Raw genomic sequence first — 144179 nt, forward strand, 5'->3', positions numbered from 1 at the left:
TTACACTTTTTATGCCAAAATGTCATTTATCTACACTTTAGTGTCTTCACTCGTATGTCTTGAAGGAATCCCCTCTGGTAGTCTTGAACAATTGCTTTCCAGGTGTCCAGATTCTCTTGTGTGGTTCTCTGTGCTCTGAAGAGCCTCCAGGGGGTTTTCTCTTGCCTTACCCACCCTTTGCTAATTCTCTGTAGGCTTGGAACATTTTTTAGGGTGAGTGGTGGAGTATGAACCACATTTTTTGCAACATATCAGTAGTAACTTTGCATATCTGTCTGTCTAATCTGGGGAAAGCATAGTGAACTGCTAGCCCTGAGAGTCAAAGGTTCCTCATGGGGCAATAGCACTCATTTCTGTCCTCTGTCAGCAGCCTATGCAGCAGCTTATGCTGCTGGAGAGGTACCAGTTCTGCCCAGGAGAACCATGAGAGCATTTTCAGGCCCCCAAAATGTGTTTGAAAAAGGCAGATTTTTGAAGAGAATAATGAAGAATCTAGGGGGAAAATACCCGTATTTATGGACAAATTATAGAAAATGTCTGACTACCAATGTTAAAAAGAGGAAATAATTCAACATAAATTAATAGCAATATCTCAAATAAGAATACTCAGCTTCTCCAAAAGCTGCTGATATAGAAAAGAACATAGAGGAAAAATCCATATCTGCATATAAAGCACAAGGGGAATAGACACAAAGATAACTCACAGAGAAGCACAAAGAAAGCATGACGATAAAAGGGGCAAGATATCAAAATCTGTGCAAAAGAAAATTTACAAATATAAAGCAGTGAAAACAATATGCAAAGACAAACCTGTGAAGGTATGGAGAAAACTGTAATGGAAAATGTCCTATCTCTAGGTTAATTATAGCCTAAAAACCATTATGTCAGAGCAGGCAGACAGGAAAGGAGAAGGAAAGCAATTCATCACATTGGGGACACAAGCAATTAGTTTGCGGATGAGATTTTGCATCAATGTAACTAGTGCAGAAAAAAATAAATGGTTTGTAGAGTTTGCAATAGCACTAAGTATAAAGACAAGTTAAAAGAATACAAATAAACAGGTAATTGAAGGCCAGACAGAGAATGATGGAACAATGATTGCACTATCCTAAAATGACTTTTTCAGTTTTATTCAGGAAGCACACTGGAACTAAGCAAAGCCAAATTATCATTTTTCCAAGGACTTATTACTCACAGAATGACATACATCATATGTAGCAGAGCAAGGAAAACGTACAGGCTGAAACTTCAGGTGCTGCAGAAAACAAAAGAGCCATTGCTTTCAGCTAAATCAAGTGAATTCATGAAACAATGACATTAAACTTAGGACAGATGCTTCACATGATAGACATTTAGGTAGAACAAATGCATTCAGAATAGCCAATGTGCTGTGATAGCCTGCCAGCGGACCTCCTGCAGTATTTATCTGAAAGACTGTCACACCCTCCAGCCACGATATGCTTAGAGAAGGAGGCAATGCTTCAGCAACTACAGCACCTTCCCTGAACTATTCAGAGAACTAAAGGAAAAAAAAAATAATAATGCAAGTAATGAAGCAAACTGAAAAGGAAAAGAACATTGCTCAAGTCAGAGCCTCCATGTTGGATGAACCGCAAGGTAGCCTTTAAAAAATTAGTGCAGCTATGTTATCATAAGCTTAGACAACCTGGATATTAAGAAGTGGTTATTGCCAAGTACTTACAATAGAAAAATATTCACTGATAAAGGAAACATATTTACATGCTCAATACTTATGGCCAAAGATAGATATTGGCAAATAGTGCATAAGGCAAGTAATTACTTGATGCTTAACAGGCACTTTTGACATTATATAGATACAAATGGTTGAAAATACTATTTCCAGTCTATTAAGAAAAATGATCTTGAAACGTGTCAGAAGCCTCACAGATAGGTTGTAAATCAAGTTTCAAAAATAAAATATGTATAGTCTTACCCCAAAGTGTTGCTATTATAACAGGTAGTGACGAACTATCCTATACAATATGGAAATATTACCATGTAAATGAAGGATTATTCATACAATATAATGCTGTGAAATGGGCCTTGGGCCCTTTCTCCTTCCAAGACTGCTTGGCAGCTTCTGTATGAGGCTCGCAGTTGCCAGCAGAAAAAAAAGATAAATGCAAATTGGAAAGATCTAGCTATGCTGTTTATTTGCAAAGAGCTTTAAATCAAAGCTGTTTGTAAGTGAAACATGCCCCTGCAGGGGGTTCTCAGAATACTCTGCTGCAGAGTTTGATGACCAGTTTCCAGCTGGTCCCCAGATATCTGCAGGACTACTGAAATCAGCAAAAATGAAAGGTTTAAAAGGAAAAAAGGAATTAAAAAATATGCAAAGGACAAAACCCACTGCAAATTATGAGACAAATAGCTCCCAGAAGTTAAACCAGCAGGTCCTAGCATGTCCAGGAACAATCCCTGAGAACAAATCATACTCTTAAAGATAACTGTATAGAGTAAATCCTCATTCAGAAAACATAGCAATGGATAGGCTTACCTGCAGCAAAATCCTAAACACTCTTGTGTAATATGGCCACAAGAGGGGTGGAAGTTCGTGAAATAAATCATTCTGCTGTGCTTTGTTCAGGAGAACATGGGCCACCAGTCTATTGACCAGGTACAAAAATAAACTCAGAGAAGATATCTGAAGCATCTGGCCCAGGAACAAGCTATTTGCAAGATATATACACCAGGAAAGGCAGGTAGCGTAAGCTTAAGAAGAAATAAGGCCTCAATATTTTGTAGTCTCTGACTTTCCTTTGGGCAAGCAAACCACTTCTTTGCAGCAGTCTGCCCACAAAGCACAGGCTCTAACCTAAGTTAGGCAAACGGAAGACAAAGGATGTCTTTATTTTCCCCTCCAGCCCCACCTACGAGTCGTCTCCAGAATGTACTGTGCCATTGCCCACAGTTGTAAGAATGTGAAATTTCTCCTTGTAGGATTTGACAACCCACAGGGACCAGATAATATCTTTCCAGGTTCGCAACCTAGCTGTAAATAAGTAAGTCGTACTCTGCCTTGCATACATATTAATATGCATCCCAGACTTTTTAAATAACTCAGTTACAGATATCTCTTTTTAATTATTATAAATTACCTGGGAATCAAAGAGGTTAAGGATAGAAAAAATGTAGCAGGTGACCCAACCTTTTCCTTTGCCAATGCAGAATTACCTCTCAAAGTGCACTTTGTAGAACTATGTCCAGTTTCCTACCAAATGTTTTGTCACACAAACCAGTGATTTATTGGGAACTGCTTTTAGCAGCATTTTCTTAAAGGTTAGGTTGTCTGTTTGTCTGTCAGCTTTCAGCTGAGAGTTAAAGGACAGAGAAGGCAGATTAATACTGAGGAAATGAGTAGTTAGGAATTATGAGGGAGCTACAGGAAAGGAAAGCAGCATAGAGAAATGTAAAGTCATAAAGGGAATAGGAGAAGTTGGGGGTTATTGCAAAGAAAAGGTGTATAGCATTTATGAAAAAAAAAAAAAAGAAGAAGGAAACAAGGCGTTATTATTTCTGCTTCTACAGTAGAGGGATACACCACTAACAGGTTACAAGCATTCCATTACCTCACAGCTGTGCTTACTTCTCCACCTACCTATACTGTGACAGACTGTTTTCAAGAATAAAATATGATTCTTCTATATGGCAAACTACTACATTTTTTAAAAGTAGAAAATAGCCAAAGATTAAAAAAAACCAAAACCCTTGTGATCTAGGGATTATCACTTGCTAGTATACCATGATTGCTGTATTCTGCTCAGATTAGTGTTTGTATTTTTCTTTAAGAAAGATTTTGTTCTTTGATTAAAATGAAGCCATATCTATTCCAAACTGCAAACTGATTCAGGAAAGGACACTGTTCAGGAGGAAATTGTCTGTGTATTCTTTAAAAGCTAAAAGATATTCAATTGCTTTGAAACTGCACTCTTATGAGTGTACATGTATATTCGTTTACTGACAGTACTGCTTTATGAAGCCTTAGTGTAAGGTCAAAATTTTCCCAGATTTCCTGGGGCTGGATTTGATTATGGTAGTGTTTTTGTTTCTCATTATCAGTCTTGATAATTTCTCATGTTATCCATCAATTTACATCAGTCAATAATTAGTATATGAAGTGTTCAAAATATTCTGTATTCAAGAAACACTTCTTGCATCTGAATATTTGTTTATTTTATGTAGTGCACATTGTCATGACCTGGTATATAGGGGTAGATTGTCAGGCCTTGAATCTGTGATGTTAAAACCCTGAGGACTTTAAAATTTACTTCAGTGGGAAAAGGAACAAATCCTGAGTGTGTAACTGCATGACTTCACTAAAGTTAAAGCAGACGTGCTGATTTTCTCTGGCTGAGGGATCTGGCCAAGAACATCTCTGCAAAGCTGATCTCCTCTCATAAAGAAGTTCTAAAACTAATTGAGCAAGGCTTTAAACACATGTTAAATCAGCAGAGATCTGCCTTTTCATGAAAAAAAAAAAAACCCTACTGTGATACAGGTTTACTGAAAATTCATAAAACAGCAACAGAAGTAAAACAAAAGATCTAATGAAAGGACAAAAGAGATTACTAGGAAGTTTTCTTGAAGAAAAGTTGATGATGCACTTTATCATGGTTTCAGGTTTGCTGTTACTTATGAGTTCTAAATTGGAAATAAATAGGAGTTCATCAAAGGCGAAATACCTCTCTCTCTTTCTTTCTTTCATTCTGAAGCTGAAAATACAAGTCCATGCTCAACTAACAGTTACTTTCTATGTTCACAGCTGTGAACACTCATTCTTGAGAGAACCTGTCCTCCCACACTTTTATTATTTTCTTCTTCTTCATGACCCTAATTGTTGACACACTTCAGAGTTTTATACTAGCCATAAAAGAAAATGCAGGAGGTCAGGTCACCAAGATCTGTTTATGCACGGACGAAGCATGTAAAATTTAATACATTTTCCAGCAGAAGGTTCCTGCTTATAACACTTTATTATGTTTTAATTTCACTTCATGATAGTTAATCTAGCTGACCATCACACTATGATCAAATTTCATGCTGATTCTTTTTTTTATTTTATATTAGCCTATGCTTCCCATTAAGACTGATCAAGTTTTCTACACTAATAATTTTTTTTTGCATTATTATTCTGAAAGAGTTCATTATGTCTTTTTGGTTTACTCCTTGTATTTTACTGAAGCAGTTAAGACCAGGAAAGAAATGTTGGGAAATATAAAGCTTCTTTGCACAGCAACTTGTGTCATTTTATTTTTTAATATCATTATAACAGTTTTAATGAACTTAATAGTTCACTTGTTAACATTATTCTTTAATGTTACACTTTCTTTTGCCCAGGAAATCAGTAGTCAGTCCAGTGAATATTTTGGGAGCTGGGTAGCCATTTTTTTTTCTCAATTTCATGAAAATTTGGGTGTGGGAGGGGATAAAATAAAGATATCTTAATGTTTCTGTTTTGCTTTGTTTTTATAGGTATTTGTACATGCATGCAAAATCACACCTGAGAGAGTCCAGAAAAGTCAAAACCATAATTTTTACACTGGGTACTTCTGTGAAGAAACAGATGTATTGGTAAATACCACCGTTGACATTGGCAGTTCTTAGCTCTGTGCCATGCAGTGCACTACTTTGGTAATGTTACTTGTTACATTTTGTGAATATTTGGTCTAAAAGCTGGTGCACACAGCTGAGGTACGTTGTTCTTGAACGCAACTGCTTACTTGTGCTAAGGACCTGATGTTACAGGTGGTCACCTGAGGGCTAGGATGATTATTCGCTCTCTCCAAAGAGCTTATTTCTTGTCTGGAGTATAAAGAGAGTCTTCATTTTCATTGTACCTAAAGTTAGGTAAGACGTGTTCCTTCCCTTTTTTCTTATAAAATAAAGATTCACAGATGAATAGAGCTGATGGGAACTTTGGGAAATCGTCTAGCCTAACTTCTACCCCAACACAGGGACATTCTTGGCAAATATTTTTTAAATATTTTTCTTTTAAAGACCTGTAATGACAAAAGTGACACAGCCTGTTTACGTAGATCATTCTGGAGCTTCACTATTGCTATCATTAGGCAATTTATCCAAACTTCTAAAGTACATCTTTTCTCTTTGTAATCTAACCCTGTTACTTTTTGCACTTTCTGCCACAAACACGGATTAGAGGTTGTAATTTCCCCTTTGAAATTGCCTTCAATAATCTATAACTTAGGGAGTCCCTCAAGCATTGAGTTAATGGATATTGTGGGATGGATGCTCTCCCATGAAAATCGTCATTTTCCAATGCAAACCAATTTAATCAAAAAAAAAAAGAAAAGCTTAGTCAGCTGCAACTATTTAATAGGTCACACAGTTCCATAGTGCTCATAGCTTATAGCTTCATATGATGTAGCTAGAGCTTTTGAAATGGTTGGAAAAATATTGAGTAAACCATACTAAAAGGGAAACAGAATTTAATCTTAAAAGTGCTGATTTATATTATATCATATACTACATCAAATGCACCTTATCACCATGTTCCAATAAACTGAGAAGTATTACATTTATTTAAAAATAAAAAAAATCAAAATTATGAGAATAAATTGGAGGAACAAATATGTCTATAACATAGCTAAGAGATGTATTATAATTGGTTAGTATAGGTAGATTTAACAGGATGTAAGGACTCAATAGCTGCTAAACTTCAATTCTACTTCTGAACCAGAAATAGAAGGAAGACTGTTCTTCTATTCCAATATATTTTTTTACTAATTTATTACTGTTGTTATTGTTGTAATGTTCTCAATCATAGCTACCTCTTGATTTTTAATTTCTTTAAATGTGCCTTACTGGGAAATAGATCTGTGTACAAAGCACATATTATTCTCAACAATTATTATTAAGTGCATTTTTGTTTACTGATTGTGTGTCATTCTGGCACATTTTCACAAATATAACTTATATATTGCTAATTAGAGAGCTCCACTGGAATACAAAACCCTGATTTGAAAACTCACACTCTTTATTCAAAATGATTTGTTTGACTGACAATTCAGGGACTGGCAATTATTGCAGACTATAGAAGCATAGTAATAAAATGAATTAGTGTGGTGGGGGAAAAATAATAAGAAGGAAAGTCTAGATTAAGATTTGCTCTACTTCTGGCCTTTCAAGTAATTTAAGTAATTTTGCATGTCTCTGAAATAGTTCATGACATGTGTTTACTCTTAATAATGCTTCCAGCAGCAGAAACAGGAATCCTTACAGTTGCACGGTATCAGTTCATTTAAGCTTCATAAGAACTCACTGACATTCACCATATCCTCTTCCAAACAAGTCAAAGAGATCTTTAATTAAAAAGGATTCTAATATTTATTAGACTGAAAGTGCAGTGTTATAGAAAGCTATAGGCAGAGTTCACTCTGCTATGGTAAAGGGAGAAGCTTTTGGGTTGTTCAAACTGAGGATGGCATGTCTGGAAGGCTGGTTAACAAATAATGGTAGCAGGATGCAAAAAAAAAAAAAGCATGTTTAATTGTCTTCCATGGGATTATTAATATAGCATGGGGAGAAAAAAGGGGAAAAAAACAACGTTTAGTATATACTATTGTTTATCTCTTTATAACAGTAGGAGTAGTTCTGTTCAATAATAAGGTTTGATTCAGACACTCCTTTTTACTAGGAACCGGGAAATTTTGACCTTGAAGAATCCTGGTAACCTGTATTACCTGTGAAGAGATGAGTTTAGATACACTGACTTAACATTTGAGCAAAACAATCCTGTCTCTTCTATTCCAGAAACAATACATCTGTGCTGAATTTCTGTAGCTGTGTGAAAGGCACCCGTCATGGGCCGAGTGGAGAGCCCCTGCAGGTGCTTAGCGTGGGAGCCAGCTGCATCTTCCCTGCTGCATGGACTGCAGGCCAAAATCTGCTGGGGGCTGAGCACCGGCTACTTCTTTCTGATGTCTGTGTGAATGCACATGAATAAAACAGCCACAGTGGGGCTTCGAAGAGTGCACAGGAGCCAGAATGAGCTGCAGATTCAGGCACTTAGCAAAATGTTTCCTCACGTTAAGGGCTCACACCATATGCATTGTCATCGGTGTGTGACCCAAGCAGAATATCATGGCTGTTGCCCATTGCCGTCCATAGACTTGTTGTGTAAATAAAGAAGGAATTAATACGAGATATTGTCTGTTTCCTTATTTCAGTGCTAAACACGACTGGTCTAAGACCTCTTGCTTGATAGGTACAGTGGAGATAGTGGTGTAGAGTCTACGTTCCTCCTTTTATTCCCCCAAATCAAAGCCTACATAGTTTTAGGCTTAGCACAGCTGTTATTTTTGGAGGAGCATACTGACTTTCCACCATCCTATGCATGGAATCTTTTGCTTTGGCATAACTGTAAATGAAAGTGCATCACCTCAGCGAGATCTGAGAAGAACCACTGGTATCCAACCCTGTAATTTCTACTGATTAGCTGGAAGCCCCTCTGGAGATCAGTTTCACAGCAGTGTGGGTTAGGGAGATGGGCAGTCTCTCCTCTTTCTTGAGTTTTTAAAAGAGCAAACCAGTGCCTTTAACTGTGAGTTATACATTGACAGATATCCACTGCCTTTCAGAGAGACCTAGTTGCACTTGTTCAAGCAACACCCCTTCCCACAGGCTTTCACAGTCTGCTTCATTTCAATTCAGATTTTCAATAGCAAATGTGAAGTGTAGCTCCTGCTATTGGGCAATGTGGTAGCCTAATTCTTTTTTTAGTGTCCATTGTGTTCCTACAGCACACATTAATGTTGCCACAGTGCATGCTATGGATGACTACTTCTCACAAAGAGTCTGGAACTTGGGTTTCTTTTCTCAGTGCTTACATTACTTAGGGGTCACTAACAGGTAAAAATAGTTCAGCCTTCTGTGTTGCTCTGCTCTGTATCTGTTAGTACTAGGGAAGACGAGCTACGTACGAGTGAAGTTGATACAGATCAAAAATAAATATTTAATACAGACACAAATATATATATATATATAAAAAAAACCCAGTAAAGAAACTAAAAGCTTACTGTATTTTCATGTGTTTAGCCTATAGCGTCTATTTTAATATGAAACAAAAGCCGCCAACTGCAATTCAATGACATTGCAGCTTGATATATCTGGATGATATGCAGTGAAACTTACCCCAGAGCTCTTGCTACTGCATATTGCCTGCCTTTGATCCCCCTAAACCCTACTGCCTCTTATACCCTTACCCACTCTGTCATTTCATATGGGATTTTACAAATGTGTGTCAAAGGCTTTTTCTTCAAAATAAACATAACTTTTACAGAGATTATTGTGTTGTTATTGAAAGAAGAAAGAGAGATTGTATGCCATTACTCTTTTCTTCCTGCACCTCTTTGCCAAATGGTGGGCACAAGTGTTGGGAATAACTTTTCTGAAGAATTAGCCCTTTCCAAGTCAGCATTATTAATAGAGCAAACCATAACCAATAGCAGAGACATGAAAGGTGGAAGAGGTTGCTCATTCCAGAACTGCATAGGTTAGTGTTTTATTTCCATAAATTTCTAAAGGGAAGGCCAGGAGGTATTTCCAAGACAAAATTTTATTTTCTGTATGTGCTTTTGTCTCCTAAGCTTATTCATAGAGAATCCCTGTCTCAAAGGGTCGTACAGAAACGAAGATTCATCTCACCTAATTGTAACCATCTAAAATTTAGGCATTAAGCTTATTGTGTTATCTTTTACAATGGTCATGGAGAGAGAGAGATGCCCATCAGCTGCATCTTAAGCACATATTTTGGGATGGAATAAATCACACTTTCTCTCTCCAGCATCTATAGAAATAAAGCCTTGATAGCTAACTAAGACTAGTTAGTTAGACTACTATCTAAGTATTAGGTGGCTGCAGCAAGCTGAGTTCCACTGTTAGTGGACATAAGCTGTCACACTGAGATTTTTAAGTAGCTAAAAAATGATGAGTGCAGTATATTTTAAACTTAATTCTCAGTATCTGGGAAAGATAAAATTAGGTCTGTTCCAAAAGCAGGAATAGGAGCTATCCAAAGAACTTTGTTCCTAAGTACACTATTGTAACTTGTTCTTGTCCTGGTGTCCACTGTGATACCTGTATATTGCACTAAATCAGAGGAAAAAGTTTGAGTCTAAAAATGTATGGGCTGCCTTGACAGAAAATTCAGCAGTTTGTTTCCACTTTCAATATAGTTTATAAACAGTTCCTCTTGAGCATTAAATCATATGTACAGATTAAGAGAATACTATTTTTGTTGAGTTTTGTAAAATATTATATATTGAATTGTTGTTTTTTTGCAAAGTTATACTTGCAGCTGGAGGTGAGCAAGATGCTGGTTTGTTATGCTTTTTTGATTCTGATAAAAGTGTCTTTTAATCCACCCATATGCTGTAAGCATTCTATGACAGGTAAAAATACTGCAGAAATCATTAATTGTTGCACCTGAAGAGCTACCAGCTAACTCTAACAGAATAATTATTTTAATTTCAAGGAGTATATGTAATGAGAGTCTTGGGTTATGTAAATTCTCACTGTATTTTTTCATATGCTGTTTGTGCGCTTTTCTAGGATGATGGTTTTAGCAGAACATACCTCTTTTTTTTTTTCCCCTCCAAAGTCCTTTTAAAGACTAATTCTACCAGATTGTCTAATGCATACATTTTAAAATTGCCAACCTATATAGCAGTTAATACTGCCTGAAATCATCTAAATCTTGGGTTTAGAAAGATACCGTATGATATAAGAAGACAAGGTACAATAATGGCCATGGTAGAACAGCATTACAGAGTGCAGGAGGTTCAGGTTGTGACAGTTTCAATATGTTCAGTGCTATAGCAGGAAAGAAATTCATTTCTAGTAAACAAATAGATTTTTGAATATTTATGAGCAAAACTCCCTCAGGGTCTAGCAGAATGATCATGAGAGACAGAGAGAGAGGAAAAAAAAAAAAGATGACTAAAAAAGAGAGTTGAACAAGAAAAAGATAAAAAGACCATACAAGCACAAGAAAAACAATCTAGTTTCTCTTGCACAAATATTTGCAAGTGGTAGAGGCTGTCTTTTCTGTCTTAGGTGAATAGGTGAGTATCTGACACTATCTATGCACAGTAACTCCCACACAGAATTGACAAATATTTTTTTTCCTTCCTATTCCATCAGTATAACAACACTAGACCAGAATAAACACCAGTGACTTGGAGAATCAGCACACCATTATAACTGACTGCAGGATGATGGGAGATGAGGCCTAAGGGTAGTGTGTATTGTGGGGCAGGTGGGCTCTACAGAGTACCCTGCAGTCCTGCTTCTGAGGTATGTATTCTGACCGTGTCTTGATGGCATGGGAACTGTGGGCTGGTTTCTGCCAAATGCCCCAGTTCTCTTTGAAAGAAAACCTAGGCACTTGGGCAGGAAGGAAAAAGAGGTGGAGTCCAGCTGGTACAACTGGGAGACCAAGACCAGCACCAGGAGCAGAGAAACTTGCTCCACAGGCAGGATGTAGCCAGGGTATGAACTTGGGGACCAAAACTGTGAGGAGCATTACAGAGTGTGATTACCATCTTGTCTGACTTCAGTCGTCTGGAACCAGTTAGGTGTATTTGAGCTACATCTGCAAAAGTCCGCAGGGTCTCTCAGACTTAGCAACACCACCCTGACTTCAGGATGGTGATTCAGACTAAGAAGGATACACACCTAGAAAGGCTCCTTGGAAGTCTGGTCCTTGGAAGACACAAGAAATCTATAAGATAAGTGGTTATCAACTGGTAAAAAGCACTGCTTATAGTCACATCAGAACTCAGCTTTCGGCATTTTAGCTGCCCGGGTCAGAGCTGCATGTAACTCCCTTTGATGCCCACTAGAGCAGGATCCACTTTTCAGATGCATGTCCTGAATCACTCAGCTGCAGGTGTCCACCTGCTTGGTGTTCTCTGGGACCGGGGACCTTGAATTCTCTCCTGCGCAGTGGGTAAGGCTGGTAAGGTTTCATGGGTAAGGCTGAGGGGGGCTGGTGTGAATCCTGGTGTGTTCCATCTCTAGCTCTCACAACTTTCTTGTGGGCAGATGAAGAAGATCCTCCTTGCGCTAAATGAAATGCATTAAATCATAGAGCATGCCACTGAGATTTGATGACATAAATCATTTCTGAACATGAGTGAGAAACTACTTTGGAAGATTAAGAGACTTAGTATCTTATCTGTAATCTACAATGTTAAAAATGAAAGATGTTCTTTTTCCTCATCTCATTGTTTCCTGTACTATATGCCTATTTTATGTAATACTTCTTATATTTCCACTCCACAAATTTTCATGTCAAGTGTAAGCCTGTTGATTCTTTCTAGAACAAACACTTTAATCATGTTTAAAAAGCCTTAGAACTTGGAGTGACTTGGACTTATGAAATTGAAGTGTATTGATATGCATGCTATTTGCAATGGTAAAAGTTAATTGAATTTATTTTTCAGTTTACGTATTGTAAAATGGGCTTCTTTCCACCAGGGATAATAAAAGGAGTTTTTTTATTAAAATTTTTCCCTGCTTCTCTTCCAGTGAAAATGGCTCGTTATAAATAAATAAATATAAATAGGCTCTTCCATATGCACTGTTTGTTCATACGCTGCTAACTAGAGTTTATACATTACTTATATTTTCTGGAAAATGTACCTAGGAGCCTCACAAAATTAATTGCTGAAGTAAATTCTGTCTTTCCTTAAATTATTCTCTGTGTATTAACCTCAAACTCCCTTTTTGATTAAACATACCATACTTTTTCCATTTGAACTCTGCATAAAGAGATTTTATTATAGCAAATGGACACTGAAGTGCACAGGAGCTTTTGGAATCTCCATCACGGGAGGTCTTTAGGAACAGGTTCAGCAAACATCTGTCACATACTGATTCTGCCATCAGCTAGGGGGATAATTATATAACCTCTTGAGGTCACTTCCAGGCACTGAGTCTATTTTCATATGTGATTGGGGCTGCTCCATGTATGAACATCTATATTTGTGTCAAAACTGTAGACACTGCTTAAATATGTGAACTATTACTTGATAAGAATAAAACGTGTGGAAGGAGAAATAAAGTAAAAGGAAAAAAAATAAAATATTCTAAATCTCTCTTTCTCTGTAGAAGGGAACACTGCAATTATACCTTACAGGACTTATTCCAAGGGGCTGGTGAATTCTGCCATTCTTCAGCATCCGATGGGGTCACATTTACCCCATCTCTGCGATATTTGAGGAGGTAACAAATGTTCGACAATAACCTTTTTATTTTCTCACACTCATTGCTGTGTGTTAAACATGCTGCTCTAAGGTGTAATTCCTCCTTTTAGAATAACACATTTCCAGGATAAATTTTGCTCTAAATATGCATAAGTATTTTGCAGAAAGTATTTATAACTTTGGTAATGAGTATTTCTTTCATGTAGTTGTTGGTCTGTGCCTGTGACCTAGTGGCAGTGTTAAATAACTGCAACCCATCAGTCAATTGGCACCAAGGTAGTTCTTCTTAGCACACAGCTGAAGTAAGGGCCTTATGAAAAGGGGTTATTAATATTATAGTAATACTTCTTTCATCTGTGAATCTTAACATGTGATACACAAGAGAGTGTCTGCAGTCTGTATACAGAGAAAGCAATGCTCAGAGGGAAGTATCTTGTTCAAAGTCACCAAGCAAACTTGCGGCAGAATTGGGAATAGAACCAAACTCCCCAGAGCCTCACTTTACTATCCCATTAACTTGGCTGTGCTTCTTCTCTTGTAATATCATCCTCTCTAAAATTCTTTTTGGTCTTTTTTTTTTTGTGTGGATTTTCTTGTTTTCATTTTAGATGGACTGTTCCTGCTTTTCTTGGTTTCTATGATGTAAAGTAGAAAAGAAAAACAAATCTGAGCTTCTGTTTGATTTTGTTTTTCAACACATACACTTGCAATTTGTAGCAACAAATAAAAGGAGAACAAAAGAAATGGACATTATATTAATACATATACTTCACTGATAATTTAGAATATCTTGAATTATAATGCTATTATATCTTCCTGTTTGCCACATATATTTATAACTACCCTTATGTCCATAAAGTCCACAGTTGCCTGTGAATAAAATTTGCTGCTTATTGGCTTTTGAGCTTCATGTTACTTTATTGTGCTTTAAAGTGTTCTTCTATAAGCTCATATAGGCAGAAAATGAATCAGCTAGACAGAATTTTACTAGAAATTCAGACATTTAGAATGCCCAAATTATTATCCAGTAATATAGCTGGCTTCTCTTTTGAATGTTACATGTACAAATGATATATTAAAAAAAAAAAAAAAAAGGACAAAAATGCCCTCTTAACTATATTATATACTTCAGTACCACTGATTATCTTTGGCAAAAAGATATAATTTCAAGCTACAAATATCCTCTTGTAAACAGTACTTTGGACTGGACATTTATTATTATCTGATGTGAGATGGCAAATGATCTTTTTAGCTTAAGAACTTATACAATTTGTGTACCAGAAGATTTTTAGTCTGAAGAATGCTTCTTTATTTTATTTTTTTCAAATAAAAGTATAGATGTATGTTTCATTGCCTTTTTTTTTTTTGGATTTCATTTATTTTCTTGGCCAAAGATTTAAAGAAGGTCTGTGATTTCAATTGATTTTATGCTAGACAATGGTGGGGGAATTGTCAGTAAAATGCATAGCAATGTTCGTCTTTCAGAACTGGTATCTCTCAGTGAAAGACTTTAGGCTTCTTCTTGTGGTGTTTTGTCAGCATCTTTAGAATTTTTTCATGGATTAATACCTATAATATATTATGGGTTTATGGAATTTCAGTTAGCTCTGTTCTACCAATTGAAAGTTAATTAAAAGTTAAGTATAAAGAAGTCACCCATATTTTTTGAAAATATATTAGATTAAGGGATATATTCCAGAAAGCCAGAAAAACTCTCTTTCTATTGTAGGGTGGCTATGTTTTTCCTGCCTGCTCAGAAGCATGTATTCCCCTACCTGTCTTGAGTGGGAAAGATTATTCATCTCCCATCTATTCTTCTAACATTATGTGTGGTTCACTGTTGGTTTTTTTTTTTGTTTTTTTTTTGTTTTTTTTCCCCAGTAATTTTTTTATGTTCATGTAGGTACTGCTGGATAAATAAATTTTAAATATTCATTTTGAAGCATATAAATACACAGACCTATACATAATTGACATTTGTCTTATATAAACAGAATATAACATGAATATAGACATGCTGATGTCTTTCTGTATTATGCTCATAGTCACAATATTTAAAATCTTATCAGTGGTTCCGATTTTCCTTTGGAGTCTTGCTTGTGTTCAATAATATTAATATTTGCAATAAGAAATATTCTGCTACTGCATCTGACTTATCAACTCACGTAAAATGTGAGTTTTTTTTGTTTTATCAGGATACAGTTATGCCAGTTTCATTACATCTGGCCAGCACACCACAGCCTCAGGGAAACTTCTAAAAGCTTCTAACTTGCAGGTTTGTATTAAAGGTTGTCACAAGTCTAAAAAGGAGTCCTATTTCTCAAGCATCTTGAAGGTCACTGAAAAGCTTATGGACACTGCTAGTTCTTTTGTTGCTACAGACACCTAATTTCTGGGTTTTCAAATATTTCAAATCTCATCATCTATTCTATTGATGCAACAGGTTTGAGGTGTGCTCAGCATCCCTGGAAATATTGATGTTGTACAGATGTGTGGAATGTAAAGGATGTGTAGATACTTGGAATTTAAGGACAACAACTGGTTTGTAAGGATATCTAGTGTGTAGCTATACAACAATAAGGAATAAAAATAATAAAAAAGAGGCAAGAAAAATAATAAACTCCCAGATACACCAGCCCTAATGAACAAGAGATATCAGAGATGATATTGAAGACTAGACCTCTCAAGTCGCCAATGGATGGGCCACTGAAGGCACCACGAACATGCAGCCTTGGCAGGGCTCAGCCAGAGCTTTACAGCTGATAAGAAGGGGGAACCTCAATTACCATGGGTCTTGTAGGAAAACGCCCACTTAGTATGGGATGATATTTAAGAGGGCTTGTGGCATTATGCAAAACTTGTTATGTTATATTTAGGGAAAGAGTCAAAGGCAAGCAAAGGGAGGGATTAAAGTGGTTCACTGAGGAGCAAGCGTGGGAGAATGAAGGGGGGGGGCGGGTAAAAAGGGCCAATTGTGCATATGCAAGCTGCTGGCCAGCATGCTTGTCTGGCCAAGCCCTGAGCCAGATCACTGCAGTCCATCCTGGCTGCCTATCAAATCCGGGCCTTAACTAATTTTTTGTGTGACCTTACTCTGTATTCTGCAAGTGATGCATTAGCAAACTTTAAGCCGAATGAGCCGGTGAGTAGAAGACCTGCACCTGGAAAGACCCAAGGTCTGAGCCAGTGACTGGGTAAAAGGCCTGGGGTCTGCACACAGACGATTTCAAGGAGGGAGTTAAGGGTATTTTCAAGGGATGTGGATGTGCCTGTGAATCAAGAGAATGTGTGTGTGTGCTGGTAACCTTCAATCCTGATGAGCCATGGAGGAGGAGCAGGAGCAGGCCATTGGCATCTCGTTTATGTGAGTGCTGGTGGTGTTTGTGGGGTGCTGATGTAGGCGGCTGTCTCCATGCTCGGCCGTGTGGCCGGCCGCATGTTGTGTGTGTGTATCTGTGAAATGGGTGCTCAGTCGCGCTCCGGGCTGGCTCGCGCACGGTAACGGCAGCACGCAGGCTGGGGAGGGAAATCCCTCTGGCCCTGGGTTTAGCTTCTGTCAACGGTTGCCATAAACAGACTTACGTGATTGGCTTTAACATCCCATGTTTGAAATACAGCCTTCATCCTACAAGGTGACAAAATGTGTACTTCATATTAATTTTGTCAGAAAAACATTTACTTAGTTCAGCTGCAAAATTCTGAGCAAACACTTGCCTAATCTGATCTAGGGTATTTCCAGGGAGGCAGTTACAAAGGTGTATAAGTACAACAGTGTGTCAGTCAATACTTTAAATGGGATAATACTGTCTGTTGGAGGTGAAAAAAAAAATCTAGCGCTATGCACTCAGGGGTCCTTAAATTTTTTATACTTAATTTGCCTAGTGTAATCATTTGTAAATGTTTGAAAGCTAGAAACAGCATATTGGGAGAGGATAGGATAGTGTAGGTGGTATGCTTAGGGAAAAAACAGTTGAAACTCAACAAAGACGAGTAGGATGACTAGAGAGATGTCTTGCCAATGAGGTCAGTGTGAGCTGTGGAATATTCAGCAGATGAAAGCGAAGGAAGCATTCCTGCTTGAATAACTTAAAACTGAGATAGACAAATCCCTTGAAAAATAGATGAAATGGGACTGATAGGTCGTTTGGATTTTCAGGTGTATTTGAAACCCTATGCTTTCGAGAAGCTGTGTGACAGGAGTGAGACTCTTTTGTCGCCCAAGAAGTTTAGAAGCAGCTGACTTTCGTCTGCTGAGTTGGGGCAGGTAAATAGGATCAGTAAGGACAAGGAAGGGAACTCCTGAGGTTTCAGAATATGTGGACTGCTGTGATTACAGCAGAGCAGTATAATATATACACATTTAAGAGCCTTTGTGGTTCTGTAGGTGGTAGCCAAGAGGTTAGTGGATCACACCAAATTGAAAGAAAAAAAAATAGTAGTTTACTGAAAATGCATATTAGGATACTTTGCCCTAAAGCAACAAATAAATGAATAAAGACACATCAGAATTGTTCCTATTTCGCGGTTAGCACTTCAGTTATATTATTGCAGTTAACATGAACTCTTACTTAGGCTCTTCCTCTTCTAGCCCTATATATAAAAAACTTGGTGTGGGGCTTAGTGATACTTTTAGTCTTGGCTAACATAATATGGAGCTAGGTGTGAACTAGTTTGCATTTTCAGTTGGGCTAGTACTGCTTTGTAATGAGAAAAGCTCCTAAATCAATAGGATGTAATAGTTCTTCTCTGCCCTCTCACAATTTCTCCCCTGGTCAAATGAGACAAATTGTCCTTCCATTCACTAGGGTAGACACCTGGAATGGTCTGGGTAAACATAGAAAAAACTTCATGAGCCATTCTCCACCAAAATGTGAATCCCCATAGACTTTGCAGATCTTGCTCAGTAATACAGCTTTTTCTTCAGCAGGGTCAAATTGGATGCTTCTTTAGACTAAGCCTGTGAAAAAAAACTCCTACTCTAAAGATTTTACAATTTATCATGTCCAAAGTCAGGAAGATAAAGACATCTGTCACAGAATCACAGTATGGTTGAGGTTGGAAGATCATCTTTGGAGATCATCTAGTGTTCAAAGAAGAGTCAGCTAGTGCAGGTTGCTCAGGACTATGTCCCATTGGGTTTTGAATGTCTCCAAGGATGGAGACTCCACAACCTTTCTGGGCAACTTGTTCCAGTGTTCAATCACCCTCATAATAAAAATTATTATTATTGTTATTATTTTCTTATGACTTAAACAGAATTTCCTATATTTCAGTCAGTGCTCATTGCCCCTTGTCTTGTCACTGGGCACCACTGACCATGATTGCTGTTTTAAATAGCTCTTCTGTTCATCTATTGACAACACAAATAATAACAAAGAGGGAAACAGAGCCTCCAATATACCATGGTAAGTGGAACTGTTGCTTTCTAATTAGCCCAACTTATTTCTGTTGTATCCCTTTTACTCTATTCCATATTACAAAGTGAGCTCACTGAAATATAGTCATTGTACACCTAAACAAGTACACCTGTAGCTTGCAGCTAAATGACAACTTTTTTTTTCCACATAAATGGCACTTAATTAGTATTATTTATATCTAATAACCTAAATTTGAAATTGGTGGGATTATTCCTGGGAGTAGGTGCTTAAATACATGTAATATGTGTTTGAAGTGCTTTGACTTGTCAAATCCCTAACTTTTTAAAGCTCTAAAAGCGTTCAACCGTGGTGCCCATTTATCTCCTACAGGCCTTCTCGTCTGTGTACCAAAACTCTATTCACACATACAATTTACTAAGCAAGTCAGCTGCTTCCTAGCAAAGGTATATATAATTTTCTACAGATACATTTTCTTCACTTTTCTTTCTAGATCCTTCCACACTGTTTCTGGTATTTGCATAACATATGCAATTTAATCTTATCCACGCGTTCATCTTACAATAAACATTTTTCTTAGCCTAATTCCATTTTTAACTCCACTTTTCCTGGTTTATGAACCATCTGACTTTTGCAGATCTCTAACTATGCTTGCTTGGGAAGATTGCATAGGAGGATATTCTTCGATTTTTGACAACATGAAAAGAGCCCTTTTTTATCCTTTCATGTAACTAGAGCATCTTTCCACAAAATTCTGTGTAAGAATTCTTCCAGGTTTTCATACAACACTGTAAAATGCTAATGGCACTGTTACATAAAAATGCCTTCTTATATAGCTTCAGCATTCACTATTTTTAATTAGAACTCACATCATAAGCATCAGATGTGCAGCATTTTTGATCATTATGCAAAAGAAAATGCAATGTGCAAGATGAACTTTTAATTCTCTTACTAGTAAGGCCATTATTAAAATCTGGCACTTATATCTCCAAAATAAAACCTTCTGTTTCTATGCCACCACCTGTGGTCTAGAATGTGCACTGTCTTAGTGACCAAAGAACTCTGACAGCACCCCAGGAAAGACCACTAACTTTGGCAAGTCATTGCAAAGATTGAAGAAAGTATTTCTGAGATAACATTGGTCTGTGGGGAGTGTTGGAGGTTATGCATAATATGGGAAAAGAAAGCTATGATGCATGTCTTTTATCAGCTAGCGTACGTGGGAATCATAAAACTGAAACGTCTCATGTTTAAAAGGACTTATAACCCTCATTGTCAGAAGTCAGAGGCAAAGGCACCAACTTTTATTAGTCTGTACTTTAATATAACCATTATTCTCTGTAGTTTAACTCACATATTACTAAATGCAGAGCTTATAATATTATACAGTACTGATGTGCGGAAATTGCTTTTCTGTCACTGAAATGTATTTTCATTAGGTATGTGAAGGGTAGGAACAGTTTGCCTTTAATCTATAGAGGTGCTATCTTTACACAGTGAAATGACATTGGGAGGGGGGTATATATTCATTTTCAGGAAAATAAATCACTAATTCCACGCTCTGCATGAAATTCCAGCCCCATGGAAGTCAATGAGAATTTTGTCATTGAATTGAATAGACATATGACTTTACCTTCATTTTTAACTTTCTCTTTCCTCAGGTAGCAGCCCTATTTTGAGAATTTTGCCTGAATAATAGCCCAATTAAAAGCCAAAAAAGGATTTGGGGGGGGAGTGGGGGGTGGGTTATATTCTGATAAAAAGCAGGCAATAAATATGAAATGATAAATATAAATAAATTAAAAAATACAAATAGAAATAAAAAATGGCAAGATTGCTATGATTAATTCAAAATAGAAAAATATCCTTGAGAAAAACAGTAAATTTAATTCTGGTTTGTCTGGAGTAGAGTTTCAAGATTTTGTCAGTACTTGCAAGGAGACATATACAGTGAGCATATTCTTAGGGGTGATTAAGAAGATGAAGGTAAAGTAAAGGTAATTATGATTGGATAATCTATTCTATAAGAGCCTTAAAGTGAAGGCTGTGAACTTTATAGCTATGAAAAGTCTTACCTTTAGCAAATAAGGTTGTATTAGCTTCCATCTTTTGCAAAATATTGAACTCCTTTATATTAAGCTCACCTAAAATATTCCTTGAAATTTAGCTGAAGAAGTTATTATGTTCTAAAATGGATCACATAGCTTCTATGCACTGTTAAGCAGCTACTTCACATAAGTCAGAGAGATAATGTATTTTGGTGGTATATGAAGCCATTTCTGTGTTAGCTTCAAAACAGAAGGCATGCAGCTTTAAGTGAGGTTTATTTAGATGACATTCTGATGTATTTTTGTTTGCCTCTTACAGCAAAAATCATGGGTGAACTAGAGCCAAATTTCTCTGAAAAATCTCTCCTATTTTCTGTTAAAAAATGTAACATCACTCTCATTAGACATATCTTCAATGTAGAAAATACTCTGGAAAAAGTCTTACATAAATAAATTATAAAATGTGAATAAGCACTTCATTAAGTAGCAGTTAATAACACAATTATAGCACATTACAACCCATAATCTTCAATGTCATCAATTCGATATCCACAGCATAGCGCATAGTGCAGAAGAAAATTATAAAGTGCCTCTTCAAATCCTGGTACTCTCTGAACATGATTAATATAGCAGAACAATTGCAAATGCATTTATTTTAGGAGAGCACAGCACTACTTGCAGCTGTAGAGCTGACATTTGGACTTTATGTTAAATATGTAATATATAGTGCATTATACCTATTTTTGTGACAGGAGCAAGATGTTTGTATGTCATAGGATTTAGATATGCATTCAAACTGTTGCACACACAATGTAAATAAGCAGAAACATTAAATATGGATTCAAAAATCACACCACAACAGGACTATAAATATCTGACTTGATTTTCTAGTTGAGATTGCTCCTTTGACTTCAATTTATATCAAATGAGTGTCTCTGCCCTGCTTTTTCATGGAGTTGGAATAAAAAGAAGAGAGCAGATACTGCTTTGATTCCCAAATAGCAACTAGCAGATGTGCCAAAGGAAGCTGGTGCTGTCCCTAAAAGGCTGACTATTGAGCTCTACATGCCCTATCCACCCTGCAGGTTGGCAGAGAGTTCTTGTAGCGTGGCCAGACATAAAGCATGCAGATTATCAGAGCCATCTGGCAGCAGCTTCAGGGACTTCTGTGGTGCTCAAGATCTACATTGAAGGCAAGACACGATTCACTACACCTGGCTTTGTTTCTGTTTGTTTCTGGAAGACTGAAGCATATCAGTATTTCTGCTAACTTTTAGTTATTTTTGTAATCATCATTGTCTTCCCGTTTCATTTTGTAGCTGAATAAAAAACTGTACATACATACACACACGCACACACACACACACACACACACACGCGCATTTCCAACTCGGTGTCATTCATCCAGAAGAGGTAAGATATAGGTTAGAATATACAAATAGGATGGAGAAAATCTACATTTAAGAAATTGATTTTAAAAAGTTTTCGGGGGGGTTGCTGAATCATATGTATATTGTCAAATTCCATATATGGTACTGTACTTCTAGAATGATATTCTTCTGAGCAATATTGAAAAGTATGCAAAAAATGCGTGTGTCTCAGTGAATTCTTGGAGGGAGATTGTTTGTTGCATTCACTTGCTTCACCCTCAACCCCGGCAGAGGCAAGCCCTTTAATTGCATTTCATCTTCCCACTGGCTTTTGAGGGGCTGGATGGGAAGAATTTCCTGACCCATTTTCCTCCACTTTTAGGAAGAAGCCAGTCCTACTTACCGTTAACTCAACTTTTCTCTGGGGGACATGTTACATCCCTAGGAAGTCATGGAGAGATGATAATTCTTCGGGACCCTCCCATTGTGCATTTAAGGTTTGCTTTGTTTCACTTCACGAAAGAGCATTTGGGTTTTTTTTCACCCTCTTTATTCTACTTGATACCTCTGAGCCAGCAGTTCTGTGAATTTCTTGAGTAACCTTCATCTCTTCCCCTTCAATCTAATTTTTCCTAATTCTGGACCAACCTCTGCTTTTCCCATACAAGAGTTTATTTGACTCTGTGGCAGGGAGTGGATCCAGCAGGAAAAAAGCCCCCAAAGCACTGACTGGCTCAGTTTCTAGTCTGATGCATCAAATAACCTTGCAAATAACTGTGCTTGCATCGTGCATGACATGGCATGGAGAAAAATTGGGAGTACATGATTATGCTGGTATAAGTCTTTGCTGCTGAACATGAAACCACATACTGCAGGATGTCACTCATAAATCTTTCCCTGATTTCTTTCAGGAATTTTTGACTGTATTGTCTCTTATTAACTGTGTTGTGGGAGTATATCAAGGTCCCTAGCGTACTGTATAAATGTATAGTAAGAAACAGTTCCAACCCCCAAAAGCTGACAAACTGAATAGACAAAAGAGGGGGGGAAGTAAGGTACAGAGAAGAAAAATGACTTCCCAAGGTCATATTGAAAGTCTGTGACAAAGAAAATAATTACCGTTGTCAAGCCAGTGGCTGACCTACTGCGCTGTCAAATGCAGATGGGAATACTTCCAGCTACGTGGGTTGGGAAGCTCTACTAGCAGTTGCCATTATTATCATCTGGTCATAGCATGTGAAGTTCATTCAAGTTTTAAATGTCAGCCAACATATAAAGATTTTTCATATTACAGATTTTCTAAGCTATTCAGTTATTATTCTAGTGAGAGGTATCATGTTCTAAATGGGATAAAGCGGGTACTTGTGAAGTATTACTTCAGATTAGCCAGGTGCATACTGTTCATGCAGCATCTTCATTACAGTTGCTAAGCAAATTAGCTACAGTCACACAGGAAACAGACTTTCTTTTAAAGTGTTATACTAAGCGTTATATCCAGTAGCAGAAGGGCACACAGAGTCTCTATTAGTTATCATGAATCTCTTTAATAGTGACTCTAAAGAAGTGGAAGTCAGATTGAAAAATAAATGACTGAAGGCCAATGAAGTGGAACAAGATTTTGAAAACATGCACTTCTCTATTTTGCAATATACATCCATCTTCTTAAGCTCATGTTTTTTTCCACTGATGTAAAAATAACATTTCAAGAGACTTGTCCTTGTAATAAAGTTTTGAGAACAACGCATGCATACTTTTTTCTTACAAAAGATAATAAAGCAAAGCAGATTACAAAACAAAATGCTATTCCAGAGTATATTATCATGGCAAGAGAATTCTATACAGAATAAATATAGATTTCAGAGGAAGTATGAGACGGAGTGAAAATTACTACATGCCGTGTAAAAGAATAAAACAGCCGTTGAGACACTTTCAGAAACATCTCATCTCACAAAAGCTTTCTTGTTGTTATTGACTTTTAAATTTTGAAGCCTTTTTCAAGGTTTATAGGCAACAAGAAACTTGCCAGTGGAAATTGGTATGAGACTGGTTACATTGCATCTTGCAATCAAAATGTATTCCAATATAATAATTGAACTACCATTACCTTCCTACTAGATGCTTTCAAAAAAAAAAAAAAAAAAAAAAAAGTCCCTAGTTTGAACTGGTAATGAGCAGAATGACTCCTAGCGCTCACAAAGAAGGTGCTTCATGACAGGGTAGCAGGGAAGAAAGATTTAGTGTAAACGTGAAAGGTTAAAGTAAATGTCATAGAAATAGAAAATCAAAAGATTCTCTTCTAGCTATATCATTTTAACTCAAAACTTACTTATTCAGAAACATACTGGGAAATTTATTACTTTTAAGATGTAAAGGTCTCATTAAAATTACTGTAAAATCTTCACAAGAATAGGAAAAGTCATTCACACGTCAAAGACTACAGTTCTTAAAAGACAATTATCAAAACAAAATGTATTTACATCAAAGGATGACAAAATCCTTTCCTTAGAAAAATGTTGCTCCTCCCTTTCCTATCTTATCTTCTAGAAGTACAGAATCATCTAGAAATTAATAGTTCAAAATCTTTTTTAATGAGCAACTTTTCTTGGAATAGAATGACATGGGAGAATTGATATTTGTTTTCTTAAACTTATCTCCCTATGGGATGGATCCGCAAAGTAAGAGCAAAATTGGAACTATTACAGAGCAGTTTCCCATTGCAGAAAAAATACTCAACTTAGAATCTGATTATATATTAAGTGCAATTTATTTTTTATTCATCAGTTCTTGAACAGAAGTGATTAAGCAGCAGGTAAGCAATTGGGAATCTTAGGCAATGCTGACTTCCCAAGAATTAATTTTATCTAAAGATACTAATGACAGAAAACAAACTCTTTGCTGTGTCTAAAAGCAAATCGTTCTTCAAGGTCTCAGTGGGCACAATACCATCAGTTTAGCAATTACCTTCCTAACAATGCGCAGTTCTCAGAGAGCAAGGATGCAAGAAAGTGTCTGAATAGCTTCAATGTGCAGTTGTGAGCCCAACAGCTGGCATCTGCCTACCCTGCTAAATAGAGACCTTAAAGCTGTCAGCTTTGTCAACAAAAGGCAGGTTCAAGCTTATGTGTCTTTTCTTGGAATATAAAGTTTTTAATTCAGTATCAAACAAGGGGTGACACAACTCATACAGCTACTTCAGTACCATTGCAGATTTTTGTCTGCCATATGCAGTTTATTAATAAATAGAATGCAATTGGGGAATTGGACTGGGAGGTATACTCGACTTTTAGGTGTTTCTGCTTTTTTGCATGATTTTATTTCTTCATTTCTCAGTACTTCCTCTTTGTCTCGCTGTGGCTGGGTAGCCACATCTGCACCAGTTAACTCAGCAGGGCTGGGACACGGGTCTGTGCGCCGGCGTACGATTATCTGCAGTGCTGAACAGGTAGACTCACTCTTGGTAGTTTTGTGCAGAGCCAAGTAGCGCATTCTCAGGCAATGTCCCACAGTGGCTTGGGGACAGCAGTGAAACAGCCTGGATGTGACCGCACTGCTAAGGGGAGAGCATTCGACTGTGTGCAACCTGCTCTGCCCTCGCGGCTGGCTGCAAGATCAGAGAATGAGCCCTTGCCATTGTGTGCCAGGAGAATGGGTCTAATGGCACAGCCCTCAGGGTCAGCTGTTTTGTGAGACCATAGCGGTGGCACAAGAAGACTTTCATCTCAAGGTTTACAGTGTAGAAATGCTCCTAGAATTGAAGACTTTGCCACTCAATTCCGCTCCCAGATTTTGGGAAGAGGCAAACTAGTAAGTCACAACCAAAGTACCCGAAGGATCCCTGGTCATAAATTTACTTGATATACAATCATAGATGTTGTAGTGGTGCTGTAATAGCCAATGTTATCAGACCATTCTAATTAAGTCCTTTATCTTTTTTCCTTCAAAAGCATGGGTTTATATTTTCCCCTGAAAAAAAATCACAAATGTCGCCAATATTTTCTTATGTTTCCCTACTACTGTGCTGAGGTTTTATGAAGAAAATGTAACAACATTTGGAGTCAAAAGTACTCATGGGAATGAGAAACTGATGTTTCTGATGTTCTAAATAACATCAAATTGACAGTTAAAAAGCTTATATCTGACCAGATCTAGTAGACAGTCATTTAGAGCAAGATAGCCTGTGAAAACAATATTATCTATGCACTTTGAACTTCCTGAATCTCTGGTCACCATATAGCTGAGTTCAATTTTAATAGTTTAAAATGAACTCATCAATTACAAATTGCTAGAGTGCATGATTCATTCTTCCTTCTGATGCTGGTCAACACAGAAACTGTGCATGATAGCTCTGATCCAGCTGAATTGTCCTCCAGACTGTAGGAAACTATGTTGTAGTCACAGAAATGGCCAGAGTTTGGGTCATATATAATAAATGACAAAGTTCCATATATTTTAAGTGCTAAGAGAATCCTTAGATATCTATGCTGACTTCTCATGTATCATAGTTCAATCAGTCAGATCTCAGCACCTGCCTCAATGCTGAAGATTAAGTTATGTTTGAATAAACATAGATTCTGAAAAAGCAATCTGATTGTAACTTGAGGGGGGGGGGAATCTATTATGTCCATTTAGTCTATTCCAATTGCAAAACATCTTTGTTACTAAATATTTTGCCTTCCCAATATTTCTGCATTGAATTGTCTGTTTTCAGTTTATAGACATTATTTCTTGTCATAGCTATGTTCATTAGATTAAAAATGTATTCACTTAATATTTTCAACTTATGAAAACACTTCCACATTGTAATTAAATTCCCCTTCAAACTGCTTTTTGCTATTCTAAATAAAGTCTATCTTTTGGAAGTCTCTATAAGATGCTTTCCCTAGTTCTTTCTTTCATCTCATTCTTGGACATCTTCTAATCTTTTTTAGTATTCTTTAAGCATCATAGACACGTCTAACATACCTAGTATTCAGGAATCAGGATTACTATGCACTAAAGCAAAGCAAAATTTCTTTCTTGCTCCTCTTTGGTACTCCACGGCTGAAAAATTGCTTGATGGCTTGAGTGCTTTCTCCGATCTTTATCAGAACTCATTTGCATTTTTTCCACTATGATTGTGACATTATTTGAAAAGCTAAAATATATATTCTATTATTAATTTTCATCCAAAATTTAAAAGAGAAATGCTGAATAAAATGGAAAGTGAGGAAGATTTTGCAAAATACTCATTGAAAATCACCTATACTTCTTGTTTTAACAGGTTTGATAAATCTGAAACTTTTCCAGAAACCTAGCCCTAAATGTACCATTCGATTTTGCTGAAATGATAAAGAACACACTGAGTCACTCAAAACTTCATAAAACTTTGGGTCATTTCTAGATTCATCTGTTTTTTCCCTTTGTGGTATTTTTGCCTAATGGAAGTTAGTGTCCAGGAAATGTATGTTTATATTCATCTCTAAATCAAGCTCCTGAATCAGAGAATAATTTTTGTAACATATTCAAAATAGAATACTTTAGGTAAGTTCAAAATACTTCAATGAGAAAGAATCACTATCAGCTTTACCATTATCATCACCATAAACTCATACTTCATCAATTCTGGAATAATTTGCAAAAATTTAGTGAAAGTTTCCCTTGGGCATACAGTTTAACATGTATTTCATACTTGTACAATATATGATTTTATTATATGCGTATTTCAATTACCATTAAAATGCTTAGTAAAGAAAATCTTGTTATTAAGTCTTATTCTGGCATATAAATATTTCTACCTGGAATGGCACATAAATATTTCTAAGCGGAATGTTAGATTACAATTTAATATTGATATTTCTTAATGATACTGAGCTCCAGTGCCTATATACAGTTTACAACACTGTAATTTCTCCCAAGATATATTTTAACCTAAACACTTTTTCCTCATACTGCCAAAATTCATCACAAAATTTGTTGAGTATTCTGTTTACAGCACATATTGCCTTATAATAAATAAAATACTCAAGGCCAGATCTAATTTTCTAACTAGAAAGTCTATTTTCTATATCTATGTTCTCATCAACATTTAAGCATTTTGTTAAAATCTCTATCATGTATATTAAAACAATTTTTTAGTCTTTTGTGTAACATGACAAACTGTCAAAATCCTTAATTATCTTAATAGTCCCTTCTTTTTCTTTTTTTTCTTTTTCATGTCTTGTAGAGTTTACTTTTCCATCACTTTTATTTTTGGAAAGATAAAAGCCAATTATTCGGTCCACCTCAATTTCAATATCATCATACATATTTTTGACTCCTCAAGAATTTTCACTTGCTATGTTTCAGATATTTCACCTTCTTCTATTGAAACAATATCTGAAAACTAACTTTCAGATCTTAATTTTCCTTGCAAATTATATTTTCAGTGATATTAATATAACAGACTTTCTAAATCTCCATCTAGCAACTGTATTACTGAGTTGATTTGAAATGTTCTCCAACAAGTGTATGTTTCAGTGGCTGGTGCTGAAATTTCACTGGCTCATAAAGTATTAGAGCTGCTTAATCGCATTATCACTGGGCTGCCACTTGCTTGAAACGTCTCAAGAAGGCCAATAAAACAGGAGTCAGGAGCCTCCTAAAGGAGAAAAAGACAAGCAAATTTGTGGGCACATTTTTTTCATGAAGGCCTTCAAACACTTCTGTGATTCTGAAGTCTGCTTTAGAGCTTCTCTAATACAATTTGCTGCCTTTGAAATTACATTGGACTTTGAACTAAAGGCTGATGGAGACCTTTTTACTTCAGCTGAGTTAATTTTACTCCTAATCAAGGTAAACTGCAATGAAATAAATTCTTATTCATCTGCATTAGCAATATTTGTTTAAATTATCATATTAAATTATGCTTGGTAGGCAGTCACTTTTCCATGAAAGCAAAATTTTCTTATTTTCCAAGAAGACTATATTGTTCTTTGGAAAAGATGGAAAGTGCCACCTGACACTTAGTGCAAGGAGAGGAAATCATGTCCACTGTGTCCTCTGAAGTGATAAAGTTGACCAGGGAAACATTTCTGAGTGTTCAGAGGCAAAGCTGAGGATTTTTGTTTGAAGTCATATGAAGCTTATGAACACTTAATTTGTCAGCTTCATTAGATATTTGATAAAGGTCAGAAACAGTCTTTGGAGTGGGGACCGAATTCTGTACTCTTTTTTTGCAATTATTGTGCTACAGCCGTTCTCCTTCTTGTCTGTAGTTCCCTTGATAACCATGAAGATAGAATACCTGTAAATTCATGTGAACCATGATGATCATGACTGTGTAGAATATTAAACAATGAGATGGTTGTCTTTAGGAAATTCTCTGTATATATTCTGAAACTCCCTGAGGGCAGCATACAATTTTAATATCTGTTTCTGACTTTCCATTCTTCTGCTACTGTAAGCTATATCTTGAGGCTGGCTATGCTGGTTCTTCCATCAAGTCACTGTGCCTTCTGTCTTTACCATAGCCTCTGGCCATCACTAGGTTTAGTGGTTGCTACTTCTGTGCTTTTCTTTTCCAAGTCCTTGTAAAGGCTGGTTGTTTGGAACAGTTCTAGATCTGTCCTAGATAGCAAACTTTAACAAAGATAAGAACTGGAAAAAATTAGGACTGCATTCCCTCTTCATTTTTTTATTATACCTAAATCATATTTTCTGTGCTTCATTGCATTCTGGTCAGTTGTTGACCTGAGAACATGGCTGATAAGATGATGTCAAATCTTAACTTCTCTTTTGCACTGCAAGATGAGTCCTTTTCTTTTGACTTTGACACATAAGATGTAAGATGGGTATTCTGAAAGTTTTCTTTTTGACTTCTCTATCCCACATACTGCCTATCTTGTTGATTTTACTTTCATCATCTTTAATCAGTTTTTCTGCCATAATCTTTCTGAAAATGGACTTCCACCCACTGAGCCAGCTACGGTACTTCTTTAACAAATAAATATTTGTCAAAGTAATAGAAATAAATGTTCTGAGTTTTAGGAATAAGTATAATATACTGTGAATCACTTGGAGTTGAATTCCGAAGTCTGCTGTCAGTTTTTATCCACTTTTGGTTTAAGTAAATACCGCATTAAATAAAATGAGAACAATCTCCAATTAACCTCTTCTTTAAAACAAAAAAAGTAATATATTAAGGAATATTATGCTATTTGATGTGTGTCAGCTAGTGAAACTCAGTTATCCTCACTTTGAGATTAGTGATGCCTGGGGTAGGTCTACAAGGATGTGGGCAGGCAGACTGCAACTCCCTCTGCTCTCCTGCCAAGCTGGTTGGATGTGAGGCCACTCTGACCTAGAAACCAGCAAGTTTCTTTAGTCTATTATGTTTGTGTTAATTCTCTTCTCAGCAACATTTGCCAGCTTGGGTACAGCTTCAGGGGAAAGGGCTACATCTATGCTAATAAATTACAATTAGAGTCATAGGATGTTGTGGCATATTCTTTGTTTTTCAAGAAAACTGTCTTGATCTCTTTTCCTCCCGACAGGTTTGCTGAGTCCAATTGCTTATTGGGAATGGTTCTCTACGCCCGTGAATTCCCTAACTATTTTGGGAGTAGTGTGGAAGAGTGCGAATTGGCCCAGGCCAAAGCTGAGTCAGGGAGCTTTATACCAATTTAACATAGTAGATGACTGTGTTCTGATGCCAAACTCATTGACCGGGTTGTGGCTGGTTTACTGGCTTGTATATGTGCATGCCTGTGGGTCAGTTACTGCATGGAGCAGAATCCCAACCAAGAGTTAAACAGCTCCTTGATTGCTCTTCAACGTTGCAAAGAATAAACAAATTACCATTCTCGGCTCCTAACTGCATCTTTAAATGACTACATTGCTCTACAATTCTAGTCCTGCATTCCCAAGGTCATAAAAGCAGTGTGTACTAGAACAAAGAAAATACATTTTCCAAAGCCACGCTTAGCAGCTTAGTCAATGAAACAACCTTTTTCCATTAACTTAAGAGGACTTGACTCAGAAACTCAGACCCATTTAATTAGTCTCAAGTTAGAAACTAAAAATCAATAGTTATTTTCAAAAGACAAATATCCTGTTTAAAATATGCCAAGACACTTTGCAGGCTAACTTTTCTCAAACAGGAAAAAACGGTCAGGCAAATAGCTCTCCAATTTCATGGAGTAGCGTTCTTTTTCTAGCAATTATTAGAAATTTCAGACAAACAGTTTGATTATCTGCACGTTCATAGGTGATTTAGCACTTCCCAAGGGAAAAAACCCAAACCACTGACAACAGTGTGACCTCTCAAAATCAAGTAAAGCAAAATTGTTTCTACTTGACTACTTGACTAGACTAAAGAGAAATAGTCATGACTAAAAGCAGAACCCACAGAAATAAAGCAAATGCATACCACAGTGAAAAATAAGTGGATACTTATTAGGAATTAATAATAATATTTTTTCTCTTCTTGCAGTGCAAATTCAACTGAAGTTCATTATCATACAAAATCAGATTATATTTGGCACATTCATTATACATGATAATGACAAGCCATTCTGTATAGGTAATCTAATACTAATGATACAATTATTGCTCAGGATTACTGTTGAGATTAGTAGCTGTGGATTATGACTGCAAGACCTCTAAAACTGGCAAAAGGTGGAGGTGGAAAAAACACTGTGAATGCCAGTTCTGTCAAATGCATTATGAATGTCATGCATGGCTTCTGTCAAGAGCGAGTGGTGAATTGTGAGTTAAGATAGATATATGAACGTTAGTTACACCTAAGAATACATTATTTATAAGATATTGTAACAGCCCCCTCAAAAATACTGCAAACAACAAGAAGAGTATTAAAGCTAAAAAGAAGGTGCTAGTAAGGAAAATAAAAACAGCTGGAGTCCTCCGAGGAGGATTAACTACCTGTTCACGGAGTGGCAGCGGTGCCCGGACAGGGTTTGGAAGGGAAGCTGGGAAGGACGGATTCGGATGATTCTGTTTGAGGAGGATACAAAATTTCCACTTCAACAGTCACTGCTGATGAAGAGAGGATCTAAGTTGCCAGCCCTTAAGACCTATCCACAGCAGTGAAACAACTAAAGAGGAGAAATGTAATTAAATATAATGTAGAATCACATTTTATTAGTTTAATCTTCTGTTTTATAGCATTTCTTTCAATCTTGCAGTCATGAATTGAATCCTTTGCTTTACTAATGTAAAACAGGCTCTTTTCTTTTTAAACCTTTCAGTTTTTAGTGTTGAAAATGAACTCAAGCGAGTGTAAAGTAGTTTTAGTTCTCCAAACCCCCAAACACTCTGTGCATCGACAAACCCTTTGGGTGCTGGCAGTATGGAACAGTTTTAGAAATCTGAGAAGCTGGAACAGTTCTCCGTTAGGCTTCCAGCTAGTGAACATCTCGCACAACTGTTATCAAGTGCCTGGGTTGGTGGAATAGTCTCCTGATGCAGGTGTTAACTAGTTCCTCTCTCTGGAAAGAGATAAGAAGTAAAAAAACCCAGCACACGGCTTGGACTAATCCCATGTTTTGAAAAAAGTCCATAACCAACTGAGAAGATTATGACTGTTTTGCATCCTGGTCATCTTAAAATCTGTTGCTTTTTAATCAGCAAAACCTAGTATTTTTTTATAGTAGATGTTCTAATCCAATGTAATCAATGCTCTCTTGCAATGGAATACCTAAATCACCAAATACTATGAAGCAATGTGTGAATTACTGATTACGACAGTATTTGCTGTTTAGTTTCAAACAAAATTGGTAAATGGTAGTTAAGCTATTTAGCTAAATGGTCATTAGCATTTTATATTTTTTTTCCTGTTTGGGTGTACTTCTATTATGTGCCATTTTACTTAATAGTAGCTAAATAGTGATATATTCCAGTTACCATCGGCCATTCATCCAAATATACTCCACTTGGAAGTACTTTAACTTATTCATTCAACTTTCCCAAACCTTTAATCTTCCCACAGAAACTATTTTACAATGGCTTTAACATAAGTCATCAAAATACTGTTATTCTGACAGTTCTGGACAATGCCCTCTCAACACAGTTGAACCTAATACATTATCTTGTCGTGTCTAACCACATATCTTTAATGATGTCTCTGGTCTCTAAGGGGACCTACATGAATGATTTCCTAGTTTATTAGGATACCAAAGGAAAAAAGAGAAAAATGTTGACTGGTATGTTGACTGGAAATTAATTCTTATTGTAAGCCAAGTCTCTGTGTTAAAGAAGGAGATTAACAAATTTAAGGAGGAAAGGAGAATATTTTGCAGGAAGGATCAGATAAAATTAAGGTAAATAGGGAAAGAGAAAGAAATGGGAAATTAAGATATGATGAACTTAAGTTCTATTTATTGACAACCCACAGTCTAACATTAACCAATTTATACTGCCCAGTCAAACCTGACCAGTAGTAACACCAGTGGTCCTTGTGGCTAGAGATGAGAAAAGTTGTTGAATGCAGCATTTTTTCTTTGCAGCATACCATATCAGCTTATAACTCTTTATAAATAAATAAATAAATAAATAAGTGATTTAAGACAACAGAATGCAGGGCTAGAGAATCTGTGTTCATTATAGCAGGAAAGAACTAGATGAAAATTTTACTTTGTGCTTAGGATCTGAAAAGCAAGTTTCCCAAATGTTTTACTGTTGTTCAGAGGAATGTTGATCTTAAGAAAGTAGTTAAATTAAGGCATTAGCAACTTCTTAGAGATAACTTTTTAAGCCACACCCACAGGTAAGAATGGATTTTATGAATGTCTGAATTTCCCAGGAAAAGTAATAGTAACTGTACCAAGATAACATTTCCCTTGACTAGTCTCTCCTCCTTTCTCCAATGTCCTCATCAAAAATGTACAAGTAAGCACTATTAATGGGCCTTTCCACATCACGGACTGCAGTAATTTAGCACAGAAATTTAGAAGTTACTTCGCAGGTTGCATGAGGCATGTAGCTGGAACATAGACCATTTTTTGTTTCAACTCATAAACCCTTTTTATCAAAAATATTTCATGCAGTATGGAAAAATGAAGGTTGGCTGACATAATTTTAGAAAGAAATTAGAAAGAAATTTTAGAAAGAAATTTAAAAAGAAATTTTAGTTTTGGGTGTCATATTTGACTTTTAATTAAAAAAAAATTTAGATTGAATAGAAGAGTTTTGTTTTCCCCAGAATTCATTATTCCAATATGGAGGTTTCTGTTATTATTTTCTTAAATAAGTTCTTCCATAAATAAAATTATTTCAGTGTTAAACTTAAATGGAAGTCTGTCAATATTTGCCTATCAATACGAGAAGACAGAAAAAATCCTGATTCCTAGATTCTTAATAAATTTTTCCTTAGGGATGGTACAATAAGCACAACAAAGAAGGTGTTTATAGACATTTATAAACAAGAAGCCTCAAAGCTTGCAGCCTGTTATTTCTGTATGTCAGTGCATTTTGTCAGCTTACTGGGACAAATATGGCCTTCTAATAGATCTATATGTTTTCTAATTTATTTCAGAAGGAGCTTAAGGAACTGTGATGCTTAGAAAACATCACAGAAATGTTGACTTCTTAAGTAGACTATTTGTTTCTGCCCCTCTTTTAAAGACATACTGGAATTCATAATTCTAGTTATGTTGGATGGCTATCAGCAGGGTAAAAAAAAAAAGAGAGAACATTGTCACAAGTATATGAGAAACAGACTCAGAAAACTGAATTACTGCTTGAAAGAAAAAGATTTTCAATTAGTTAACGCTCCACAGAGATTTTTGAGAGAAGGCCAGAAAGACATGTGGAGGAAAAGTGATAATTCTGGCACCAGAACTAGAAACAGAGGGATGAGATAATAAAAACAGGAACTGCTTGTATCTGTTGCTATTATGCCTAGGCATAAAGATTATTGTTAAGCTATGAGCCACAAACATTAGGTTAGATAAGTAAAAGTCTGTTTGTTTGGATAAGCTATAAACAAAGAAGAAAAAGAGTTTGGACTTCTTTGGATTTGCAATTCCTTGAAAGCTTAGAAGGAGGAGGAAACATCTATATTTATCCCAGGTAAACCGGACATAAAGGGAAAGAACCTAGTGATGTGGATAGCACAGGTGTTTAAGGAAGCCATCCTTCCAGCATCATTCAGATAATTCATACATGGGGCAGATGTTTGTTCTGCAACATATTTTAGGCCCAGTGATAACTTCAACATTTGTATACAGAAGATTTTATTTATTTTCCTGAGAGTCAACTTTCCTAACCTGTCTCACAGAGTATATTTCTTCAGCTGAACAAATGATGCTAGCTGAATTACCTTGCTAATCAAAATGGATATGAGATAAGGGAGAATGAAGATCATAGTTGAGGTCATACAGAAAATTTCTACCTCACATTAAGTCCTTTTCATGTACATGCTATCATGACTATTATTACAAAAAAAGACAAAAAAATTGATTATTTTTGTGAACTAAGGACTCAGCCTGCACAGCACTTACCACAGGAGCTCTGAATCAGCAAAGGACTTAAGCACATAATTAACTTAGGATGAGTTGCCTAACCGACTGCAGCGCTCTACCTATAGATGTGAAAAACTTGCTTGAAAGAAGTCAGAAGGAAAACCCCTGTTGACATCTGTAGAATTCATATTATCTCAATTCCCTTCACAGGCTGTAGATAATTTATAGAGCAGACTAATATTGCCCAAAATTTTTTTTTTAGGAATGGTAAACAATAACTTGCCACTCCATCCCACTTTTATAATGCTACCAGAGAAAGGTTAATTAAAATAGTCCCAGGCTTGTTATTCATAACACAAGCTAAATTGTTTAAGCATATACATATAGCTTGTAAAGAGCTGGTACTTTAAATAAGGACTACTGATGATTTTGCCTTTCAAATATTTATTAAAGTATTACACTGGTATGTTACAAAGTAAGCGACATTAGAGTTGCCTATTCTCAACCTCATCATAAAGGACATGCAAATCTTTCACGACAATCAGCAGGGATTTCAGTACTAAGCTAGTTCCTTTTCTCTGTATATCTTCTTTCTGTTTCAGTTCCCTTTGGGTAAATTTTTTTGGCTTTTTGTAGTATACAATCACATAAAGTCAGGCCTCTCTGAGAACTGTAACTGTTAGGCACTTCTGAAAACGAGGCCCAAAAAGAACAAAATAATATATAAGAAATCATTGCAATCTTTATTTTGGAGCAGTGATTGCCTATCTGACAGGTTTATATTAAACTACAATGGCACTTTATGAGTCAAATAAGGGATAATTATCCATCTTTGTCCAATTTTTCCATTACAGAAGAATAAAATAAATATGGTAATGAAAGTCTATTCACATGTCTGAAAACTGGGATTGAAATCCCAATCACGAAAATTTATCAGCAGGCTTTCCTTGACATTTATAGTTGAGATTTCATCATGGCATTATAAATATTACAGCTGTGAAAATTGGTAAAAAAATGTTGGAAAACTGTAAAGGGTCCTCTTTGCTTTTGGATATGGCATGCTTATTCCCACTTCTTTCTCTGAGAGCCTTGTTTAACAGTTTGCATCGTCTTTAACTTTCAACTATTACAGATGTTTAATTTTTACCTCCTCCTCACAAATATTACCAGGAAATCTTGGAAGTCCAGACAGTTGCTGAATTAAGGTGAAGCAGACCACCACAGAATAAAGAAAAAAAGATGTGAACGTACAGGAGAATGCTCTTTGATTTTTCTTTGGCAGTATTGCAGCTTAATGTAATAATTGTAGGACTACTTTTTAAAAAGTGCTGCATAGGGCATATTTTGGGACAGCTAGATTGAGCAGCCACCATCAGACATAGCTGACTGCTGCACCTTGGACAGATTCATTGATGGTTTTCATTTCCTGCTCCTCTACCTCCTCCAAGGTAAAGAATTGGATTGACTGGTAGGGCAAACAACCAGCAAACACTTGGAGTGAGATCTGTCAGAGCAGATGTAGCTCTCTGCACCTGAACTACTTGTCTGAGCTCCCTTTATAGGTGATGGAGAAAAATAGGCTCTTTTAGAGCATGATTCATCTAACTTATTTTGGACGTTTACTTTGGTGTGAGATGAATCACAAAGAAAGAATGTCTATTTCTTTCCACTGACATTATCAACAGTCTAGACAACCAGTTCAGATGTAGGTGTCTGTATTTATCCTGGCTAATCCTTCCCATGGAGACCAAATAATCCCTGGGGGGTTTGAAATGAAAATCCATGGTGGTACTCAGGGGAAGAACTAGAGTGAGAAAGCCATGCACATCTAGAAAGAGCCTACTGTGTAAGGGAATTATTCTTGAAACTTGAGAAGAAAACTTATCCAGTTTAGCTTGTATTGAAATATAGGCTTAAATGAGAATATGTCTAGAGACTTTTGGTTGGGTGATTGTTTTTTTAACATGTTTTTATAGAAATAGCTTATTACAACTGCTAAAGAGAATATATCGTTTTTAAAAGACCCTGGTGAAGATCGGTAGTCTTTGGTCCTGAAAAAGGAGAAGATGTGGCTGGCTGAAACCTAGATACAAGGTGACAAGCTGCTGACACATGGGAAACATCCTGGCTGGACGTGAAAAAGTCAAAACATTTTATTTCAAGACGGTCAAGAGCTAGAGATGCAGCTGACCACTGGCAAGCACTTCTGGAAGGAGAAGAGAAGGTACAGAAAGAATAACTAGCTCCAAAGTAGTGACAAAAGATGGATGGATAGGTTAGAAAACAACTCACATCGCTAAAAAATTTTGATTCCACCTACTTATATTCCTTCCAGACTCCTGGGAGCATTTTCTAGTGGTTCAAATGACTATAGCCTGTCTGGTATCTTTTTGGTTAACTTCCAGGCACCTAAAAGCTGTTATAATGCATCTGATTAGGCAAAAAGCTTTACAGTCTTCTTTGAGCTACAGCTGTGTATATACGGCTGCTAAAACAAATCGCCTTGTGCCTTATTGGCTACATTTACAGTAGTAAAGTAGTGAAGTCAAAAGGGTGGGGGAACGAGGCTGAGCACTGGCACATGAGTGACTATATCATTAATTTCTCAGCAGGGCTCCCGGTGTAGTGCTGGCTCGGGCCAGGTAACATGAGTATGGTTTAAGAGCTTAGTATGGGCCAGGGACCTCTCGTTTAAATAGTTTTGATTCTGCCACCCTCTTATGGGAGGTAAAGGATATTAGCTGTCTGGATGTAATGCAATTTATGCTGGTCCCTTGAGTCTCAAGAGAATGAAGCCTCAATTTTTATTTGCTAGTATCTATGAAGCCATCATGACCATGTTCAGTTTTCTTGATTAGTGGTGCTGTTGGGCGAGTCACTATATTTCTTTGAGTATTTTGGGTTGGGATTGGAAGTAGTCTGTAGAATACACTTCCCCCACCATGCCCAACAAGAAACTGAGTTTGGTTTTCTTGCAAAATATTCTCATAGACCTTTTTACTTCAGGGACTCACAGGAACATCAACATGGGTGATTGGGCCTCACATGCCTAGGGCTGACTGAGTAATGCTGTGTCTGCCTGCGTCTGCCTTGCATCAGTAAATGTGTCAAGGATTAAATTTGGGTTATCAGAAATACTTAGGCCCTAGAAATAAAACTGAACTGCCACATGGGCCAGGAATGATGGTGACATTTTAAAAGGTGTTTTATTAAAAGTTTGCAGTATTGTTTCATCTACTATTTCTCCAGTGGGAGAGAAGAGTAGAGAATAGTAGGGAGAAATAGTTTAATTTACTATTTCTCTCTACTGTAAAATAACTTGTAACATTATAACTAATGTGTAACCGTGATATCATAAGTAAATTTAACAATACACTGTTATACTGCAGAGCCAAACTTTTCTATGTCAGGAGTCTTGTAAAAAAACATGAGCTGTGCCCTTTGGCTATTTTGGTCACAAGCTTATAAGATAGAGATGAGATTCTAAATCTAACACCCCATTAGACTGGGAATTGAGCCATTTTGAAAGCATACCCAATATGCTTCCAGAATGAAAATCTAGCAAGTTAAATGGAAAAGCAAAAACATGCCGGTATATTTTCATAAAGAGGGAAATAAGGCAATTTTTTTTGCATAAAGTGAAACTGTAAAAATCTCAGACAAAATGCAACCTGAGTTCACAGTTCCTCAGTTGTGTGTCTGCAGAACTGTAATTTTCCTCCCAGCCCAAATATACTGATGCAAGAATTATAGATAATAATGCACATCTGCACTGCAGTGTAAGTAAAGCTATAAAGAAATCATCTCCAGAACATGCATTATTAATTCAAAACACAAGTATCATAAGCTCAGTGTTAAAGTTTAATGTAAATTAAATACCAGCATGTTAAATACAGATAACACTTGCAAACAACCCTTCTATTCCCTTTCTTGATGCCATATATAGTAAAATGATTTGTATGTATTGGTTTTCCAGGCCCTGATTATAATAGCATTATATTTTCTTTTTTTCTTTCCTTTTTTTTTTTTTTTTTATGGTGATACCACTGAAAGGCATAATTTCTGTTGTGTGGGTGCCTCAATTCTATAAAATTACATGAAGTTGAACAAAATTATATATATTTGTCCCTGAGCCTCCACCGTGTGTTCCCAGAAAGCCAGCAGTTGTTATGAACCTGCAATTCTTTGTCCTTAGGATTTTGGTTCTACCACAGATTTTCTGTGTGTTTCTGCAGTACTTAGATTCATGACACTGTGATCCTGACTAATACCTTTTATTCTACTTTAAAACAAATAAACACTTCACTTTTCACTCTGGTAATAATTCAGAACTGGCTTTTTTTTCACAAATTGCAAATGAGGTATTCTTGTGGATAGTATCTTCTGCTATTTATAATAGTTGGTAAATTTTGATTTGACAGATGGTTCCATTCCGAATTTTCAGGAAGACAGAAGTGTATAAAAATCACAGAATCACAGAATGGTTGAGGTTGGAAGGGACCTCTGGAGATCATCTAGTCCAACCCCCCTGCTCAAGCAGGGTCACCTAGAACACATTGCACAGGATCGCGTCCAGGTGGGTTTTGAATATCTCCAGAGAAGGAGACTCCACAACCTCTCGGGGCAACTTGTTCCAGTGCTCTGTCACCCTCACAGTGAAGAAGTTTTTCCTCATGTTAAGATGGAAGTGTCTGTGTTTCAGTTTGTGCCCGTTGCCTCGCGTCCTGTCGCTCGGCACCACTGAAAAGAGTCTGGTCCCATCCTCTTGACAACCTCCCTTCAGATACTTGTACACGTTGATAAGATCTCCTCTCAGCCTTCTCTTCTCCAGGCTAAACAGGCCCAGCTCTCTCAGTCTTTCCTCATAAGAGAGATGCTCCAGTCCCCTAATCATCTTTGTGGCCCTTCACTGGACTTGCTCCAGTAGTGCCACATCCCTCTTGTACTGGGGAGCCCAGAACTGGACGCAGTACTCCAGATGTGGCCTCACCAGGTCTGAGTAGAGGGGGAGAATCACCTCCCTCCACCTGCTGGCAACACTCTTCCTGATGCACCCCAGGAGACCATTGGCCTTCTTGGCCACAAGGGCACATTGCTGCCTCATGCTTAACTTGGTGTCCACCAGCACTCCCAGGTCCTTCTCCGCAGAGCTGTTTTCCAGCAGGTCAGCCCCCAACCTGTCCTGGTGCATGGGGTTATTCCTCCCCAGGTGCAGGACCCTGCACTTGCCTTTGTTGAACTTCATGAGGTTCCTCTCTGCCCACCTCTCCAGCCTGTCCAGGTCTCTCTGAACGGCAGCACAGCCCTCTGGTGCATCGGCCACTCCTCCCAGTTTTGTATCGTTGACAAACTTGCTGAGGGTGCACTCTGTGCCTTCATCCAGGTCATTGATGAAGAAGTTGAACAAGACTGGACCCAGTCCTGACACTGCTGGGGGACACCGCTAGCTACAGGCCTCCAACTAGACTCTGTGCCACTGATCACAACTCTCTGAGCTCTGCCATTCAGCCAGTTCTCAACCCACCTCACTGTCTACTCATCCAAACCACACTTCCTGAGCTTGCCTATGAGGATGTTATGGGAGATAGTGTCAAAAGCCTTGCTGAAGTCAAGGGAGACAACATCCACTGCTCTCCCCTCATCTACCCAGCCAGTCATCCCATCAGAGAAGGCTATCAGATTAGTTAAGCATGATTTCCCCTTGGTGAAGCCATGCTGACTACTCCTGATCACCTTCTTTTCCTCCACATGCGTGGAGATGGCTTCCAGGATGAGCTGCTCCATCACCTTTCCAGGGATGGAGGTGAGGCTGACTGGCCTGGAGTTCCCTGGGTCCTCCTTCTTGCCCTTTTGGAAGACTGCGGTGACATTGGCTTTCTTCCAGTCCTCGGGCACCTCTCCTGTTCTCCATGACCTTTCAAAGATGATGGAGAGTGGCTTAGCAATAACGTCCGCCAGCTCCCTCAGCACCCGTGGGTGCATCCCATCAGGGCCCATGGATTTGTGGGTGTCAAGTTTGCTTGAATGATCTCTAACCCACTCCTCCTCCACCAAGGGAAAGTCTTCCTTCCTCGAGACTTTCTCTCTTGCCTCCAGGATCTGGGGTTCCTGAGGGCTGGCCTGAGCAGTAAAGACTGAAGCAAAGAAGGCATTCAGTAACTCTGCCTTCTCTGCATCCTTCGTCACCAGGGCACCCACTCCATTCAGCAAAGGGCCCACATTTTCCCTAGTCTTCCTCTTGCTGCTGATGTATTTGAAGAAGCCCTTCTTGTTGTCCTTGACATCTCTAGCCAGATTTAATTCCAAACGGGCCTTAGCCTTCCTCGTCGCATCCCTGCATACTCTGACAACGTTCCTATATTCCTCCCAAGTGGCCTGTCCCCCTTTCCACTTTCTGTATACTTCCTCCTTCTGTTTGAGTTTTGCCAGGAGCTCCTTGCTCATCCATGCAGGTCTCCTACCTCCTTTGCTTGACTTCTTACTCATAGGGATGCTCTGAACTTGAGCCTGGAGGAGGTGATGTTTGAATATTAACCAGCTCTCTTGAACGCCCCTTCCTTCTAGGGCCCTAACCCATATAACCTAACCTAATCCATATAAATATTGGCTTTGTTGTTAATTTCTCTCTCCAAAGATAGGCACAGGTAAATTTATAAACCCAACCCAACCCAGGATATGCCACATTTCCAGAGACATCAGATAATTATAAAAACTCTTTATCAGTGAGATTATCTGAGGTTGTCTGTTTTGATCAATCAAAACTGATCTTCTCTATCACACAGCTAAAACAAAGTGTATTTGGAGATCAGGAACTGAACAAACTTAATTAGGAGCTTTTGATGTAAAATACAAAGTAAAATCTCTATATATGGAACAGAGCCTTTCATAGATAAACTGCATTCAGTCAATACAAATGAATTTCCTGCCTAAGGCATATCATTCTTTTTATTTTTCTTTAGTTGGTATGCCATTCAGTTTAATCAAAGATGATGCAACATTTCTATTCCTTTGCTTATTATAATAATCTTCATATGGAATAAAAGCTTACCTTCTAATAGAAGTAAGCCAAGTAGTTCCTAATCCTTCTTGTTCTCTTTTGACAGCTCATGCTAGATGAAAAGGAGAAGTTAGAGGAAAGCAATGCAAATCAAACACTACTAAATCCTGGATGTTTGTAACTTAGTCCCTCTTCCTTTTATTCCCTGAGAAAGAGTCACTGAGACTGATTTTTAGTTTTCATTCATCCTTTATACATATGTGTCTGAAAAAAATGATCTGTCTTACAAGGAATCACGCCCTTGTTTTCATATCTCACTCTCTAATCTAGTTTTCATTGATTTTGTCCATTTATCAAAAAACAGATTGCAGCACCTGCAAAAAAAATTTATTTTGTGAATTGTTCATCAGGTAATCAAAGAATCAATTTTAATGAAAGAGCAGGGTGTAGGACAGAAGTACATTATCTCTCTGGTTCTGTTTTTCCCAGTCTGTCTAGTTGAAACATTCAAACTAACAGTTAAAGGATTTCTTAGTTTGTAGCAGAAATTTAGACAAGGAACAAAGCTAGAAAAAAATAGGGCTGGTGGAGAAAAAGGACAGATTTAATGATTAATAAACTGAAACTCTCAATTTGGGAAAGAAAATACAAAAGGGAGATCTTCAACTAATGTGGGTATTTCTTGGATAATTCTTCAGGATAAGTTCCTGGTCTTTTACTCTTCAGTGTTTTTATGGGCAGGCTGACAAGCATCTTTCATGAACATAAAAACATTACTGACAGTGTTCACAAATGTCACAAAACCAGGCAGATTAGTGACAAGCACAGGCCATTTCAACAGAACCATCTACACTGTATGGATAGCTGGCCTTATGATTTGTGCTTTAATTCAAATAAATGCAATGTCATGCCACCTTGAAGCAGGAAGAAAGTCATAATCCTAGGGTGAGGGGACTACCACTACTTTGGAAAGCGGTGACTTGAAAAGAAATGTGGCAGCCATGGTAGAAAATTTCTTGAATATGAATTTTAAGCATGCTCATGTGCACCTCTACTATTTCATGGATAAATTGGGAAACATCAAGTATGAATTGGAAAGGGAGCTTACCTTCATATGCAACATAAGAGACACTGTGAAAATCATTATTTTTTTAGTATGTCCACTTCTGGTAACTGTACCTCAATAAATGATACTGAAGCACTGCAGATGGTTCAGAAGAGAAAAGAAATAGTAACAGACAAACAAATATCTCTTTCTGGTTTATGAGCAGAAATTGTCAAAGGATCCAGTATGGCCTGCTGGAATGATTAAGAGCAGAGTTTTACTCTTAGAAAAGTTGAACTTCAGTGTAAAAATAGACAGCTGATTTACCCATGGGTGTAGAGTACTGTAAATTTTGGCTTGGCTGAACACATGGCTATGGCTCCTGCAGTATAGGGTTTATTTATTTATTTATTTATTTAAGTAAAGTAAAGTCTGGAAATCTCTACTGAGTGAATATCCGCTTCCAGATTTTGTGATGATAGAACTGGGATTATCAAAACCCCTATGCTTGGCATCATGATAGGTAAATTCATGCACAAGTAAATCAGAATGGTCCCTCCGAAATTTTCAGCTGCTGTAAATGCTTAACATACCCTAATAATATAAGACAGAGTTTCTGGTGACATATAAAATTTTGCTGCAAGTGAAATAATTAAAATCAGAAAGGCAATATTTGTTGCAGGTTAGGTAGAATCAAGGGATATGGATTTATTACAGGGTCATGTAAAGAAGGCTAAATATTATATTTCTTTTTTCCTGACTTCCTCCTCCTCTTTGCTTTAGTACCTTTTTCCTTCTTCATATCATTTCTCCTAGTCTCTATGCCTGCCATAGTTACTCATACTTTTTATTACATGCCATGCCAGCAGTCACTTTCTCCTTATCATTTTTGTTCATTGCCTCATAATCCTGACATAACCTAGGAATCAAATATGGAATAGGAAAGGGAAAATATGTCTTTTTAACATCCCATAGTTTCTGGAGCTTTTGCCAGCTTAGCCTCCTGAGGCTCACCATTCACACAGTTCTCAAAACGATCAGCCTTGAGATGATACAACACAGCTGATCTCCGAGAAAATTCATATGGGAAGGCTTCCTGAAGAATAAAATATTAACGGTATTATGTAACAGCTTTGCAGTTGAACCTAAGAAATATTTTCATGCTACAGAAATGGTTCTTTTTAATTCTGTAATGTTGGGTTTTTTGTTCACTCAGACTAATGAAGAGTTGTATATCATGCAAGTGAGAGATGACTAGCTAATTAAACATTTTGATAAGGGAGATGATAGATTAACTTTAAGGATAAAACTGATATGAGAGAAAGGGAAAAGGAAATGAGAGAATGGAGCAATAGCAAAATGTGGCCCATATCCAGTGTACTGAATATGATGTAAGTTTTTCTGAATTGTAACCAAAGTTTTTGCTTAACTCATGCTGTGGTTTGGTGTAGTCAGGTATTCACCTATGCGTACATAACTTAACTACCTCCATAGTAGATAGTATTACTATTTCAGTATTCATCATGGAACAGGACCCCATTATGTTTAAATCTGCAAGTAGTACAGACAAGCGGGAGCAGATCTGAAGAGTGAACTTTTGGTGCTGAGATCCCAATGAGTCCACACATTTCAGAGGGCCTTTACTTCAGGTTAGTTCTACCCTGTTTCGGTGGACTGAACGCTCCATGAGTAGCTGGAGCACATCACATACAGTTCTGGAGCACATCTTTTGGTTTAGTTTCATCTGAGAAAAATTCAGCTTCTAGCACTCTAAAGACCATTCTCTGATGTGAACCAAACCATGGTGAGTGACCAGAAGATTCGCTTCAGAAGTGAGCTCCAGTGCTGAACTAAAACACAAAGGGAGATGCCCCCAGTGTATGTGAAGAATAACCATATTTGCAAGGCCCAAGCCATATTTTCTGGTCTGAGTATATTACAGGTGTTAGTAAAGAAACAGCAAGTGGCTGCAGTAAGGGAAAGCGAATTTGTAAAGAGTAAGTAAGCTGTTACTACCTAGCATGATAGGCAGCACTATCAACATTCCACTTGCCATACCACTATAAATTTTTTAAAAATATTTGAGAAATATGGAATTCAAGGAAGAAGAAATCTGAAAATAGTTCAGTTGCACTGCTCTTTTTAAAGGAGGAGATGATTGAATGAAATTTTAACAAATGAGATAGCATTGTGTGCTAGGCTATATTTATACTCAAATTTTAATATAGAATGCTATATAAATTAGATTATTATATACATTTTATCTTCCATGTATTTATTTTCCTAAACTTGCTCCATGTACCATAATTTACACTCTTAAACCATTGTAAAGGTCATAAAACACCTTATATCCCCAATAACAACATACATTCATAATGATAGGGTTAATTTTTGCAGCCTTTAAGACATTGGAAAAGAAAAGCTACAGTTTTCAAAGAAAATAAGTTTGGAAATTTTGACTTGTTCTTTTTATAAATAAATAAATAAATAAATAAATTCATGAAAAAATACATTTTTCTGAAACATAAAAATTATGTGCTTCCTCTTCTCTGCAAGTCAATAAAATCACAGCCTTTAGAGTTGGAGTAGCTGTCAGCTAGCTATCTGTAAAATTTAATGTATGATATCAAAGAATTTATAGGAAAAAGCAGTTAATTAAGTGTGTTTAAGTTCATTCCATTCATTCCATTTTGCTGTGAAATCATATTAAATGAGAACTTGGTTTTGTACTGGTCTCCTCTATCTGAGCTCTTCACAAATAAACATGCATTACATTTTATAATTTACTGTAATATATATAAACATAAATTTCATTAAAGGTGACTGGGGTTCTCTCTCATGTATGCATTCATATATTCAGATTCTTTATGCTTTAATCCTACTATAAAGGCACTATGTTTCAGGGTTAATTTAGCTTCTTTATTTCCTAAATACTGCAAAGCAGAGCAGCTTTCTGTCAACATCAAGACTGATTACTATGCCTTGATAGAAGTTCCTTACAGAAGATCAGGCTTGACAGTATAAATAAACACTCAGTCTCTAGGAGAAAATTATAGTGCATCATACAGATAGCATTGGTAATTATTCAGAATGCCCTTACCTGTTGAGGAACCAAAATAAGGAACCCCAAAATAAAATATATGAATGGGATAATTTACACTAGTTACAGAATGTTTACCTGGGGAACACTTTCTTCAGTTGTAATTATCATCTGGAATAGCTTGTGGAATAATGTCTTAGTCAAAAGCAAAATGAAGTAAATTCCAGGGCTCTCATTCATTCATTAGAGAAATGAGAAATTTAGAATTACCATATCTTGCATTGGCAGTAATTTGTAGACTATGCTTAAACAATAGTGTTAGAAAGTGTTGCCCTGACCTCAGAGTGGTCAAGAGATTTTTCATTTTTGGAATGGATTATTCTCCTGTTCACAGAGAAAACTGAACACATTCAAAATAGTTATTTCCTTTTATCTGTAATACACTCACTGTTTGTATTACTACTCCTAACAAGAACAGGTTGCAGCCGTGTAGACTCATTCAGATGATCTAGTAAAGCACAGATGGGTCTTAAAACTTCAGTTTAACTAATCTGTGTGTTATTTCTCTTGGCATGACTTTGAACTGATTCTTACCTTAGAGGACCATTTAATTGCTATCCTGTTCACAGGTATGTGAATCTGGGCATAGCACTTACAGTGGGGGTGGTGGTAATACAGTGTGACATTTTGACTAATCCATTCATTAGAAATTATTTTGCTAACAGACTAACCATGTCTATTTATCTATTATTTCTGAAAGGAAGGGGAGGGGTGGGAACACCCCAAAAAGAAACTTTGAAACAGGAGATGAGACTATGTCGATTATTGCCTAAATTCTTCACTCTGGTGTCTTAAGTAGAAAGTCTATCAGGTCCATGTGTAAAGATATATTTTAATATCCTAAATAACTGTATTTAATAATTTCATATTATAACCACTCCATCACTAAACAGTGTCAAATGGTCTTAACTACTGCATTTGTCTGCTCAGTTATGTATGTTTATTCACTCTAAGCCTAGACAAGCCCCAAAATGCCACTTCACCTCTATATCCCGCACAGGTTTACCTTGTTGAAAGAACATTATATGACTTAAGGACAAATTCTGCCTCTACCTGCTCTTGGACAAATCTAATGAAGGAAAGGGAACAAGAATTCTCTTTTCTGATGTGCAGTTCAAAAGGTAGGTAGAATTTTCTTAATGAAATTGAGATGTCTGCTAGGTGTACTTTACTCTTCACCTTCTGTTTTTGTTAAGTATTACCAGTCCATTCAAGGTTGTAATTACAGTCTCAAACTGCAGTTTACGACTGTGTAGTGGGATATTATACACCAATCCTGAGAGTCCTTAAAAAAAAAAAAAAATCCCTCAACATGTTGGGCTTTAAATTCCAACAACTTTATGAATGTCTTGCTTGCTTTAACAGCCCATTAGCACAATGGATGCTCTGACTCCTAGAATATCTTTAAAAATTATGAAGAAATGCCACAGTATGAGTGCATATATTTGCATATAGAAATGTTTGCAAGCCTGTGTAAGCAGCTCATAAACTCATTTAAGAGAATGTCACCAGGCAAGTCATAAGTAAATGAAATGGAAATGCAGTTCCAAACGCCTATATCCCAAAGCTTTGTGAAGGTAGTGAGCAAGTTTTAGATGTTTGTATGGAATGAGGACACAGGACCTTAAAGTGCAGACTAAATCACAGATACCAGAAGTCATTGTGCCCTTGACTGTATGATGTTTCTCCTGGAGAAAGTGGGGCTCACCATATCCAGTTTACTCCAGTTCGGCTGTGGCGTGGTAGCTGTTTCCCTTACCACTTGGCTCCAGGACAACCAGCATTGCTGCAGCTTCTGAGAAAGGATGTGCTTCCTCTCTCATCTACTTTGTCTTCTCCTGAAGTATAACTTGGCTTAGGCTCGTATTATCTGATCAAAATAAGTAAAAATCACTGGAGAAACTTCTCTGACTAATGATATTAAAATACCAAAAATGTATAACAGAAGAAAGAGACTTTGGTATCAGAAAAAAAAACAAGAAGCTTCTATATACTCTGCAAATATGTCTTCTTCCATTTTTTTTATTTTTTATGTTGACATGATTATCCACATGTAACCTGAGAAAGAGTTAAGAGCTGAGAGGGCTTTTGGTTGTATTCAGTGACTATCAAGAAGCACACGTCCCTGAAAACTAACCATACATGGTGTATAAACTATTACAGTTCTTGCTTATTTGCTCAGGTCTTAACCTGTATGCTCTATTCCACAGCACTTATAAAAAATGCTGCAATGATGAATAGGCCACATCATTAAACAAAAATAAATATCCTCTGACAGTGTTTAATTTTTAACAGCAAACATGCTCAGTTTTATTGACATGATGGATGTAATTGCTTTTATTTTTTAGAAGAATAGGGGTACTGAAAAGATTGGGAATATCTTCCTCCACACCTGAGCCATGCTTCTGGCATATGGAAGAAAGTTAAGTTTCTTTCTTGGAATTTTTCTAGAGGCTGGACCAGGCAGCTGCTTTCTGCCTTTATTTGCCTTACTGCTGGTTGATTTGGATTTCATTCCAAAGGACCTAATTTTGCCCATGCATAAAGTGCCCAAACACCTCACTGTACACTATGAATTTCACTCATTTAGTTTTTGGAACCTAAATTGTGAATTCCTAAAGCCCGAAAACGGTTGAAATCAGGACCAGTTCAAATCTGTGTAGTACTGCAGAAATGCCACTCTGAGAAGAATTAATCTCCCGTATCATTTGTATTACGCTAGTGTGCTTATGCTCCTAAACAGATCAAGACATAGATTAGGTGGAAAGATTTTGGTTTCTGTTAAGCTGTAGTACCTCATTAGGAAGAACAAATACCAAAGCAAGGCTCCCTTTGAATGAGCCTAGACTCACTGTATCTCTAGACATAAGAAGAGCTTTAGGTGGTGAACTTCCACAGGGTCACCAAGATGACTCTGGCAGACAGCTTTGATAGGCTGAGGCAGAGACAACAAATGGCTTTCTATGGTTTTCTATGGCTTTTTCTACAACTTTTTACAAGGCTTTCTATGGTGAGATGCAAGAATGACTTCTCCTAAGCCAGATTCAAACAATTTCACAGAAAGCTAGTGGACCTCTGGCTCTCCAGTTCAGCTGGAGAGTCTGTATAAGAACCAGAAAAGCACATACATCTTGAAGTAGATTCAGATGGAAAATGGATCTGCCAACACCCTCCTCCACACACACGCACCCTAAACTGCATATGAACTTGAAAAATTATATGTACTGTTTGGTAAATAATTTGTCTGGCATCTTGACATTCAGAAAGGAAACTTTAGACATGGTAGACTCATTTAAGACTGATGTTAGTCCCTTTACCTATCTTGCAAATAGGCAACCAGTCTAGTCTGCATATTTAGAATATGCCAGTTTAACAAACTATACAAAAAGTGACAATGGTGGCCTCTTGCCCACTAGTCTTCTTAGCTTCATTGTTTTGAGTACAGAAGACCCAGATTCCAGTTTGCCACAGAGAAAAAAATTCTCAACTCTTATGGTTAAATCAAACACGCATCAAAATGATTTATTGATGATTTATGAATGACATGTAATTAAATGGCAATAACCAAACTATGCACTCAGGATCAATATCAACAATACAACAGGTAAACACAATGCTAGATGCTTGAGAACTGTTAATAAATACTTACAAATTTCTGAACACCCTTTTAATACTAATCTCCCCCACACACATACACAGAGTTATATGCATCTCCGTACACAGGCTGTGCGGGATACAAGTGCACACAGTTTCTCTCCTGTAAGCGTGGTCCACTACTTGCACACTATTCCCGTGGGAGATGTGGGCGCTCCTGGCTGTGTTACCGAAGGGAATACGGGACTCCCTCACCACAGCTCTCCACTGTCTAGTTTAGACTGGGAGGACTTCAATCTCAATAGCCCTTTTGCTCTGGAACCAGAGGAGGAGTTGCTGTATCTGTGAGGCACAGTGCCTACACTGGACTGCTTAGCTCCTGTGCAGTGCTACAAAAATGGTCCTGAGCTGGCTTATTTGCACAGGTCTGCTCTAGCATAAAGACATAGAAATTCAGAATTGCTGTCCCTGCAGTTCAGGCATGGATAGGCATCCCTTTGTGTATACAACTTTCATCAGCCATTTTTTGGACATGGATTCCTCACAGTACCTAAGTATCAGGCACTGCACTGCAGAGCTTTAGTTCCCCTGAAGAGCTCGCTTAGCAGAATTGTTGCAGCCACAGAGGCTCGGAGCAAGGCTGGACCTATGATTTGCATGGAGGGCAGCAGGTTCCTCACCCTCTGTCCTCTTCTTTGGCATGTCTGTGCAGTGTCAGACATAACTGGGTCTTGCATGCATAGCTTGACAGTGGCTTTTATTGTATCTAAAGCAATTTAGATTTGGATTCAGCCAAATAATCTTTTTTTCTTTGAAAAATCTCATTAATAATGGCATTATTCATCATACATAATGAAGTTTAATTGCACTGTTTAAAGCACCACAGTGCTTAAGTTGAACTGATTTTAATCTAAATGGCAAGCCAAAGGGTTTCAAAACAAATTGCACTTACAGATTTTTATGGCAGGATTTCTTCTACTTAATATTGTAAATGATGCTTTATTTGAAAGTGTTTGCTGTTTACCAAAATTATTATGCAAAGAAATTAAATGTTCTAGTATGTATGCAGAAGACATTTAAATGGTATTTGTAAATCAGAGACTCAGTTTGGAAAACTGCATGCCACATCACTATAAATACTGCATGGGAATATCATACACAATACAAGTCTGATAACATTTTGATTTGAGAGAGGAAAAAAAGAAAAGATTCTTTCTCCCAGCTCAGAATCTGAAAAGGTGACCCCAGCAATCACTTTGGTAATTTTGAGGGTACATTCCAGTTCCAAAATTATCCCTATATCTCATCTCTTCTTTCAAGATCTTTTAAACATTTCTCCGCATACATCTTCTTCACAAGTCTCTGCCCACATTTGCTGGCATTTAGCAAAACAGGCTGCTGTGTCCCTGAGGTGGAGTGGGTATGTAAATAATAAGAGAAAGACCAATAGGTAGGTGCCATCAACGGAGCTGCCCACTTTTCATCTTGGAGAAGCAGGTGTCTTTTTTTCAGCAAAGTATAAAGTTTAGCAAATTTTTCTGTTTCCTGGTGGCTGGGTGACTGCTTTTTTGCTTTTCTGCAGACCTTCAATTCCCTGCTTTTAAGACAAAGGAGATGGACTTCCCTACGACTTTGACATATGCTGTGTATGAGTGAAACTCCCCAAACATTAGTATGGTTTTGGAGTGGGAAGTCTATACCTGCCTCACTTAGGCAAAGTGAACACTGATAATTTTAGGCCTGGCTCCAAAACTACATCTATATATAATCATAGCTACTATAAAATTTTAGAATTATTCCTTGAGTGTATCCACTTAGTGGCCTTACACTGACCAATGATTAAGTGTTAGAAATGTAAAAGCCATTACTGAAGGTAATTTCAGAAAATGATAAATTGTGTAAGGGGTTTGTTTACTGAAAAGATCTGTTATAGCATACAGTGATAACCTTTGGCTGATAAATGAGAGCTTCCTAAATAATCATGGACACCTGCAGGAGTGTTGAAAAACATTTTGCCACTCACCAAGCCCTTCCTCACCTTCAAAATTGTATGTGTTCTACAGAATTTTCTCCTGAGGCACTCAAGAGAATGACGGTTTAGCATTAAAGTCATTCAAAAAAAAAAAAAAATTAAATTGTCTTGAAAAACACAGGTAGGGCAGTGATTATAAGTAAAGTGATTTTAGACTTTTGCAAATGTCTCAAAATCATGTTAAAGTAGAATGGCATTAGAGCTACGGAAAACTCAGCTGTTACACTTGTCAAGTGATTTAAATGGTTCCCTTGACACAGGGTTTTAATTCAGTTCACTCTGTGCACTCCCAGTTTCACTTCTGTTCCCTTCAGATTTGTTCATAAATCATGTGCTCCAGCTCCCTGAACATCTTGCCAGCCTTCCTCTGGACTTTGAGTTTATAAGATCTTTCTTGTATTGAGGAACCCAAAAACTGGACGTTATATTCCTGATGCAGTTTAACAAGTGCTCAGTAGTGGGGGGTGATCTCTTGATCCCCCAATTCCTCAATCTACTGGCTGTGCTCCTGTTCATGCAGTCCCGGATGCTGCTGGCCTGTCTTGCTACCAGGGTGTGCATTGGTCATGTCCAGCTGGTGCCTACCAGGGTCCTGAGGACTTTGTGGCAGAGCTGCTGCCTGGCCAGGCAGTGCCCAGCCTGTACCACTGCAGTGGGCTGGTTCATCCTAGGTGCAAGTCTTTGCATCTGCCCTTGTTGAACTTCTTGAGCTCCCCATTAGCCCCGTAACCTTTCACAGAATCAAGAGCATGGATAAAAGTGACTGCAGAAACACTGCATTTGCTTAACAAGGAGAGAAATGGAATTGTATAGAGTATTAAAACTCTATAGATCTGTGATATAATTTTAAATGTGAGATATTACATAACAAGATAAAATAAAAACCTGAGTTTGCTAAACCAATCTCTTTTAGTAATGACAGAAAAGAAGCAAAAATCAGTGCTGCAGAAATGTTCAGCTTCATTTGCAATTTTATTATTAAGAATAACAATCTCAACATCACTGAGACTGAGTTAGTACATTCGCAATAGACCTATCACTATAGGCACTGATCATGACACATGCAATGTCATAGGAAGTGTCTTCACAAGGTTTAATATACAGTTGCCAGGACTTGTGGGAAATGAAATGAGCTGCATGACTAGATGGTGAAGCTCATTACTACAGGAAGTAATACAGTCCCCCTAAAAGCAAAATATCAAAAGGGATTGAATATTCATTTGAATTATCAAGAGTTATTACAGCGAATACCAACACAAATACTGGAATTTTAAACCTTATCCTTCAGATGGAAAAGCAGTTTCTAACCATTAGAACTCAGAATAGGAAGTAACTGAAATCATTCTTATACCATTGATCTGAACTGACAAAACAATTCCTATAAGCAAAAGTATTGCCATTCCTTGTCTGGGTTTCACAATGATTAAAAAACAGGCAGCTCTCCGAAGAAGTACTGCAATATTTAAAAGTGAACTGAAACAAGTGGTAATGTGGGTAGGTATGCAGTTAGGGATAAAAAGTAATAATTATTCAGACAGAAATGGATATGAGGGGGAAGGATGTTGTAGATACTTGTCTCAACTATCTCAAAAAAGAGGAAAGATGTCACTCTCCAATTTTTCTGTAAAAGCCAAAACACTGAGCAAAAAGAAAGTTGTTAATAACATCTATCAAGAAACCTCATCACACACAGCAGGTAAATGATTTTCTTATCAGACAAGCAACAATATTAATAAAATGCAAGGAGCTGCCAACACTTACTCATACTGAGCCTCAAGCCATCAGGAGTTAGTGGCAGTGGTGATTATATCAACATAATCTATTATAATGTTCCCTTCAGTGCCCTCTGCTGACTATCTGACTTTAATAATCATAAACTGCAGGACACTTTATTTGTGAAATAACTATTACCATTGATCTGTACCATCTCTGTAAGTAAATATGTACTTAATGAAAAACTCCTGTGGGGCAGAAGTTGGATGCTCATTCGGTTGCTCTTGCCCATCTTTTAAAGGTATTTCTCTCTGGTGAGATGGTATTGTGAGATGGTGTGGAAGGCATGTGAGTATTCACACATTTTATTTTCTCTCAGTACCATTGTCAGTTATCAAATAAATGTCATCACAGTTATCATTAGCAGAACAGAGTGATATATCTGTCATTAAACCACAAACATTAAATTTTCTGATCTTTTGTTACCAATCTAAGTTCCCACATTTTCAAATGAAGCTGAAACTAAACTGTTTTTTGAGTGACTACGCTGATATTTTGTTTGGTTCAGGGCTTATTAAATTTGTCCTGATCAGAAATTGGAATATTTCCAAATATTAGGGAATTCAACTGTAGACCAGAATGTCAAGGGTTAAAATGAAAACTGTCCACCTGTTCTGCATGCTGTGACTACAAAGTGAGATCAAGCTTTACAAAGAAGTTTGCTTTGAGATAGGGCACATAGTAGACCTTAGTAACCAAGGTTTACTCTACAACTTCTGTCCTCTCCCACTGCATGGATTACAAAAATACTTCCTGAATGCTCAGGAAAAACTTATCTCAAAATCTTGAGCAATCTAAGTTCCTGCTAATGGAACCTTCTGGCTCTGGAAATCAAACTTTGAGTGTTTGAGTCCTAATATGTAAGTCCTTTCCTTCCTCCAGGAGCCTTGCTCATTCAAAGGACCACCTGTAGAGGGACGTAAGAAATGATTGACTTGGGAACAAACTTCTCTTCCATCCCTTCACTGGACCAACCCCCTAGTGAGGGAATTTTCACGTGGCTTTATCTGAAATTCAAGTGTCACAGCTGCATGTGCATCCAGCTTGAAGGAAATTTTAATATCAGTCCCTGTGAAGTGATTCTCTGGAGCTGCACGTTACTCTAATTTTCAGCTACCTACATTTCTGGTGCGATGGATAAAAGGGTCAATGAAGGTGGCAAATTCAAGCTAGGCTCTCCTGCAGTGAAAGCTAACAAAGGTCAGCTGGAATGCGTGAAAACATCTAGCAGCAGTAGAAAGTAATAAGCTCCACAAAACAGGTTCTCCCAGTCAATTTATATTTTATGTTCTTCAACAGTGAGCTGTATAGCCTTCCTGGAAAGTTGTCAAAATTTGAATTACATTATCTGTGCTGATTTACAGGACAGATCTGGGAGTGGCAGTGTAAAAATGTTACATATTGGGAAGTAGGTTTTAAAATTATATTGTATGAGAATATAAAGAGTCGTTGCTGCCTCTCTCAGCTTAAGAACTCTGTGCGCTGTAGATTCATCATTCAAAAGGCATCATTACTTATAATCTTAAGAATACAATGCCACATTGCGCTGTGCTTATTCACTCTGTGTTCTTGCCTGTGGGTGCAGTGGACAGAGCAGCAGGTGCACTCATTTTTTCTTCCTGTGATTCTTTGGCACAGTCTGAATAAGAGAAATGATACCTGTCAAATCCCAAAGAATAGTTTTGGCTGACACAATTCATTCAAATGATGTCGAGGCAGAAAGGAACTGATGGACGTCCAGCAGACTTCATACCATTTATGTTTTAATATGCTCTAGTCTGTATTAGTGAACTGGTAGTCAGTGAGCAGCCAGAAGCTGAAACAGTACAAGTGCCTTCAATTTTTTCTCAGCTGAATAAGACTGATTTTACTAGATGATATAAAAGAAGTATAGCTCCCTTTCTACCTTCCACTCTCTTTTTTTTCCTGTTCATCCTGGTTGCTCAAGGTTGTAGGACACAGGAAAAGTTGTGGGGATGGATACTTGTAGCACTGCAAGTTCAACCATTTTACTATGATGTGGAGTAAGGAAGTTTTTGACTGGACCTATTAGTAACCGAGTCCTGTTTGAAAAAAAAAAAAAAAAAGTGAGGATGGAATGCTTAATTCACAGGGTCTTTGAAGACCTTCTTCAGTAGGGATGGGAGGTAGTGGTTCAGGAAAAAAATGCCTCTTTAAGGATTTTTTCCTAGTTTCTCTCTCTTTTTCTTCCTGCAGCAGAAAAAGCCAGAACAACTTTATGGTAATTTTGATATGGAAATTTTCAGGGTAGTTATAACCATGAAAATCCTGCAGAGTTTAGCAATAAGGATATTAGGAGTTTCTTCACAGACCTAAGTCCCATCATATTGCCATGCATTGATGCACGCAGTATCTCTGTAAGGTCATGAAACATTATTGATTATCATTCCTGTTCTATTTTTCAGGAATTGAGAGGGAAATTAGATTATCTGAGGTCACAGAGGCAGAACTCAGGCTCGTCCCCTTGTCTTTTGTGTTTTGAGCTTGTCCTTTAACCACAGGCTAATGCAGTCTCCGCTTTTTACAAACAAAATGTACCAAAGTGTCTTTGGTGTGAGGCATTGACATTGTTTACATGGAACTTTTTGGAAAGGTGTGGTTGCAGGTCAAACTCTGGATCACTGCTGAGGGGCAAAGCAACAGCAAATTTAGTGCTTTAGCATAGGCTCATGCTCACTTCTTCGAGATGGGGTGAGTCCAAGTGGGGCAGGCTCCAGCCTCCTTTCCATTCCTCCTTTTCACACCACATGAGCTGCTGCTGGGTTCACTTCCAGCAGTGCGGAGAGCTGAAGACTGTTCCTGACCTTTCCTTCTGCTTCCTGCTGCAGTCATAAGCTGTGAAGCTTAGGGGAGAGATTTGTAGTTTGACTGAAGGATCGGTGAAGACTGGAAGCCTTCTCCCCTAAACCTCTCCTGCTCCAGTGGATCTATTCACTGAAAAAAACCTTTTATAATGGGTGTATTTTTCCCTCTGAATGAAGCTTGCAGTAAGTAAAAAAATGTGAAAATAAACACATCCAAATTTTAATAATTGCCACATCTTCCTAATTATAGACACTCTTTCTGTTATTTAGCACAGTCCTTGTTCATTACTGTCATCCTAGCTTGTTTAAGCTTAAATATTAAAAATTATACACTAACCACATTTCAGATACCTTAGTTTAACTATTGGTATTAATTCCTGCTGTTCCTTGAGAGTATTCTTTCAGGAGAACTATAGATCATTTGCAAATACATATATGCTTTCACTTCAGTGCATAATATTATGGAACCTTATGGTGATGATATTCCAGAAATAATTAATTGTCCACTTCAAAGGTTTTAAAACCCTTTTTTTTTTTTTTTTTTGTCTGAGGTAGCGATGGCTAAACAGGAAAAGGAAGAAGAGTGAGTTCATTAACTCATAGAAAAATCCTGAAAACCTCATGGTATGAAGTTAAGAAATTGATTATCTTTCTCTGAAGTCAGACACATGATTTGCTACTCTACAATGCATTGATTTGATTCCTAAAATTCCATGTGTTTTGTAACATTCTGTGTTTGATGGTGAAGTTTCCACATTGTAGCAGGAAAATAATATGGGCAAAAATCTTTACCTCCTTATTCAGTCAAGGCTTGCTTCCCTAAGAGTTTTGAATGGGGGATATAAGATTACGCTATCTTCTTAATTTCATTAAAATCAAAAACTGTCACAGAAGTTGAGAAATATCCAATGAGTTCTACGTAAAATAAAATAGTAAAAACTAGCCTGTATATATTGTCAGAAATACATCAAGAAAACACAGAACTGAAAGAAAGAAATTAAAGAAGCCAAAGCTAATTTGTATCTGAACGATGGCATCAATGTTAGATTTACTAATTATGTTACATATGCAGAATATTCTGCAAAAGTATTCAATTTCTGTTGGAATCACATCAGCCACGACTTTCTCCATGGTAATATCTTGCCTCCTTAGAGCCTAGCATCTTAATCATTCAGATCTTGTCATTCATTTGTAAAATGTCTGTCATAGGAGAGTCCTAGATTCCATCAGGTACTTGGGAAAGAAACATCTGTAGGCTACTCTTCTATTCCAGATAGCACCGTCACCTCAGTGGCCCAACACCTTGAAGCACTAAGCAGTGCCACTAACCATCCACCAGATCTAATCTTCTCTCTCTCACATATCTGTCTAGGGAAGGTATGGGAACTATCTTTGCACTGCATCAAGCTTGTGGTTTTGCTTTCCAAACTGTGAATTCTCTTGGGTATCTATACCAGTGAAAGTAAGGTCAGAGAAGTATTGTTCTAACTGGAAAGAAAGGTGAGAGATTTTGTTCCTGTGGAGGTTCATCCTGGAATTTCAGTTAGTCCCTTAAAAGCTTTGCCTCTTTATAACTTAACTTTATCCCATATGCCCACAGAGGCATTAGTTTTAACATTTGATTCTACAAAAAATAATCTTACCATTAAATATTTGAGTATGAAAACTGGCATGGAGACGGAGAGTAGGAGAGCAGAGTACCAAAATTTTGTCAAGTCACTAATGTTACAGACTAGCACTTGATATCTCATTTACAGAGGCATAGGTAGAAAAGATTCTGACTGTAAAGTTCTCATTTCTCGGGAAAATGTAAATCCAAAGAAAGGTGCCAATATCTGTATAGGAACTAGCTTCTCAAGCCAACACTCAATTATCCAACCAGCCCAATGGAAAAAAAAAATGAAGATGTGGAAAAAAAACACATGAAAGCAAAGAGACTTCAAAGAAATTTTAAACTGTATTTTAGAGGTCCTGCGAACACCCTGGTGACGGCTGATCTTTTGAACCTGAGATCCTTAACATATAAGCCAGTTCTGAGAGGAAGCTCCCAGCACCTAAAGTTTTTTGCCACAATAAGGATGTATTTTAAGAAGATCCTCAGCTTAATGGTATTATTAAAATATATTTTTTTCATAAGCTGAAAATCTTGTGTGTTACTTTTGAGGAAGGAAAAACTCAAGCACTCCAAGTGGAAGTACTATGGACAGGCAGTTAAGATAGAATTGTCAGATAAAAGGATAAACAAGACCAAAACCAAGAGATGCTAAAATATGAGGTCTTATGAAAATGATAATCAGACAAGTTTTCTTAAAGGCACTTCACAAATCTTGCTGGGGAAAAATAATTCTCTCTGGTAGCTATTAGAAGATAAATTCATTACCTTAGAAATATATTTTCTTATGTTCTTGGAATGAATAATTAGTTTCGATTTAATTCTCACTTAATGACTCAGCTACATTGTCTGATTTCTATTAAAAGATTAAACCTAAATTTCTACTAGTGAAATGTAATTTTACTTCTTATTTAGTATTTTGTGCCTGCATCAATAGTTTGAACGAGCCAGGTGGTAGAGCTGAATTCAGTTTGATAAGGAAACCTAGCTCTTCACTTGCTTTTGTAAGTCCTCACCAAGTGTTATTGTGACGGCCACTTATATTTTTTTGATATGAAAGATGGTAAGCATGGTTATCCTATCCAGAAGACCACTGTACATTGCAGAGTTAGTGATCCACGTAATAGTGAATGTGATTAGGCCTGTGCAGGCCTGTGCTGTGTTGTGCTGCACCATGCTCCGCCTATAGCTTGGCCTTCAGACCTGCACTGTGCTATGCATTTCCCTTGGCTGCTGGATAAACTTAGTTAATTGCAATGCAGGAGTCTGTAGGCAGCTCCCATTTGGCACCGGCAATTACACCACCTGCATGTCCTTGCCTTTGTCTAAAAGTACAGCAACAAGTTCTCATGTGAACCTCCTCTTTGTCTGACACTAGAAATGATGAATGGAATTATTTTCTTTTAAGAAAACCGTATAAGAGCTCAAAAGACCAAAATGACAGGTAACTTTTCCATGAAAGAGATCTGCACAGCATGCCAGCCCTGACTGTAGGCCCATTCAGTGCTGCGCCTCCTGGGGTTCCCACTGTCTGAATGGTCGTAATGTTGTCTATACTAATCCTTTTTCTTTTGTTGTAATGTTAGGTCCAATAAATGTCATTTTAAGTGATATTTTACAGAGCCTGAGTGCCTTTCTTTTTGGGATCATAATGAACTAACAACTTCTGGTGCAAAGCAGTAGGTCAAATCTTCTTACTAAAAGTTTTCCCAGACCACCTCTAGATAGTAACTTTAATTATATTATTTTTCTTTAAAAGGAAAAAAAAAGGTTTCTGAAAGTTCTACTTATGGCTGAAAATAATCACAGAGGCTTAATTCCCTTATTTACTGAGGAATGGTATAGATGGCTTTTCTTCAAACTGAGATCACCCTCCATCTTGAGCTTTTCCTCCTTGTTGCTGCAGTGTAGAGCCTGCAGGGAGACAGGAAGCTGAGGGAAAATTCTGAAAATGTAAATGCTGTGAGTCCTTCTTAACAGCATGTTCAGGAACTTACATTATCACGTTCTTAGTCCTGGAAATGTTAACCCACATGCCAAATAATGGCAAATATAGTAATTTGCTTGGGTTTGTATGCAGGTATTCACAATTAAATGAATCACTGAGACTACTCTGTTTTGTTGAGCAGACCACAAATTCTGAGCTGAATTTAAAATAATAATCTGGGCCTGGTAATCTGGTAACATTACCAAGATTTTTGATCAAGTATTTCAATGATGATGATGCACCTACATAATTTATGCTAAAATAAACTAGCCATAGTAGAATGGGGCACACCATATGTGTGCTTTCCCCACAAAACCCAATTAAATTTTGAAAAAACAAGTTGCTCTTAATTTTAAACAATGGATTTTAATTTATTTTTTCAATAGTCAAAGCTAATATGTGTTTCCAGAAAGGTGCCCAGACACTTTTCAGAATTCTGCCACTTGATTCATCAATTTGAATGAAAACAATCCATATTAAATTATAATTTTAATTTACATTAGCATAGGGTATCAGAAACCACTTTCTGTGACTTTAATAGTTAGTGTAATGCTTTACCTATTGTCTTCTTCTTAATATGTAATTTGTGCAGGATTATTAAAATCACACAGTGTAATACACTTTATTAATCATGCTTGGAATTCTGTATTTGTTCCAAATATCCTTGACTTGTGAGACTTATTTTCTTCTCCTTCTAAAGTTATGCTGTAATGAAACAATTAATTTTTGTGATGTTGAAGGCACAGAAGGCTCCATTCACTTGCCCACACACAGGCGTCTAGTGTCATTTAAGAAGTCCTAGGCTATCCTGCCTGCCTAAAAAATGCACAATCACCCTATGTTTCTTATGTCATATCTACCACCTCTGTGCAGATGTCTTAGACACCTTGGGCATGAGGTGTCAAATGGCACTAGAAACTTGTGTGTAGACAACTGAATTGAGTGCAGGGAGACGAGCTGAATAAGGTGTGATTCATCATATCCAACTTTACCCAGCTAAGCATTCAGATTACAGCTCAAGGTAGTCAGTTAAGATCCTGCTGCAGTTAGTGGAGTGTGAAGGGCACCTCCGCTAGGGAATTCAGTCCAGTCCAACACAGGGCACAACTCAGTGCCTAAATATAGGTGTTTACTGACATTTGTGATAAGCTTTAGTAAATTACCACACCTCTAGTTGCCACTCCACAATAGCCTGGATCACTTTTAAGTCCTCTGTCATATATACCAAATCCTTATCTCAGATGCTTTAGGATGGTACAAATGTCATTAGGCACTTATTTTTAGGCAATTGAGTCAGAGACCTAATGACTAATTAGGTGACCCACACTCTGGAGTCAATTGTCTGTCCTGAATAGATCTGTAGGGCTCTACTGACCTGCCTAAACATAGGCATCTAATGTTATTCGATATGCCATAGGGAATCATATATCTACATGGAGTTGACAAATATGGCATAAGAACCACATGAGACCTCTACTCTTCTGGACATGCAGAGGCAAACCAACTGAGATACTGAGACACTAGATATCTAGGTTTAGGGAAGTGAATCAAGTTTCGTGGCTACAATGGCAATTTAGACCCATGTGTGCCCATTTAAATCCATGTAAATATCTAAATGTGTTAAAATGAATCCTTCTCCTACTGTTGATCTGTATTTCTCCAGTAACTATAGAGAGTGTCTAAATGATTAGCTTAGATTGGGCTCTGAATTTTTAGATGACAAAGTTAGGTGAAATGAATCCATCAACAGCACCAAAAGAGGGAAAATACAAAGGGGATATTTTAGAGCAAATTGAGGGGAAATTATGGGACTAACAGGAAGCCCAAATATCTCTGCATTGTTGTTTATTTGGACATATCATTCAGGCAAAAATAATGAAAAATTAATGCTAAAATTCTACCTCACCCCAAATATGTTTCTGCCTTATAGTTTGCTAGCTAACACAGCTGTCATTGTGATCTCATGGGAAAACATCCAAGAAATAAATCATATTTCATCTGAGCAAGGGTGGGAACTGCCTTACAGGGGAACCTCAGAAATATAATATTTGCTTGCACACAATCCCTTTGAGTCTGGTGGAGCTACCTCAAAAGAAGAACTTTGTTTCATCGAAAATTCCCCAAGTAGTTGAGATTCAAATACATCATTCTTCATCCTTCATCCATATCTCAGGTTTGAAATTGACCCTTTGTTTGTAATCCTAAAATAAACACTACAAAAGGTCCCTCAGCAAAACACTTCAATCAACCCTGATCATTGATAGTGGAGACATCTTACTAAAATGAAAGAATAAAAAGCAGCACTGTGTGAGGCTGCAATGGAAACTAAGCTGTATTAGAATTCTGGGAAGATAGTCTCATGTTGCTGAAGTTGAATGCCAAATGACTGGCATTGTACATATTGGTGCACTCTTTCCTGTGTTGTTAGACTATATAAATCAAATGTAAATTAAGCATCTGCATGTGGAAATAATGAAATTCTTCCCTGGAGCTCATTAGTTTTCAGACAGCAGAAAGACAGGTACAAAGAGAGAAATATGATACAACTCCTTTCCTATTTTTTTAATGCAACAAAGTGTCATAAACTGTGTAGTGCATGTATTTTGAAAGATGAGGTTACTTGGAAAAAAAGAAATATTGCCTATGCAAATCTACAAAACTACATGATGGCTACTGCTAAGATTAACAAAATATTTTAGAGCAAAATATGAAAAGTAAAGTAGGGCAAAGAGTACAAAAAGATAAAGTACTAAAACAGCGGAAGAAAGAACTGAAAAGATTCCTGAGTTTGAGTCGAAAGATCAGTAGTTATTCAAGTTGCAGTGCATGGCTCTTGCAAGAGCAAACTTGAAAGATTCTAAATGACCATGAGCAAAATTTAATGAATTAGTGACAAGGTCTAATATATTTTTTTCTTCCTTAGGAAGAACGGGTGATGACATTTTTTGAGCTGGTGGATTACTGGAATAACAGTATGCATTAGAAGAGTCCTTAGTGACACTCAAGGGACAACCAGCAAGAAACTCACTGGTATTTCTTATGATCATTGCATTTGTGGATTCCTTACTGTGCTTATCTATACACCACAGTATCTTGATTCTCCTGGGTGTCTAATGTTTTGTCAGCTGAATCCTTATGGTTGCTAATTGAAGGGTAAGTCCCATTTTTATTACTGTCAGTGTAATATTGCTTTTTCGAGGCTTCAGAAGGAAGCTGATACTCATATTTAGGTTTCTTAACTCTTCACATTATAATATTTTTTTGCAACTTTCTTCTATTCACAGTCTGAGTAATCTCCCAACCAATAAAATGTCTTTTGTTTGTTCCATAAAATACACTCAATAGCATCTCTGAGCATTTTAATGAGTGAAGTCCCTCCTTCTACTAATGCAGCAGCAGCAGCAGATCCAGGCACATTTGAGGATCTATGATGGGCAGATTTAGTGTTGGGTCCCACTCAATGTAGACACTGCCCCTGGAAAGGGAGCAAATGTTCTCTCAACACCTGATGAGAAGAATGAAAGAAATTTGGGCTCCTGTATGACATGTTTTCATGTCATAGCCAAACATTTTGGTAAAACAGTACAATGTAGTCAGGCTACAGACTCCCATCAGCCAAAGAGCAGTTTTGAAGAAGCTGAAAGAAAAAAGTATGTTGTGTCAATGTACAGAAAAATGCATCCTCTTTCTTTATTCCTTTCCTTCACCATATTTTACATATTTATAGTTTTCTCTTCTGCTTCCATGTTTACAGATTATTTTTGATTTATTATTCTAAGACTGTCCATTCACCTTCATTGGAACATTGTATTGTATTACTTGGTTCATAACACAGCATAAAGAACATTTCTTGTCCATGCATTTGTTTATTGGTTCGTGTTTTAGCATGCAAAATACTTTTGCAGAAAATCCACTCCTGCCTCCCCTTCTCCGAATAATATGACTATTGTTTCAAATTGTTTATGCTTTGTGTCACTAAAAAGTGTAATATGTGTGAACATCTGAGTTGTCATACAGTGTTTTTATTTAATATGGTATTGGATGTCATTACATTCCTGTTTCATGCAATAACACAACTTCTGATGACAGGAAGGAAGAGTGTATTAGTCTACTCTTGGTTTGCATGATTTTCACACTAAAGTTAAATTTATTGTATTCACTGCAGGATGACAAGGAGCATCAGAATCAAAAGGATATTATTTATATTCTACTACTTTTGATTTGATTACTTAAATAAGGGAATGGACAGATATAAACTGATTTGCCCGTATGGATGGAAGTAGAAACAAAGATGCCAAGTTAAATTCAGTTTGATAGAAGACACCTCAAAGAAATTAATTTGGGAACTCTTCCTTGTCTCCTGGAATTAACTGCTTATTCCTCAGATCATTATTACACTGGTCTGTAGCATACTAGCAAAACACTTTGGATGCTAAGCTTGAGTATGTGTTTTGACCTAACTTGATACACAATAGATCTTTATGCCGTGTATATATGAACTCAGAACTTTTTCAGCAGATAAAAATTTCTTTCTCCTCAGGAAACAGATCCTTCTGTACATCAGAACATGGGAATGTTCTGATGACTGAAGATAAGGGATCACTTACCTGCTGCTCCACTATAATTCCCATATGCTTGTAAGAAGGAATAGCCTGACAGTCTCCAGCATTCTCTCATCACATTTTCTAATATACTGCAATAGCAATATTTGCTTTTACAATGTATATTTTATTCTTAAACTAATGATTTCTCAGGTTCTGACCTGAAGGGCTACAAGGTTTCTAGCAGAGACCATTACTCCTTCTTATGAAAGAGAGAGCATCAAGTCTTATCAAAGAATGTCATCAAAAATAAAGGAGTTTGGATTGGCCCAGTAATTCACCAGTAATTTTAATACTCTTTGAGATATTAAAACAAACAAACAAACAACCCCCCCCCCCCCCCAAACTCAAATCTTTATATCTGGCAGGGTTGTTTTTCAACTGAAATCATTATATGGTTCTTTCCTTGAACCATGTGTCGTATCTGGCAAATAAAATTATTCAGTAATTTCCAGGTCTTATAGAACCCTGTAGTTTGCATTACTTTTCAACCCTAGGGAATGTTCTCCAGTGACTGCATTTTCAGAAACAGTCTGCAACATGGATTCAGTGAAGTAGTACACAAACTCATAACTCCTATCTGACATAGCAAAGAGAAATTTTGAAAGCAACAAACTCACAAAACCCTTGATTTCCTAATGCACTGAAGTAATTCCTATGGCTGAGGCAGACTTAGCTGAAAACATAGTTTTAGGTCTGAATGTTTAGTTTTGCATGCTGTTTTCCTGGAAGCAGCAAACTTTTCATCCTCAGCTTTTCCAAGCACTTGAGAAGAATCTTTGGCAACTACTGAGGTATCAGAAAAGGTTCAAGAGGAAGCTGATGATCAGTGACTCTCTTCTGCTATTTAGCTGTGGTAACTTTGTAGGGTGTTCAGCACTTGTCAAAACAGAGAGATTTCATGCTTCCTTCTTGAAGAGTTTCCATGTTAATAATCACTGCAAGCTATATGTTTGTCTTTTGCTGTATATAAATGATCCCAAAATTGTCAGTTAATTTCCATAATATTCAAGGGTAGACTTGGTAGTGAGTCTTTTCTGCAAAAACACTCTAGGCATATAGAAGAGAATAAAAGAAGTCACAGTGATCATTTTGCTTTAAAATTTGAATTTCATACCTCTGCTTTGATCTTGAATATTGTTATCTGTGTTTCTTTGAAGAAAAATGATTACATGTGAAGCATGTACTCAAAAGCACCTAACAGTCATTTGTAGTTTCTGGTATGTCAGTATACAGCCTGGCTGCCAAGTCACTGACCTTGCACGTAACATCCAAGGTCTTTGGATTATGCCAAATTTAGCCAGTCTTGTACTATATATATGTATTGAGAAGAATAGAATATACAGGTGAATCACAGTTTTTATTCTTTCATAATCACCTTTAGGTTTCATTAAAAAATTCCTACTTAAAGAGAAAACCATTGGCTACATCTATATTAGTAAATTAAATGCGACAAGACCATTCTCTGGCATTGAGGTCAGCTGGCATAGTCTGACCTTGTTATTAAATTCTGTTGCCCCCAAAACAGTCAGGGGTACATGTAGACTGAGGTATGGAAATGGTCCTTGACCATTCTTTCTCTTGAACTCTGCCCGGGCAGTGTTTGCGAGAGTACAGGGTGGCTTAGATGAACCATACCAAGACCTATGCTAACAAATTAACAGTATGACACTCATGTTCCAGTGCCTGCGAACATTCCCTGATACTGTTAAGGTACAAATCACTGATGCTAAGTGACCAGGTCTCAGGGAAATAAGAAAGTTCAGTTTTTCATATAAACACAGAAGAATATTTTCAAAATGCTCTTTTCTATCTGGGTTGCTACATCTGAATTGTAGTATAGAGAAAACTCAGATGGACAAATCTACAGCAATTCAAAATGTATTTAAACAAATGCTTCCATATTTTAACAAACAAACCAACCCAGATAGATTTAATATAACTTTAAGTGAAATCAGATATTAATAAAACAAAGCAGAGTTGAGGAGAAAGAATGGCTCAGTGGACTGTGAGTGAGCATGTAAACACACAGAAAAGGTAAACTTATTGCATCTGATCTTTAGAAAGAGCTTCCTCACACAGGCCTTGAATCTGATACGTAAACTCAGTAGGCCCCTCTGACACTTGGCATCCTGACTTCCACAGGGCTGTTTGTGGAATAAAGTATTGGCTTGTCATGGGACAGCTCTGTCAATAAATAATAATAAAAATAAAGAAACAAAAACACCCTAGCAGTAATATGGGGAGCCAGAAGCAGAGCTCAGATTACTCATATCTATGCTGAATGTCTTGACCGCTAAGCTGTAAGAATTATTCTTTCTTGTCACCTGTCTCTGGCCCTCTGACTCTTACATTTAGCTGTAGAATAATGTAGAATAATAGTTTTAGCTGGAGAACTGAGAGACAGCAGCTGTCACTTTTTGCTTGCCCCTTGCTCATATTGCAGTTTACAGGTTAGAGTATTCTTTTGACAAATGAGAGGTGAGATTTGACCATGGAGGTAGCTGAACCCAGACCTTCTGTTTTCTGGATGAAAGTCTTAACAATTGAGCTTTAATGCACTGTTGCTGTTTTAAAAAGAACAAACCCAGCTCATCTAGATCTGCCCCCTATGCTGGGGATACCAAAACTAGCCACAGCTAAGGATTGCTCTGGATTTTTTCCTTATGGAAAATTATCCCATTCCCTCTGTGAAAAAATTTATTACCTAAACAATTGGATTTTACCACTGAAGAAAATCCTTTCAGTGAATAAAATTCATGTTATGTACTAAAGAGGAGAGGAGAATCTGCAGAGGAGTAGCTTAATTATAGTAATTTATCTTTTGTTCCAGTGGGTAAGAGGAAGTTTTTTGAAGGAAATGCCTTGTGGGAGAAAGAGCTGGAAATAAAGAGAAATAAAATCTTTTATCTGCCTACATGTCTTTAATGTGATGTAGGCAAGGGAAGAGAAGTACAGACAAATGATGAAGAATTCTGAGTACAACAGAATATTTTCTCTTCCCTACCAAAATAAGAAATATGTATAGTAAACAACCTTCTGTTCCAAAAGTATCTTGCCTAACAAAAAATTAAAAAAAAAAGTCTCTAGCTTAGAAAGAAGAGGAGAACTCTAACAGCCGGGTCAGGAGCTGAGCTGAATGTCCAGCTCTGCTTTTCCTTTTTACCTCGTCCTTGATATGAAATAAAGATCAATGCAGGAGAGAGAAGCTGGCATTTAGCTGTGTTTGCTGCTGGCTGTGATTAGTGTTAGGGTCACTTCAAAGACTGAGCAAAGACATCTGGTTTATTTTTTTTGTTAAAAAAAGAATGAATTTGTCAGTTGAATTTTTCAGTGAATTGCACTACTCTATGTATTTTTGGGGGGCTTTAAAAGCTCTAAGGTAAACTTAAGACATCAGTTGTCTCCTCCATCTGCCTTGCAAGCAGTTTTGCTAATCTGAAACTATTTTATGATCAGTGTAATACTGTATAAAAATAGGGCCAATTACTGGAAAGTGATGTCCTTGGTTTATGCCTGGTTCTGTGTTTGTCAAAACACTGTGTATGCAAATACTATATGCATTTTGCATGTTACTAATGTAAATAAATGTTTCAAGTGGTTCAGGTGTATTGCAGGCATAGTGAGAGATCAGTATTATGTTATTATATTGTTTACATGTAAAATAAGTAAATAGAGAATGTGTATATGCTTCTGCGTATGTGTGTTTGTACATCACAGAAACACAGAATAGCTGAAGTTGGAAGGGACTGCTGGAGTTTGTCTAGTCTTACCCCTCTGATCAAGCAGGGTCACCTAGAGCAGGTTGCCCAGGAATGTGTCCAGTTGGGGTTTGAATATCTTCGAGGAGGGAGACTTCACAGCCTCTCTGGGCAACCTGTTCCAGGGCTCTGTTACCCTCACAGTAAAAAGGTGAAAAGGGTTGTCTTTTTTTTTTCTTCTTATGTTTAAATAGAATTTCCCGTATTTCAGTTTGTGCTCAGTGCTTCTTGTCCGTTCTCCAGATACCACTGAGAAGAGTCTGACTCCTCCTTCAGTCCGTCCCATCGGTTTTATACACATTGATATGATCCTACCTGAGCCTTCTCAAAGCTGAACAGTCCCAGCTCTCTCAGCTTCTCCTCATAGGAGAGATGCTCCAGTCCCCTCATTATCTTTGTGGCCTTTTGCTGGACTCGGTCCAGTAGCTCCATGTCTCTCTTGTATTGGGGAGCCCAGAACTGGACACAACACTTCAGACATGGCCTCACCAGGGATGAACAGAGGGGAAAGATCACCTCCCTCGACCTGCCAGCAACATTCTGCCTAATGCAGGTTGTTGCCTTCTTGGCCACAAGGGCACATTCCTGGCTCATGGTCAGCCTGGTGTTTTCCAGGTCTTTTTTTCTGCAAAGCTGCTTTTCAGCATGTGTATTCAGCAAAAGGAGCTGTGTATATTTATCAGTGATTATTTAGGCTGTCAACATATGGAACAGTTCACCGTGATGTGAAGACTGCTGAGTTAGTACTGGAGCGAACATTCATAATTACATCTGTACTAATAAATTAAATATGCCAGTGACCATTTTTTGGTTCTGATATCCATACAGTTAAACTCTCTCAGCCTCCAATACAGGATGGTGTTTTGTGTACACCTCTTACCTGGAAAGGTGTCCGGTATGTGCTAACTAATACACCAGGGACCCTTCTAACTGTTTAACAGGACAGACAGTCAAGTTCACTGGCACTGTATAATCTATACATGTAACCAACGCTTTGTGGCCTTTAATGGGAAAGCCTTGCCTAATACGTGCTGAGTCGCACTGGTAAAGGAGCAATGGATTACTCATCTGGTAGGTCTAGCTGATACTGTTTTGTATATAAAGATGCTCTGGGCTTGGAAACAGTGCAGCCATGTCAGCAAGTGCTACTCTCAGGCAAACTGACTCTGCTGGCAGGGATTACATGATGCAATAAAACAATATTCAGTCTCCCGGGAGGTTGTTACCAGCCCTCTGTGCCTATACATACATATTCATCTACTGAAGGAAAATTCAGATCCAGGATTTGTCTTAGAATGGACTGAAAACTTAGTGGAATACAGAATGTGTCTGTCCATGATATTAGGATATACACATTAGTGACACATACAGACTAAGAAGGACATTGTGTCAAACATATATGCTACAGAGATTTTTTTTCAAATATTATTTGTGCTATATGAAAAAAAGATATAAAAGTTTGCCATTTTGAAGGAAAGTTCTCATTACAGTAGTCACCAAGCAGCAAAAACATGGTCATTCCTCAGCAGAAATAATAGATGTGTGATACCAAAAGTCTAAACTAGGAAAGAAATAAACAGGAATCATAAGATAATTTTGTTGGAAGGAACCTCAGGAGGTCATCTATTCACCCTCCTTCTCAAAGCAAGTCTAATTAGATCAGGTTGCCTGGGGTCTTGTCTAATCAAATCTTGGCCACCTTCAAGGATGCTACAGATCATAACCAAGCATGAACTTACCAGTTAGTTATTGGAGGAGTCAAAAATCTCATCTAATCAAGGAGAAACTATCCACCTCAATAGGCTTTGAATCACATCTTTACAGGCATTAGGTTTCACCTGTAAGAACATGAGGATATCAGGTTTGCAAGGATATCTGGTTTAAAAAAAAAAGAAAAAAAGGCAAGACAAGTAATAAATTAAACTCCCAGATACACAAATCCTAATGAATGGGAGATAACTGAGATGATTATGAAGATCAGACCTCTCAGGTCACTGACGATGGGCCACTGAAGGAACCACAATTATCATGGGTCTCATTGTAAAGTACAATATGCTCATTATGGCATATTTGAGACAGTTTGTGGGATTGTGCAAAACGTATTATGGAATGTTAGGGGAAAAGCTAAAGGAAAGGAAAGGGAAGGATCAGGGAGGAACAAGTGTGGGAGAATAGAGAGAGATTGTATAAAAGTTGCAGGTTGGATGTAAACAAGTTGCTGGTCAGTATGCTCATCTGGCCAAGCTCTGCACTTGATTACTGCGGTCTGTTCTGCCTTCTTATTGAATTCTATTCCTAACTGTCTTTGTGTGACCTTACTCTCTGTTCAGTGAGTGTACATGTGATTCATTAGCAAATTTTATGCTGGAGCAGCTGATGAGTAGGTTAAACCAGCACCTAGAAAGGCCAATTTTCATGTACTCAAAATGTACTCAAATTGAGGGGCAAATACAAAGCAGTAATATGGTAAGTAGAAGTAGTTCCTTCCTGAAGAGAGTGAGCCATGGAGGATGACAGGTGAGACTTCAGTGGATAGGAAGAGGGAAAAGTTTGTTCTACGTGCCTTGTACGTGATACATATGCTTGTCCGTCCCACTGTGGCATTGTTTCTTCACAACAATATGACATTGCTGACTCCAGTTCAGATTTTGCAGCAAATAGCTCTCAGACACTTTCTCTGGTCTGTTTCTTAGCCAGGTCTTCCCATCCCAGATTGCTTTACTATTATATGTTTTTGACACTGTTTAATTTCACCTTTTTTTTTTTTTTTTTTTTTGAGGCAATGTTTCCAGTTTGTCAAGATCATCTTGAATTCTTTCCCTGTTAAATTCTGGCAACCATACTCGCTCTTCCACCATCTTGGTTATTAATGACATTATTCAATTCTATACAATTCAGAACAGACCTCTGCAGAACCATGCAAGATCTACCAGGTGCCTCTGATTCTAACAGCAAACATTTGTTGAGGTTTAAGTGAAGCTGGACATTAGTAGGGCCACTCCAAACAAACACTTCAAATAGCGGAAGAAGATGAGGTAAGGTTTGTTGACAATATATCATTAGCTAAAGAGTTCTGCATATTATCAGTTGTTCTGCCTTCTCAAAGTGATATGTTTGTGTTCTATATCTCATCTCACTGCTGAAGTTCTGTTTTTAAAATCTGTTCAATTGATTGCTTGAATGGAAAAAATGTGTTTTTTCTGGAATGCCCAGCCAGAATAATTAAGCATTTTGGATTTCTGGTGGGAGACTGAGACAGTAATGCTTAAAGGATTTTTCTAAAGAAGCTTAGAAATTAAAGCTAGTCATTTTTCCTGTCAATTGCTACTTGTAAGAAACTTTTCAAGATAAATATTTTCTGCATTGAATGGATATACATTCAGAAAAGTCTGTTTGATTTTATTATTTCATCAGATTTTGAGATGAAGAGGCATATGGAGACGTCCTGATTTTCAGAAACATTTAGTTTCAATTTAGGTACAAAAATGCAACACTTTATTTTTAGAGTCCAGCAATTTGGGTGCTGAATGAGGACTGCTGTATCCTGGCAACTTTTAAAACTCTGGCATCTTCTCTTAGGTTTTGCAAAGGAATGTTGATTTCTTTTGAAAAACATTGTCTTTTGTCATAGGTGCAGGAGACTTGAGTACCATCCCTGGACAATTTAGAAACCGCAGTCCAGGAGGATGCCTTGCTCAAGGTGACCTGTCAGGCAATTTGGCAGGCAAAAGTAGAATACTGCTGCTTAGCTCTTACTAAGCACTGGTGAATTTCTTTTATCGACTCTCTGTCATACAGCCTGCTTTCTATAAGGTTCACTTTGACATCTTACAAACTAGACATCATGGTGCTTTATTGCTGACCCAACACATCTGTCTTCTTCCAAGGAGAATTATTTTTTGAACCATGATTGTAACTACAATACTGCTCCTCATTAACAGAAATAAATTAAACCTGTATATCATGGGCCCTGTGCCAAAGCCTGCTGAAATTATAGGGATGATCAAGGCCTAACATTCTCTCTAAGAAAGCTGTTAAAACTGGACTTCTTGGAGGCAAGGCCAGCACCACTCTGAGATTGCTTCTATCCCACTTTTCATTTCAGTCCTCTTCCTCGACTTTGAGTTTTTCAATGGATTCGGTCCTATTTATATGGGAAAAGAGATTGAAATTTCTGGGTTTTGTACTGACTTTTGTGTAAATATTACCCTTTCCTTAGAAATAAGAACGTTAGGAAGACTACAAGATGATTATAATGCTTAAAGTCAAACTGAAAGAATAGAACAACCCAAATTAATCTGTGTTTCTGAAGAGGCTTCCTGCAGCAGTATTTCAAATAGAATGAATAAAAACTGCACTTCTCCCTCTGGAGAAAAAAATAATAGAGGAGTTAACTGAAAAATTCTTAAGAGCTCTCACAGAATACATTAGCATTAGTTTAAAAGAGCTGCAAGGTACTGCTGTATCAGTATCATACATAGTAGCAGACTAAATAATCTAACGTCCAGAATAAACACTTTAGACCAATGTACTGATGGGATGGGAGCACAACTGATTAAACATGACACAAAAATAATGTTATGCAGGGGGAAATTAAGCCAACCAGATAAAACACAAAATGTGCTATTGAAAGATAACAAGGCACCAAATAACAAAGTGTAAAAGCTTGCAAATAAATCTAGGTCCTATAATGGGTTCATCCCGGGGATGCGAGAAGGAAGAACAATAGCACGAGCTTTCAGAGCCAGGAAGTCAAAGGTCTTTTGGATTTAAACACAGGGGAGATCTCCTGGTACACAGAAACCGACTGTGTCAGAAACAAGTGAAAGCAACTCAAGTGCGGTGAGGAGAAAAGTTCTGAATTTGTGTTTAAAGGTCTTGTGAGACAGATGAGGTTATCCTAACAACTAGGGAAGGGTTGCTCTCTGAAGGGCAAACCAATCTGTTCTTCCTAAAAATATGTCCAAAGGCAAGGACTGTGCATTTTGGGGCTCTGGAGGGATTCTGTTGATAAGAGGAGACTTGTCACCTTTCTACCTACTTGAGTCACATAGGCAGACTTTTCTTATCCTGCTAATTAAACCCTAAGAAAAACAGAGCAAAATGGTAATAAAAAAACATACAGGATGGAATGAAAGAATTGTGTTACTAATTAGAAATAGATATGAACTACAAAATTCAAACCCAGATCTGCCATGTAATTGCTTCAGATCTTGGGACTGTGCATTAACAGTTGGCGTTTTTGTTAAGTTTATTATATAAATAAGGTCCAAGTGTGAGATTTAGATTGGGCATGGTTCAATTTGATATTTTTCCCCAAGTTTCTAGATGTTTTGGGCTGTTAATCAAACACATGACTGTGTGGATTTAAATAAATCAGGAAAAAAAAAAAACAACCCTTGGACCATACGGATTTAAGAAATTAAAATGTAAGTAGTTTCATATTGTTGGCTATTTAGACTGAATAGGATTTCTTTCTTTCTTTTTTTTTTTTTTTCAGTGATTGTAAAAGGTGAATGGAATTATATGGTTTATTCATAGGAACATATGTGGAAATATGTTAGGTTCCTGAAGAACTAACAGACTTGTATCTCTAAAGAGTTCTGTAGTAACTGATAAATAATAATAAATTATGCAAGCTATGGTCAGGTTTCTCTAAACTTTTCTCTAGTTAAATACATTTGCTTTAGCTTCCTCTTATAGCATGCAGTCTTCCTCTCTTGGCATTATAAAGTTTTTTACTATTTTTATGAAAACTTTGAAAATAAAAGTGAGAACATATAACATAGTACTTGAAAAAGTAGTATAGTAGTACCTACTAAAAAGAGGATAGGAGGATATTACCTGGAAAGGTATAAAATGAAATCTCTTTTTTGTCCCTGTTACTACTAATAAATCTAGCATGGAAAAGATTTTGATCACGATATATTTTTGTAGTTTTATTCCATCAGTGGAACACCACGTATATGTAACAAATTTGACTATGGGTTCGATTTGAGCAGAACTGATTGCATGCTTTGAAAGTTGTTGACAAAATAAAAGCAGTGAATTTGGTTCTCTGATGTGCAGGTGTTTTATTTATTTATTTATTTGTTTTGCAAGTATCTGTACAGCTACTGGGAATTCATGAAAAATATAGTGAATCAAAACATTTCATAAAATTTAGCATGACAAGTCATCCCACAGGTGCATTATTTGGCATTTGCTTTTTGTCATTCTCCCATTTAAAAATGTTCAGTTATTCATGTACCATCTGACTTAAGTGAACAGTCACACAGCAGAAATTGCAAAAAAAGAAAATAGAACAGTCAGAATAAATAATTTACCAATAAACCATAGTCTGAAGGTTACTGACGCAACTCTTCATCTAATACTAACAAATTACAAATGCTAAAAACGTCAGGATCTGTTTGTAAATGATTCATTATGAAAAAAGCAGGCAAAGTAACAAATATTACTCGTGATGAAATGTTTTACTGGCTGTAAGTGAGAGCAATAAGAAGAAGCCTAGGTTAAAGGATAACAGTTAGAAACTCACAGTGTTTACAGAGAGAGGCTTTGGAAAGGGCAACATTCAAAATGGGAAGTAATTAGAGAGGGAGACAGCAGAAATGGCATTTATTGTTAATATTAAATTTGACTGCCTTGAGGACAATTCTATTTTGTAGCAGTTTCCAAGGCTCAGACTTTTTGATCTGTTCTGCAAAAGAAATATGACATTTTTTTTTACAAAATCTGCCCCCAAAATTCTTGACAGTTTATAATGTGTATATGTGTAGCCCAGTTATAAGCAATGTGCAAGAGCTAACACAGGTCTAATTTCTTCTACATGATTCACAGCAGCTTCTTTGTTTCAGAGTATTCTGGCATGGACACAAGAATTCAACAAAGTCCCCCAAAGGTCTAAGAAGGCGGCTAAAAAGTTGTTTTGCTATGCCCTTCTATTCCTTCCTGGCTTCCTATGAAAAATCACCCCATGAAGGAAACTCTGGTGAAAGCAGTACATTCTTGAATATTTTGATTCCTGCATGAAAGCATGCATGATTCCTGCAAGCAAAATTTCAGTTTTGCCACTCTGAAAGCTGCTGATTGTCGTCTAGGCTGTGTTTTTCCATAAGCAAACAGGAGAGGCCCGGTAAAGAGGCTTTGTTATGAGTGCTGCATGGGAGTCATGATAATGATGAGAATGAAAAGCTTGCAGTGAATGGTATTATTCATCAATTCATGTGATTCAGGGCCTAATCATAAATTTTCTCTTGTTTTCCAGGGACTCTGGGATCAGCCCAGCAGCAGAACAAAGGAGAGATGACAACTGCTAATAGGGCTGAGTTCTAATGGTGCTTTTTATTGCTATCTTTTTTTTAAAGATTAATCTCTAAATTGAGTACTTGCAGCTTTGGGCTTTATAGCTCTGGCATTCCTTCTTCCCCAGCTGTTTATTTTTGCTGCTAATATTTTTGATGTTCACTATAATGAAACTGTGTACATTCTTTAATCTTTTACTCTGTCTATAATCTGAGGCATTATGCATACACTTGTATAGCAGGCTGTTAGAAAGGTTATGTTCTGTCCTAATGTAATAAACACCACGGCATCCTATATAAATTGGTGCCCTAGGAATAACATTCTTGCTTTTTACCTTTGCCATGAATATGCATTATTTGTTCTGCTTCAAGAGTTATGGATATCATTTGTAACTATTGTTTCTTTAAACCTTTTAAATATGAGCACATGCCTATGCGTTGAGTGGATAGCCAGTTTGTGAACCATCTGTTCCAACCAGTTCCTATGGGTTGTGACCTTCAGTCATTGTTTATTACATAAAGCATTTGCATCTTTCTTTGACTGGTCATCAATCCTGGAATCACTTATTTACATGTTTATATTCAAGGATATTCACTGTCTTATTAGAGGAAACTGTGCTGTTCACATGAACAGTTAACCATATGCAAGTTTGCAGGATCTTGGCATAAATATTTAAGGTTTGCAGTGCAATTCTTTCAGGCCCTATTGTACTTAAAGCTATATTATGTTATAAAAGAAAAAAGAAATATAACATAACAGGTTGGGTCAAATGCTTTTTACAGTTTTAATCTTTAGTTAGGCTCTGCACTGAAGGGTCAAATATTGGTAAAGACATTTTCAATAAATTAAAGTTTATTAAATTAAAGTCACTATCACGTCTAGTGCTCACTGCCATTGATTTTCTTCTGATACCAGCATCTTCAGAAAACTGTAGAAGAAAACTTTTTAAGGACATAGCATTTGAGGGAAGACTATTGTTATTAGTGTCATTAATGATGTTGCTATTGTTACTGTCATTACTGTTGTTACTGTTAAAATTAATGTTGCCTAACTTCAATAAGTAAAGGTTAGTTTATTATCTTTTATTTTGAATGTCCAGTTATTAATGGCTGCCATCGTGGGAAAAAGGAGTTCCTTGTCATTAGCGTTATAATCTCAATCTATTTTACATCTAAACATAAGCTGTGGAGGGAAACAGGCACTTCTAGAGAAGAAGCCATGAGAACGATTCCAGATATCTGTGTTTAGGATAAAATGAACTCATCCATAATGATACTGTTTTCTCTTCAAGGACTATGAGGGAAGGCTAGAAAAATAGCTTAGGTGTAAGGATAATCACAAAAATCCCACCTTAGGTTTTGTCTATGATGCCAGTGCTTATATTGCCAAAGAGACAATCTGTCTGATTTCCCAGTATACAGCTTGCTCGTTCCTTCCTTTTAAAAGAATAACTTCTTGGGCTGTACACTTGAATCATGGGGAAAAAGGATGGAGGCAAGCTGATGCTGCAAGATTGTTTTCATACCTCAGCAATCCTTACCCGTGCACATTGAGGGAAGCTCTTCCTTTTTACAAGACTGGTTTGGCACCTGAAAATTGGAAGACAGCTTTAAGAAAGAATAGAAGTTCTACGTGTTGCCTTTCCTATAGATGGAAATTGTACATAGTGTGTCTGCACTGATACCACCTTGTTCCCTGGAGTAGTCAGCCCTCCATTTCATCTTAGAGAGGTCTGGCATATGTAATATTACAGTTTTCATTTTGAAATGAAATGGCAACTAAGACATAGCATTAAATATATCCCTTTACAGTGCAATAAAAGAAGAATAGATGCAAAAGCTGTTTATAAAGTAAAATATAAATCTGAAATAGTAGCCATGTGTCACTGTATGAAAAGATTGAAGCATAAAACTTTATGACTGGTGTCTGTTACTTTAGCAGAGCAGCTTAGCAATGGCACAGAAGTCATGAGACACTGTCTTCATGCTACCTTTTATTTTAAAAATGACTAAAAAAAAAAAACCTATTCTGATGTCATTTCATTAATAAAATGGTCTGTATTAAGAAAGCTTTCTGACAAGAATTATCAGACTGCCTGTGACTCCCCAAGATTGCCAGTAGTGAAGTCTTTAAACTATAATTTCTCTGTAACATGAATAATCTACGCTCCAAAGAGATTTTTAAATAATTTTATGATACAGTTCAGAGAGGTCATTTTCACTGTTTTGAGACTTACTCTTTTATTATGGAATGTCAGCACTGTCTATATTTTGTATCTTGAGTAATGCAAGACAACTATCTTGCAGTCATTGACCCAGAAAATATTTTGTGTGTTGATGTGGGATTACCCATAAAATGACGTGGCTAATCAAGATGCAATTTGGGTATCTTGAATCTAACAAAATCCCAGAGATTTCAAGGCTGGAATAAAGATTTCTGAGACACATGCTGACATCCTCTCTAGCAGCCATCTCTGGTTCTTGCAAATAAGAACCTTGAGATCATACAATGAGAATAATTGGTGAAGAAATGTCTGCTATTTCAGTTGCAGTGAGACCTGTGAACTGCTGCTTCTCGTGTTGAGGAAGTGTTAACTCTGATGTTCAATAAAGATAGCTATCATATTGGCATTAAAATTATTTAACTTCTCTTCAGAATAAGTGGCCTTTCTTTTTCCCTAATATGCCTCGATAAAAATTTAAAACACATCAAGGATTCACTTTATTAGCATTGCCACGTAATATCTTAGCGATAATGGTACTTAATTCTTATTTCGCTAGAGTATGATTAGTACAAAAGAAGAATGATTATATTCACAAAGTGATGGTGGCAGTCAAATTGGTTTATGCAGGTCCTCTTTGTCCTTTGTATCACCAATTTCTGATTCAGTGCTGACTGTGAAGCTAGTTGAGGTAAATTACTGAGGGGAAAATTGATAAACTTGAAACAATATTTGTGTTTGACAAAATTCATAGTGCTAATGAATATTAATTAACAGGGATGGACAGATATCTTCAGAAACATGTCAGGACAGGACATGTTTCTGAGGAAGCTCAGTTCTAGGGACAACCTTTCATTCTGTTTCTTCAAGTTCATTCAGACTCAGTGCTTGGGGCTTTCAAATTGTAAATTTGAGAGATATTTGTCAACATTGGTGTCAAAATTATGAAAAAATATTAAAAGGGCCACAGTATTCCATTTCTCCCCTTCAAATCTTCAAACATATGTTTAATTCAAATGTGAAAAAGTTGCACTGCAATATTTCAAATAATTATATCTCTGTCCTTATCAAAACTTAAGTGCTGCAAATGTATTAGCTTGTCTAAATATTAATGAAATTAACTTTTTATATAATGTTCTTTTTTTTGACATGAAAGAGGACAGAATATTAACTGGCAGGGTAAATAGTAAGCTTTCCCCTCTAGACTCATACCAGGATTAATTGTAATGACTCATGTCTGAAGATGCCTAAATAAAACAAGTCTGCTTGAGTGGTCCTCATGCCATCACCTCAGATCTTCAGTGAATGCATTCTTCCTTTCAAAAAGCATGAGCAGACATTCAATGGAGCATTAGCTTTCCTTGCTCTTTTTCATAAAATAACATGAAAATTTCAGTGGGGTTTTAATGCACAGGAGCATTTTCTGCTGATTCAGTTGACAGAGTGTGTCTTTGGTGTGAAAGGCATTTTGTCTAAGAACAAACCTTACAGTTTTATTTACTGTCACACTTTTCATGTTCTTCAAACAAATCTGAGCAGAAGTCATACAATGTGGTGGAAAGGGGACCAAGAATAATGTAATTTACTATTCATATTTCTAAAATATCAAAAGTTTAACTATGGTGTGTTAGTCACATCACACCTTGTTCCATGTGCAAGTAAAAATATCTGTACAAAGCAGTTAAATTTAGCCTGTGTTGAGATAGTCTTAGTCATCTCCTCAATTATTCTCATTGCTTTGGGGGGAAAATGTGGTCCTATTAGTTGCTTTTTGTGATTTTGAATCATTCTTGTGGGTAGTGAAATATAGCAGATGATCTGCCACTATTTTGCTCTTAAAATATATATTTTCTGAGTAGAAGACAGAACAGATCCTCTCTAATTTAAGAACATAATTTTTGCCTGAATTTCAGGGGTCTAAAGAATCAGTCAACCAAGAGTAAGTGTTAAGGTTCCCTGTCTAGTTAGCAAAGAAAGGAAAGTGGTTTTCAAGTCCTCCAGAGGGAGACCTACTTCTGTGGAAATGATGGCTACTTCTGTGAAAAGATACTGAGTGGCATCTCAATTTAGCATTTCAAGTGGGCAGACTGTAAGTCAAAAGAGTAGCACTCCTTATGTCTTTATTCTGCTAACATGATCAATATTAAACTTTGAGTTGGAATGAAAGCTTCATACTGAATTACAAAACTATTTCATGCCATGCACAGAGCTATCAGTTGGCAGACAAACTAACAAAGAGGAAAAAGTAAAGTTTGCAAGCACACAAAAAAGAACGATATTCTTTATCAAAGAAAGTGCTGTTATCTTTCCTGTCAAAGAGCATCCTTTCTGTTCCCAAAAGACTGGCAGCTTCCTTTTATTCCCAATCAGATTATGAAATAAGTGACATCAACCCAGAGCCTGTGCATAGGTTAACAATTAATCACCTGTCTGTATCCACACTTCCCCCCTGAAATGCCTAATTAAATTGTATGTAAGAAAACAAGATTATCAATTTACAGGACAGCCCAGAGGGCAGCTTTCTTGGATATTTAAAAAAGAAATTTTGAACAGAGATACAAAAGTAACAATTCTGTTTCCACCAGTTTACCAGGCAGAACCATACACAAGATGTACTTACTGAAAAAGAGATGACTGGAGAAAGAGTAAAATGTATTGCTCTAGAATATGATCTTAAAAGATATAAAGAATCTGAAGAAATTTGTAAGAAAGTTCCAAATGTTGTTTAAATACCACTGTATATAAAGGATTGTCTTTCATGTTTATTCATTTGATACTAGTATATTTTAAGTTCGTATAAAAGCTTGTATATATAAAAGCTGTTTCAAATGTCACTCTAAGAGGAAATATATTGTGGCTTGCTACTACAGGGGGAACAATTAGTTATGTCCATGTATATAGTCCATCATGATTAGGAGGACTTTGTTTTCCACAGCTGGATTTTTGCCTGAACTTTTCATTGCTTCAAGGAGTCTGAAATGTCCAAAATTTTATTGAAGAGGAATATACCACATAGATTTATTACTGCTACACAGATTTTTATTGTGGTCTGAATTGATTCCTGCAAGCAGTGAGAGTATGGGACTTTTTTTCTGAACTGCTCTGTGGTATCAGATGATTTATCCTCATCAGGAGAAATAGGTGACTTTGGTTTAAACTTTTCTGTTCTGTTTCCACATGCACGGTTCAAGTGGTGCTGCTTTTTTCTCTTCATGTGACTTCTAAAACTAACTCTGAAAAGTTTAAAGACTATTCTGTCCAAACTTAATTATGATTTTGACTGATACCTTATACTGATAACTATTAGATGTTATATGAACAGACCTATGTGATGGGATTGCCTTTAGTAGGAGGGGGATGGATTCAATGACTCTTGTCTTCCTATATCCCTTTAATATTCATTTATTTTATTCAATTACATCTTTGCTTGATGCCAATGATGTAAACACCCTGAGGAGTAGAGACCAGTCTCAGATCTTTCTATTCCTAGTAAGTGATCTAATCAGCAGGCATTAGAGACATATTCTCCTACTTCTCTTATCTACAATATTTTCAGTTACAGCAATCAGAAGGAAACAGCTCCAGTAAAACGAGTGTAGGGCAACCTGCCTCCCCTTTTCTCCTTAGTTTATAAGCTAGCAGCTGAAGGATTTTTGAAAGGTGTGAGATGGGGATTTGAATTTCTTAGGCTGCGGATTTGAAAGTATCAAGCAGAGCTGAAATAAAAGTTTAATCTCTCAGCTCCTGGGTGTAAGCACCAGGCTTAGATAAAACAGGGCAGCAGCTCCTATTAGAATCACTAATGTCATAGAGTTTTTGAAAAATCCTGTTACAGCAGGCAAAGTTATTTTCAGGGTGTTGTTGCCCATAACAGTCCCCATGAAAAAACTGTGATTTGTGGATCCAAAATGGGCTTAAGTGTGAGAGAACAGTTGAGCAGTCAGCCCAGGACTGAAATGCTCCTGGGCATTTGCAGAAACAGAGTTTAAGAAAGGAGGGAACTTGGAGAAAATTTAGGTGCCACCTGTGTTAAAGTTTTTGAAGTTCACAATCCTGGATTGTGTACAATCCTGCTAAATGCTACAACGTGGACATAGTTCATGGTCACATAAGGATGGAGCTGATGAATGAACTAAGGGTTTTTTTTTGTTTGTTTTGTTTTGTTTTTATCCTTGGCTACAGCTGTGTTCCTTTATGACAATACTTTCTGATTGCCTAAATTAGTGATTTTTCCTGCTATGCAGGGCAAACTACTTAACCACTCCTCCACGAGAATGTGATGGCATCTACCATTGCCCATCAGAGCAGTGATTTCCAGTGAAGTTTGACAGGGTCAGAAAAGCTGATTCAGACGATTTATACTTAAAGAATGTAAAAGCCATTGTTTATATCTCTGGATTTGGTTACATTAAAAAAAATATCTAAAAGAAAGCGAAGAGCATCAACCCTCAGATGTTCTAAGTTGCAAGTGACAGTAACTCAGAGAGTGTAATCCTGACATTCAGGGTCTTTTGCCACTAAAACCACTTTAATCAATTAGATCAGAGACGGTGCATGCAGCAGAGGCCATGCATTGCTTGGATAGTACTACTTGGCCGACTCAGAAGGTGAGTCACCCCCAAGGCTCTGCCAGTCCTCCTGTCATTGCTTGCTCTTTGGTAACAGTATGTGTGGTTGCTTGCAGGTTGTCACTCCCTCTTCAGGCCACCTCTCCAGACTACATCTGATGAATGGGGGCCTAGAGCTACATTTTAAACAGGGGCATCATACAGTGGCTAACACATTCATTTTCGTTTATGTCCATCCTTACATACGCATAGTCTGCAGTCTTTGACATCCAGATAGTTAGTTCTGCCATGTTTATTAGAATATAGACTAAAAAAGAAAACAGTCTCTTCCAGTCTGACAGGAAGTATCAGACTGCCAGCTGTTTAACAGGGGATGATTTTTAACAAACAAAAGAGTTTTTCTCTCCTTGCTTCTTGTGCTGGAGACAGTGGCCAGTTCACTAACATTGGAACATAAATCAAACTCAGCAGCAAATGATTGTTTTCACTTTCCAATCAACCCTACATAAATATCAAGCCTATTTTTTAACAGAACAACCTTGTGGAGGCATTATTTTCTTTTTAATGCTTATTTAGCCCATGGAAAGAAGATTTATTCTGTTTTAGCAAGAGACCTTGATGCTTATATTATTCTTCCTAGAAGACTGATATTTCAATGATGATATAATATTCTCTCTCAGAGTGGAATCACTGCTATTCTGTCCATGAAATTACTGTAAGGGTGCATGTTTATTCATTTTAACTAGAAATATGCTGGAAGGATTTGATGGAAATTGTAACACATTGAAGGCAGTTTATTCTGTTCATATTCAGATGTCTAAATAGACAGTAATTTATTAGTTATATTTTTTTCATCTAATTTTCAATTAATATGTAGAGCATTTTATAATGGGACAAAGGTTTTATAGTCATTTCATTTTCATCTGAAATAACAGTACTGGCCTGATGCTCCAGGTGATGATTTTCAATTTCCCTCATGCTTTCTAAAAAATGTTCTCTTTTTGCCTTCAAAGTAAATCTGGTCATTTTATGATGTGATCAGTATTTCAACCTACGCTAGAGGAAAGCTAAAATAGATGCTGGTTGCAAAGTGTACTAGCGAGTCGCTATATAATTTATGCATCATTCAGCAAATTTTGCCCTGGGATAAACCTGTCCTATCCCATTAATTTAAAAAGCAGTTTTCATCCCAATGTTTTATTTTTTAACTTTTTATAAAAAACTCGGTTAAATATAAGTATTTTATGAAGTAATGCCTGGAGGTTCTTGTCAGTCTTTATTGTGTCACTTCTTAAGCTTAAAATCATTTTCTGAGTTAGGAATTCCTGTCCTTTTCGATAAGCTTCACCTTCTTTTTTTTTAAGCAGTCAGTCTGAGAATAAATAGCTGTTTGAACAGCTTATGTATTTGTAGATCTCTCCCACTTTTTACTCTACAAAGGAAACAAGCAATATTTAAATCCCTGTCTATAATACTTATTCATTACTTTAGCTACATAGACAAATAATTTAATTATGAAGTTTTAAAAATACTTCCTGTTCTACCAATAGCAGAATTCTTCAGTGATGGCACAAGTTCTTAATACAGTATCAAGTAATCTGTTTTCTACTTGAAATATTCTGTGATAAGGTTTGCGAACAGAATTGTTTATTGCCAAATGCTCCATGGTTTTGGCTAGCAAATTCACATTTGCTTTTATTCTTAATACTAAATTGCTTTTAACTTTGTAGTTTTTGCACATTTTATAAATGTGCAATGGATGACTTCTAGAAAGAGTCTTATGAGTTATTTTTTCCTCCTAAATAATTATAGATACAGTTTTACCCCAGAATTTATTATTGACACAAATGATTGTATGTACATGTCTAATTACTTGATCGGCTAGGAGAAAATATGAGTTTAAATCATGTCCCATACATGCAGTGCTCAAGAAAGGACACCACTGGTATGCTAGTCTTGTGTTTAGTTCATGTCTTCCCTAATAAATGTGCTTATGGTTAGCAGCTGTTTATAGCTTTCCTTAGCTCTACATTACTTCTTTTTTTCATTTTAGTGACTCTCCAAATAACTCTAGATAGGATCAATAATAAAAAAAGAGACATTTCTTTTTAGCAATGTATAAAAAATAGAATTTTGACTTCTTCACTTCAGAATCCTAGAAATGAAGGGACTTTTTGTTACATGGACTGTCCTGTTCCCAGAATAACTAGGCTATGGTACCTGGTGTCATCAAAATGTGTATACTACCTAATATTCATTATCACAGAATCACAGAATCACAGAATCACTGAGGTTGGAAGGGACCTCTGGAGATCATCTAGTCCAACCCCCCTGCTCAAGCAGGGTCACCTAGAGCACATTGCACAGGATTGCATCCAGGCGGCTTTTGAATATCTCCAGAGAAGGAGACTCCACCACCTCTCTGGGCAACCTGTTCCAGTGCTCTGTCACCCTCACAGTGAAAAAGTTTTTCCTCATGTTAAGATGGAAGTGTCTGTGTTTCAGTTTGTGCCCATTGCCACGCGTCCTGTCGCTCGGCACCACTGAAAAGAGTCTGGCCCCATCCTCTTGACACCCTCCCTTCAGATACTTGTACACATTGATAAGATCTCCTCTCAGCCTTCTCTTCTCCAACCTAAACAGGCCCAGCTCTCTCAGCCTTTCCTCATAAGAGAGATGCTCCAGTCCCCTAATCATCTTTGTGGCCCTTCGCTGGACTTGCTCCAGTAGTGCCACATCCCTCTTGTACTGGGGAGCCCAGAACTGGACGCAGTACTCCAGATGTGGCCTCACCAGGGCTGAGTAGAGGGGGAGAATCACTTCCCTCGACCTGCTGGCAACACTCTTTCTGATGCAGCCCAGGATACCATTGGCCTTCTTGGCCACAAGGGCACATTGCTGCCTCATACTTAACTTGGTGTCCACCAGCACTCCCAGGTCCTTCTCAGCAGAGCTGCTTTCCAGCAGGTCAACCCCCAGCCTGTACTGGGGCATGGGGTTATTCCTCCCCAGGTGCAGGACCCTGCACTTCCCTTTGTTGAATTTCATGAGGTTCCTCTCTGCCCACCTCTCCAGCCTGTCCAAGTCTCTTTGAATGGCAGCACAGCCCTCTGGCGTATCGGCCACTCCTCCCAGTTTTGTATCATCAGCAAACTTGCTGAGTGTGCACTCTGTGCCTTCATCCAGGTCATTGATGAAGAAGTTGAACAAGACTGGACCCAGTACTGACCCCTGGGGGACACCGCTAGCTACAGGCCTCCAACTAGACTCTGTGCCACTGATCACAACTCTCTGAGCTCTGCCATTCAGCCAGGTCTCAATCCACCTCACTGTCCACTCATCTAACCCACACTTCCTGAGCTTGTCTATGAGGATGCTATGGGAGACAGTGTCAAAAGCCTTGCTGAAGTCTAGGTAGACAACATCCACTGCTCTCCCCTCATCTACCCAGCCAGTCATTCCATCATAGAAGGCTATCAGATTGGTTAGGCATGATTTCCCCTTGGTGAAGCCATGCTGACTACTCCTGATCACCTTCTTTTCCTCCACATGCGTGGAGATGGCTTCCAGGATGAGCTGCTCCATCGCCTTTCCAGGGATGGAGGTGAGGCTGACTGGCCTGTAGTTCCCTGGGTCCTCCTTCTTGCCCTTTTGGAAGACTGCGGTGACATTGGCTTTCTTCCAGTCCTCGGGCACCTCTCCTGTTCTCCATGACCTTTCAAAGATGATGGAGAGTGGCTTAGCAATAATGTCCACCAGCTCCCTCAGCACTCGTGGGTGCATCCCATCAGGGCCCATGGATTTGTGGGTGTCAAGTTTGCTTAAATGATCTCTAACCCACTCCTCCTCCACCAAGGGAAAGTCTTCCTTTCTCCAGACTTTCTCTCTTGCCTCCAGGGTCTGGGGTTCCTGAGGGTTGGCCTGAGCAGTAAAGACTGAAGCAAAGAAGGCATTCAGTAACTCTGCCTTCTCTGCATCCTTCGTCACCAGGGCACCCACCCCATTCAGCAAAGGGCCCACATTTTCCCTAGTCTTCCTCTTGCTGCTGATGTATTTGAAGAAGCCCTTCTTGTTGTCCTTGACATCTCTAGCCAGATTTAATTCCAAACGGGCCTTAGCCTTCCTCGTCGCATCCCTGCATACTCTGACAACGTTCCTATATTCCTCCCAAGTGGCCTGTCTCCCTTTCCACTTTCTGTATACTTCCTTCTTCTGGTTGAGTTTTGCCAGGAGCTCCTTGCTCATCCATGCAGGTCTCCTACCTCCTTTGCTTGACTTCCTACTCATAGGGATGCACCGCTCTTGAGCCTGGAGGAAGTGATGTTTGAATATTAACCAACTCTCTTGAACACTCCTTCCTTCCAGGGCCCTCACCCATGGGATTCCTCCAAGTAGGTCCCTGAAGAGGCCAAAGTTTGCTCTCCTCAAATCCAGGGTTGCGATCCTACTTGGTGCCCTGCTGCCTCCTTGCAGGATCCTGAACTCCACCATCTCATGGTCACTGCAGCCAAGGCAGTCCCCAACCTTCACATCTTCCACCAGTCCTTCTTTGTTTGTTAGTACGAGGTCCAGCAGCACACCTCTCCTTGTTGGCTCCTCCACCACCTGTGTCAAGAAGTTGTCACCAATGCTCTGCAGGAATCTCCAGGACTGTTTGTGCCTAGCTGTGTTGTCTTTCCAGCAGATATGAGGGTGGTTGAAGTCCCCCATGAGAACCAGGGCCTGGGATTGTGAGGCTACTTCCAGCTGTCTGTAGAAGGCCTCATCGACTTCCTCTTCCTGATCAGGTGGCCTGTAGTAAACACCCACAACAGTGTCACCTCTATTAGCCTGCCCTTTGATCCTTACCCATAAGCTCTCGACTCGCTCTTCATCCACCCCTAGGCACAGCTCGATACATTCCAGTTGCTCTCTCACATAAAGAGCAACTCCACCACCTCGCTTTCCTGGCCTGTCTTTCCTAAAAAGCACGTAGCCATCCATGACAGCACTCCAGTCATGCGAGCTATCCCACCATGTCTCTGTAATGGCAATGAGATCATGGCCCTGCGACCGCACACACATCTCTAGTTCTTCCTGTTTGTTCCCCAAGCTGCGTGCATTGGTGTACAGGCATTTCAGGGAGGTGATCGAGCATGCAGGTTTCCCAGGAGGGATACAAGAGGGTCCTCCATAGCCACATCCCATGCGTACTTCCCTGGCTGCATTCACCTGCTGGAGGCATCCTGACTTGAGCAGTCTTTTGCCAACTACCCTGTCACTATAACTCTCCCCTTCCCCCATCTTTCCTAGTTTAAAGCCCTCCTTACCAGGTTGGCCAACTTGTTGGCAAAGACCCGCGTGCCCCGCCTCGTGAGGTGGATCCCATCTCTCGCCATCAGTTGTCGATCTTCAAACAGGGTCCCATGGTCGTAGAAACCAAAACCCTGTTGCCAACACCAGCGGCGCAGCCAGTCGTTAACCTGGAAAGTCCGTCTCCTCCTCCTCTCATCCATCCCCCTCACTGGCAGGATTGAGGAGAAGATGACCTGGGCTCCCAGACCCTTGACCACCATCCCCAGAGCTCTGAAATCCTGCTTGATGGTCTGCAGTTTGCCCTTGGTGTCATTGGCGCCCACATGGAAGAGCAGCAGTGGGTAATAGTCCGAAGAATGGACGAGCCTTGGCAGTCTTTGCATGACATCTCTCACACGAGCCCCCGGCAGGCCGCAAACCTCTCTAGACAAGAGGTCAGGTCGGCAGATAGATGCCTCCGTCCCCTGTAGCAGGGGGTCCCCCACAACAATCACCCGCCGCTTTTTCCGGGTGTTCCGGTAGGGCACAGGGTCTGTTGTCCCGGTTACTTCCCTTGCAGCCATGCCCATCTCCTCCTCATCCTGGAGGGCACTAAACCTGTTCTTCAGCTTCAGGTCTTCAGGAGGAGTAGGAGCCTTTCTCCTCCCACGAGCAGTGACCAGTTTCCAGCCTTCTTCTATGATGTTATGTTGTACCGTTTCACACGGCACAGAGCCCTCTGGCAACTCCACTGCTGCAGGGGGTTGGGACTCCTGGAGCTGTACAGTCTCCGAGAATACCCTGTCTATCTCTTGCTCTGCTTCTCGGATGCTGTGCAGCCTGCTGACCTCCTCCCGTAACTCCCTTACCTGACGACACAACTCGTCAACAGCAGCACACCTCCTGCAGGAGAGCTGACTGCCAGCCCAGGCCTCCCGGAGAGGCCCCAAGCGCTCCCGGCAGCCTGAGACCTGTAGAGCTGCATCTACTGTCAGAGGGCCAGTCTGGGTCCAAGCCTCTGACACAGCAACTCCAGCAGCCGCTGGGGAACGCGCTGTGCGGCGTGTCACGACCATACTTGAGGAAGTGTACACCACAGGGAACAGAAATGAAGGTCCCTTCGCGCGAACTGCTGCCTCTGTTCGCTGCGCTCTGGGAGCTGCGCTCTAGGCCTGGCTCTTATATAGGCCTCTCCCTAGCACTGACTCACAGGGTGCTTGACCGCCCAATCAAGGGCCACTGGGATCAAAGGCCCCAACCCCCTCTGGTCAGGGGCAACCCAGAGAGCTCGTTAGCAGCAGCCACTCCTAGCTGGAGCTTTTCCCACGAGCTTTTCCCAGGAGAAGTCAAGGCCTCCTGCAGTTGTCCTTGCCTAGCTTCCCCTTTCCTGTTCACAGCGATCACCTTCTAGGTCCTCGGGGGTCCTCAGAAAGCCCACAACTTCCACAAGATCCTCAAGTTCTAGTCAGAGCCCAACCACTGCTGCGCAAACTGCTGCGTCTGTTCGCTGCCTCTGTTAGCTGCGCTATCCTGCGATTATCCTGCGATTATCCTGTCATAGTGGTCAGGCACCAAATCTAAGATGGAAAAGCAGTGAGTCAAGCATAAGCTGCATATTGTTGTGTTTTGATGGTTATAACAAATGATATTTCAAGAACCCTGTAAAGTAATGAGCACAGTTTGGAAGTAGAAGCCATATTTTGCTCCACTCTTTTCCATTTGCATCCAGATCATCTCTGTATAGAAATGTATATTTTATTCCTCTTTTATTGATGCTCTTTAGACTTCATCCCTGAAGATATAGAGATGGATAGAACAGGAAAAAAAAGACAGAAAAAAGAAGTTAACACACCTAGAGAGAGAGGAAGCAAAGCTCTCAATAGTCAGGAGTTGGGAGGTAAGTAGGCTTAGGCTTAAAATTGGTGTGCCATTCTTCTGTCTGTAGAATGATGGGTTAAAATAGGCAACTTTATCCTCCTCCAGCCTACATACACCTCTCACTGGATTCCGTTGTAGTTGCCCAAAACTACTTGAGCTTAAAATGGCATGACATTAAGACTCAAATTTTCTTAACCCACAATATAATGTGAGCTTAGTATAAGAGCTTGTGAAAGGTCAATCATCCAGAACAGAGCAAAGGTCTATCAACCCAAGACATGACCTGTGATGCTAGGGAAAGAATACCACAACAGGGGAAGATACAGCAGTGCTGCTCTGGAACTCCTACCTAAGTTTCTAGAAATACCGGCTTTGAATCATCTCAAGTTAACAGCTGAATTTCTGTCATCCTGGATTATTCTGTGTATTTGTCCAACATGAAAATAATTGTTTTCTGTTTTTCTGGACAGAGGATTTTACCGGAAGTACCGGTAGAAAAGCAGAAATTATACTAAGATCACATCCCTTCCCCTCTGAAATGTTTTATTTCTGAGTGTCTTTTGCAATTATGTAGCAAATGCAAAGTTCTAAAATATATAGCTCCTTAAAGTTCCTGTCCTGCTGACAGCTTTTTTTAAATCAGTTTCTCTGCATTGTTTCTCCTTAAAATCCTCTAAGGGTTCCTCAGCTCTACTGTCACAGAGATTACTATCTTTATAGATGCATTAAGCATGCAGTAGTTGATTGACAATGTAATCCACATTTTTATGTGATTGGGTGGCAGCTGCCTCCCAGGAGTAATGTGTTCAGAACTACGTCTTTTATACATAGATCAGTGATAAATCTCCCATTTTCAGTCTTGATGTTTAGCCTAGGAAATTGACTCTGCTTTTTCTTTACTCAAGGGTACATTTTTAAACCTGGCTCAAGTTTTGAGGAAAGCTTGTTAATCACTTTGGGCTCCTCTGTAAGTATTGTCATAAGAGGATTTTGGATTTAAGACATTTGCTTGATTTATTATGATAACTATGATGTATAAAAAGTGAATAGTCATTTGCATTCCAATTGCTATTTAAAAGTAATCTTGTTTTATTCATTCCAGCAGGATAAATTTAATCAAATTGTGAACACATGATTTCTGCCTCTAAGCTGAGCAAGGTGACTCAGTGTCACCCTGTGTTAGCTTCATGGGTGAATAAACTATGTTCCCCAGAGTTATGTTTGTTAAGATCCTCTTCCTTACGTATGAACGCCTTGGTTGTTATGGATGGTAGAGTTGGTTTAATACACTAATTAAAATCCATATTACATTATCATATATATGTAAAATAAAGTAAGCACTTCCCCATGAAGAAGATTAAACATTTAAATATTGAACCAAATTATTTAGCTTTTTTTCTAGGGTAGTCACTGGCTCAGGAGAGTGAGTCAAGGCTTTACTGTCTGAAGTGTAAGCTGGCTGAGCTTAGCCTAGACATGAAAAAATCAGAGTACAGTGTACATGTATCCAAAGGTGTAGCTCTTCCTGCAGCTGAGGAATATTTAAACAAAAATCTAAAAATAAAATAAAAATATACTTAAAAAAGTAAATACCTAACTCAAATAAGTCTAGTCCATGCTTGCATCGACACTAGCGGTAGCTTTCATCACTTGTTGTAAATTACTCTGCATAACATGCTCAGTTATGGCTGATTTTAGACCAGAAAAGTCTTTTTTGTGGTGATATCCTTTATATCTGATTTAATACAAGAGCTCACATCTACAGATGAACTAAAACTCTCAAGTAAATAAATTTACATGAAATAACATCTCAATTGAGATACCTCAACTTTCAGTCATTCGGTTTATTAGTCGCAACCTATTTTTCCACAGGGAGCAAATACTTCTCTGGAAAAGTTCTTAGTCAAAAAATAAATTCTCCACTGAAAAAGTCTGACTGCCTGGGAAGGCGCCGCAGGGGACTGATGGCCCTGGGCTCGGCTGAGATGGGGCTGGGGGGCGAGCAGGGCACTGACCCTGTCTCTGACTGCACACAGATACTCAGTATCTCCCATTCAATCTAATAAATCTACTGTTCAATGCAAAGCTGAAACATCCTCCTCCATCATGAGACATGCATTCATATAGTGATTGGAGAAGAGGGTATTGGATTGAAGTATTGTAAAAATATGAGGTTCGTATGTATGTATTTATACACTGGACTACAAACATGAATAAGTTTGTGCCAGACAATAACAAAGAACTGAAATATTGTCCAACTAGGTGGTGATGGAAATGCGAAGAAACGATGAAATATTACATACTTGGGAAACAGAAAAGGTAGGAAGCATCTTCTGAATTAAACAAACAAACAAACAAACAAACAAAACAAACAAAACAAAAAAACACAGAGAAGTGCCTTAATAAATTCCAGATTTGCAAGCATATTCTGTTACTAAGAAAAAAAAAATTAAATACTTTCAAGAGAGTGATACCTATTAAATGGTACTGGAAAGTTGCAGAGCTAAAAAGTTAAGACATTCCTGTGCAATACTGGCTTTGAAGCTGAAAATTCAGAAGCATTTGCTGTTTTTTATGCACATAAGTAATCCTATGGAAGTTGTTAGCTTATTATATGGTCAAAATGAGATACACGAAGTCTGGTGTGCAGGACAAGACCATGAAGAGCAACAATGTAGGTTCCTCCATTCTTACATCAACACCCATGAGCCCTGTCATGGTGAAATCCATTTCTGTAGGAGAAGTAAAACATGGATGATTCTGTTCCCCCGTCACTCATTAGATTCAGTTCTGAAGATTTTACCAAAAGGTTAAAAAAAGGTTCTGATGAGGAGGGGCAAAGGACATTATCTTATCATAGGTAGCACAAAAGTTTGAAATTTCTTATCTGCTGAGCTTTATTTCCCTATATTTTAAAAAGATTTACATTTAAAACCCTATAGATTTTTAGATCATATACCTATGCACCGCATGTTCCTTTAGATGTTTTTATTTAGTTTGTCTGCATATTACATCCTAGTGGACAGAAAATGGGAGTCATCTCACCTAGAATCATCTAGAGAAGAAAGCATATCTAGAGGATCTCACTTAGTCACACTAGGTTGCTTTTATGGTCAATGGAGAGAAATAGTTTTAATAGTTTAATATGTTTTAATACATAATTCTTCTGACTTATTTTAGACTTCTACTTTAAGATGAAATCATTTTTTTCCGGAAATTCCTGTTCGTCTCACTGGACCATAAAGTCAGGCTAAATGGTCAACTTAGATGGAGATATCCACCAGAGAGATAATAGTGAATACTAATAAAAATTCTGAAGTGCGTCTACAATAAAATTATTTCCAAACTTTCTTCTCTAGAACTGGCTTGAATTTTCACCCTTGGTTAAAAAAAAAAAGAAAAAAAAGTAATTTTGTAAATAGATAAGCTGCTTTATGCTAGAGGTGAATTCAGTTCTGATTGACTTATATCTGGAAGCACATTTTAGATTTAAAAACTCTTCTGACAGTGTAGTTTTTACTCCTTAATACGTGCAGTTCAAAGTACTACAGCTAGAGACCTCCATTCACTATGTAGTTAATGGAAAAAGATAGATGCCGTCGGGCGAAGAACAGGAATCATGTAAATTAGAAGCCTAATGTAGTCAGTGGTAAAAAGTGGGAACACTTTTCATAGTGCTGACCTTGCTGCTTCTGTTATACATTCAAGGGTGTCAAAACTTCAGGAGTCTTGTAAGTGTAAATGTCACTACTGTTGCAGACATTTTAAGTGAGTTATTCTTATACTAATAGCTCTGTGTCCAGTCAGGAAATTTCCACTTGCTTTAATGGGTGCAGAATAATGGTTTCTGAAGCAGTGTTGTTCTTTAGATAGGCAAGAGATACTAGAGCTGTGTAAATTATAGTAAAGGAGGCTGAAAGCAGCATCAGACTCATCGGTCTTTTTCAAGCTTGGAAGGCGATATTACTGATTAGACAATCATTTTGCAATGCCTTTGTCCAATTTTTCGAAGCTGTAATGCATCACAGTGGCATTGATTTTCAGTTTTTAGTTTTGGTGTTTTAAGTTAGGTATCCTGTTTCCAACTGTGGACAGTTTCTTATGGTTCAAAAGAAGGTGAACTACCCTTTGTCTACTCTAATAATGGATTTAGACAGTTGTGCAATAACTTTTCTGATAGCTGCAGGCAATGCCAGCAAAAGTAAGCACGCTGCTCGAGTAATTTCACTGGCTTTGTAGACAGATTAGTGAGTGTACTTGTCTGTCGACAAATTAAAGGTGGAAGGATAGCATATTGTCCCTTTTTACTGCTTAGTTCCTGACAAAACATTTCACGTTCTGTACCTTGGCTGATGTTAGTAACCTTCAGCCGACCTCTGGCAAAATATCGAAACCAAAACATTCAGTTCCAGCTTTCCTCATACCCCTTTCACTTATGCTTAATTACCCTGTCTCACTTGCCGTGTCCCAGTGGACTGAATGTGGAGGACCTTTTGCACACCAACACTCAAGTCTCATGATTGCTTAAATTGTGTCTCCTCTCTGCAGGCAGCAGGAAGGAGGGATGACACTGTGCATTGTCAAGAAGACTGAGCAGGACCAGCTGCTTCAGAAGTAGCAGAATAGGGATGATTTTTTAAAAGCAGTGCAAACTCTTAAAGGAAAGGGAATGCTTTGCTTTGGAGATTGTACTGCTTTCCTTAAGCACTGGTAAAGTAATGATAGTAGAATAATGTCCAGAAGACAGTATTAAAAAAATAAAAATAAAAAGACAAAAAAAATAAACAAAGAGATTAATTTTTCTAGGCAGATCTAGCAGCACATAAACAATGCCTGGACATACAAAAAGTTCTTGAGGGTTTACATAGTCCAAAGAACAATATCCAGCAGATAGTTTGGATGCTCTTTTAGAGGCTAAGATCACTTAGTGGATGCAGGCCACTATGTATCAGTTACTCTACAGGCAAGAGAAAGGACCCAGGAGATGTTTAGTTTGCCAGTACAGAAATAATAATCTTGTGAATACAAGAAATGCAGTCTGCTAATGACTGAGGGAGACCTGAGTTTACAGTGTGCCTTGTTGCTTGTGATTTGTGCATCTTGTGCATTGCCATCTTGCTGCGGCTAAAGAGCTGCAGTGCAGATTTCTGAAATCGCTCAGTGTGAACTGCAATTTCTGAAATAGGTCAAAGCCTGAAATTTCTCTTTAGTGTCAGGAATCACATGCTTCCTAAAGATTTTAAAATTAGTTGGTCTTTCTAATGGGCTTCTGCATGACTAAAGATACTTCAAGAAAGTAAGCCAGATCACAAATAACTTGTAAATTTAGGGGAATTCAGGGTGAAACTAGCTCAATGGTTCTTGCAATCTCCTTTGTGGATGGGTTGTAGGAGAGGCATACATTGCAATATATAACTCTCACTGCTTCCTGTTGAAAGTTCAGTTTATAGTTCTTAAAGCAACCTTAACTTGCACTCTCCCAAATGTGGTATGTGTCCACGCTGGTATACAATATTCAGTATGTTTGTACAAAGCTGTTCAAGTTCCTAGTCATCAGTGTCCTAGGTTATGCTCATACAACGTTATTTCATCTCTTCACCCTTTAACAGGTCTTTCTCAGAAAAGCTTTCACAGTAATTTTTAGGAGGTTACACCCAAGTGCTCAGATGAAAATAACTTGGACCAGCTGACTAACAAAAGGTAATATCAAGTGTTTTGTCAATGACACTATGTAAAATTAACATATGCATAGTATTTGTAGGATTGAAACCAAAACTACTGTCAGAGAAACCTGTCAGCCAAACCTGTATCTCAGGGGTTCACAGAAATGGGACAGGCACTGTATCCTGCCCTTGAGGTCACTGAACATAGTTTTTCATAAGCCAAAGCTTTTATTTTGGAGCTATGCATGCCTTTTGTTAGAGGGGACAAATAGCAGTATGAGGGCTTAGAGCTTTGTCTGTTTGTCTGGCATCTTTAGGGCACCCAAGGATTTCAAGAGTAAATCCATTTTCCCTTTGAAAAATGCGATGGAAATCTTATTAACTGATGAGGACACTCCTTTACATACTGTGTGTTTTTATTATGCAGGGAGTGATACAGCTCACAGCTGGGAGAGTTCAAAAGAAAACCCTGTTTATGTCTGAACAGTGGGAAGATAATGGTGATGTAAATGAACAAGAGTAACACTTCCATAAATAGGTAAAAAAAAAAAAACCACACCCTTCAACTGTTAATATTAGTTTACATATAAGCTACAATATCTGTGGTCAAGAAAGCTGGCTGTATGACTTTTCAACCATAATTCAATATTCCTTTGGTTGATTTGTTTTTATCACAGTGCGTTATTTAAATAAGACCCACTGTATTCATTAGATTGGAGTTTGCTTTTCAGATGCTGTGTATCTCATAATATTTTACAGTGTAAGAGTAACTTATAACACTCTCATTTGAACTCTATTCTTCTCATAAAGCAGTTAAACATTAGTACCTTCTGTATGCTTTCTTTTTTTGCAACAGCACAATTGGCTAAGGGCCTTGGGGATTTATCTATAGTAACTCTCAAACCTCTTTTGTAGTCAGTATTCAGGAAATCAGTTGCTCCCCATTTAAAGCTCGTATTTCTTCATTGTTTGCTACAGTACATGATTTCTTAGACTCCTTATTTTATATTTAATTGCTGATTTCTGCAAATATTCCACAAATAATTTCTGTCTCACCTCCTCCAGAGCTGTTAATTAGAGTTACCCTTTCATACAGTTTCTAATTTAATTCCAGCACCCTTGCTAATTGTCTCCATGTCAATGGTTGCATGTTTAGTTTCAGCATTTTCTGAGTCTTTCTCAAATACTTCTTAACAGTAATTCAAAATACATGAGTCAAAGTGTGTGCTTTCCCAAGCATGGCATTATTATTAACTCAGTTCTTCCATGCTGATGTATCTCTACCTCAAGGATGGCATATTAGCCTAGGGGAACAATTCTGTTTCTCAGCTGTTCATCCATGGGGATATTTATGAATCTGAACAGAGCAAAACTGAGACATTCTAAGGTCAAAATATTTTCACATCTTCCTGCTGTGGTAATGCACTGGGGCTCTTTTCTACCGGTATTATCTTGCTTCAGCATTCTGTAATATCAATTGCTTTTTGTTTCGCACTTTTCTATCCATTCTTGTGATGCCATTAACAATGGTGCAAAAAAGCTCTAAAAGGCCACTGTTCTCACACAGAGATCATAAGGAGCAAACATTTGTTCTTTGTCTCACCCCTGCCATCTCTACAAGTATTGACTATACCTGGATGGTTGTTTTCTTTATTTATTTTCAACTACACTTTATTTTTACTCAGATCTTTCACTATGCTTTCATGATGCCATACTGGCCACATTTTTGTTTGTGGCATTCTGCTTTATTTAAAAGATTGTGTTTTCTTTCAAAAGATGCACTGAGTGAAACTAGATGCCTGTAGCCTCTTTTTCTTCAATAGCTGTGTGAATAGCTTACATCTTTTAAGCCTGTCATCCTGATTACCACATTTTTGCCACATAACATCTGAGACAAAGCTGATCAATAGAATAATGGTTACTGCACTGCAGTCTGTGAGGCGGATTTGCAGCTTGCCCTCCATAAGGTTGTCATCATCAATAGCAAGAGAATGGTTGCACAGCTGATTTGCAGCAGTTCTCAATGTGTGTTAATTAAATCTGTAATATAGCTGCTAGGCAGCCAGATTTGCAGCCCTCCTGGACAGCTCTCATGTAGCGGTTCAGAATATTGTAATTAAAGGAGAGACACAATGACTTATACAAATATACAAAATAAACATGATTCCACATTGTTTTTTTAGGACAAGTAAGCCTCCTGAATGCCAAACTACTGTTCCAAGATTCGTCCTTCTCATACTCTGGATAATTCTGTTTGGGGTTTGACAATCAGGTTTCAAGGGACAGATCCTGAAAACCCATCCCCATATTAGTCATCCTCACAAACAAGCTCACTGAGGTTACAGTTTTCGGGGTTGGCCTCAGCAACAGTAACTGCTAAACAAAAAATGGTAATAAAACTGTTTCATGGAGTTTTGTTTAAAAATACCTATGAAACACTTGATTCAGAACTAACTATAAATCTAGTCTGGAATAGAATCTGAAGAGGAGTTTTCTATGACTGTATTTTAACATAAATCTTAACTCTCTTTGGCTACACTTACAGTGTTATTTGTGAATGTGCTTTATTACTTCTCTGTGAAAGGGAATTTTTTATTCATACAAAACTGATATTTGGCTAAGTCTGTACCCATGTGTGCTATGACTGCTTGCCAAACCATAAACATGAATTACAAGGAACAGAAAACTTCAAAAACAACTGACTGCATAAGTAGCAGTGCTGAGATGCAGCAGTCTGACGGGGTGTTTGAGACAGAGTTCAAGTCACACAGAAAGCCTCTCTCTGGAAAGCCTATGTGTATATTCTGGTTAGCCAGTGATGTGTGTGTTTGGGAGCAGGAATATCCAACTCGTGGAATCAGCTCTGGAATGGCTGAGTAGCATGTTTATTGTCCTGTGGTTGGATGGATGTGATAGTGAGAAATGATACCATTTGATTTTCCCAGTAGTAATACCGAAGTGTCAGAATACCTTAAAATTTTGTGATGCCACTCCATCTTTTCAATAAAAGCTTAGTGACAGTTGGCAATCTGTGGCTGACATCCCTTTTTCTTTTTCCTAGCCTGTTTCTCCCTGAATGAATTACTCGGGGCTAGGATTTCTCTCTCTAAGTAGCATCATTCCGCAGGGAGGTGTTAGGGAAATGTAGTGATCGGCTCTCCTCCTCCTCTTTTTCAGAAGACATTAGCACCCAGGAAAGCCCCTTAAATCACTCAGATACCTTCTGGAAACCCATATGCTACTTCTCTCTGCTCTCTGGTACTTTACTGAGGAAAGTATTCTGGACCAACGGCAAGAAACAGACAAAACAACCTGCCTCAGTCTCTTTCATCCCCCATCACAACCCTGGGAGACCTTGAAGATTGTTTCATTGCTATTCTGTGAGAGGGCAAAGAAAAAGTTCTCTAAAGGTCCTTTGCTAAGGCAAGTGCCTTAGCCCCTTAGGCAGTCTCAGACTGGGACTAGACAGGTGAGCTCTGGGCTGTGCAGGGCAAAAAACAAACATCAAAGTGATCATGAACCTCTGCTAGATCCCATAGTTGCCTCAGCACTTGATATTTTAGGAGTGGGTTGCTGCTGCAGTTTGCTGCCCCAAAGTTGCACATTTAATCATGCTGCTACCGCTATTAAGACTGTCTATCCCCAATCTGCAACCAGCATGAGCCTAGGGGCTACAGGACAGGACAGTACTGCCTGCAGCCCCAAGGTAAGTGGCCATGGAGCAGAAACCAGCAGTGCCAATCAGGATGGAAGGGGTACAGCTGTTTGGTAGGAGGCTATAAAGAGAAGCTGTGGGCCTTAGTGGCTAGTTGTCTGTGATGTTGCCTTTAAATAGCATGTGTGGCAGGTTGGGGTTGGGTTAGGGTATTGCTCTTGGCTAGGGGGAGTGCAGCCTTGAGAGGAAAGCAGAAAGGTGATCATTTCTTTAACTGCAGATGATGTTTGGCAGAAGTGAGTCTGGAAAGGTGTGAGGGTTCAATGTAAAAGCCTTGCAACAGCTGGTCAAGGTTTAGGATGAACAGAAGGAATAAGAGGTGTCTGCCTCCCTTCTTTACAGAGCATAGGCTTACAAAGTGGGGTTATTGTACTTTGCCTGTTCAAATGGTAACCCTGCACAGCTGGCAGGACTCAGGTTCCTGTTCTGTGTCTCCTTAAAAGATTTCTGTTGCCTCTCTGCAAGAGAGCCAGTCAAAGAATGGATATTGAATATATTGCACTGCATAAGTTGTTGACTACTCACATCTCTTGACTAGAGTTCCGTCTATTGAACAATTAAACTAATGCTGGCAATAAATTGTGTGGAAGCAATCATCCTAAATTTGTTTACAGAAAGTATTTGCCAGATAGCTGGGACAATGAGCAAATGCTGGATACTGCAAAGAGGCTAAATTTGTTTATAATCTGTTTGTCATTTATAATTTGATTTGCTTTAGTTGTTTAGTTGTATGTGCTGAACTACTAAACGTTATGTACATTGTTATAGCGTGCTTATATCTATACTTGCAATAAAAAGGTTCCTCATTTTTGAGCTAGCCATACAAATCAAGAGGCAATTAAGCTAGGTATTGCATGGTACTTATCTTGTAATATAATTGCTATAGTTTTTATAGGACATGAATAACCCTGTAATTACTACATTTTATGGCTTACATTCTACCTTGCAAGAATTACACTATTACAGAGTAATTACATGAATTACATTACTTGTGCACCACAAAAACATACTTTCTTGTACTTTAAGTTTGCATAATGCATAATATCTAATACTATCTTTTTATAGTTAACCTCTGCTGTTTATTGGAGTGACTCAGATCCAATCCTTATTCTTCATCATCACAGAAGTATTTTTATATATGTGTGTTGGATCCTAAAATATGTCTGTCTCCTCATCAGTCTTTTGTGCGTGAAGCCTAACCTCCAAAACTCTAAACTGCAGTCTGAATCACTGACTGAAATAGTTTGAAAGTAAAAGGAACTTTTTTTTTCCCCTGCTAAGCTATAATGATGCAGTGATGCATGTCCCTTTGAAATAGTTTTACAAAAACTGTTAAAAAGCATCCAAAAATTCCCATCGCAACAATTAAAGAGTTATTTGACCTTGTTTGCTTTTCTTTGTAAAGAAGAATCAAAAATATGACTGCAGATAAAGCCGAGAGATTCTCTGAGATACGGTGTTTTATCAAAACAAAAGATTCTGAGGGTGTAGTTACATATGTATTTCTTCAGTGGCCGAAGCCACTTCAAGGTATTCTGCCTTCTCACACTCTCCCCAGATGTTTTCTTCCACTCCTCTCTTCCTTCTGCATTGTGCCAGCACAAGCGTTTGTGTGAGTGCTCTGTGAATGACGCAGAGAAAGCGATCCCATTAAAAAAAAAAAAAAGAATTAAAGTAGTTGTTTCTTGGGATCAGTTTTCTTATCTAGTTCACTGGCACAGGCATAAAAATGCATATGCCAGTATAATGCAGGAAACAGTTGGGAAGGCTGGGGAAACAGGTGCCTGAGGCAGAACAGGAGGGGTGGCCATGGCTTAAGCCATCTCAAATAGATGAAGAAATACATTTGTAGTCCAGAGTACACTTATGAAGTCCCATAATCTCTCAGCTTCTCAGATTTCTGTAATCACTATTTTAGGCAAACATGTCAGATTTCCTTCCCAGTTTCTGAACTTTGGTTTAGGACCTCAGGCACCACTGCCCCCTGGTGTGGGACATCCACAGCTCCATCCACAGCATCCAGCTCTGTATGCAGGGAGGTATTTGCTGTGCCTGGGCATAGTCCTTTGATTTTGCCGATGTTCTGGAAGTCTGCAGCAACCTGTGCAAGTGCTGGGATTTTCAGTATTGGGGCATTGTACCCCAGGCTTTTTCTCATCCTTTCATCCTTTTGAAAGCCAATTTAAGAAATAATTTACTGCTTCTGACAAGAGCCAAATTAAATAGTTGAACAACTTAAGGACTAGGCATGGCTATAGAGTTTTTCATCACTTGGTAATCACTTGAAACTCATCCAGGAAAGTAGTAACCAAAAGTCTTTGCCATCTGTGAGTCCTCTGGGAGTCTGTATGAAATGTGTAAGTGTTCAGCCCCATTCCTAGTGGATGGTCTTGATCACTACCACTCATATTCTTGTGTGCTTCCTCAGCAGGAATGTAAAAGACCAGATAAGAATGTAGAAGGTAGTCTGGGGCATTTGAACGGAAATCTCATGGTGAAGTCCCATACCTTTCTTGAGCTTTTTTTTTTTTTTTTTTTTTTTTTTAAGTAAACCACAGAGGCAGTGACTTCTCTATTGACTCTTAGGTCATGAAGAGACGCTTAAATTTTCTCCATTTCTTTTGAGCAGAATGCTTCATCTCTTCAATACTGTTCTGAGAGAGCACTTCAAGGGTTGAGAGTGTAATTAAGCTTCCATGTCCATTCAACCCTCTAGACATCTTTGGGGGAAGGAGTAAAATTTTCTCTCCTTCTTCCTTCCCCACCCTCAAAACACTCTTGAAGCTTATATTTAGTGCTTGCTTCTACTAATGCATTTTCTAGCATGTTTTGAACATTACTTTTGCTTTCAGAGTGTGATTATCTCCTGAACTCCTGAACTTAGTATTCATGGTCCTTTTAGCTTCTCAGTTTTCATTTTTATTTTGAGAGAATGTTACCCTTTCAAATAGTTTTATGATACACACTGTCTCTATGCCCTTCAAAATGCTATACAGCTTAATCATGTCTTCTCTTAATCTTTTCTAATGACAGTAAATCTGAATTTTCTAGCCTCCCTTCAAACAGTAGTTATAACCTCCAAGATACTTCATCATCTCTTTCTCACTATTTTGTACAATTTCCAGGTATTTGCTCTGCTTGCTGTAACAAGCTGCCCAGATTTATGCACAATAGTCCAGGTAAGATCTTATTAGTTTTCTGTGTACAGTGCCAAGATCCAAGAAGATCTCTTCAGTTATGCATTCTCCTCCTCCATTTTTGCTGCAGTCCTTTCTGGTATTCTGTTTATTTTCTTAATTGCTGCCAAATTTGAAGCTGGTGGTTTTACAAATTACATCATCAATCCTGCCAACACTGGCAGATCCAAAAACAGTATAACAAGCCAGACACTTTCCATTCCTGACAGACATATTTATCAGTGCAGATCAGCTCTGCTTTGCATAGACAAGAGAGTTGCTTTGCACATACACAGGGAGCATTTGTTTAGGATTTTCAAATATCCAGTATCCTGGGCTGCTCGGGGTATGGAAACTCACCAGACAGTAACCTAAAATGGTATGTTGGTAGTCCACTGGAAAAAGTAACCTTCACCACCAGAACTGTTAGGTCTCCATCTGATGTTCTTTTTTCTATGCAGAGTATTGAACTCTCATCAGCTGTGACTGTCCTTAAGATAGGTGGAATGCTAAGAAGAGGGAACCTTCTCAAACTTATATGTCCAAAGTGAAGGCTACTGAGAATTACATCTCATCATGGTGATCTCTAATGGTATGTTGCTGTTTGATGGAACCACAGCCACATGATGTCACAGAGGATAAATTGCATCTCTAAATGAAAACAAAGTATCACGCTATTAAGCTTTAGGATGCAAAGAGCTTTTAACGTCCAATACACCCTGAGAAGTCAGACTTGTCTGGTTAGAAGGCCACCAAACACCATGAGAATGTGACTCTGTTGTCACTTGCACAGGCCTTTGAAAATGCTTTAACATGAGTTTTAACTTAACTTCTTAGCTTACTAGATACTAGCTATGAATATTACATCAGACTAAGCTGTCTTTGAATTGCTGTGGTGTTTTTGCAACAAGTATATACTGCTGTAATCGCTACTGAGCAACTGTAATGGGTTTAAACCAGTGAAAGAAGGATTCACAGAGGCTGAGAAAATAATAGTGATGGCTTCAGTGTCTCTGGACTGGAGAATTCCTCTCCTTTTAAGGACCTACCAGTTTGTTTTCCATCAAAACACTCTCTACAGAACCTATTCCCAGAAAAATCTTCTGTGTATGTCAGAGGGTATGAAGTAGTCACCATTTAACAATCTTCTTTTGCAGGTATTGCAAATAGAATCCATTTGGCTTTTCCTCTCCGCCCTCCTCCACTCCTCTAGGGTTTACAGCTAGTACTTCTCCTCCCAGAGGCCCCAAGGGCTCAGTTATACTTTATCTGGCACTGCATATACATGTTTGCACTGATGTGCAAAGTGGGTGTAAAGTGGTAAGAAATTAATACAGAAAAACAAATCAGAACAGAAGAGTAGAAGAGTAATGGGTAACATTTTCAAATACAATGAGGTTTCTAAGTCACTTAATGGTCTCTTGATCTCTAAATCATGCAGGAAGTTACTCCTAATTGCTTTTCTTTTGCAAGAGACAGACTTTAGTCCCCACTGCTGTATTCTGCCAAGACCATACTGGCTGTGAAGTGGTTCCATGCTTTGCAATTCTGGATGTAGATTTGCAAATGGCATATATTGGTGCTATACTATGGGCACCTTTCAGCATGGAGCTAGATCCATGAGGGACGATCTGTTCCCTTCCCATTATTACACTTAATGACATATTCCTCCTTAAAAAAAAAAAAGAAAAAAAAACCTATTTCCATTTCTCTTTGAAGTTAAAGTTCCTTGTATTTGGTTTTCGAGTTCTTGCCTGTGAGCATGAATAATACTGCAGGTGGGGGTCAGACTTCCCCTCACAGTGACATTTTATAGCTCTGCATTTACCCCTTCACCTGCAACATTTTCTTTCTGCTCAGACTCTCACATAATTTGTGTTTAGTGCCATTCACTTTGTTTTTCTTCTGGATTTAATTCTTATTGATTTTATACAGAGGCAAAGCAGTTTACAGAAATACTGTGCTTTGAAACACACAGATGCACCTCAGCACCTGGGAATTTATTGTTATGTTTTATTTCATGTGTGATTTTGTCAGAAGGCCTAGTCCTGCCATCCTAGTTACACTGGGCCAATCTCTGTCTTGTCATGTAGCCTACTAATTTCAGCAGGACTCCTATGCAGTAAAAAATAAGCCATCCATAATTAAAAGAATCAAAATAGGATGACCATGCTAAGATTTCCAAAGGAATCTAGTTTGATGTCCAAATACCAAAACTTACCTTTTTATTCTTTTTCTTTGAGGCTTTTTTGTGTGTGTGTGTTAGTTCTTACGCAGGTCTGTCTCTTCTCTAGAAGACAATTTGCAGAGTAGATTTGATTTGAAATGTACAATTACCCATTTTTCATTACCCCTAAAAGACATTTGCCAATACTCACAAAGCAAATATATATCATTGTTTGGTAATTATATATTCATTTTATTCCCTATATCAAAATTTAGGAAGCCCTAGCAATGAAGATACAGCTTGTATTTCTGCAGTGTAAGAAAAAAAACATAACTCATTCCTTGAGATTGCTGTCATTGCCACCAGCAGGTGATGTGACAGTAAATGAGAAATGTCCTCTCAATTGCAAACAGGATGAAAAAATGACATAAAGACTTTCTCTCTGGATTCATTGTGGATTAGCCTATCGAAGACTTGAAGAATCTCTATATCTTTGTATATAAATTAATGTCTTAACAATTCTTCTCTCAGGAAGCATGATGGTCTTTTGTTAAACTTTCTGGGTATTTTCTTTAACCCTGCCATTTGTCTCATTTTACTGTTTAGAATCTTAGTATTGTCATTGACAGAGATTTTGGTCTTCAAATGCAGAATGCATGTTTAGGTTTAGATATGGTGTTCACATGTATATACTTGGGCATTTTACATTATTAAAAGAACCAATCTCCCAAATCTTCATAGTCTAAAAGTGAAAATATTCAAAGCATTCCTAATACCCTAAGCTTTTAAGTCTGTTGCTATTGGTTTGTATCCACTGAAAGTATTCCTGGCATCTACCTGTATTTTGCGCTATTTCAGTGTACCAGCTAATTCTTAGGGGAGTTTTTAAAGTTAACTCAAATGATAAGCATAAAAGATAACTTGGCTTTTAAATTCATAGAGACTATTGATTATTAACTACCTTATTTTGGGCTCTCAGATGAGCTGTTATTTATGCCTACAGATGTTTCCTCTGTGAAACCACATCAAAGAAGCTAAAGATAATATAAGCAAATTTCTGCATTTTCCCCACCTTCAATACCTGCAAGGTGGTGGTATGATCAGTGCACTGAATTAGTATGTTTCTCTGGACAAGATGCAGAAAGCTGAAATGTTTTCATTTCAATATGCTGGAAATGACAGACTAACTTTTAAAAAAAGTGGCAGTGTTTTGACACAATTTTTAAGTTTCTGTATTACTTTGAAACGTTCCAGATCGTCTTCCATGCTGGGAAAGTTGACTTGTTTTGTAGAATGCTAATGTGGACTGTATTGTCCTCAGCATATTTTCACTTTGATGGAATGGAACGTCATCTTATCTTTAGAGTTTTTTTTTTTTTTTTTAATAATGCATTTTTTATATATAGTATCTGGCTTATATACCCAATTCAGACTTGAGCAGTATTGATGCAATATCCTGGGCTGCAAGTGTTCAAAAACTTTCTTAACTGTGCTATTATGAACATCTTGGTAACAAATTTACTCACTGTGGAAATGCTAAGCACTTGTGTAACGTTTTATAAGTTTGAGGCTGAGGTTTGGCTTAACTGGTTTGCTTAATCAATCTCCTACTACCTATTTTTCATTGTCTTATGGCAGAAAAACAAAAAAATGCAGTGTTCTGGATCTAAAATCCAGGTTATACAACAACATAAAAATAAAATTGAAAAAAGAAAACCTTCAGGATATGAATTCATAGATTACAGAGGAAATATAAAATGAACTGCTGATTTCTTTAATAAATAAATAAATGAAATAAAATAACACAATATATTTAGGAATTTGGATCATAACTAATCATATTCATGTTATGTCTTTTAAACTTGTGCAACTTTCTGGAATTTTGTACCTTTCCATACAGATCTTTAAAACATAAGGAGGTGTTCGCTTTTTTATAAGTTTTCATTCTTAATGATATACAATATTATGTGGTTTTATTCTGTTAATTTTTTTTTGAGGAGCCAGTGTGTAGTGAGCTTTTGGGGATGGACTTCACTCACTAAGCAGCAAGTTGTTAAGGTAGTTTGCTATAAATTTGTCGCGGGGATGAAGTGGGGGGGGAGAAGGTTATTGATTATTAGTTAACAGATTTATTGAAGATGGCCATACAGTGTAGTCACAGCAAGCAAATCCTACTGCACATTTGTTAGTGCCCGAGTCTCGGTTTCTTACCCCTCCAACAGTTTTTTGTCAGAGGTTCTCTTAACTCCAGGAGAGCAACCTTGAGAGGCGTCCCAGCTCAAGGGGAGATTCACCGCCGTGCAGCCCGCTGCCGTGCAGGAGAGCTCAAGGGCCTCTAGGCTGCAGCGCCGTTTATGGGAATGGAGTTGGACTCATGGTCATACGATATTTGGTGTGGAGATGTACCTTTTTTGCTGACCTCATGCCGCGTTGGGGAAAATATTCCTTTTTGCTGATCTCATGCCCATTTCTGGCCTCACCAGTTGCAACCAGTATCGCCTAGTTCCTCCGGGTCAGCCCTGGGCACTGTCAGTTATTTGCGGTCAGCTGGGGCCTGAGATAAGGTGTTTGTGTGTGGGGGGGATAGTTGTGCTCTGCCACGCTTTGGGCCCGAGATGTGTATGTGTTGGGGGGGGAGTAGTTGCATTCCGCCACAAAATTCATGTCATTTCCATCTTTCAGATCTAGATGTGTAATCATTCATGAAGAAATTGTTTACATCTAAATTATGTGCTGTAAACAGCCTCCTCTTGGTTTTCTGACCGCTGTTCAAGATTTGCTTTATTCCCACAGTGCCTTTTCAATTCTGGTCATTTAAATGTGAAGGAGACACAAAACAGAAGCCTTTAAGTAGCCATCTTATCTCTATCATTGCTGAGCAAATATTGTCTGTTTCAGATATCATATACTTTTATGTATTCCCTCCCTTTTTGTTTCTTCCTTTTTTACTGTTTTTTACTGTTGTTTTTACAGCTGTATTCTCACAGCAATTCACATGCGAAGGAAAGAAATCCCCAGGAGCAAAAAAAAAAAAAAAAAAAGGAAAAAAAGGAAAGGAAAGGAAAGAAAAAAGTAAAAAAAGAAAACTATCATTTAATCCGTTTAAGGTGCACATATTTCACAATGGATCAAAAGCACTCCATTAAAACAAATGAGGTAGGCTTTTTTTTTTTTTTTAAGCCAGCTGAAGGACACTAGGTGCTTTTGTACATTTGGAATTTTACCTGCATAGTTATATCCCAAAGCAATGCAAACTATACCAGTAAAAGCACTCATATTTCAGAGAGACTGTCTACCTGGAGGTAAAACTATATGAATATCATTTGTTGTATAGACAAGCCCTAACAAAGATGTCACCTCATATGGGGCTTATTTTTGCAAATACCTATTACTAAAATCAGAAATACAGGCTGAAATAATATCACTCTGATCATTTGAGTTTCTCTCTGCAGTGGCTAATCTGCTTCAGAAATGTATAAATCCTTCCACAAATCTTTTATGAAAGATATTTAAAAATTTATATAAATATACAAACTCTTGTAAACCTGGTGAGAACAACCATGTCAGAGGCCTGAGCAGTACAAAGCATACAATAACAGAACTTTCAATATAATGTAGAAATCCATCTGTCCTCATAAAGCTGGCACAAAAAACCCTTTTTATGATCTTACATTTAGTGATCAAATTAGATGAAATATGAAACAAAACATGGAGACTGAAACTGCCACTTTGGAAGCATAAAAGTGAAACTTAAATGGAACAGTTGGATGATGATCATTATAGGCAGAAAGTTTTGTAATTAAGCTGATGACTAAGACACAATCTAAATATGTTATATAATATTGTGTGTTTCTGCATAAAAATGCTAGCACCATAGAAAAGTGGCCAAGTTATTCTTTCCTTCTAATTCCAACACAGGATTAAATATTTATCCTCCTAACTCCAGGTAGGACCAAGGTCACTTACGACAAAGATTTCTTGAATTTGAGATGAATCTCCCACAATGCCCCCAGCAGTGCAATCCGGCTCCTTGCATCCTTCCCCAGAAGCCTCCCTCCATGCCCAGAGGCCCTCCCAGGCTCCCTATTCCCAGGAGAGGTGCTTGCCATGAGGTCCACACCTGCCTTGGCTTTGACTAGGATGCCATCCACAAAGACTGCTGCACACTGATGTTAGCATCTGTTGTGGCAAGATGTCTGCTCATCCTTATTGCTCTCTCCAAAATTTGTTGTCATACAGGTCCCCAGACTGGACACAGACTTCAAGTTCAGGCCATACTTTTGCTGGAAGAACAAAAAGATTACCTTCAGATTCATATGGATGTATATGAACATAAGGATTTGTGTATTCATCCACACTAGTGTATCTTTTTTGTAATAAGATGACATTGGTAACTCATAGTTTGGTTATACACTGTTACAGTGCCCCTATACTTTTCTGCAGAAGCACTCTCTATCTGCTCTAGCTCACTGACTACATTTAAGTAATGGTTTATTTCTAAGTATAGAAAGATTGTGCTTGTCCATAATGAAAGATAGAGTATTTATTTCAAGATGTTTGTCCAATATACAAAAAATAATTTTAAATTTTATTATAGCCTCCAACATATTTGCCACTCCTTCCAGCCTAGTGGAAATCACAGAATCACAGAATCACAGAATTGCTGAGGTTGGAAGGGACCTCTGGAGATCATCTAGTCCAACCCCCCTGCTCAAGCAGGGTCACCTAGAGCACATTGCACAGGATTGCATCCAGGCGCATTTTGAATATCTCCAGAGAAGGAGACTCCACCACCTCTCGGGGCAACCTGTTCCAGCGCTCTGTCACCCTCACAGTGAAAAAGTTTTTCTTCATGTTCAGATGGAAGTGTCTGTGTTTCAGTTTGTGCCCGTTGCCTCCCGTCCTGTCACTGGGCACCACTGAAAAGAGTCTGGCCCCATCCTCTCGACACCCTCCCTTCAGATACTTGTACACATTGATAAGATCTCCTCTCAGCCTTCTCTTCTCCAACCTAAACAGGCCCAGCTCTCTCAGCCTTTCCTCATAAGAGAGATGCTCCAGTCCCCTAATCATCTTTGTGGCCCTTCGCTGGACTTGCTCCAGTAGTGCCACATCCCTCTTGTACTGGGGAGCCCAGAACTGGACGCAGTACTCCAGATGGGGCCTCACCAGGGCTGAGTAGAGGGGGAGAATCACCTCCCTCCACCTGCTGGCAACACTCTTCCTGATGCACCCCAGGATACCATTGGCCTTCTTGGCCACAAGGGCACATTGCTGCCTCATGCTTAACTTGGTGTCCACCAGCATTCCCAGGTCCTTCTCGGCAGAGAATTACATCTTTCATCTCATCATGAAAAACATCAACTAATACCAGACTTTGGGTAGACCTCTGCAGAACACATTATTTCTAGCTTTATACATAAATCATTGATAAATTTCCTTTAGTGTGCTTTTCCAACCAGCATTTCCCTGTCTTGGTTATTTTTACTGTTAGATTTCCATAGGCTGCTTGAGAACATCATATAGCACAGTGTTAATAGTTTAACTAAAGACAAGGTATATGATAACTAGTGCTTCTCTCATCAATATCTATTACTGGACATAGACAGCTGATTTCTCTCCCTGTCCCTGTCCCTCTCCCTCTTTTTCTCTTTGTTCTTTCCCTCTCTTCTTTTCTCCTTTCTCCTTTCTCTTTTCTCCCATTTTTGCTTTTTTCTTTTTCTTTTTTTCTTTTTCCTTTTTCCTTTTTTCCTTTTATGAGACCTGTTGCTTTTGTCCTACTATTTTCCAGGCAATTGAATATACTGTTTTCCACATTGTTTTTATTCCCCCCTGACGCCCAGTATTCGGGTAGAGCTGATTAGACCACAAATTCCTAGGTACTCCTTCTTTTTGCCTCCTTTTTTAAAAAAGATGAACTATGTTTACCTCTTTTCCAGTTATGGGATAATGCTCTATTATGGGAACTGTTGTACAAACCCCCACAAAACAGGGATGATACTCATCCTAAAGAGCTTACCATCCAAGCAGGTGTTGAGGGGAATTAGGGATGCACTGAGAAAAAAGTGGATGCAGACACTGTGAAATGATACTCAGCCTGAGGAGCAGTTGTCTTATAAATCTTAAGATAATTCAAGATGCAGTACCACCACATTATATTTGAATAGCAATATTGCAATACCACCATGTTATTTGTGAATTGTATTGCCAACTGTATGTATGTATATACTGTTCTTGTTAAACGTACAGGAAATATCATGGTTGTATAACATCTAAACTTAAGAAAGAGAGACTAATTTCTTATATTGTGATAACAACAGATTGCAAGAGTGCTGAGAAGGATTTGTTTTGCAGTAAACGTTTATTCTATAATGAACCTAACATTTGCAGTGTGTACTGTGAAATGCATGGAGGCCAAAAGATGCCAGATAACATGAAGAGATTTGCAAGTTTCTTTTATTATTTTATTCTGCTGCCCAAACTGGCAGGTACTGTAGAGATGAATCATTTTACTCCTTCCTAACTGGGGTTTCTCATTCATCATATTATACAGCTGTGCAGTTGTGTCCCCACTGACACCAGGAAGCTGATTAAGGCAGCTGGTTTATGGCTTCTACTGGCTGTAGCAGAGTCTATTCTGTTCTGCAACATATGGCACTTTTGGGTAGTGTGTTTTGCATGGGGCTTCGGAAACAGAGTTGGGTGTGTGCGGTTCATTTCCTCAAGCATTTATTTGTTCTGGCTTCCTAACTAACTGGCTGTGAAATTCTCATTTAAGGCTCACATTTACAGTGATTTTTTATATTGATTACTGATGTTATTTTGCAGACTGTTAACTGGTCTTTGCTGTCATCCACAGAATCACAGAATGGTTGAGGTTGGAAGGGACCTCTGGAGACCATCTAGTCCAACCCTCCTGCTCAAGCAGGGTCACCTACAGCACATTGTACAGGATCGCGTCCAGGCGCGTTTTGAATATCTCCAGAGAAGGAGACTCCACCACCTCTCTGGGCAACCTGTTCCAGCGCTCTGTCACCCTCACAGTGAAAAAGTTTTTCTTCATGTTCAGATGGAAGTGTCTGTGTTTCAGTTTGTGCCCGTTGCCTCCCGTCCTGTCACTGGGCACCACTGAAAAGAGTCTGGTCCCATCCTCTTGACAACCTCCCTTCAGATACTTGTACACGTTGATAAGATCTCCTCTCAGCCTTCTCTTCTCCAGGCTAAACAGGCCCAGCTCTCTCAGTCTTTCCTCATAAGAGAGATGCTCCAGTCCCCTAATCATCTTTGTGGCCCTTCGCTGGACTTACTCCAGTAGTGCCACATCCCTCTTGTACTGGGGAGCCCAGAACTGGATGCAGTACTCCAGATGTGGCCTCACCAGGGCTGAGTAGAGGGGGAGGATCACCTCCCTCGACCTGCTGGCAACACTCTTCCTGATGCACCCCAGGATACCATTGGCCTTCTTGGCCACAAGGGCACATTGCTGCCTCATGCTTAACTTGGTGTCCACCAGCATTCCCAGGTCCTTCTCCGCAGAGCTGTTTTCCAGCAGGTCAGCCCCCAACCTGTCCTGGTGCATGGGGTTATTCCTCCCCAGGTGCAGGACCCTGCACTTGCCTTTGTTGAACTTCATGAGGTTCCTCTCTGCCCACCTCTCCAGCCTGTCCAGGTCTCTCTGAATGGCAGCACAGCCCTCTGGTGTATCCACCACTCCTCCCAGTTTTGTATCATCATCAGACTTGGAGGCTGAAGGTGCACTCTGTCCCTTCATCCAGGTCATTGATGAAGAAGTTGAACAAGACTGGACCCAGTCCTGACACTGCTGGGGGACACCGCTAGCTACAAGTCTCCAATTAGACTCTGTGCTGCTGATCACAACTCTCTGAGCTCTGCCATTCAGCCAGTTCTCAATCTCAGCCACTCATCCATCCCACACTTCCTGAGCTTGCCTATGAGGATGTTATGGGAGAGAGTTATGGGAGACAGTCTTTTTGAAGACCGGGGTGACATTGGCTTTCTTCCAGTCCTCAGGCACCTCTCCTGTTCTCCATGACCTTTCAAAGATGATGGAGAGTGGCCTAGCAATAACATCCGCCAGCTTCCTCAGCACTCGTGGGTGCATCCCATTGGGGCCCATGGATTTGTGGGTGTCAGGTTTGCCTAAATGATCTCTAACCTGATCCTCCTCGACCAAGCGAAAGTCTTCCTTTCTCCAGACTTTCTCAGTGGTCTCTAGGGTCTGGGGTTCCTGAGGGCTGGCCTGAGCAGTAAAGACTGAAGCAAAGAAGGCATTCAGCAACTCTGCCTTCTCTGCATCCTTCGTCACCAGGGCACCCACCCCATTCAGCAAAGGGCCCACATTTTCCCTAGTCTTCCTCTTGCTACTGATGTATTTGAAGAAGCCCTTCTTGTTGTCCTTGACATCTCTTGCCAAATTTAATTCTAAATGGGCCTTAGCCTTCCTCGTTGCATCCCTGCATACTCTGACAACATTCCTATATTCCTCCCAAGTGGCCTGTCCCTGCTTCCATCTTCTGTGTACTTCCTCCTTCTGGTTGAGTTTTGCCAGGAGCTCCTTGCTCATCCATGCAGGTCTCCTGCCCCTTTTGCTCGGCTTTCTGTTCTTTGGGACGCACCACTCCTGAGCTTGGAGGAAGTGATGCTTGAATATTAAGCAACTCTCTTGGACACCTCCTTCCTTCTAGGGCCCTAACTCATGGTATTCCTCCAAGTAGGTCCCTGAAGAGGTCAAAGTTTGCTCTCCTCAAGTCCAGCATTGCAATCCTACTTATTGCCCCGCTTCCTCCTCACAGGATCCTGAACTCAGCCATCTCATGGTCACTGCAGCCAAGGCAGCCCCCGACCTTCACATCTTCAACCAGTCCTTCTTTGTTTGTTAGTACAAGGTCCAGCAGCACACCTCTCCTTGTTGGCTCCTCCACCACCTGTGTCAAGAAGTTGTCAGCAATGCTCTGCAGGAACCTCCGGGACTGTTTGTGCCTAGCTGTGTTGCCTCTCCAGCAGATATCAGGGTGGTTGAAGTCCCCCATGAGAACCAGGGCCTGGGATTGTGAGGCTACTTCCAGCTGTCTGTAGAAGGCCTCATCGACTTCCTCTTCCTGATCAGGTGGCCTGTAGTAAACACCCACAACAGTGTCACCCATGCTAGCCTGCCCTTAAATCTTTACCCATAAGCTCTCGACTCGCTCTTCATCCACCCCTAGGCACAGCTCGATACATTCCAGTTGCTCTCTCACATAAAGAGCAACTCCACCACCTCGCTTTCCTGGCCTGTCTTTCCTAAAAAGCACGTAGCCATCCATGACAGCACTCCGCTCATGCGAGCTATCCCACCATGTCTCTGTAATGGCAATGAGATCCTGCTCCTGCGACCGCACACAGATCTCTAGTTCTTCCTGTTTATTCCCCATGCTGCGTGCATTGGTGTACAGGCATTTCAGAGAGCTGATCGAGCATGCCATTTTTTCTCAGGAGGGATACAAGAGGATCCTCCATAGTCATGTCCCATGAGCACTTCCCTGGCTGCATTCACCTGCTGGAGGCATCCCGACTTGATCTGTCTTTTGCCAACTGCCCTGGCATTGTAACTCTCCCCTTCCCCCATCTTTCCTAGTTTAAAACCCTCCTTACCAGGTTGGCCAACCTGTTGGCAAAGACACGTGTGCCCCACTTAAGTGAGGCGGATCCCATCTCTCCCCAGCAGTTGTTGGTCTTCAAACAGAGTCCTGTGATTGTAGAAACCAAAACCCTGTTGCTAACACCAGCGGCGCAGCCAGTCGTTAACTTGGAAAGTCCATCTCCTCCTCCTCTCATCCATTCCCCTCACTGACAGGATTGAGGAGATGACCTGGGCTCCCAGATCCTTGACCACCTTTAATATCCAGAACTTTTGCTGAAGTAGGCCAGTTTCTGATGACCCTTAAACAGTATCTCTTCTTTCTCCTCCATGCATTCCATTTCTGCCATGAAAAAGATTAATTTAACCTCGTCCTCTTTCTGGTCTGGGCTCTCTTACCTGTTTCCTAAAGGAAAAGATAAAAAAGAGTGTTTTAGTATTTTTTCCCCTGTTCTATCAGTAAAATTATGCTTATGTCTTAGACTTTCTCTCTCACTTGCCTCTTTTTACTTTTTTGTCTTAAGTAGGTGTCTAGAATGCAGTCTTTTTTTACCTTGATTTATTTATTAGAATCTTGTCATTTTATCATATTTAATTTCCTTTAGATTATAGTATTGTGTTAATAAGGACTGTTTGTCACTTGATATTTTGTAAGTCTCCTGATATATTTGGTTGCAGATGATTTCCTTATTCATTCAGAGTAGCATTCTTTTTTTTTTTTTTTTTTTAATCTGAATTATCAGGGCTTTTTTCCAATGTCTAAGGAGATTTACATTTTCTGTTTGTTGGCAGTGTCTGCTCAGAACTGTTATACTGTAAAATTTCATTTTTTTCTCAATTTTTAGTAAAAGCACAATTTCTTCATTTTGGTCTCATCTTTATTTTCAAGCCTTTTTGTGTGTGTGTGTGATTTATTGCTTCTGCATCTATGCTCTCAAATTTTTTTTTCTGAATATGTGGTAGAAGATACCTTAACTCATTTTGCCGAGTAAATCTCTCATTTATGTGTTTTCTTGTGTCTTGGACTTGTTGATTAAATCCTTTTTTATCTTTTTTTTTTTTTTTTGTCTTAGGTAATGTATATTACAGTCTATGACCATGCTTTTCCTTTGGGTTATTTTGCCCTAGAGCTAATTCCTAGCATGACAGATCCTACAACTTAGATATATATACCTTCACTTATGAATAATCATCAGAGACCCCTCACTTGTGCTTTCTCTAAGGGTTCTTGTCTTACTGATTTACCTTCTTTGAACTATAAAGCTATTACCTCGTTGCTTTTTCTCCTGAGCAATCCTTTCTGTAGGATGATATATCTTTCAACATTTGTCTGTATTGATTTTTGTTTCCCCATTATATTTCAGTTAAACCTTTTTGCACGTCAATTCTATTCACAACTTTGGTTTTCACAATTACTTATTATTGTCATGATCACTTTTTCAGACTGGACAGAATTGCCTTGTCTGGGAGTGCAAGCTTAGGTCCCAGCAGCAGGCTTACATTTCCATCAGCTGGAAAAACCTTACAACAAGTAACAAAACTCCACCAGATGCTCCTCAGAGAATTCTCTTTAACTTGTTTCAAAATTGTTTGCATTATTGACCGTAGTCTGAGATTCTGGACAACTAATTCTTTGGCTATGAAAAATCCTCAGATGGCAGAGATACAGTGGCCCCAAATGCCTGTGCTATCTTTTATCCCCCTTTCAGTCACAGTACTGCCCTTCTTAACAGAAAACTGAGAATTGTTTGCTGGAACTGTCAATAACTGTTGAATAAATTCTTGGAAATCTTAACAGACCAACAAACAATAGAACTCCTTGCAACTCTCCATACCTACCACTGCAAATGGATTTGCAAAATCATGTTGACTTCTATATCTAAGAGCAGAAATCTCATATCCTACTATAAATTTTTGAGATTTGGCAAGCTCTTTTCTCTAAAGTAATCTTTCTCATTGTACCAAAATACTTATTTACAGTTACATCTTTGTGTTGGGTAGTTTGGAATCTGTGTTAGTTTTCTCCCCTGCCAAAATTACCTATATATTTTGATAAATATCCTACTTTTGACACTAGGTATTTTCATGACCCTTAAGTTCTTCTGAGAAGGTCAATGAAATGATGGCTAAACAAACTTAGTTCTTTTAGAATGAGTTGGTTCACTGATATTACTGAAAGACAAAGTCACTGTTATCTAACGAGGCTGAAAAATTGAATCTCAGTGTTTCAATAGGAGTTAATAGTTGTTCTTTCTTCATAGTTTATATCTTTCTACTGAAAAGAGATGTTTTGCTCTTCACCAGCAAAGAAGATGAAATGACTTTCCTTGAAGCCAAAAAGATATCAGAGACATTATCACATGTCCATTAGCTTTTCTCCTGGCTTCATTTTTCTTTTCAGCACCAGGATGAGAGTACTTTCTGAGAGAGAACAATAATTGTCAATAATGGATTTCAATTCTGCAGACTGACCATCCATTTTTTTGAACAAAATGGTTGAAATTCTTTTTACTAATGACTGAGCCACTCTTAGTACCTTGTAGGTAAAACTGTTATTGATTCATGTAACTAAGAATAGCCAATAGAACCAGGCTTTAGGAGTTGTTCAACAGCTACTACTCGTTTAGATAGTCATGATGTCTTCAAAAGGACTACAGGGGTCTACACATTATTCATTAAGGTCTGCAAGACTGAACCTTTAAATTTTTACTGTAATTCACTAAAGAGATTTTTAAGATATTTTAGTTGTAAGGTTGAATAGAAATGTCTGTTTTAGACATTGAATTCCAAAATAGCCCTATGAGGTAAACAAGAATTAAACATTCTGTTATTATCTCTCCTTCACAAGCAGAAAAATAAAGTGGCTGTCCAAGGTAAGATAGATGACCAATTATGGAGGCAAAATTAAAACATGAGAATTTCTGCCTCCCATTTCTTCATGCTATATCAGAACATATATGCCTGTTTAGAATAGATTTCTTATCCTTTTGTTTTTAATTTATCTACTATACAAAGATTGTTTTAAACTTTTTGCAATTATTTCAGTTAAAAACCTCAATCAGTATTAACTCTGTCTCCCCTTTTGCTTTTCTTTTCAGTTACAGCTCTTTCGTTTTGAGGGGTAATTATTTGGTATTGCAAATGTACTTAAATTTTTAAACAGTGCATTTCTTACATAATTTTTGTGATGAATTTTCCTGACATTGTGCACAGGAAGACATACATTCTAATCTGGACTCTTTCTCTTTAGAGTATTTGTTAGAAACTAGATTTTTGCACCACTGTTCTCTGAATAATCCTTCTCATTCTTGTTCCTCATAATTTTTTCTTTATTTGACTTGTATTTACTGAATGGATATTGATGATCATTAATAATCAGAATAATATTAGCTTATTTTTATTGAAAACTCTTCTTGGTAGCAGTTTATCAATATGTTGAAGGAATTCTGAATTATATTTTATTCATCTAAGGAAATGAGTTTGCTAAGTATAACACTGTTGGTTTTGGAAACATCTGCAGAGGTGTAAATACTGCCTTGTCACTTAGTCTTTCATAAAATATTCTTGTGTTTGAAATGAGATACTCAGATGTGTGCAACAGCATCTGACTTTTATACTGATCCATTGAGAGTTTTGCTTCTGTATACTTTGGCTGGGACAAAAGACCATTCTTTGCCAAGTAGAGTCATGGCACTGTCCTCTGTGATCAAACCAGCTGTGCTCTGTTCCCAGCCAAAGAGCAGATAATTTTCAGTGAATACTGGTTCTTTCCAGCTTCTAATTTTCTGAGTAAATTCATGCTGCAAAATCATCACTAATAATATCTACAATCCAAAGTCTTCATGCAGCCTCATGTTTGTTTTTCTGAAATGTTAGTACCTGTGACCCAACAGTGTTATAAAAAAGCTTTCCTTCTTTCTGGATTTACTTAATTTATGTAATTTAAGGTAATTCCTTTGATTATGTTGAGTAAACATGTATTTTTACTGCATAAATGCTAATGATGCTTATTTGAAGTACAAGTATGTTCTTAACTGTCACCTGTGTTCTAGTACCTTAGGTCAAGTTCAGAGCTCTGACAAATATTTTCTTTCGCTTATATCAATGAGTGGCTGTCTTTGCAATATATATCACAGCCTCATTTTGCACTGCTTGTAATGACGTTTGGTACCAAACTGATCAAATGCCAGTCCCCCAACTGAAGGCTGTAAGACATGCTTTTTGCATCAGAGAAAATGCCATTTCCTCAGTTCCATCTCTATCTGTTGGAGCATTCAGCAGGAGAGCTAACTAAATGGCATTTTTTTCCAGCTGAAATGGACTCACAAACTAGTGCAAACTGAATGTTTGCTTCTACCAGATAGTCTTTCATTGCTCAATAATTCAGATTTTATGTGCAGAGGAATCCAAAAAGAAAGAATTTCTACTATCTTTCAGCTCCCTCTGCATTCTAGGCATATGTGGTTTTGATTTGGTAGAACAAATTCTGAATTTGAAAAAAAAAAAGTATTCTACTTTAAAGCAGTTCCAAGTTCAGCTTGTGCTTGGCTTTTCACTGTTTTCATTTAACTATTTGGAGATTTTGTGTTTATTCAGCAGTGAGCTGTCTCTGTAATGGCATAGTTCACAGTTCATACCGAAACAAGGTTTCTACATTATGTATGCTCTTTGTTTCCCTCTGAATAATAAGTATATGATTACCCCACGAATACATTAGAAAGGAAATTCTATTTCACCTTATGAAGACTGTAAAGGACAATGTGTTACTCTGTGGCATAGAAACTAACATAACAAATCATATGCTACAATATTAGTATGCTACAGTCATATGTTACATATTTTTGAACCAGATGCTAGCAAATTTTTTATATATGTGGAGATAATTCAGATCAAATACTTGGATTCTTCTCTTGCTTCACTAATACATTTGAACTTTACCAAAGATAATGTGGGTGCCATCACAGTAAAATAAAAATAAATAAACAAACAAACAAACAATTTATAATCAGATTATTTATTATTTAAAAAAAAAAAAAAAAAAAAAGCTCCAGGGGATAATAAGAGCCTTTAAAAATAAATGAGATTATAGGAATATGTTTGAAGATGAAATATTTTTTTCAAACAAACATTTTTTCATGTTGTGTCAAATAAGTATTAATTCTTCAAAATTGTTATCCCGTGTTCCTGTCTTTTACTCAGTCTGAAATCAAAGCACAAATCACTGTATGTCCTAATATTGCATTCTGTTTATTATTTTCCTTCTGTTATAACACGATGTGTGATGGATTACTGTGAATGTCAATAAAAAATAATTTAATTTGAAGGATAAGAACCATGGTATTAGAATCTTGTGTGACATACAAATTTTAATGAGAAAATATGAAAATTAGGCTAATTATTAAGAAACATTTGTAATGGTCATTCAATTCACTAACAATTAATTTCCGTGTTCATCTTGAAGTGATTGTTTATATAAGTGTTTTATTTGCTTGATGGATTCTGAATAGTAATGTCTGGTAGTTCTTTGGCCAAAGATAGGATTCATCTCACCTAAGATGACATTTCTGCAATGTATATGACTACATCTGACCATGTCATCCTATGTTCCCTTTCTAGTCAATGGAAAGAATTAGATACTTCTACAGAATAATGCATTTGATCCATTTTCAACACCTTTTGTAAGATGTGATTCATTTCATGTCCTAGGTTCCACCTAGGACAATGGCCAATATTTACTAGAGATCCACTGGTTATAGAGCAAACTGAGGATGATTAATTCAGATGTAATCACCTGCTCTGTGAATATGTACATTTGGTCAGAAGAATCCCAGCAGAAGAACTGATCAAGAGCCATTCAAAGAAATGAATGTCTTTCTCACTGTCTATCTCACTCAGAAGCAATATTCCTTTTCTAGAAAAAACTTCTAAGATAAAGGAAGTGGTACTCAAATTTTCTTGTTAGAGAAGCCTATGTAGCCTGCTGCTCCTGCAGGCCAACAGGCAAAGATCTGTGAAACTATTAATGCCACTTAGTAAGGGAGAGGGAGGCATCTGGTTCTAAAACGAAGTCCCATGTGTCAGGGCACTTGAAAAATACTGACTTGTCACAGTGTTCTGTGCTGTTGCCATATTGGCTTCATCTCAGATATTATCTACTATATAGAAAAGTGCTAATCCTAAAAGGGACCTTGTCTTTGCCTGCCTTTCCTGCACGGCATTCTTCTAAATGGGCAGAGAAAGAGAGTCTGAACTACTTCTGTCAGATTCTCTAGTCATTCAGCTGGGTCATCAGAGATCAGAACAACAGTTCTATGTCTTCTGATAAAGATAATTAGGAGTTGATCCAGTTCAATGTGGAAGGGTGGGAAGCAATTCATCCAACTAGCTATCTGAAAGTAAAGAATCTGTTCTTAGTTAACCTAAACTCCCTCTTTGAATATAGTCATCTCAGACATCTGTCTAAAAGAGGGATAAATCTTTATCTAAACAACCTTCCTTGTCTCCACAGAATAAAGAGGGAATATGGACTATATGCTTAACTTTTATGCTGTGAAAGGGAAGTGGAAGTATTCCACCCAGAGTATTCTCTTGGGATTTGTCAGATGTGAGTTACAAAAAGCAGTGACATGCAGCACATGAATGGTCCATCCTGATGCTCAGGGAAACAAGTAGACATATCAAAAGACTGGCATGATTAAATAGAGAATGCATGGTGGAACTCCATTACAAAGAAAAAGATGTGTATAGGAAGTGGAAATGGAGGCAGGCTGCAAAGGAGGAATTTAGAAACATTGTATGGGCATGAAATGGTGGTGTTAGGAAAGTTAAAGCTCATGAAGACTTGATGTTCGCAGGGGACATTAAGGGCAACTAGAGCTTCTACTACTACTACGTTAATAGCAAAATGATGAATGAGTAAAATGTAGGCCTATTGCTGAATATCATTCACAGGTGATATAGTGCAAGTGGACCCAGATAAGGCTGAGGTACACAATGCCTTCTTTGCCTTGCTCTTCATCAACAAGGTCTCACAGGCCTTTGTGCTTGGAGGCAGGATGCAAGGAGAAGAGCTACCAGCAGGGGATGAGGACTGAGCCAGGAATTACCTGAGAGACCTTGAGCTGTTCATATCCATGGGATCTAATGGCCTGCATTCAAGGGCTTATAAACTGTCTGATGTCACAGCAAGGCATCCTTTACAAGGAACGTCTCTAATAAATAGAGAAAGCAAATGTTTTGCCTATCATCTTCACAAAACACCAAAAGGACAATATAGGAAAATGCAGCCTCACATGGATTCTTTGGAAAATCATGAATTGATTTTTGATTAGAGCGTCAAGATTAGTTTTAATTTCCAGGTGGGTCCTTTTTCTGTTACCTTTCCAAAAGTTTTTTCCATTCCCCTAATTGTTTCATGCCCCAGGCACAGAGGATCTTGGTCACTGGTATGTTCCTCTCATGCAAGTCTCCATAGGTCTCTATATACATGAAGAATGACAGGGCCATGGGTGTAGTATTTGGAGGAACTACTATGAGGAGCTGACACTGTAGGGAACTCAGAAACAGATGAAAGAAATGAAAATTACCTTGGTTATGTTTAATCATGAGAAAAAATTAGAAAAGTATTGCAACACTTAGGAATAAGGCAAAAGGTCTTATCTCACGCACACTGTACTGACAATACAATGTCTATCTTTGAAGCAGGCACTGAGAAGTAACACATTCTTATTTTAATAATGTATCCTGTCTGCCTGTTTTACTGATTTTAAAGGTAGGGTGAGTCTATTTCATTCTGTTTTCCCAAATTATCAATAAATGGTAATCAGTGAGACTATGAGTCTGAAAATTTACATATTTATAGGAAAAGTGTTGACTATTAATATAGAAAGCCTTCTTTTATTGATCACATACTGCTGTCTTTTAAACAATGAAAGTAAGTGATACAGACTATTTTAAAGTGAAAGCCTGTAAGTGAGGGCTTGACAAGGGCTTGTATTACAAACCACATCTACTCAGAAGTCAGCCAGCAGTTAATGTGAACAGTGTGCTTCTCAGCACTACAGATCTTCAGCAGCTGTAATGAAGCCAGTGAAAACTACCTGCACTTTCTACCTTTCAAAGCCAAGGATGAACATAAATATAAATATATATATATATTTGTGTATTTTGTGCATTTTGAAGATTTCCATTCCCAGGAGAAAGCAGAAAAAAAAATTGTTTCATCAGTATGATCACAACTAACAAGGGAGAACACAAATCATAGAGAGGGAGTACATCAGATAACGAAAGCTATTAACTACAGTATTGAAAAATGTTGTGAATTTTTTGTAAAATAGTTGTCCAGCACACTTCAAAGAACCTAAAAATGACTTTGAACTGATTCTATTAATTCTTCTCTTTATTTTATTTTATTTTTCTTTTAGCTTTAGAATAGGAAAAAAAAACACTACTGATGCATTTGCACATTCTTTTACACTGGTGATATGATCTGCATGATATGCTCTGTGTTCATCCTTGACTCAGATGTTCTTTGACAGTATTTTTCAAGAGTTGGAAACCTGAAATTAAGCCTCAAAGTTTCAGAAAAAATCATTAACTAGTCTCCTGAGCTCTTGAAAAATATAGCCTCATTTTATTGCATAGGTGACAAGATGATATCTTCTCAAACTGCTTAGAGTAACCCTCAATGGAGAGAAAGACACATCTCCAAGAATGTGATTCTCCCCTTCTCATTGTCTATAGACATCAATTTTAGACAGATTTCAGGCATTTAACTTAAACATGTAAGCTTTGGAGAGTATCGATGTCTAAACTAGGTTAGACGAGATGAGAGCAATTTTACTTAGTGAGGTTATTCTTACCCTGTACTTATACTTAAGATCTCCCTTGTAAAATACTTTTATTCTGATCTATATTGTGTTCTAAATGAGCTCTGTCTGGTCTAAGATTTTGAGTATTAATTGATATACTCCATATGTATTCAAATTATATTGTGAGATAGGATTCTGGAACTTAATGTAAAACCTCACATTATGACAGTGTTGAGAAAAATCACGGAAGTAAGCTGATGGAAGGAAAATGTATTTTCACTAATTATATATATGTACAATAAATTTTTCTATCTTAAAATTAATATTTTTATTATTGTTCCATTAAAAACTGTTACATATATTGTGCTTTCACACAAGACTTTGAGAAGTTAAGGTACGTACGTATGTGTCAAGTAAGGAAGAAAATTCAGTCTGTCATTTCCTTCTTTTGGAAAGAACTTTACAATTCAGTTAAAGGACATAATGACAGGCAACGGAGCAGAAAGTTACACTTTCTAATACAGACCTTCAAAGCCTCCTGCTATTCAGTTGCAATCTCCCTCCCCATTTTGGGGGGAGCTGCCTGATTCTTATCTCTAGAATAACACCATCTTTTGCAAGAAGTAGGCCTTGCATCATGTCACGTACTGTCAACTGGAGACCTCTTATGAGATTTGCAACTATTAATTCATGGCCAGATTTTTATGCTTTAAAAGAGCAATTGCTCCCAAAGAGTAATTGTTTTGTCCACAAGCAGCCCTACTTATTCCAACAGCTAATGCTATTAAAATCTGTCTTTAGATTATGGTACTCAAAATCAGTCACTGCCACTTGAAATTTCCATTGATTCATAGGTATATTAACATTTTTGAATGTTGAAGGCAGTGGTTCATTTTGAAATGTCACCTGAATGGGACTAAATTGTCTTCAAAACAGTATCTAAGAAACCCTGCTTCCTAAAAGGTTCTTATAAGACTGTTAGTCTAAATCTTGGCATTCAATGAAAGAAAACTGCAAGAGGTCACCAGACCACCTTTGTTATTGTTATTTATAAAGTACTTGCAGAAATCTCATGTAACCTAATTAAGCACATTAGCAAACGACTATATGATGGCTCACTCAGTAAACAGCAAGTTCTGATTGCTAATAACCTCTTATCTTTAAGCATTACTAAAATGCAGAGTCTAATGAATAGGTTGACAGCAAAGCGAGCTGAAGAGCAGGATGGAAGTCCTTATGTTCTGCACGTTGACTGGAGGTAACTGTGATTCATATTGTTCAGAGGTGAAAATAATGCCTACATGAAAGCAGAGGTAGGAGGAAGGGGGCGAATGTTCCTTGATAGGCCCTGTATTTTCTCTTCTTGGTGGAAAAATCACCATTAATGGTGTCTTGTCCCACTTCAGGCCATGCAAAACATTGCCATACAAGTTCTCTCCCTCGTACCATGTGTTTGAACCTCTCCCACTGTTATATCATACATATCCCAATGATATATTGTATCACATTTATAATTTGCTTACCTATTTATTTAAATTAAAAACAATTTGTATTGGCTTCTTCTTGCCTTTAGACATATAGTAGATGTTAACAGATAACAAGTCATCTATATTCCCTCTATAATTAACATAATGTATTAAGAATTTTGGGGTAAGTTTTGTCCGGTGTGTTTTAAACATTTATTTTACCATGCAATTAATTGTGCCCTAAAAATTCCTGGGTTTTGTGTGTCTCTCTGAATTCTCCTTGACCTCTCCCTGGCCTGGTTCCTTTCTCTCTCTCTGTTTCCCTTTGTTCCTTTGCTTCCCTACACCCCTGTCACATAATCACCAACTATACTGGAACACTAGGGAGAACTAAACCCTCAGTATTAAATATGAAAAAATGCATTTTTTTGTATATATTTATCTTTTTTTTTTTTTTTCTCCTCTGCTCTTCCTCCCACTTGTGTAACCCTGCAACACAGGATTGCCATTGCTAGCAACAGGCCAGAGACTTTGTACTGAGTTTGCAGGGCCTCAGGACTGAGGCTTGTCAAGCTTGTTCTGTCTGAACTTTTCTTTACCTGCCTGAAACTTTTTTTTTTTTTAATTTACTGTGTTTAGCTGTGACAGCAGGTTTTCTATGTGACCAGGTGGCTATGGTTCTTTGTTTTATTTTTCTTTACCTTTGTATGGTACAACCACAGTTTTATGACTCTAACATATGATGTAGTAAAGAGAAATACATGCCTGGTATAATAAACAGAGGCCTTGAGAAATGCTAACACAGGAGGCAGCTTAGAAAAGTACAGGTACGTGATAAGAGATGGGCCACAGGCTTGGCACTGGAAACCCCATGGTTTTAAGCAATTAGCCAATGGTCAGTTAAAGAAAAGCAGATATGCAGCTAGACAAAAATAGTTTTAGGGGTAACAAGAATAACTTTTTTTCCATATAGAAGTATTTTTTTCTTCTACTGTAATAATAAGATCTGGACTAATAATGATTCCTTGACTGGACAGTTAAGATTTGAATTATACTAGCAATAAATTCTCAGCTTCATATACGCAGTGTGTTTCCTATTTGTCCCTAAACAAGCTTTTGAGCCTGTAACTTGCTCTATAATTCTTTTTCTATCTCTAGCAAAGAAAACTCCTTCCTCAGTTTTACTGAAGCAAAACTAAAATGGCTGAGACTTGAGTTTGGCTCCAGATCTTTCTGTCTGTCCAAAAAAAAGTCCGGAATATTATTAGCATGGTAAAAATAGCTAAGATGTTTTTTATGCAGACGGTCCATTTCTTTTTGAAAAACACTGTATATTTATTGATTTATTATCTAGATTAAACTATTGTTCCATATTACTCTATTTTTGATATATTGCCAACAAGATGATGTTTATTTATTTATTTATTTTTACATATAAAAAATCCTTGAATGCCTGTGATTAAAATTATTTGGCAGTTGAAATACCAGTGACAAATTATTGAAGAATCAGATTTAAGGTTTATTTTGTTCTCAGTACAGTAATGTTTCATAAGATTTAGATTTATAATATTGCAAAATTAAAACTTTTATTACTGTGTCCTCATTCTGAATATGAAATTACTTTTATGAATCTTTCCTTTATAATTTATATTGGCATTCCTTTTTTTTTTGATAGACAAGTTCTTAATGTGGATGCCTCAATTTTAACTCTTTGAAGTGAACAGTAAGCAAGATCTAATGATGTATTGAAGCTGAGAAAATTCACTGATAAAAGACTGACAATTTAATGTCTAAGTATTTTTTTAGTTGAATGATGACTCTAAGTCAAAATTTAGACATTATAACCTTCTTTTACTAATTTTCTCATCATCTGCTAGTCAGTGCTTCTAGAAACAGTATGCTGGACTTGATGAACCTTTGGTCTTATCTGCAGCTGCATTTCCAATCCTTTCATATGTATGTGCATACTTGCATATATGTAAACTTATCTCAAGCCTCTGCTGAGGTCTTTTGTATTTTGATTTTTTTTTTTTTCCAGCTGATCTGCTTTTATGTTGCCTGGCTTGTTGCTACTTTGAAAATCAAGATATGATCTCTGTCTGACGTTCCAAGAAATGTGAAGGTGGTAAACGAGAAATCTCAAGCCATCTAAGTCAACAATAGCCTTTCAGATTGCTCATTGATTTATTTGACTATCATTTTTTTCTCTTTTGGGTGGTTACAGATGCCCCATTTCTTTTCAGGTGAACCAATGATACTTTTATATCAGCTGTTTTTATCAGCCTAATTACCGCAGTTATATGAGAAATGGGAGATGGGTTACTTTCAGTGGAGACATCATCGGTGAGGTTCACATTAACTGTACTGAGTACACTTTGAGTCACACGTGTTCAAGAAAGACTAAATCAGCATGGAATTTATGTCACCGAAATCGCTGGGGCCTTTTGGTAACAGTTATAGGTATAGAAAAGATCTTTGAGATGATCTATATAATAGAAAATTTATCTTACGGAGGGTGGGTTGGATAGATCTGATCTGCTTAACTTAGCCATCTTACTTGCACCTAGGATACTTAATGAGGTATCAAGCTCCCCAAGAAAATGATCACAATTTTTGAAGGTGAGGAATATTTTTGCTCTACAAACTATGCCACAAGACGTATCCACTTTGATTTTGTGATTGCATTAAATTTTGGAGCAGTCTTGGTGAGAAGCTTGGCAAAATTATGCAAATACAACATAAAAATACTTCTACACACAAAATCATAGATCCCAGAAATTCTTCAGAAGACATCACACTCATGCTGCTGGCCTAAAGCATGATCAACTATGTGCTTTGTGACAGATATTTGTCTAGCCCATTATTAAAAGCTTCAGTATTCCTCTTATTAGAAAGATTTTCATACTGAACCTTTCTTGCTCAGAATTAATCCTTTTATTCCTGTCATGTTAGTCATAGACACGGACATTGAGGTTTTCCTTTCTCTTTTCATCTGTCCTTTCTGAATTCAAGGAGCTATGATCAAAATGAAGTCTTGACTTGTTTAAGCTAAAATACTAGGCTGCAGTTCAACAGTTTGAAACGTTTTCTTGAAGACCATTTTTTTCCAAACTTCTGGTCATTCTTATTGTTTTCTTCTTAACTCTACCCAAATGGGGCATATCATTTGTATGTGGGTGTTTAAACTCAAACATAGTACTGCAAGTAATGTCTTATCAATACTGAGTAAATCAGAGCATTTACAGAATCTGACTTGTAGGATGCATTCTTGTTTAAATATGTATAGTATAGTATTTCCTGTTTTCTAAAAGAGAGGATAGTGTTCATTCATACTGAGCTTTAGGTCTCTTTTCAGTGTTCTTGGGAACTGCAGTTTTGTATGAATAAAACTTTTTTCCCTTATGGTCTTTTAACAGTTAAGAAGGTTAATAATTAATATTGTTTTTAACTTGCTACAGTGCTTACTAGTTGTTGGCCTTTTAGAACAATTTAGTTTTGCCCTTTTGTCATGAAAACAATGTGTTGGGTTTTTTATTCTTACTTTCTTTTTTCTTACAGGAAGAATGTGATTTGTACTTTTGAAACATCTTTGCCATTATTGCTATCTGAACCTTTTAATTTTTTCTTTTGCCTTAAGAGTACCTATTAGCAGTTTACCTCTATTCTGAACATCTTGAGGGAGAACTGCTTTTAAGGCCAACCAATGTCAAGCTTAATGGAATAGATTTATGATTTCTCTTGCATTGTTACTTTTGTTAATAGTGCTCAGTAAAATATTATTTCTTTTTAAATAACCTTATATTAATTCATATTTATTTTTATACTGATTAGAATTCCCAGATTATTCCTACAGGTACTATTCAAGATTTTTTCTATGCAATATTTCTTTACATGACTATATTTTACCATCTACTTCTGTTTGTAGTGACTCTCATTTAATTGATGTTTGGCCTATTGTTATAGTTTAAGAAGGTTTTGCTTAACTTCTTTTGCAAAAAATATCTGTGATTCCTTCAGTCTTTGTATTCATTTACAGTTTGATTAGTTGACTTTTCACTTCATCTTGTAGCTTATAAATGAGAATTTTGAATAGTATTCAATCTCAAATGGATTCTGTCCCGACTACATAAAATCTTTCATCCTATTTTAAACACATCTGACCAATAAAAAAAAAAAATCTTTGGACTGGAAATTTGCAGTTGACTGTAGATGTCTCTTACTCAGATTATTTTCTATGTTTTATAGAGCTCAGCTGCAGATTTTGATCATTTCACCAGTTTAAAACCAGACTAACACTAATAAACTCGGTGGATTTATTAGATTTAAAGCATTGTGATTTGTTTGTGGCTCAGCATGAAAAGCATGCCCTATGATCACGACATTTGTATTCCAGGGACATTTTTAATCCAAGACAGAAAATCTGAGCATGATTTGTTCCTGGTGAGCTACTTACAACTGATTTTCCTGACAAGATTGCCAGCTTCCGTCATTGTTCTCATAATTTATCAGGTATTTTTGACAGTGTTTGCAAGGAGCAGGTATTACCTTTGGCTGCAGGAACTGCACCCAAATGGATGCTATATTATGTTTCTCTGTGTTAGTCCACTAGGAATTCTTCTGTTCCTCCAACTTTATCAGATGGGGAAACTTCAGCAAATTCCTTTCACCAAGCCCTGTGTAGTGCCTTCAGGTTACCTTTAATTTTCTGTTCCTGACCCTGCCTTTTGACCTCTCCATTTCCTTATTCTCTGTTAATGCATTAAGCAACCTTTTACTATCTTCTTTTTTTTTTGTCAAAATAGAAGCAAAGTATCTATTGACAGCCCTGACCTACGCCTTTGTCATCTCTTGCTTTTTACATACTTACAGAACTTGCTCTTCTTCCCCTTTTCACACTTTGTTAGTAGTATCTCATTTTGAGGCTTTGGCTTTCTAACTCTGACTCTGCAAATCTTTACCATACTTCAAATCTTTACTATACTTTTGTACTAGTCATCTGTAATTTTTCTCTCCTGTCCACATTCCCTGATGTATTACAATTTCATTTTCTTTCTACTTTTTACTATTGAGATTGTTTTCTGCAATATCTTGAATATTATAAAGCTGGAATTTCCCTTTTATTCTATGTTCCTTTCCTCAATTTCTTCTTCAATCTGTAGGATGTCACACAATTTCACTGTTTGTTTTGTGCCTGCTTTTCTCAGGTCTGTCATAATCAAATTACTTCTCTTATCTTTTTGTAGTAATGTAATCTAATGCCCTCCACATTTCAATATTACTGGTACTCATAGCTCTGAGGCCCCCAATGAATTCATTCCTATTGATTAGCATTAAGCTGTTATTCCAGCTGCTGTTTGAACTTTCTGTAAGAAAATCTTTCTCACAAAAGTAATTCAGGTATTTGATGAAGCCATATGCTTTCCAGTGTTAGTCTTCCAAGAGATATGTAGGCCATTAGAGGGAGATTGCGGTTGTTGACCACAGTAGTATATCTGTTCTGGTATTTGTTAATACTAGCAAAGAATAAGTTACTCTGAACAATTTTGTTCATTTTTAACAGAGCTTCTTACGAAATGGCAATGTTTTATGTAAGGTTCTATATCCACAACGCCTACTCTGTGGCATAAAACAGCATTAAGGGTCGTAATTCAAAAGCAAACAAAAAGACAATCAGTCAGTCAAACACCCCTCTCTGCTCATTCAGCTTTTCAATGCTGTTTTGCCCTACATTTTGGACAATAAAGTTCCACTAACATTCAAACTAGTGACCCACACATTCAAAGAAGAACTCTGTTCTAACCACTAAGGCCTTTTACTGCAATTCAAATATAAGAAAAAGTGGTGCCTAAACTCAACTTGTAAATCATAATACAAAAATCATTCTTCAAGACACATTAATATTCATTTGTAGTTTTCTTTGTTCCTAACACCTTTCTTTTTCTCCTTTATTCCATTGCTGATCTCCTTTCCCTATGAACCACTGCTCCCTTTATTGTACTTCTCCCTTTTTTCTACTTCTAGTTCTTTGTTGAATTGGCTTTTAGCATCATAGTCTTCAATTATTACCACTCCTAACTGAAGGTCTCTCTAATCAGTATCCTTAGTCTAATTTCCAGATTGTTGAGGCTTTTCACTAGACAACTATACTGGATTAGAACAGAATGTGATCTGGAGCAAGCATACCAAATAGGATAATGATTATGACTTCGCAGTTGTTGAATGGAAAATATTTCTCTGTGTTGGTAAACCTGTCTTTTTACAACTCAGCTACAGATATTTGAAAAAAAAAATTACTCAGACTTTTAATTTGTCTCTGCACAGTCAGTTACAAAGTTATCAGTTGCATATTATGTGTTTTTAGTTTAAAGAGTTGATACAGAGGAAGAACAAGGCTTCATTCCTTCATTTTACCTCACCATCTTTTACTCCTTGCTTAGCTCCAAAATCTCACTGCTCATTTTCTCTACTGTGCCTGAACTTCCCCTCATAATCATATTTTCATACCCTTATCCTTCTTTTTTTATTGTTAATTTTTCTTAATATTTTCACAGATCCTTCAAAGCTATCCTGGGTAGGGCCAAATAACTTCTTAGTTACAAGAAGATGCATGAACAGAACTGAATATAAACAACAGTGAATAAATAAATCCATTTGCTTTATTTCAGTGCCTAGATATTTATTACTTCTATCTCTAGCATATGAGCACATTGCAATGAAGTATAGCAAAAGCTCCTTGTTCAATATTATATACTACAAAAAAGGTAGCAAAACTGTGTTTACCACTATACTGCAGACAGTGTAAGTCAAAACTTTAGGTCTTAAGAGTGAGCAAAAGTAGAGAAGACTCTGAACAAGAATGCATCCATGGCTAGAAAGATTAAGGTTCCCATCACTTCAACCCCAGGGAAAACAATCCTTTTTAGATTTTATGTGTAATAGTCTCTGCTGACAGTCAACCCCTGCCCACTTGAGTTTTCTACTATCATATGTTCATCTGCATATAGGATAGCAGTGCAAGAGGGAGTTTTGAGTCCTCTAAGGCACCTCCACAGGGGCATAAGAAACCAAATCACAAACAGATTCAGATGCAGAAAGCATCTGAAAGCAGCTTAGTCAGAGCTGCTTAGCTAATAGCTTAAAAATAAGCATTTTTTGTACTAATATATTTTTTTTCTGGCATATGTTAAGTTGCAGCAAATATCAAAAAAGAAAAAAAATAATTCACTTTCACAAGTTGCTAATTTACAGAATAAGGGACTGGCTTTTAGAATTTCACTGTCTTTCAGATTTACAACCCAGTTATTAATTAAAACACAAAGAGTTTTTGGCTGTGTTTTCACTGCAACTGCTGCCAGAAAAGTAGTCCTTGGTAAACAGTAATGGAGATAGATTACTTTGGACTTCATTACTGTGTGATGTGACTTCCCTTAGTTTTGATAATGGATTACCACTTTGTTTAAAAATGGACATTTGCTATCCCAGAAAAGCCCTGATGATTTTATATGGAAATAAAATATTCACTGACTTTAAAGACATTATCCTTTGATAACCAATCTTGAATGCTGCATTTGGTCGATATCGGTGGTAAAGAAAGGAGAATGAACTCAGAAGTCAATGAATGCTGGAATACAGTGAGGTTTAATTCCTACATCCTTTGTCTGTCGGTAAGCCAGGTAAAAATAAAACGAGACTCAGACATCCCAGTTCAAAGAATCTTTAAAATGTGCATTTCACTTAAAAAAAAACACCAAAACTCAGAGCCTTCTGATTCAAATGTCCTCTCATATGTCCTTAAAAAAAACATCCTAAACTGTGATGTTTCCTTGAAGGAACTGCTTGTTGCAATTATTAATGAGAAACAGTTTTTTTAAAGAAAGGAGATAATTTAAAAATCCCTATTAAAAATAAATAGTCATTGGACTCCTACTCTTTTTGGTATTAAAGGTGAATCATATATATGTTAATGACAAAAATGATAAAAGGCAGTGGAAGAACACAAAGAAAGGGCACATTCAGTTTTAAACTTGAGCCCCTCATGAGATCACCTCTGCAGGACTGAAGAGATGAAAAATATTTCAGCAAAGAATAAGTGAGATATAGGGTATGGATGTGATAAGAAAGAAAAAATGGTGACAGATTATTACAAATGAGAACATTGAAATATAATATAATTTACAAAATGTTATGTAATTCTTTTTCCGCAACTTAATTGATGAGTACGTTTTTTAAAAAAAAGTTGAGAAACTGTATCATCTTATGACTTAGTACTCAATCTCTTAATAGAAAAAAAACCAAACTGACTCTTGTATGGGTTATTAGAACAGACTGAGAAATTTCTGGAAGAAAAAGAATTCTGTTTGTTCCTACTACTTTGAATACCAGTGTTTAAAGCAACCTTATGTTGGCAACTAGTTTGTATCTTTTTTTCAGATTCAGATTAGAATTTCTGATTAGTGAAAGGGAGAGATCTATCCTAAATTGGTCATGCATTCAGTGCTTAACTCACTCACACTCAAACTTGCCTTTTCAGCAACTTTATCATGTTTGATTCAGGCAAGGGATTCAAACTAAGTTTCTGCATGTCACAAGTGAAAGCCCTGGATAATGACTAAGTTCTACCATAACCAAAAGTATATCACTGATGAGGTCAAACAGAAGAGCTGTAATTCTGAATGTACAGACTACTGATAGGGAGTTTGGCAAGGTTTAAAAAAGTTTGGCAGGGCTTTAAACTATGAAAGAGTTATATAGTTATAAAGACAGCGTAGTCAGCAAAACGCCGATCAAGTCGGGATGCCTCTAGTGGGTGCGTTCAGCCAGAAGTGCTCACGGCACATGACTATGGAGGATCCTCTTGTATCCTTCCTGGGAAACCTGCATGCTCGATCACCTCTCTGAAATGCCTGTACACCAATGCACGCAGCACGGGGAACAAACAGGAAGAACTAGAGATCTGTGTGCGGTCGCAGGGCCATGATCTCATTGCCATTACAGAGACATGGTGGGATAGCTCGCATGAGCGGAGTGCTGTCATGGATGGCTACGTGCTTTTTAGGAAAGACAGGCCAGGAAAGCGAGGTGGTGGAGTTGCTCTTTATGTGAGAGAGCAACTGGAATGTATCGAGCTGTGCCTAGGGGTGGATGAAGAGCGAGTCGAGAGCTTATGGGTAAGGATCAAAGGGCAGGCTAATAGAGGTGACACTGTTGTGGGTGTTTACTACAGGCCACCTGATCAGGAAGAGGAAGTCGATGAGGCCTTCTACAGACAGCTGGAAGTAGCCTCACGATCCCAGGCCCTGGTTCTCATGGGGGACTTCAACCACCCTCATATATGCTGGAGAGACAACACAGCTAGGCACAAACAGTCCTGGAGGTTCTTCCTGCAGAGCATTGGTGACAACTTCTTGACACAGGTGGTGGAGGAGCCAACAAGGAGAGGTGTGCTGCTGGACCTTGCACTAACAAACAAAGAAGGACTGGTGGAAGATGTGAAGGTCGGGGGCAGCCTTGGCTGCAGGGACCATGAGATGGCAGAGTTCAGGATCCTGTGAGGAGGAAGCGGGGCAATAAGTAGGATTGCAATGCTGGACTTGAGGAGAGCAAACTTTAACCTCTTCAGGGACCTACCTGAGGAATCCCATGAGTTAGGGCCCTAGAAGGAAGGGGGGCCCAAGAGAGTTGGTTAATATTCAAGCATCACTTCCTCCAAGCTCAGGAGTGGTGCGTCCCAAAGAACAGAAAGCCGAGCAAAAGGGGCAGGAGACCTGCATGGATGAGCAAGGAGCTCCTGGCAAAACTCAACCAGAAGGAGGAAGTACACAGAAGATGGAAGCAGGGACAGGCCACTTGGGAGGAATATAGGAACATTGTCAGAGTATGCAGGGATGCGACGAGGAAGGCTAAGGCCCATTTGGAATTAAATCTGGCGTGAGATGTCAAGAACAGCAAGAAGGGCTTCTTCAAATACATCAGTAGCAAGAGGAAGACTAGGGAAAATGTGGGCCCTTTGCTGAATGGGGTGGGTGCCCTGGTGACGAAGGATGCAGAGAAGGCAGAGTTGCTGAATGCCTTCTTTGCTTCAGTCTTTACTGCTCAGGCCAGCCCTCAGGAACCCCAGACCCTAGAGACCACTGAGAAAGTCTGGAGAAAGGAAGACTTTCGCTTGGTCGAGGAGGATCAGGTTAGAGATCATTTAGGCAAACCTGACACCCACAAATCCATGGGCCCCAAAGGGATGCACCCACGAGTGCTGAGGAAGCTGGCGGATGTTATTGCTAGGCCGCTCTCCATCATCTTTGAAAGGTCATGGAGAACAGGAGAGGTGCCTGAGGACTGGAAGAAAGCCAATGTCACCTCAGTCTTCAAAAAGGACAAGAAGGAGGACCTGGGAAACTACAGGCCAATCAGCCTCAGCTCCATCCCTGGAAAGGTGATGCAGCAGCTCATCCTGGAGGCCGTCTCCAAGCATGTGGAGGACAAGAAGGTGATCAGGAGTAGTCAGCATGGCTTCACCAAGGGGAAATCATGCTTAACTAATCTGATAGCCTTCTCTGATGGAATGACTTGCTGGGTAGATGAGGGGAGAGCAGTGGATGTTGTCTCCCTTGACTTCAGCAAGGCTTTTGACACTGTCTCCCATAACATCCTCATAGGCAAGCTCAGGAAGCGTGGGTTAGATGAGTGGACAGTGAGGTGGATTGAGAACTGGCTGAATGGCAGAGCTCAGAGGGTTGTGATCAGCGGTCCAGAGTCTAGTTGCAGGCCTGTAGCTAGCGGTGTCCCCCAGCAGTGTCAGGACTGGGTCCAGTCTTGTTCACCTTCTTCATCAGTGACCTGGATGAAGGGAGAGAGTGCACCCTCAGCCTCCAAGTTTGCTGACGATACAAAACTGGGAGGAGTGGCCGATGCACCAGAGGGCTGTGCTGCCATTCAGAGAGACTTGGACAGGCTGGAGAGGTGGGCGGAGAGGAACCTCATGAAGTTCAACAAAGGCAAGTGCAGGGTCCTGCACCTGGGGAGGAATAACCCCATGCACCAGTACAGGTTGGGGGTTGACCTGCTGGAAAGCAGCTCTGCGGAGAAGGACCTGGGAGTGCTGGTGGACACCAAGTTAAGCATGAGGCAGCAATGTGCCCTTGTGGCCAAGAAGGCCAATGGTATCCTGGGGTGCATCAGGAAGAGTGTTGCCAGCAGGTGGAGGGAGGTGATCCTCCCCCTCTACTCAGCCCTGGGGAGGCCACATCTGGAGTACTGCGTCCAGTTCTGGGCTCCCCAGTACAAGAGGGATGTGGCACTACTGGAGCAAGTCCAGCGAAGGGCCACAAAGATGATTAGGGGACTGGAGCATCTCTCTTATGAGGAAAGGCTGAGAGAGCTTGGCCTGTTTAGCCTGGAGAAGAGAAGACTGAGAGGGGATCTTATCATTGTCTATAAGTATCTGAAGGGAGGGTGTCAAAAGGATGGGGCCTGACTTTTTCAGTGGTGCCCAGTGACAGGATGCGAGGCAACGGGCACAAACAGGAAGTTCCATCTGAACATGAGGAAAAACTTTTTCACTGTGAGGGTGACTGAGCACTTGAACAGATTGTCCAGGGAGTTTGTGGAGTCTCCTTCTCTGGAGATATTCAAAACCCACCTGGACATGATCCTGTACAATGTGCTGTAGGTGACCCTGCTTGAGCAGACGGGTTGGTCTAGATGATTTCCAGAGGTCCCTTCCAACATCTGTGATTCTGTGATTCTGTGATTCTGTGAAGGTTGGATGTCAATTAATACAAAACAGAACCTTGATTTTGGTTCTTCTGCACCTCAGGTGAATGTTCAGGTGAATGTCTGAGGCCATTCTGGATAGATGTAGATTTATTTGACACATTTTTCATTATTTTAAAGGTCTATTTTTAATTTTGAAATGAAAAACCCACCAAATTTCAAAACATAAGCATTTATCCCCCCAAAAGGCTTTTCACCTATTTCTGCCTGTCACAGAAATTGTATCATATATGTTATATAATCCCCACATAGGATGAAAGTAATTCATAAACACGTTATAAAAGATGCCACAGAACTTTATGGATGAATTCACTGGCTGCTCTTTTCGCTAAAGGTCATCCTGGGTATAAATATGAAAATAATTACCAGAAGACATAAACCACTTTTGACCTCCCTATGTGATAAGTAGATATTTTCTTCATAGGTATTTTGTAAAAATATGTTTTTCCTTTGCTATAAATCTAAAATATTCTCACAAGTGATCTCTATGAGTGTTTTATGTCATATAGAAAATTAAGCTCATGTTTCTTAAAATAAATTCAAGACTGACAGCGAAAAAGTATTTTCTTCATGTGTTCTGGGAAAGCCTTTCCCCTTTCTCTTCTATTTGCAAAGCCCAGTTTAGATTAGTTTTACACATGCAGAAGGAAGAAGTCATTATTGTTCCCTTAATAATTGTATTTTTTAAAAAACAAATTGAAATATTTTATTTATTATTCAAGGCCAAAAACTCCAATTGTATGAAAACTGAACACTTACACTTATTCCCTGAGTTACATATCTGTGTTCCTATTATTCTATAAGCACAGGATCAAGGAAATACTGATGTTTATATAAGAAATTCAGAGACTATAAAAAAATCATCTACTAAGTCACCCATTATTTGATTCTATGCTAAACTATTTGTGTTCACTGTTAACTGTAGGACATACTTCCTACCTTTAGATAAGAGAACTGTGCATTCTCTTTACAAAGGTGGTCTTACGTTGGTCCATTGTCATTTAGCTGAGGCAGATACTCTATATAAACCTGTATTTACCAAGGAACAGCAGAGGAACTGAATGGAGCTGGGGTTATTTTTGAGGCATTTCTCTCTCTGTTTCAGGTTTAGGTTAAAGAAAGAATCTGACCTCTAAAGTTCTGAATAGTGGATTCCCATGTTACTGTTAAAATGGGGGATTAAAATCAAAGTATATAATGCAATTGTTAAAAGAAACATTTATACAATAAGTTAGTTCGGGCATGTAAAACTGAAAAAAAATATTTCTAACATTACATTACCTTGACAAATAAACCAGAAATAGTGGTGATTATAGATGACAGTGAAATCATTCAGGGAAGGTTTGGAAGGTTGCTCTTGCTCTCAAAACTCTTCTAAAAAAACACTTTTTTTGTAATTCAGTATTAAACTTTAGATATACTATGTATCTGAACAAAACAAGCACTCATGTGCAAGGGGATCATTAATCACAGGCCAAGCTCTTCTCAGAAGCTCTGTCAGTCAGTTTACATGCCTCCAAGTTGCTCTCTAATCTCTGCATGTGTCTCTTATTTAATAAAAATGAAAAGTAGTTGTGATGTGCATCTGTTAAAATATACTGAAACTTATGAAAAAAAAAGATTTTATTAAATTTCTCTTTTCAGTAGAAAAAATAAAAAAATGAAGAGGAAAGGAGAGAAGAGAAGAATATTATTGTTAGAGAAATACCACTGATTCTAAAATACAGAGGAAATAATTATTATATAAAACGTAGAAGGGTTCTGTTCATCAATAATATATCTAGAAAATCTTTCATTAAAAAAAAAAAAAAGAATTATTTAACTGAAAACCATCACCTTTCATGTTTTTGACAGGAACCATTACAGAGACTTGAAAGGTCTCAAAATGGTTGAGATGATGAAAACTTCAGTACAGGCTTTGCTCTTCCAATATATGTAACTATTAGATATACCTTGGAAAGCATGGTTTTTTAATAGCAGTTATGACATTTTTGGCAATAAACAGATATCAAATTATTGTCTGGGTAATGTTGCCAGAAAGCCTTATGGCAGTTGTTGCATGCAGTTTGTGTTTTCAATCTTACAGAACTATTCTTTATTCATATGTGTGTATCTGAAGTGAGACATATGCCAGAGGGGGAAAAGTGATTTTTAAGCCATGCCAATACAAGCACAAGAACAAGTGAGTAACGCTAATTTAGGAAAACCAGCTACAGATATACTTAGTTTGTAGCTTGGGGGGGAGGGGGGGAGGAAAAGTGAAGTTATGGAACCACCTCTCAAAAAAAAAGAAGCCAAGAAAAAAATTCAGGCTATTTTTATGAAAATCTTGATAACTCTGTTAATAACATTATACGACCTGCCTCCTATGACAGAAGGGGAAGCTTGCTTCTAGGCTTACGGCTTATAAGACATATCTGATTTGCCTTTTCTCTCATATACCTAGCAACTTCAGGTTTAAAAGGAGCCTCATGCAGTTCTTCTGAGCCTGTGTAAGAAACAAACCAACAAATCAGACATCCTGAAATTCTAGATATTACTCATTTTGATTAGGACTAACAATACCTTTCTCCCAAATGGTGTCATAATGTTAATAAGCACTCACAGATCATCAGGCTATTAATTACAAACCCATTCATGCATAGCACAAAATTAAAGATCAAATTAAAGAGAAAGTGAAATGTGAAATTACTAAGCTAAGAAATCCACACAAAAGAAACAAACACAAACAAAACTGACAAAAATATTGGGGTAAGGTTTTAAATTACATACTGTATCCAATGACAAGGAAAATAACAATGATAATGATGTAATCTGTTTTTTGCTGTTGTTTGTTTCTTTGTCTGTTTGGGTTTTTTACTTCTTTGGAGAGTATAAATTACAGGTGAGCTCAGAAACCCTGAAATAATAGTTACAATCATAGCAGTACTGCCAGGTCCCAGGGTTGCCCTGTGTATCGCACTAAAACCTGCCTACAGGTAATTTTCAGTCCCTGCTGGAAATGTTGGATTTTGAGCTTTGTGGTCTAAACAAAATGTAACTGTGATATACTTGTTTTGTTATTTACATGTTTATTTTGTGTATAATGGTGTATTTGGCTTCCTGATGATGCTCAAAGGTAGTAACCATGTGGAAACATCCTGCCTTCCCAAAGTGACAGAAGGAAGTGCTGAAAATGGGCAAAATTTATAGCTAAAAACAAGTGTTTTAAGTAAACAAAGGGGAAAATAGTCTTAAAGCTGTAGAACACTGACTGAGGGAAGTAATGCTCTGGAGACAGATGCAGAAATATCTACCTATTAGGCTCAGTAAAAAGTCATGAATGGCTCATGTGAGCTAGATCAATCTTTTCAGACTTGCAATTCATATATGAGGGTAGTGAACATGGAAATTACTGCTGGAGATGATCTTGGATTGAGATAGAAGATCCATATTTTTTCTGTGCGCTAAATCCAGACTTTCATGTTTAACCTCAAAACTTTAGCTTCTTATCATACTGGAGGGGAAAAAAAAAAACTTACTCAAAATGACTTTTAACCTAAATTCAGGAGTCTAACTATACAATACCCTGAGGAATATAGTACTTAAGTGACAAGTGACTGGATGTTTTGGCTCCCCAAACTCAACCCTATCTGTGAAGCTGTCTAATTCTACAGTCATCTCAATTTTTTTTAAAGGTCTCCAGGGACCTGAGCTACAGCGTATATTAGTAAATTAGAGTATTCAGTGTATACTAGTAAATTACTTGCACTCATAACTGGACTTAGGTGCTAAATGGCCTAAATAAATGCTTTTATAGTTTTTTAGCCTTCAGACAGGGTAACCATTCAAAAAGATGCCTATTAGAAATAGGAATTGGCCCAAGCCACAAATATATCAGGGACAACTAACAACTGAGCAATTCAGATGATTGAATCACAATGCTGGGAATAGTTCCTGCCACTTTGTAATTTACTAGTAGAGATGTAGCCTAAATGTATGCCTCTGGGTGGAATCCTAAAGGCACCAATGTGCTCAGAGTCAACAAGTAGATGCCACCCGTACAGCAGCAGTTCTCAGAGCACAGATACCATTTCAACCTCACCAAAATATAGAAATAGCTCATTGGTGAGAGATTTAACTTGGGTTATGGGAAATATAGCTTCCAAACTCCATTTTAATTCATTTGGAGGAAGGATTAGAAGCAAGATTTCCTATGTGGGGCTTTCATCTGGAGATCACTTTAAGCCAGGGAGCTCTCAGCATCTCTTTTCAGAGTATGCAGCTCTACGTAAAACCAAACCCAAACCCAAAATCTAATTAATAATTAATTAACTGGAGAAGGGTTTTCAATCTCAGTTTTCAACATACATGCTCTGTTTATCAGAATCCCTGTTCATTCTGACCCAACAAAGACTCAGTTACTTTATAGGGCTAAAACAGATTCAACAAAAAGGACTGAGAAAGTCATATCCCTTAATAAATTAGAGCTAACTGGTTAGGGTATGATGTAGAGGGTGAAAAACAGCTGCAGACATAAGGCATAGCTGGAAACAGAATATGGGTCACCTGGCTGGTTTCTTCTAGCCTAGTCCTACGTGTAACAGCAGAAGCATATGCATACACACACACACACACACACACACACACACACACACACACACCCTTGTTGACTGATCTGGTTGAAGCATTTAAAAGCAAGACGACGTTCAAAATTTGAAATCTCAGCTGAAACAAAATGCTTGCTTCTCCCCCAAGAGGCGTGATTTATATGCTATTCTCTCACTGGCATCTTCTGCTTTCCAGCTTTGGTGGTTTCCCGCTTAGTTTCCTGGCTTATGCAAACCGCTTCATGAGATGCTGAACTTTCCTAATATGTGATATAGGGAGCATATAGTGGTTAAGATTTGCAATGCTGAACTTAATCTCATTTGTATCTAGTTTGTCTCTTTCAACTCTGATGTGCTAGAAAAGACTGTATCCTTTCTTATTGTGGTTATAAAACAAAGGTAAGTGGATCATCCATCAGCATGATTGTTTCTCTATGAAAAAAAAAAATCTTAAAGTTGTCATGGTACCAATGATGGCAAAAATTAGAAAGTGAAGAAGTCACAGATGTCAGTATGAAGAACATTGTTCAGAAGCTCTGTAAATTCCAGAACTTACTAAAGGCTACCTTTAAGTTTCATATATATATGAAAATTATATATATATATATATACACATATATATGTATAAAAACTCTGTTTGCATAAAGCTAGAAAAAACGGGCCCTGCATCATGCCTCTGACTGCTCAGTTATGTTAATACAAACAAAATAATTATTGTAATTACCATTTTTTTAATTTCTTACTGTTGCTTTATTAAATACAGAAAAATATGGTAATCTCTCAGAATAATTAATTATATTAAGATTGTTTATTTTGGTGTTGTGTCTTGACAAAGTAACCCCAAGTGTTGAGTTTTAATTATTTACTTAATTAGATAGCTTTCTTTATTAAAGTAAGTCATGCAGGATCTAGGCCATAAAGAGGTTAATTTTTCCTTTATTTCAGCCGAAGGATGGCTCCACTTATGTCAGCAGTGCTGTATGAAAAAATTCTATAAAATATCTAAAATAGTGTCACATTGTAGAATATTGCATGCAATGAAGTGAGACAGTTTAAATACTTTATTATATATTTGTTATTAGTGGTTTGGGGTTTTTTTTGTTTATTTGTTTTTTAAGGAATGTGTAAGTGTTATGGAACTGTAGATACAGGACTGCCCTACCAAAAATAGGTTAAATCCTTGAAAATGTTTTGGAATGAGAGTAAAGTACTTCTAATAATATAAGGGGATGGAAGATCCAGGTCTATGCACACTCCAAAAAATGGTCAGAGGTTATGTTAACATGGCAGCAGTTGCTGCAGCTGTGATGGTCTAAGCAAACAAGCTTATAAATGAGTCTGGACACTCAAAAGGACTGTGGAGAGAGACGTCATATCTTTTAACAGAATAGCTCATACAGTTGGAAAAAATAGGCAGGTTTTTAGGCATGCAGATCTGCCTCTTAAAAAAAGAATTCTTTAGATGTAAAGACTTCATTCTTAAAGGTTACACATGTGCATAGGCAATTTGCAAATTAATTTTATATTCAATATTACTTTAAATCGCCTTTACTTTTTTTACAGTGGAATTGTCCATTTTGTTCCCCAGAAATACTTTGTGCTATAAAAAGCTTGATCTCCCCAGCTCCACGGATGGTTGTACTTTTGATGGTCACCTGTGATCTGAACAAACAAAACAACAGTCAGCCTGACTAATGGACTAAATAAATTCAAAACAGTTTATAGAACCTGAGGATGGTGAAAGAGTGTTTTTTATGATGTGCAGTTAAAGATAAAAGGAATATCAACTACATTACATGCAACTGAATAGACAGTATTTGTTTTTGTTTCTGTTTTTCTGTCAGGGAGGATGTTTAAAATTCTGGTGACTTTCATTTTCTGCAAATTAATATAGGACAGAGGTGAATTCAGCTGTCCTCTGGATCATGAGTATATTTATGTGCGTTTAGAATTTGCTGATCAAATTACACTTTTTAGTGATTTTGGAGGGTGCATACTTATCACATTTCATGCTATGTTGATTCTTTTTTGACATGCTTTACTGAACATGAACAGTATTTTATGAACTGAGTATATATTTAGTTTTATCTTTCTGTATGCATCAATGGATGACTGAGGACCATACTTCCGTGGTTTTGCTATGAACTCTTGGCTGAAGTAGTTCTGTAGTCAAGACCAGTGCGGAATTCATACAGAATGTTTAAAATTATTCATGTTTTCTAAGGGTTCCTTAAATGCAGTTCAGAACCCAACAAATTACAGACATGAACTGAAAATAGAAGCATCTTATGTAACTATGTAAACAATAAAAAGGAAACTAAAAGGTGTGTTTAGTCTGGGATAAAGATTATGGATACACTGAAGCAACCTGTGAAAGACAGAAGAATCTCTATCACATAAATTACTGAAAGTCTAGCTGGTATAAGTTTTTATTAAATCTACTGTTAAGTAAAAGATTAATTTGTTCTACATAACCAGTATGTCACTGGTCCCAGCAGAAATATCCAGCTGAAAACATTCTCCACAGTTACACTGCTCTGTGAATATGCTAGGGTGGAAAGTTCCTCAAGTACTCTAAGTACTTGAGGCATAAAGTTTGAACCACGCCTGAGTAAGCTTAAAGCCTAGAATTGCCTAAAATGGATTATATGAATATCCCTTTCAGTGGTTTATAAAAGACTTCTAGTTTTTCAGTCAAATACTGATATAGATACTAACTTTAGGTAATATTGTTAAATATCACACTAAACTTTCAAAAACTTCATGACAATAAAATGTGATTTTAGGATATCTCCATGTAAGAAAAGGACTGATTTTAGTGCATGATTTTAAGAAAGTGCAACAAATTCAACTCTGAAAATTAAGTTCCTCTAAAGGATGAGCAGAATGAGCACCCAGAAAAGGAAACATCTAAAATCATGAACACAACATCTGGTTAGTTATTAAGTATGTTCTCTCTGCACATAAATCTACACAAACAAGCCTGGAGATAGATAGATATATATAACATATGTGCCTAACCTGTTATATAAAGTGGTTGCTCTTAAGGAAGTAGTGTGTTTTGGGGAGATAAAAATTAGCCAGACTCCTAATGCACTATCTCAGTGTTTGCAGGTGTTCCCAGCAGAAAGAATAGAG

Source organism: Apteryx mantelli, chromosome 3 (genome assembly GCF_036417845.1).
Source record: "Apteryx mantelli isolate bAptMan1 chromosome 3, bAptMan1.hap1, whole genome shotgun sequence".
In the NCBI taxonomy this organism is placed as follows: domain Eukaryota; kingdom Metazoa; phylum Chordata; class Aves; order Apterygiformes; family Apterygidae; genus Apteryx; species Apteryx mantelli.